The sequence below is a fragment of the Budorcas taxicolor genome, chromosome 23, assembly GCF_023091745.1.
Source record: "Budorcas taxicolor isolate Tak-1 chromosome 23, Takin1.1, whole genome shotgun sequence".
In the NCBI taxonomy this organism is placed as follows: domain Eukaryota; kingdom Metazoa; phylum Chordata; class Mammalia; order Artiodactyla; family Bovidae; genus Budorcas; species Budorcas taxicolor.
The window spans coordinates 21,356,911-21,496,859 of NC_068932.1; the positions used below are offsets into that span (position 1 = coordinate 21,356,911).

At 46.8% G+C, this 139,949-nt stretch overlaps 7 protein-coding genes across 10 annotated transcripts; 5 read left to right on the forward strand and 2 right to left on the reverse strand.

Annotated features, from left to right (window-relative positions):
• The first annotated feature begins 24,263 nt into the window (after positions 1-24,263).
• Positions 24,264-65,698, forward strand: SLF2 (SMC5-SMC6 complex localization factor 2). Its single transcript, XM_052660744.1, has 20 exons — positions 24,264-24,499; positions 27,065-27,108; positions 27,614-28,338; positions 29,353-29,410; positions 33,297-34,282; positions 35,258-35,328; positions 38,001-38,123; positions 38,921-39,088; positions 40,009-40,111; positions 43,932-44,007; positions 44,789-44,930; positions 50,547-50,649; positions 51,258-51,434; positions 52,909-53,006; positions 53,563-53,650; positions 55,236-55,367; positions 56,014-56,091; positions 58,315-58,401; positions 60,313-60,381; positions 62,432-65,698. The coding sequence occupies exons 1-20, from the start codon at positions 24,360-24,362 to the stop codon at positions 62,465-62,467; spliced, it is 3,504 nt and encodes a 1,167-aa protein (XP_052516704.1). The 5' UTR covers positions 24,264-24,359; the 3' UTR covers positions 62,468-65,698.
• A 5,152-nt stretch (positions 65,699-70,850) lies between these two features.
• SEMA4G (semaphorin 4G) lies at positions 70,851-83,303 on the forward strand. Its single transcript, XM_052660705.1, has 15 exons — positions 70,851-70,906; positions 73,863-74,326; positions 74,426-74,574; positions 74,841-74,903; positions 77,759-77,857; positions 77,980-78,073; positions 78,223-78,336; positions 78,541-78,710; positions 78,795-78,964; positions 79,217-79,361; positions 79,490-79,712; positions 80,123-80,238; positions 80,394-80,569; positions 80,768-80,829; positions 82,298-83,303. Exons 2-15 carry the CDS (start codon positions 74,203-74,205, stop codon positions 83,125-83,127), a joined length of 2,535 nt encoding a protein of 844 aa, XP_052516665.1. The 5' UTR covers positions 70,851-70,906; positions 73,863-74,202; the 3' UTR covers positions 83,128-83,303.
• Positions 83,304-84,992: 1,689 nt separating this feature from the next.
• MRPL43 (mitochondrial ribosomal protein L43) lies at positions 84,993-86,536 on the reverse strand. Its single transcript, XM_052660706.1, has 3 exons — positions 86,386-86,536; positions 86,170-86,276; positions 84,993-86,054 (listed from the first exon to the last, which is right to left on the reverse strand). Exons 1-3 carry the CDS (start codon positions 86,514-86,516, stop codon positions 85,813-85,815), a joined length of 480 nt encoding a protein of 159 aa, XP_052516666.1. The 5' UTR covers positions 86,517-86,536; the 3' UTR covers positions 84,993-85,812.
• Positions 86,537-86,634: 98 nt separating this feature from the next.
• TWNK (twinkle mtDNA helicase) lies at positions 86,635-91,977 on the forward strand. The gene is made up of 5 exons (XM_052660810.1): positions 86,635-88,444; positions 88,637-88,877; positions 89,019-89,126; positions 89,428-89,569; positions 90,762-91,977. Exons 1-5 carry the CDS (start codon positions 87,202-87,204, stop codon positions 91,080-91,082), a joined length of 2,055 nt encoding a protein of 684 aa, XP_052516770.1. The 5' UTR covers positions 86,635-87,201; the 3' UTR covers positions 91,083-91,977.
• Positions 91,978-96,720: 4,743 nt separating this feature from the next.
• LZTS2 (leucine zipper tumor suppressor 2) lies at positions 96,721-104,337 on the forward strand. 4 transcript variants are annotated; one of them, XM_052660776.1, is made up of 5 exons: positions 96,721-96,794; positions 99,701-100,150; positions 100,769-101,431; positions 101,956-102,204; positions 103,000-104,337. In XM_052660776.1, exons 2-5 carry the CDS (start codon positions 99,743-99,745, stop codon positions 103,681-103,683), a joined length of 2,004 nt encoding a protein of 667 aa, XP_052516736.1. In that variant the 5' UTR covers positions 96,721-96,794; positions 99,701-99,742; the 3' UTR covers positions 103,684-104,337. The 4 variants fall into 4 exon arrangements, with proteins under 4 accessions (XP_052516736.1, XP_052516739.1, XP_052516737.1 ...); XM_052660779.1 differs by having other exon boundaries at positions 100,769-101,416; XM_052660777.1 differs by lacking the exon at positions 96,721-96,794 and adding an exon at positions 97,167-97,270.
• A 779-nt stretch (positions 104,338-105,116) lies between these two features.
• On the reverse strand, positions 105,117-123,745 carry PDZD7 (PDZ domain containing 7). Its single transcript, XM_052661122.1, has 16 exons — positions 123,460-123,745; positions 118,637-118,777; positions 118,154-118,328; positions 117,185-117,361; positions 116,801-116,948; positions 115,583-115,643; positions 114,803-115,207; positions 114,165-114,362; positions 112,003-112,053; positions 111,268-111,443; positions 107,710-107,801; positions 107,493-107,584; positions 107,260-107,331; positions 106,142-106,753; positions 105,743-105,843; positions 105,117-105,332 (listed from the first exon to the last, which is right to left on the reverse strand). The coding sequence occupies exons 1-16, from the start codon at positions 123,677-123,679 to the stop codon at positions 105,117-105,119; spliced, it is 2,937 nt and encodes a 978-aa protein (XP_052517082.1). The 5' UTR covers positions 123,680-123,745.
• Positions 123,746-126,119: 2,374 nt separating this feature from the next.
• On the forward strand, positions 126,120-133,134 carry SFXN3 (sideroflexin 3). The gene is made up of 11 exons (XM_052660820.1): positions 126,120-126,236; positions 127,434-127,597; positions 128,224-128,398; positions 128,710-128,804; positions 129,152-129,227; positions 129,374-129,459; positions 129,660-129,787; positions 129,984-130,033; positions 130,922-130,971; positions 131,439-131,486; positions 131,811-133,134. The coding sequence occupies exons 2-11, from the start codon at positions 127,437-127,439 to the stop codon at positions 131,905-131,907; spliced, it is 966 nt and encodes a 321-aa protein (XP_052516780.1). The 5' UTR covers positions 126,120-126,236; positions 127,434-127,436; the 3' UTR covers positions 131,908-133,134.
• The last annotated feature ends 6,815 nt before the right edge of the window (positions 133,135-139,949 follow it).

Consider the following 139,949-nt stretch of genomic DNA (forward strand, 5'->3'; position numbering starts at 1 on the left):
AATAGTTTCTGAGAAGGCTTCAAAGTCAGACTGATAAAATTTTTCTTCCAAGAGTCCCAATAGAAGGCCTGAGCCTTGTCCCAGCTGGATGGCAAGGGCGCTAACATGGGTTGCAAGTGTTTGTGCTGGGCTCAACACTCCCTTTTTTTTTTAATGTGCATTGCCTCCATTTCACCAAAAGGGAAGTTGAAGCTAAGAAATGTCTGTGATGTGCCCAGGGGCAAAAGATAATATAACCCTCAGCCCAAGAACACCAGTCCAAGAAGAACCCAGGAACCATCTCACTGGTTTTTAAGGAAGAGCAGAAGGTCCACAGTGTTATTCTCCCAGGCCCTGAGAATGCCCTCAGGGAAGATTCACAGCCAATTGTGGGAAAGTCCACCCAACTGTGACTCAAGTTAGAACTTGCCTCCAGAGTTACCAACACCCCTAAATCTAGTGAAAAGGAACCACAGGGTCTTTAATAATCACTCTGTCAGGTCACAGGATGGTGACTAATGGGCCTAGAGGAGGAGATGCTGAAAAACACTCTAGGAAATAAATTTGGGTGATTAAATTTCAAGGCAGTTCATGGAACAGCAACCCGAGGCCTAAACTAAGCCATCAAGTTACCAAGAGAATCAAGATTTCAATTTAACCTCTGCTGCCCAGGAACCAAGCCTGAGTCTGCAATATATTAGTGGGTCATGAGAAGGTATCCCCTCTCAAAAGTTTCAAAGTGACCCTGGGATCTTCCCAACTCCAGCCATTCCTTCCCAAAGGCCAGCCAGCAATAAATCAGGGAAATTATTGCCTTTCCTTGGTTATTACATGATATCAAGTCTTTAAGGAAAAAAATCATCGTTCACCAAATAAGGGAGGTGGGGGTTGAGAAGGGCCTCCAATCAGGCACAGGCCAACACCGTGCACAAATCTCTAAGAGACTCTCAGTTTACTAAACTAACAGAACAGGCCCAAATTCCTCTAATTCTCTTCTGTTTCAGTTGAATGCCATGTGCCCTGATTGGATCTCATCCCCAAACAGTCCCAGTCTAGTGTCTGGGGCATAATCCCCCTCTGGATGAATCACACCCCAGCTGTCCTTAAGCTTTGCAGGTGAACAGACCCCATGCTCTAAGGTTAAGAGCCCTTGTCCGATTCCCTGTCAGATACTGGCCATGCCCGCTGTTTATAGTCCCCAGGGCATCACTTTAACTTGTTTGTTTCTTTTTGAGTAAAGCCAGGCTGGGGAGCCATAGCGCTGGGCTGGCCTCTGTGATGGAGGAGTCCAGGCGGGAAGGCTTAGTGACTGCAGCTGCTCCCATCTCTCTCCCTTACTCAATCTCTTCCTCTCTCGAGGTTTCACCTCTCTCTGCCCTGGCTCCACCAGCTGTTTCCTGCAAATCCAGCTGAGACAGCTGCTGGCCTACCATGCTAAATTTCCAGAGGCCCTGGAACCCCTTGACTCTCTTGGCCCCAGTGCGGGCAAATCTCAGGCGTCCAGACAAGGCTGAGATTGTTCAAAAAGTACTTCACTAGGAAACTGGGGGAGAAGCCAAAAAAGTAAATTACAAAAGCAGAGAAACAGACAGCTTGTGGAGCACAGATTCCTTCTCCCAGAAAGACCCAAGTCTAGACCCAGGAAAGTTTGTTGCAAGAATATGTGAGTAAGCAAGATGGGGGAGAAAGGAGGCTAGAAAAGCTACAGCTTGTGGGAAACCCACACCTCCTGCCCTTCACCCCTCCTCAGTTCTTTAAGGCTTGGATACAGAACAAAGATGCTCACAGTTTAGCCAGAGCCAGAGGTTAACAGAAATAGAGGGGATGGCCATGCCTGATAGAGCCTTAGTTGCTTTCAGAAACTGCCACTCAGAACCCCTGTCTTCTCTTTCTATCTCTCTCTCTCTCTCTTTTTTTTTTTTTTTTTTGGCCACACATCTTCAAGCTCTGTCTCGATTTGTCTCCCAGATTGGGGCTGTCTTCATATTTGCCCTGACTATTAATAGGGGCTCTTGACCAGGCCCCTGGACAAGGAAGGCACTGCACTTCTCTGTCCCCTTCTTCTTACACAGGCTCCAGATTGTCCCTTCCAGGGAGTTCTGTGAATACCACCTTCTCCCCAAGGCTGCTTCTGCCTGTCCTTGGAGTTGAGACCTTGCTCTCTTGGTATGCTCAGATGCTGGGCCTCTTGAGTTAATGGCCAACTGGCAAGATGCTGATGAAAATACTCTCCCAGGAACCTTTCCCCTTTGAGCTTCTAACCCTGGCAACTCCCTCAGATGCCTGTGCACGCTAAATCACTTCAGTTGTGTCTGACTCTTTGCAACTCCATGGACTTTAGCCCACCAGGGTCCTCTGTCCATGGGATTCTCCAAGCAAGAATACTGGAATGGGTTGCCATTCCCTTCTCTAGGCGATCTTCCTGACCCAGGGATCAAACACAGGTCTCTTATGTCTCCTGGATTGGCAGATGGGTTCTTTACCACTAGCGCCACCTGGGAAGCCCCTCAGGTGCCCTGTCCTACCCCATTCAGATGCCTACCCAGTCCTGGGTGACCTTCCTGCTTTCTGTCACTACAGCAGAGTTAAAAAGCACACTTATCCACTACCAATAAGAATGTAGAAGCTATTCCCTCAGAACACTTCCAGAAGGGGTGAAGCATATGTTGGATGGTGCCTCTAATTTTCATTTCAAGATCTAGGCTCAGCAGAGCTCCACTTCAAAGGTCCCATCACTTAAAGGAAATTTCCATCTGGCTGATTCATCAGCACCTCAGTATCCATTATCCAACTTGCCCCCAACCTAATTTGTCATCTCAACATTGCCAGGGAGCTGAGATCTATTAGTCCCACCATGGGCCTTGAGTACCAACCCTGGATTTGTCACTTATTAGCTGGATGACCTTAGGTAAGCAATCTAATCCGAACTGCTTTCTTTCTGTGAAATGGGAATGAGTGTTTGTAGCTCCCTCTCATGGCTGATGTGAAGAATTAGTAGAATTACATCTATAAACATCAGGCATTTTGCCAGGCATATAGTAAGGATGGTAAAAATAGATATAAATAGGCGCTTCGCAAGCAGTCCAGTGGTTAAAACTCCACACTCCCAAGGCAGGGAGCATGGGTTCGATCCCTGGCTGGGGAACAAAGATCCTGCGTGCTGCACAGCATAGCAAAAAAAAGAGAGAGAGAGAGAAATACACTCCCTTTTTTAGGCAAAAATGGTGCTCCACATCAACTCTTCAAAATCCTTCAGTGACACTACCATTTTGAGAAAAGTCTGCCTCCTTAGAGAGACCATGATGCCTGCAGGAGCATCCTAGTTCCATGTGACAGACTTCTCATTACAAAGTAATAAATTCACATTCTCATTTTAGACATCAGTCTTTCAAGCCTGATTAATATGCTTTTGCTACCAGGACAAGGATCTGTTTTTAGTTGCACACAAAATGAGTTTTCTGAACCTGTAACGCTAAGGGTCAGACCCTGGACCAGGGAAAAGTCTTCAAGTTAGTGGCCATCCCCTAAGAAGCTTCCCAGAAGACAGTCTGATCACTACCCGCAGGATGACTGGTCACCCCTATCTCTGCCAGCCCTGGGCTTGCCGCCTCTTCCCCCATTTGGAACTGCTCCACACTGGGCACAGGTGTTCACATTGACTTGTTTTGTTTAAGACTGACTTGTTTTGTCAAGCGTGTGGCTAGGTGGGGAGACTGTTGAGGGGGTCACCGGGCATTTGTGCCTCTTCTTGAGGCTGGGAGAAGCAGTTGTGGCCTAGCAACAGGGGAATCTGCCTAGCAACAGGGGCTGGAGGCGGGGCCTGTTGGAATCCTGTAGAATGGCTGAGGGAAAGGCAGACAGCAAAGAGACCTTTCTGGTTCTTGTCAAGCTGAGGTCTCAGGCCAAAAAGAGAAACCAGACCCACAGAGACCAGGAGAGAAGCGTGGCAAGCAGGGCAGGGATAGAGGCAGCCTATCTGGAAATGCTACAGACCCAAACTGGAAAAAGCCCGGTGCCTTCCGCAGAGACCGCTGAAGCAGAAAGCAGCCCTCGCCACCCCCGCCCCTAGTGAACTGATGCTTCCACATGGACACCTTTGAGGAAGCTAGTCACCTTTTCTGCACTCCAGTTTGCACAGGTACGACAGGATACACTTTCACATGTGTGTCAAGTCTGGAATTTGTTCAAGTCAAAAGGCCACAACCCACCCACCCTCCACCAGCCACAGAAAGTGTAATATAAAGACCTAGATACACTTAAAAATCAATCCAGAGGGAGATTAAGCAAATTTCTGACACACTCTGTCTAGGGCAAAGAACCATTAAGAACTCAGACACTTCTGGCATGAATTGCTTCCCTCTTCCCTCTTTTCCACCCATCACAGGACAAGGGCTGGGACAGCCCCCTCCTGTGAACTTTCCAGACCCTCCCCTGAAGAGAAGAAAAATTGTTGTCAGCCTTTGACCTGATTAATAATTAAAACTGCTGAGTTTGAGCTGCCCCTGACAGCGAGGTGCTCCAAAACCCCAGCAAACTTTAACAAATAACCAGCCCGCTCAGGGGAGAGAGGAAGCTTTCTTCACTAGACAAACTGACAATTAGCCGCTATTCAAATCCCCCTCTAGTCTTAGCATATTGGTTCTCCTTTGAAAGTGGCTCGGCATGGGGTAGAATTTTTGGCCTTGAGTTTAGAACTACTGTGCATAAAATCAAAGCAAGGAAACCAGCGGTAGAGAGAATAGAGGTTATTTGGGGATTAGTGATTTCGGAGTTAGATTTCTAATAACTTGGTGAGTGGTGGGTTAGGAATGTCCTCCAGGAGCATCAGACAGTCAACACCGTGGGACATGTCCCCACATTGAACTGGAAAGCAGTGAGTCACTACCCTAGAGGGCGGAAATAGAAAATGGCACAAACGGCAGCTCAGCAGCGCTGCATAGTAATCCGCCTTTTGTAACCGCTGCAGGCTGCATCCGATGCTGACAATCTTGGGGTTACGTGTGAAACCCCAAGTGGGGCTCAAAGTTTTCTCCCCGAAGAGCCACAAATACAAGCACCCCCACATCAGGGAACCATTCATCGAGAACAAAGGGAGGAGAGTGGGTGAGATGGGAGAAGGGAGGAGGGGGCAGGCATTCAAACTGCTCATTTTCCCCTAGGAAGCATAAGGCCCAGCCACTACGGTGGGTGAGCAAAGCAAATTGGTAATGGGTGATCCAGATTGCATCGCAGAGTCTTGCCTGCTTTCCAGGCACTTATTGAACTTTATAACTCTTTTGGGGGTAAGGCACAAAAATCCAGGGTTTCTTATTGACCAGTAGGGGAGAGGGAGTTCGAGCTGGCTGCTTTGAGCTGGCCCAGGTCTGCTGCTTTTCCACAATACTGTACTGTATTCCATCAAGAGATTTTTTTTAAACATATTTTTTAAAAGGGGGGAGGGAGCTGGAAAATCATGAAGTTGACAGCAGCTGCAGGCACTTCAAGACTGCAATAGCCAAGCCAAAAAAGTACTAGAAAACTCAGTTTTTCAGCGATGGAGAAGGCAGAAGATGGGAATGGGCAGATGGTTGCTCACCCTAGGCACCTGAAGGGGAGGAAGGCAGTTCCATGAGGATGAATTTCCCTTTTATTATTATTATTTTTTTGGTTTTAATTGAAGGAAGACTTAAAAACAGTAAAGTGGATGGTGCATAATACATGGCTTGATAAAAGTATACACGTATTCATGTCATCAATAATCAGATCACCCCAGAAGTTTCCCTTGTGCCCCCATCATTGTCAATATCCTCTAAAAGTAGCCATGTTCTACTCTATCTCAGGATAAGCTTTACCTGGTTTTGGACTTCATGTTAATAGGACCATAGAGTATGTACTCTTTTGTGTTCATCTCCTTATGCACAGCCTAGTATCTCCAAGATTCCTCTGCATTATGTATCCATTCTACTGAAAACACATTGGTGTTACTTCTAGGTTTTTTTCTGTTATACATAAAGCTGCCATGAGTATTTTGTTTTTGCTTGTTTGTTTTTTCTTTTTTGTTGCATGAGTATTATTGTACATGTATTTTGGTGGATTTTAGCACTCATTTCTGTTGGGTAGGAGTGTGGAATTGCTGGGCTGTTTATTTATTTAAAGAAAAAAAACACCTAAACTCAGAGCAAAGCCATCTGTCTTCTCCACTTCTATATCCCCAGAGCTTGTCACAAAGTAGGTACTCAGTAAATATCTTTGGAAAGAATATTGATTAAAATGTCATTTTTTCCAAAATTAATGTACACACTTAATGCAATTGTAATTAGATAATAAAGTTTTGATTTGGGGGAAAACTGAATAAAATGATCTTAAAGTTACATAGAAGAATAAATGCTTTAGATTGGCAAATAAAAACATGGAAAAGAAAAAGGATGAGATCTGTCTTACCAGATATCAGAGTGTACTATAAAACTACTGTAATTAAATCAATTCAGTATTGGCATGGAAATAGATAAATGTATCATTGGAATAAAATAGAGAACCCAGAAATAGACCAAGTATATATATACGAGAATTTACTGTATGATATAGTTGGTATTTCAATTCCATGAAAAAGGATGGGTTATTTAATAAGTGGTGCCAAGAAAACTTCCATCTGGAAGAAGATAAGACTGGACTCATATTTTATACCACATACAAATATAAACACCATATAGATTAAAGACAAATTAAAAAAATAAGACAATAACCATCTTGAAAATTTAGGAGACTGCATGTTCAATATAAGGGTGAGAGTTCAGGGGGCTTGGTAAACCAAGACTGGAATCCAGAAGCCATAAAAGAAAACATAAATATATTTTCCTTTGTGACTATAAAAAATTTGTATGGCAATAGACAAAGTCAAAAGACAAACAATAGATTTGGGGGAAATACAATGTATAGGACAGAAAGATAAATAAAAACAACAATAAGCAAAAAGGTTTTGTAAATGGACAAGAGGGAGACAAATAACCCAGAAGAAATATGAGCAAAAGCTATTAGGAAGTATGCCATAAAAGAGCGTATTTAAATGGTCAATACGCTTAGGGGAAAAAAGCTCAAAATTATTAGTATTCAAAGAGGTGCAAATTAAAGTACAATGAGATTATTTTATACCTTTCAAACGAGCAAAAATCAAAATGAGGCTAATTTCCATTGCTAGCAGGGATGCACAGTTTTTACACTGTTGGTAGAAATTTCTGCAGTCCTTTATAATCTGGCAACATCTTTTGAAACTGAAAATAAGTATTCCCTTGATCCATCAATTATACTCCTCTATCCCACAGAAGTGAAAATACCAGTACATAAGGAGATACAAGTATATACACACACGTGTACGCATGTATGTATGTGTGTGTCAGCACTGAAAACAACTAGAAACAAACTAAAACCCATTCATAGAGATCAATAATTTGCTAATTAAAAAACCACTGGAAAAAGCCCTAATTTGTAGCTTTTGCATATTCCTATCATGTAAGTATTCTCACCTTGCCCAATCTCAAGCGGCCAGCCTAGTGTCACTGAACGCCAAACTGGGAAGAGATGTGAGCAATCAACTCAAGAAAGCTGAGGTCTCCAGAACAGCCTCACCTTGGATGAATTATCACAAAGCCACACCTATACTACTATGCAGCTATTAAAAATAACAAGATCATCCTATAGAAGTTTACTTGGTAGATTTCTAAGAGATATTGTTGAGGAAGAAAACCAAGGGAAAGAAAATTTTTCAAATGACATAATTAAATGTTTGTAAAGCATCAATTGACAGACACAAAAAGACATGTATATGTGTGTGTTCTAATATTAATATATGGTCATAAGAATACGGGGTTTCCCAGGTGGTGCTAGTGATAAAGAACCTGCCTGCCAATGCAGGAGGCATAAGAGACTCAGATTCTATCGCTGAGTTGGGAAGATCCCCTGGAGGAGGGCATGGCAACCCACTCCAATATTCTTGCCTGGAGAATCCCATGGACAGTGGAACCTGGTGGGCTACAGTCCATAGGGTTGGACATGACTGAATCAACTTAATCAATGAATCAACTGAATCAATGCACACATGCATAAGACTATGAGAAACGGGGGAGGGCAAAGATAAAGAAAAATAGTAAACGAAAAGGACACACTTATGCATTATATATCTGTATAAAAGTAAAACTATTTTTAATTCACAAAATGAATATATATATATTGAGCCTCTGATACACGCTCAGTTCTATATAAGGCTCTTGATAAAATAGGAACATGTGAGACATGTTTTCATTCTAGCTAAGTGTATGAAAGCAAATAGTCACAGGGCAAGTTATTTCTTCCTATGAGGTGTGAAATAAGTGTCACAATAGAGGGATAAGTAAAATGGGGTAGGGGCAAGAAAATCCCACAGGGAAAGCTTTTTTTGAAAAAATGAAAGGCCGCCTTTGCACAAGCTTACTGCTAGGTCTGGGTTTTCTCCACCATCTTACAGTGGACCCAGGAGACCAGCAGGCTTTTGTCTCTTTGGGGTGGTGCCTTTGCCAGCCTCCCCAGCTCCCCACATCCTTGCTGCCCCCAAAGACAAACCCACTTCATTTTAAAGCTTTTGCTGTTTTACTGCTACTGGGTATAGCTAATCACCATAGAAACTGACATGGAAAAACATAAATACCACCGCTAGGGAAGTCACACAACAGTTAAGAATCATACAGGTGTTGGACTTCCCTGGTGGTTCGATGGTTAAGAATTCACCTTCAGGTACAGGGGATGTGGGTTCGATCTCTGGTCGCAGAACTAAGATCCCACGAAACCCCGGCAACTACTGAGCCTACGAGCTCCAGAGCTCGTACTCCAAAAGAAGAGAAGCCACCTCAACAAGAGACCCGCGCAGTGCAACTAGAGAAAGCCCATGCACCACAACAAAGACCAAGAACAGCCAGAATTTTTTTTTTTTAATTAAAAGAAAGAATTATACAGGTGTCTCCAGGTTTGGTGCCTGGTCCTGGCTGTCGACTCCTTTCTAATACTGGAAGTGCTCACTGGCCTGCTTTTGTCCCTCTTCTTTCCTTCTCCCAGGCTTTCTCAGAGCCTCTCTCTTTGTGTGGCCAGCTATCCATCAAGCAAGACCTACCTACCCTGACTTGCCATCAACTTCACCTTGGAGAAGGACCCTTCCACCTCACAGGAGTTCTGCTCTCCCATCTCTTTTACTGGGTTTTGTTCTCTGTACGACACACCCAGAAATAGGCCAGACAGGTAATCTGTGTGTCTCCAAGCCCAGGATTAGCAAAGCCCAGTAAATCCCAGGTGGCCATAATAGCCTTTGTCTTCAGGAAGCTCAGACCCTGATGAATTCTCCACCCAGAGAAATCTCTCGTCTGTCAAAACCCCTCACCACTGCTCAGTATCCTCACCTCCCCAAACTGCTCTCTCCTCACTGCCAGCTAGCCACCTCTTGTCTTGCTCTTCTCTTGCAGTGGTTTGTCCTTCATCCCTAGACTGTCAGGAAACTGGCAAGCATCCTCTGCCTGGTATCAACCATTTCCCATTCAAGCGCAGCTTTAGGAACTTATTGTGCTCAATATCTTTAATGGATCACGTCCACATTTTACATTCATCTAGCTTGCCAGAGGAGAAGGAAATGGCAACCCACTCCAGTGTTCTTGCCTGGAGAATCCCAGGGACGGCGGAGCCTGGTCAGCTGCCGTCTATGGGGTCGCACAGAGTAGGACACGACTGAAGCGACTTAGCAGCAGCAGCAGCAGCAGCCAGAATATTTACATAAAGTTATGAATCATGCACAAAAATGGCCAGAAGGCCTATTTACCTAGGAAAAAGAAGTAAGGTTCCATTAGAAGGTCTGAAGTAATGTCAATCCCAGGGGATTGAGCCAAGCTGGAAAAGAGAAAAACAGATTGGGATTCTTAACAGTTAGTTGAATTCCCACCAAGCCAAGCTGGACAGGGGGACAAGTAGAGTGTGGCCAGAGATCAGAGGTGGCAGTGGAAGGTCAAAGACGTCACGGGAAACTGCAGTTCATAAGGGTGAGCTTTCAGGTTGTGCTTGTGGGAAAGATTTTGTAGCTGAATTTGGCAGCAATGTCTCAGGAGCTGAAATCAGGCAGTAAGACTACACACGCACACAATTAATAAGTGAGTTTTCCCCACAAGCCCTAACTGCCTGCTGCGTAAAATGAATTTGTTCTATTTTGTTCTTTCAATTTTCATTATTTTCCTGATTACAAAAGAATTCCTACTCACTGTAAAAAATGTTAAAAGTTCCAGAAATCTGTAATGTGGAAATTAAAACTCTATCCTTCAGAGATAACCACTTTTAATTAGAGGTGTATTTAAGTGTATTTATCCAGATTGCTTTTTCTGCATAGAAGAATATCCACTATATATGTACAATTTTACAAAATCGCATTATTAAATCATGGCCAGATTTATCAATAGAACTTAGGCAAACCTAATCCTGAAGAGGGTTACTATGATGTCCCCTACCCCACCCACGTTTCATTCCAAATAAAAATACTAAACAGTAAAACAAGCATATGGAGATCAAAGCTGTCATTTTTCCTTTAATTACTATTTCAGTACTTTAAACTAAATATATATTCTTTTGAAAATTGTTTTTGCTTCCTTGACACACCAGGTACACCCTGGTTTCCATATTAGATCATCTAATACTACATATAATACACATTGTCTTAAAACTTGTTTTTCTTTTTCACACAAGATATATCTTGGGCATCTGTCCATGTCAGTATCTAAAGTTTATTGTGACTGGCAGGTGTGGGCTTCTCCCCAGAGGAAAACAGGATCCTTCAACATGCCTGTCACCATGGGTTAGGATTCTTGGAGGAATTTTATGGCTTTAATATATTAACATTACAACCAATGACAAGGAAAGTTCCTCCATATCCAGAATTGAGTTCAAGCAACTGAACCTCTTTCAAACCTTTATGGGAAGAGATGAGATAGAAACAAATAAACTGACTTGTTCATTTAGTCACAGCGTAGTTCAACTTAGGAGCAGTGAATATCCTCATCATGATTAAGGGTGAGGATAAAAATCAGAGAAAATTCATTAAAAGAAGTTTTTCTTTTATGTCATCACTGTTAGAGAATTTAGAATGAGACTACATTTTGATTTGGTTATTTAACTATTGTTTAAATATGGTACTATTGTTAACTGATTTATAATTTTATTGCATTGTAGACAGTGAATGTTGTTTATATGCTATTATTTCCTTGGCATATTGTTGAATCCTGCTGTGACTTAGAACGTGGTCATAAATATTCCACATGTGCTTGAAAAGAATATATATTCAAACTGCAATTTAGGGACTTCTTTGGCAGGTCCAGTGGTTAAGATTCCACACTTCCAATGCAGGGGATGTGGGTTTGATCATTGGTGGGGGAACTAAGATCCCACATGCCATGTGGCCACCAAAAAATAAAAATAAAAAACTGCAGCTTTGTCCACCATCCTGGGTGAAGGAACAAGAAATCAGGAAACTAAAGTCCACATTCCTATTTGAAATTAGAACTGAAGGACAGCTTTTCAAAAATTATAAATCCTGAAATTATCCTGGCTGAAACCCTTAGAAGACTTTAAAAAAATTTTTTTTAATTATAAATATTTTTTAAACTTTCAAACAGAATAAAAATTACAAAGTTGAAAGCAATAATTCCCCAATACCTCTCCTAAATCTCAATCCCAGAGGTGGGAAGTGGCACAATTAACTTTTAATTTCCTTCCAGACGCTGTCTGTATACATACAAGAAAGTGAAGATACATATTATATGCCTCACCTCATAAGGAAATACCATACAGAAATGGGATTTTATGTATGTACACTGTTAGCGCTTTGCTTTTTTCACTTAACATATCTCAGGCATCTTTTTATATCAGCACATTTATACCCTCTCCATTCTTTTTAATAGCTGAATCGTATTCCATAGTAAAGCTGCTCTATATTTAACAATCCCCTTTTGATGGACCCTTGGGTTATTTCAATTTTCTATTACAGACAGTGTTGCTATGAGCAACCTTTCTTCACACATGAAACTGCTGCTGCTCAGCTCAGTTTTTTCTTGGGTGAACTGTTCCCTCCCATTGTGTGCATGTGTAAGATCCCCTGGTGTAGGAAATGGCAACCCATTCTAGTATTCTTGCCTGAAAATTCCATGGACAGAGGAGCCTAGCAGGTTACAGTCCATGAGGTCACAAAGAGTTGGACATGACTGAGCAACTGAGCATGCTTGCACATTATCATACCAAGAAACAAACACAGAATAACAATAAGAACAGATGTGAAGTGGTACAAAGCTTATAAAGTTTTTACTTTAATGGTTTCTGGCTCTAGTTCCTGACTACCTTAAGACACAGTAAGTGGAATACCTGATTCACAAGGTTTATCAACCCTATTTTTGATTCTCCAATTAGGGAAAGTCACATTGACTCTCTTTTTCCATCATATTCCTTCTTCCCCATCCTGCAAATGTCTTATTTCAAGACAACTCTTTAAGGCTCTGAGGACCCTAGACTGAGTTCCCAATTCAGCAAGTCTCTGTCCTATGTGGTCACCCCTGAGCATTTGTTCCAACTATAGTTTTTAACTATTATGCAACCTCTGTAGGTAGGCTGCAATGTCCTCTGACTAATAAACAGCTTGAAAATGTCAGAACTTTGAGTCCTAAAGCCCAGTAATCCTAGGTGAGTCACACATAACCTCCTGGTACCTGTAACATAAGGCCAGCAGAATGCATAATTTCCCGAGCCCTGCAGAGATAGGGTGATGGGGGTCAGACTGAAGGGGCAGATTTCAATGAGAGAATTCAATCTCAAGGCGAGCTTTGAGTATGAGTGCCTTGTGGGTCAGTACATCTGTGGACACCTGTTGTTTTGCCATTTGCTCTGCTGAATTGGAGCCACCCAGAATCCCCCAGGCTGAGTGCTTGACTTTTACACCTGTCTACATCTGAATTTTTCATTTGTGATCTAAGCCAGCAGCACTTCAAGGGCCTCTAGAAAATCAGGCATGGCATTTCTAGGTTGTACTCTAAAAAACAAAAACAGAGCTGCTCCCAACTACTCAGAAAAGTTTTGTTTCTGTTCTGGTCATAAGAACACAAAGTGAGGATTTTGTGCTTCAAAGAGTTCAGAGAAAGAACATTATGCTAAAGACTATTTGAGGCCCCAACATGGGAAACTGGATTCTGGCGGAATCTTGGAACGGATGGTTTGGCTTTACCACAGGTTAAGACCTCAGACTAAAGCTTGCTTCATGGGTGAAGAGAAGAGGGAGAGTGTGGGTTTGGAGAGTGGCTTGGAGAGTACGAGAGCGGAATTAGCACAGGTTTTTAAAGTGCAAAGAATATTCGCAGATTCATTTAATGCGCTGTATTTTTCTAATGGGCTTCCCTGGTGGTTCAGTCGTTGAAGAATTTGCCTGAAATGCAGACTTGGGTTCGATCCCTGGGTTGGGAAGATCCCCTGGAGGAGGGCATGACAACCCACTCCAGTATTCTTGCCTGGAGAATCCCCATGGAGAGAGGAGCCTGGTGGGCTACAGTCTATGAAGTCACAAAGAACTGGCCACAACTGAGCAACTAAGCACAGCACAGCACATTTTTCTAATGCCTCCAGTTATTTCTGGTATGGTAGCTAGACACGACAGAGCGACTTAACTTTCACTTTTCACTTTCACGCATTGGAGAAGGAAATGGCAACCTCCAGTGTTCTTGCCTAGAGAATCCTGGGGACGGGGGAGCCTGGTGGGCTGCCATCTATGGGGTCACACAGAGTTGGACACGACTGAAGCGACTTAGCAGCAGCAGCTAGGTGCCTGAGATAGATGAACTGGGAAAAGAAGAGAGGAAGCAGGGGTCACTACTGACCAAGACTCAAACCAGGATTAAGTACACAGTGGGTGTTACTCCTGAAATTTTAGTTGGGGGATACCCAAGTGTCACCTAGGCTAGCAAGGCTCCTACGCCAAGTATATTCTCTTGCCCTAGAAATCTTCTTCTGAGGAACTGGCCTTGTGTCAGGAAATCAGAGGAAGTTAGGGTTGGACAGGAAACAGATGGGGAACTGACCCAGCTGTAGGAGCTAGCCCCACTTGAGGACACAATAGCTCAAGGACAGTGAGAATAATGAATGATTATCAATAATGTGTTGTTAATAAACAGAATCAGAATTAACCTTTATTGAGCAGCCACTATATACTGGACATCATTATAAGCACTTTCTTCATTTACTATAACAAAGTATACATAACATAACATTTACCATTTTAATCTTCTCTTTTTTTGGCTGTGAGGCATACGGGATCTTCAACCAAGGATCAAACTCAGGCCCTCAGCAATGAAAGTATGGAATCCTAACCACTAGACCACCAAGAAATTCCCTAACCATTTTTAAGTGCACAGTTCTATAGCATGAAGTATGTTCGTACTGTTGTGGAATTGTCATTATCGTCCATCTCTAGACTTTTCATTTTCCCAAACTGAATCTCTATCCATTAAACACTAACTCTTCATTCTCCCCTCTTGGCATCCCTTGGTAACCATCATTTTACTGTCTTTATGAAATTGACTATCACAGATACCTCATATAATTGGAATTATACAGTATTTGTTCTTTCGTGACTGGTTTGTTTGAGCATAGTCTTCAAGGTTAATACAAGTTGGGGGAGCCTGGTGGGCTGCTGCCTATGGGGTCACATAGAGTCGGCCACGACTGAAGCGACTTAGCAGCAGCAGCAGCAGCAGCAGCAGCACATATCAGAAATTTCCTTCCTATTTAAGCCTAAAAAACATTCCATTGTATGTGTGTATATATGTATATGTATAAGTATATACACATTTTATTAATTCGGGTTTCTTTGGTGGCTCTGTGGTCAAGAATCTGCAATGCAGATACAGGAGACTCAGGTTTATCAACACTTGACTTGCTTCCACCTTTTGGCTATTAATAAGCACTTTATATTTATTAACTGATTTAATGAAAGCAGATGAGATAGGTACTATTATCATCCCTATTTTACAAATGAGGAATCTGACACATGGAGAAGCTAAGCAACTTCCCAAACTGTAACAGAGCTAAGATTCCAACCCAGGCAGTTTAGCTTCAGAGCCCACACTCCTAACCACTCTGATACACTGCCTCTTGAGACCAAGAGACAGAGCCCTGTGCTATCAAAGCTTCCAGTCTAGAGAGAAGACATACACACAAAAATCATTTCAATGCGAAGTCATAAAGAGAATTGTGGAGTTACTGTGACACGGAGCGCAGAAAAGCTGTGTTGAACTGCTGAGAGTGAGATGCTGCTCAGTGCTTTGCTCTACACACTCCCAGCCTACAGGTAAGTCTAAAGCAACTGGGGCCTGGAAAAATCACTCTTCCTCTGGGCTTCCCAGCTGGTGCTAGTGGTAAGGAACCCACCTGCCAATGAGGAGATGTAAGAGACATGGGTTTGATCCCTGCATTGGGAAGGTCCCTGGAGGAGGGCATGGCAACCCACTCCAGTGTTCTTGCCTGGAGAATCCCATGGACAGAGGAGCCTGGTGGGCTATAGTCCATGGGTCCCAAAGAGTTGGACATGACTGAAGCAAGGCAGCATGCATAGGGCACATAAGAGTTGAGCAAAGAGCAACTAGGTCTTTTTAGGGATGTCAGATAAGTTTTTTCTAGGGGGACAAGATTGCAGTACAGGTGGGTGCACAAAAGCCAAGAAGCATGAGCGAGGCTGATGTGTTCAAAGAATGGCCAATTGTTCTGAATGGGTAAGATGTATGGGGAAGAACAGGGTGATGGCCTCTCACAGGTAGAGAGGAATCGGATCATGGAGTACCTATACAGTATACCAAAGAGTGTAGGCCTTTAAAATTGGTTTGTTTGGTGATTCTGTTGTGAATGGTGATGTTTTAGTTTTTGCTTCCTTTCCCCATTAGTAATGAATTTGGGAGTGACTTGCTCACATGTGCTTGTTAGAAAGATGATTCAGGCTGCAGTGTGCAAGATGGAATGAAGAACGGCAAATACAAGTTAGAAAGACCAATCTGGAAGCTGTTGCAACATACTTTGCAAAGGACAATTAGGGCCTGTATTGGGGTACAGCAGGGGGGATAGAAAGGATTTTTTTAGTATTTAAAATATGCATTTTTAAATTTTATAAATAAGAAAAATAGATGAGTTTATAAAGTTGATGAAATATAGAAATAGGTAGCTAACAAAAGAATCTAAATGCCCCACTACCAAATTTATGAAGAGATATCCAACCTAATAATTAAGAGAATGCAAAATAAAGCAGTGAGAAATCATTTTCACCCTTCAGATTAGCAAAAATAAAAAAAGGATGACAATATCAAATATTTGAGCAGAACTGAGGGAAACAGTGCTTTCATATATTGCTAGTGGGACTGTAAATTAATTCAGCCATTTATGAAAAGCAATTTGGTAGCATACAATAAACTTGATAATGCAAATACCCTATGACCCAGCAATTTCCATTCTGATTATATAACCCATAGAAATTCTTGCACGTGGGTGAAAAGAAACATGTACAAAGATGTCCATGAAATATTGTTTGTAATGGACAAATATGAACTGCAAACATAAATAAAATGTACGTATTTTTTAAACATATACAAAATAATCCTCTATATGTTTATGACTAGATATAAATACGTGTATATCAATAACCTCAGATATGCAGATGATACCACCCTTATGGCAGAAAGTGAAGAAGAACTAAAGAGCCTCTTGATGAAAGTGAAAGAGGGGAGCGAGAAAGTAGGCTCAAAACTCAACATTCAGAAAACTAAGATCATGGCATCCAGTCCCATCACTTCATGACAAATAGATGGGGAAACAGTGGCTGACTTAATTTTTTTTTTTGGACTCCAAAATCACTGCAGATGGGGATTGCAGCCATGAAATTAAAAGACGCTTACCCCTTGGAAGGAAAGTTATGACCAACCTAGACAGCATATTAAAAAGCAGAGACGTTACTTTGCCAACAAAGGTCCATCTAGTCAAGGCTATGGTTTTTCCAGTAGTCATGTATGGATGTGAGAGTTGGAGTATAAAGAAAGCTGAGCGCCGAAGAATTGATGCTTTTGAACTGTGGTGTTGGAGAAGACTCTGGAGAGTCCCTTAGACTGCAAGGAGGGCCAACCAGTCCATCCTAAAGGAGATCAGTCCTGGGTGTTCATTGGAAGGACTGATGTTGAAGCTGAAACTCCAGTATTTTGGCCACCTGATGAAAAGAGCTGACTCAGTTGAAAAGACCCTGATGTTGGGAAAGATTGAAGCCAGGAGAAGGGGAAAACAGAGGATGAGATGGTTAGATGGCATCACTGACTCAATGGACATGAGTCTAGGTAAACTCTGGGAGTTGGTGATGGACAGGGAGATCTGGTGGGCTGCAGTTCATGGGGTCGCAAAGAGTCAGACAAGACTGAACGATTGAAATGAACTGAACTGAAAAAATGAGGAACATGAGGCTTGCAGACTTGAAAACCACAGGAGTAGGAGAGAAGAGAATTAAACTGGAGTGTCAATTAAAAAAAAGACTTAGCTACTCCCATAAATAATGTTATATGTTTTTAAAACATATAATGTTTTATTATGAAATTAAAGAAAAGCAGGAACTTGTTTGGCAGTCCAGTTGTTGGGACTCTCCATCTTCCAACCCAGGGAGTGTGGGTTCGATCACTGGTCGGGGAGCTAAGATCACACATGACTTGTGGCCCAAAAGCCAGAACATACACAATGGAAGCAATGTCGTAAGAAATTCAATAAAGACTTTTAAAAAATAAAAGAAAACTAAAGAAAACCAGGAAAAAGAAGTAAAAGATTAAAATTGTTTAATAGTTGTGAGTTCAGAATGGTGAATATGTTGTAATATTATTCTCTGTATTTGCCTATATCTTTGTTCTAAAAAGAATCAGATGTGTGTGTGTGTGTGTGTGTGTGTGTGTGGTTATGGTGAAATTAATTTACAGTCCCACTAGCAATATATGAGAGCACTGTTTTCCTTATGTCTGCTCAAATATCTTATATTGTCATCCTTTTTATTTTTGCTAAGAAAGGACACAGTGATATTTAGAGGGCAAAATCACTGATTTGATGACATACCAGGTGGCAGCTGAGGGTGACAGAGGGGAGAGATTAGTAGGACTCCCAGGTTTGTGGTTTGAGCGACAGGTGAGGGATGAAACCATCCACTGAGATAAGAAATACAGGAGGAGAGAACCTTAAATCTGGAGGTCAGGGAGGGAAGATAATAGGTTCTGCTAAAGGCACCTTGAGTTTGAGAACCCAACCACAAATGTTTTTACTACCAAATCCCTGGTCAGAGAAGGTAACTTAATGGTCTCCACGTTGCCCTCCAAAAGAGGCAGTAGGAACAAGGGTGTCAGTGGCAAGTGGAAGGGAAATGAAGGAGAAATGAACAGAAGCTAATAGAAATAGTGAAGGATATCTGGTGAAGTCTTCATGGAAAGCAATTATAACTTTTCATCCAAAACCATTGGTCCTTTTATTTTATGATAGATAGATGATAGATATAATACATAAACAGATAAGCAGAGGTAGGGATATGTCTTTCTTTGGAAAAGTAATATATGCACTTGATAAAATATTTTTCACAAATAGGGGAAAACCTCTCTCCAGAGGCAACTGCTGTTATGAGCTTCTTTACCTATGCTCAGGTTAGACACTCAGAAGTACCAATAGCTGTTGTCTATCAAAAGGACATGTATGTTTTATACATGAGAGAGAGTATTGACCCAGCAATTCCCTTCCCAATGTATAGAGATACACTTCTATGTTCACAAAGGTGAGTATAAAGGTATAAATGTTTGTTGCATCATTATCAGTAATATAAGGCTGAAAGGGAACTAACTTAACTAAGTTACTGGCCAGTCCCTACAGTAGAATACTATGTTGCATTAGGAAGTTACCTGGAAAGTACAGCATCCTTCCAGAGATAGTCTTGGCACATACATACAAATAACTCTTTTATTTATATAAGCAATAGCACATGTATACACTGTAGCATACACTGTTCTGCAACTCAATTTTTCACTTAGGGTATCTCAGAGATTGTTTCATACTAGTTTATATTGTTAACAAGGGTTGAGTGTGTGTGTGCTCAGTCCTGTCCGACTCTGCAACTCCAAGAACTGTAGTCCACCAGGCTCCCAGTCCATGGAATTCTCCAGACAAGAATACTGGAGAGGGTTGCCATTCCTCCTCCAGGGGATCTTCTGGACCCAGGGATTGAACTCACGTCTCCAGTATCTCCTGCATTGGCATGCAGATTCTTTACCACTGAGCTACCTGGGAAGCCATCACAAGTGTTGAGAGTTCAGATAAATTACTCCATTCTATTGCTACCTCAGCATCCATGTTGCGTGGCCAAGCAGGCTTTGGTGGCCTTGAAGCGACCTGATTCACGTACCTATCTAGCCTCTGTAGACAGAAATATGAGACCCCTCTTTGTACTTCTTGGAGCCAGAAATCTAGAATTTTGTGTGAAATCTCTTGATTTTTCAATGTTATCCCATACCTTTAAAAAGAACTCTTTGGAAGTTTAAAAAGAAGGTGATGAAAGGTGGCTCCTTCAGGAGGCCATCTTGTCATGCCTGACATAGAGGGTTCAGTACTTTGATGCTGTGCAAGTTTACAGCTTAAGGAACAGTGGTGGTAGAATGCTTCTGAAGAGGTAAGTCATAGCCCAATAAAGAAAGGTCTTATAGGTCATCACAGGTGTGTTGAATCCTGGGAAGAGCATTGGAAAAGTATGAGATCAGATGTATTATCCTTAAAGAGACTCTCTTCTTTGGAGGGTGGTAGGGTTTCACGTGAGGGGTGAGTTGGACAAGGTGTATAAGGTGCTTCTACCTCTTTTGTATCATTTTCCCTTTCCTCCTATTTCTTCCTCACAGTCTCAAGATTACTGAAGACAAGGAGGGATCTGATAGGGCCACTTCAGCCACTCCTCCCCATCTTGAAGTTCTTATAGCCTGGGAGAGGTAAAGGCACTCTCCTTTGAAAAGACAGTCTGCCTCCCCCTCTTCAAGCCTCCCTGACTCCTGGAAAATATGGTCTTAAAAGGGCATAAGGGGAGCCCGAGTTCCCGTCTCCACCCTCCCCACCAGCAGGAGTGACCAAAGAAAGCCTATCTTTTGCCCTCCAAGCAGCTTCTGCTGTTCTATTTCACCAATACACAGAAGTGTGAAATATGAATACAGATTACAGCAACAACTTTCACAAGTTTCCACTACTGCCCACAGTAGGGCCACAGAAATACCTTTTATATCATTGCCATATAAAATACATATGTGCAACTGAAATAAGTAAAAGTCTTGTGAAACAACACATACTCATACAGTCTGTGCACTCTCTATTCCATTGTCTCTCTTTCTCTTTTCATGTGGCCTGTGACTCATTACATCAATTTCAAAACCCTCTAATGAGTGGCTAACCCAGTGTGAAAAACACCTGATTGAGGCTGGAGTTCCAAACCAATATTTACACTCTCTTATTTCTCAGATAAGATGAATGATATCTATGCCTCCCAAACTAGTAAACAAGATGTCTCTAGAAAAAACAGAGACTTTTTTCTAGTTACTATTTATTAGTTTTTAGAATTAGCTTTCATTTGGAAAGTTAGCCCTAAGTGGGAAAACGATTTTTAAGTTTCCTTCTAAAATAAATGTTTACATTTAAAAAGTGAAAAATATTAGTTAAATATTAATACAGGAAACATTCAGGTATGTCAAAAATTACAAATATGTTACTCATGTTCTAAAGCGTGGGAAACAGTATCTTGCACCATTCTGTAATGAAATAACAAGAACCTTTCCTTAACATTAGATCTGCTTCTGCAGTTTTTCTAATTAACTCTCAGGAAGTTAAAGTTTCAGGACATGACATGATATCATATTACATTTGGTTTTTCCCCAGCAGCCCTTTAAAACCAAGCTAGTGGGTCAGGTAGATCCTCTGAAACAGGAAATGGCACCCCCACTTCAGTATTCTTGCCTGGAAAATCCCATGGCCGTAGGAGCCTGGTGGGCTATAGTCCATGGGGCCACAGAGTCAAACATGACTGAGTGACTGAGCACAGAGCTTTTTCCAAGCACTTGTTGGGCAGTTTTGAGTTCAGCATCTATTTGCAAAGTGATTCGTGCAGATCTTAAGAGGCTGGAGGTTGCCTTCCCTCCTTCAGATCATCACGTGGTCTTTCTCAGTCAGGCTTTCAAGTTAATTATTTCCTGTTTTTCAGAGGCTGCTCCTTATCCCCTTTCCCAGGTCACCCTCTACCCTCCCCTCCACACACACATTCTTGGCCACCAGCAGGCAGTTCCGCAGCAAACCCATCTTTGTCTCTCAGTCTGCCCTGGAGCACCCTCCAATAAGAGCCTTGGGGCTTCTTCCAGAGTGTAGCAATGTAAGAGCAAAACTGTGTCATTACTGTAGAATCAAAAGAGTTCCCAGCTTGTTAGTAACATTCTGTGTAACTCACTGACCTTTTGTTCTCAGTCCCTGCCTGCAAAGGTACTTCATGAGCCCATCTCCCTAAATTGTTTTCTCTTTTTGTGACTGTTTGTATCTCTGGCATCAGCTATACTGTCACTCCTTTCAGGATTCCCACACTGGGCTTGAGGCTCCCAGCAGATTTGATCTGTTTTGCACGTAACATTGTCTCTGTGACTGACTGACTCGTCCCTTCCCATCAAGGCCAGGGTCTGTGCTCCTCTATTGTCTTCAACAATACAGGGTGCTAAATTGTGCTGAGTACCCCCACAGAACCCTCATGCCTAGAAGCCACTCCCTTCCTGTGGTCTTTGTTTCCTCATCCATAGAAAACTTCTCAAACTAGCCTTTTTTTGGTCATTGGCCTTCATTTCTTCATTTACTTATCCAATCTTGGCTGAGGTTTTAAGTCTCTAATTCAGCCTTGTCTATTTTATTCATCATCCTCTCGCCCCAGCCGCTTTTCTCTACCCTGGTCTCCTCACCGGCAACATCTTTCACTTAGTACAGCTTCCAGGCCATTTATGTACATAGAGATAGAGATATATACACACACAAATTCAAAGTAAGAGAAGGGATTAAAAACACATAATGAGACTAACACTATTTACAGGAGGGGGGGAAGAGCTTCAGAAGCTCCCAGCTGTTCTGGTTGATATGTAGAGCATATTTCATCCTGCAACCTAAATCTGCATCATTCGCAAACACAGTTTAAACAAAGAAGAGCCTTGATGCTTAATGAGGATTTAGATAACTACTTCCCTATTAAGAAGAGATTTTTTAAATTATGTTTTTATTATGACTCCATCTCCATTTATTGATCAAGGGATTTCTTGCCTCACTTAACTCCATAATCTGTTGCTCAGATTAAGAAAATTTGAAAACTATTGTTTGGTAGCATAAGTACAGCCTTTAAAGCGATATCTTGGAGGCTGGATGATTCAAATACTATAATCCAAGAAAAGCAACTAATTGATCATGCAGAACGTGCTTTGATGCATTACTCTTTTTTATGGACTGAGCATGCAATAAAACGAATCAAATTAAATGTTTTATAGATGTGCAGTTACAGAAATAGGAACTTGCTAGTGTCATAACACCCAGAACACAGTTATACCAGAGGTTGGAAATAACATGTAAAAACCCTTAATAAATATATAAGTCACTAACCATCCAACACATTTTGAGCTTCTATTATATTCTTTTTTATCTAAGAAACAATGCTAGGTATAGTAACTTCTCAGATACTGGGAGCAGAAAAATGCCCCTTATTTCAGTAGCTCCTCTCCTACATCCCTACCTACCTAGTATCCACCTATGTATATATACTTTGGGGATGAATGAGAGACCTGTATGTTCAGTTTACCTTCTACCCTCCACTTTGCCCTCCCTGTTAGCCACTTCATTCCTCATTAATTCTTTTTCCTGAGGGCTAACAGGTGAGGGAAGGAGGTGAACTTCAGGCCAGTTAGGCATGCTTAGCTACAGAAGCAGTTAAATCTCAGTACAATACTTGAAAGACCTGTCTAAATTCTTCATTGTCATTTAAGATTTTGTTTCATCCAACTGATTGAACAGGCCTGACAGTTATGGCTTGAACGTCATTAAGACTGATATTTTGGTTAATAGTTATTGTAACAATATCAGACCCATCTCTGGAAGATTTTATAGTAAGTTAAACAGTCTGTTTAAAGAGCAATGGCAAGAGAACATTAATTCGCACAGTACTTACTACATGAGAGTCTCTGAGCTGTGCACTTTGCCTGGCTTATCATTTTTATAAGCAATTACCCAGAAAAGTAGAATGCCCACTTTATAGATGTGGAAACTGAAGCTACTCAGACCAGCCTCTCAGTTTGTAGGGAAAACCCTAGCTAAAAGCCTCCAAAGCACAAACCCTTTACAAAAGATGGGAGACTGCGGCACTTTTCACTAATCTATGCTGTCCACACTTAACATGAGTAATTGAAAGCTGACCTTATGTTCCTTTCAAAAATCTCCACGGAATCTGGCTGCAGAGACTTTATGGATAACTCATCACAGCAACTGAGAAACAATGCGTTTGTGTAATAAAAAGTCTTTATTTCAATGAGGTTTTTTTCCTTCTTATAAAAAGAGAGAGAGAGGAGCCACTCCAGCACTCAACAAGAATCCTCATACAATGAACAAGTCTTCACATTGGGTTGTGCCGACTACCGAGGAAATGGTGACAGCATCAGGGCACTTCGGCCTAAGATATTAAGAGAACGATGTAATGAACAGCTGTGGATTTCTGAGGCACAATTGTGTGACACAAGAAGCCCAACTATTGGCCATCTTCATTGAGGGAAGCTGCTGGGCTCGGGTTTGCTTCAGCAAATCTTGCCCCTCGCCCGCCTCAAGACGGGAATCGCCAGCTACCGCAGCGCCCTTGGCAGCCCGCGCCTTCCGGCCCCCGCGTGCCCGCCAAGCCGGACGCGGCACGAACGCCGAGGCGCCCCACCCCCACCCCATGCACGTGACGGGGGGCGGAAACAGTGTTCCTTCTCTCCTCCCCTCCCCCGAAACCCTGCCTTCTCTTGAGAGGCTACGGCTTCCTATTGCACCACTACTGGAATGACCCCGGTGCCGGCCAATAAGAACGCGCCGCTTCAAGTAAGACCCGCCTCCTGTGGGTCCTCAGGTTCCTTCCCGCTCACACCGGAGTCACTTCCGAAGAGAGAGAACCGCCATGAAGAGGGAAGGGGGTGCCGCCCACCTCTGCTCCGACAGCATCCCCGAGTCCCAGCAGCAAGACGGCAACCACGCATCCAACTTCTCCAGCTACAGCTCATGCCGCCGTCGCCAGCGGCGCCGACATGACAAGGCGCTGCATGCCCGCTAGGCCAGGTTTCCCCTCATCCCCAGCCCCGGGGTCGTCGCCCCCGCGCTGCCATCTGAGACCCGGTAGTACCGTCCCTGCTGCAGCGGGAAAGAAAACAGAGAGGCCTGGGGACAGGTACCGTGCAGAGGGCTTGAGAAGGGGCCGGGTCGCGGGGGCAAGGGTATGAGGGAGATCTACGGACGGTCGCTCTTCCAGTTCCCGCCATCCTCCGCGAGCTCAGGCCTCCGCGTCCGGGGCCTGGCAAACCCCTGCCCCGCCTCCACGCGGGGACTGCTGGGAGCTCGAGTCTCGTTTTCTGTAGTTGGGACGGTGTTCTCGGTCTAGTGACCACAGCCTGGATGGCTTCGAACCAACCGCCTTAGGCAGAACGTGATTTTTGTCCTTTATTTTAGCTGGACTCTGGGCCCTAACTGCTAAATGCATACTTAAGTGGTTTTCTCTACATTGTCAGTTCTCCTCATCCTAGTGGTTGAATGGTATAAGCATTTTCTATATTGTGGGTGAAATTATGTAAGATGTGATGAGGGAAACACTTCCACGAATTGCTTTAAAGTCCAGTATACACGATAAGTCTAAATTTAAAGAACATGCAGATTAGGAATGTGTTGTGTTTTCTCTCCAAGAGGCCAGGTTTCTTGTAAAGATTTTGTTGGAGCTATGTAAAAAGATGGAGAATTTCACCAAATGACATTCTCTGATAATAAAACATGTTTAAATTCTCTTCGAACTTGGTACTGTTTTTTTTAAGTTTGAAAACTTGTAATATTAGTTTAACAGTAAATTTATCTTCTGATATTGTGGTACAGGTCCACAACCCCTTATCTTAATTCTGAAAGCCAGAAAGTTACGAAAACCGAAAGTTTTCAGTAAGTTTGGCACCACATCTAACTTGGCAGCCAGACCTGACCAGAACTAGAGGAAGGCTATAGTTGGTCTTCTCCTCTTTAAGTGTGAGTCTTAAGTTTTGCTGAAAAAACGTTTATGTATTTGCTTACAGAGTGCAGTCTCAGCCCCCATTGGGGGCTTTCTATAATGCATCCAAGTTACCGCCTTTCTAAAATCCAGTAAATTCAGAATTCTAAAACATATTGGTTCCCAAAAAAGTTTCAGATAAGGGTTTGTGTGCTGTTACAAATAATTTTAACTAGTTATAAATAAATAATGGACCTTTCTGTGCATTTGAATTTAGAGGATTGTTACTTCTTGAAAGTTACATTCATGGTTATTTTTACAGGTTTCTTGTGTGTTATACCCAAAGCCATTTTTCTCCCAGGTGTAATGAGCAAAAAGATGTAATACTTTAGGGAAGAGATACAGTGTTACTTTTAGTAATTAATGTAAAAACATTCAGTATTATCTTGTTTTGAGTTAATTAGCTGCTTTTTAGTCCTTTCTCACCTCCGCTTACTCAACCAATCGCGAGGCAGTATCCTTCTCCCCTTTGCCAAACCTGTAGTATTTCTTTACTGTGATGTAATTTATTTAGTGCGAAAAAAAGGCATAGATTCTCCCTTAGCATGTCACTCATTCAAGGCTGCTTAGCTTTTCTATTAATATCTCAAACAAACATTGTAGACTCTTAGTACACCCTTAAAGATGGGCATTGCTATTCTGATGTGCCCAGTAAAGAGTGCAAGATATAAAAGCATCATAAGCTTCAGGGACTTAACATTGCGCAAGTTTTCTCTGAGCAGTCCAGTCTTACAGTGGATAAATGTTTAGGGGAGCTTGTCTACCGCTTATTTTCTTTCAGCTAAAATGAAGAAATTTTAGTAAAATTTGCCAGAAAGGTGATTTTTTTGCTCTACTTAGTAGTAACAGCACTCTGTGCAGTTGGAAACTAAATACATGAACAAATCAGATAAATTCTGGTAATATGGTCCTACTTCACTTTGTGTTCACTGTAGAGTGCAGAAATCCTTAAAAATTAAAAAGTTTGGTTTTTATTATCCTTTACTCCTTAACATCTTTTTCTCTGTTTTGTTCTTTTTCCCGGGCAACACATTGATTTTGTAAATATCTTAAGAATTCTTAATATATTAAGACTTTGAAACACTCCTCATTCCAATTTTTGCCATTACTTAGATTAACATCCCACTGTAGTGTATAAAGAATATAGTATAAGCTTAGATCTTTTTCTGCCTTCTGCTCAGCACATTCTTTTAGTTGCCTCTCCAAACCAGCAAAATCACCCATATTTGCCATTCTACCATCTACTCTTCTTAAGAGTCTGCTCAAGTTTTAATCGGTTTTTATAATCTCCATTATTCATTCAGCAAAACATCTTTAGAACAAATTTTGTACCTGTCACTGGAGATATCGGAATAGGATCAGATCCCTTCAGGTTCTTTTATTCTCCCACATAGCAGCAAGCCTTTCAGTCCTAAAAAACTGCCTACCAATTCCTTCGATCCACACTCCAGTTTTATCATTTTTGTACTATGAAGTATATAAACTTCAGTTTTGCTTTTATAAATTTACAGGAACTGGTGAACTATATTTTAAAAAAAAATTTTATAATCAGCTTAGTAAAGCAGTATTGTCAGAACATGATTAAGCCAGATAGTCTGTAGTCAGCCTTTAGTCTGTAAATCTACTAGTATTCTCAACTTAATCTGAATTATTGAAGTTTTAATATTTACCAGTGTGATCCCATATTAGTTATGCTTTTATTTTCAGGAAACAGTCAATTATAGATTTCTTCAAACCAGCTTCAAAACAAGGTATGTATACTATTCGTGCATTTTCTGTGAGATCTTTTCGGGAGGGAGATGGAGTCAATTTTTAAATCTACTCTAAACTTACTAATTTGGTTAAACATGGTGCTCAAAATTGAAAATATAAAGAAGATACAGTGTTATTTACAAAGATACACAAGTTCTAAAATCATGAAGAAACTCTTTGCTGTTATGCTTCCTTACATTTAAAGATTCAAGTCAATAATGTTCATTAAGTATACTATTTTGATTCTGGATTAAAGTAACTTCATAAATAGAGCCATGGAGAACTTACATGATGTGATGAAAGAGAGCTTTATGAAAGTAAGGCTATAAAATCATGTCTTAATTTCTGTCCCCTATAAAATGTGTATCATTATTTAAATATAAATTTGAAAACATTTGTGATAGCTTAATATTTTAAGTGTTAATTTATAATATTTATACAAGTGTAATAGTTTGTGCTATTTTAATAACATACAATATGCATTTGTTTTAATTGGCTATTCAGATAGACGTATGTTGGATTCTCCACAAAAATCGAACATCAAATATGGAGAAAGTGGATTGTCCATCAGTGGGACAGAGCAGTTTGAAAGGAAACTATCCTCACCAAAAAGTTCTAAACCCAAAAGAGTGCCATCAGAAAAGAGCCCTGTCTTAGAGGCATTCATAAAAGGTGTTAAAGAGCACCATAGAGACCGTGGTATACATGAGTCACGTCAGCCTTGTGTGTCACTGGACACCAAATATTCAAAGGCAGTTACAAAATACGTTCCTCCTTCATATCTCTTGTCAAAAGAGACCAAGAAAAAACATCAGTCTCCAGAGGGAAGGAAGTCACATTTCATTCATGAAAATAGCAGGGAGAAGAATGATGGCAATCGAGGCAGGATCAGTGCAGATTCTAAGAAGCAGGCCACGGTGACAGAAGCTGACATCTTCAAGAACAGCTCCCGAAGTCTTAGCAGCAGGAGCAGCCTATCCAGGCACCACCCAGGAGAAAGCCCACTGGGACCTAAGTTCCAGTCATCTCTAGCTTCTTACTGCAGAGAAAGAGAACTAAAGAGATTGAGAAGGGAGCAAATGGAGCAGAGAATCAACTCAGAAAATTCTTTCTCAGAAGCAAGCAATCTTTCCTTAAAATCTTCTAGTATAGAAAGAAAATGCAAACCAAGGCAGGAACTGAGTAAACAGAATGATGTCACAGCTGGAAACAGTAATCTTTCAAACCTGGTATGTGCAATAAATGCTAAATTAGCTTGCTACTGTTTTATCATATTTAGAATACTAAACATAAAAATGTTTGATAACAATACAGTGCCTTTTGTTAAGGAAATAGTGATACAGAAACTAGTTTCATTGTTTCCTCTAACTGTCCATCAAAACATTTCTGATGGCTGATGTAAAGCAGTGTTTTCTGCCCTTAATTTTTTCAGACCAGGAACAAAGATGTTCCTTAATCAGGAAAATAAGCATTCTTTTTTTTTTTTTTTTTTTTGGGGGTGAGTACAGTTATTTTTAAATTAGGCTGCCCTGAAGTTTGAGAATCGCTGGTTTATGTTATGTATGTCTTAAATAATTAAGCATGGGCCCTGGAAAACCTACAAAATGATGACATCTTAGAAAACTATCCAAATACATCTTAAGCTCATCAGTTTTCTCTTTTGAGAATAGACCAAATTTAGATTAGCATAAAAACTGTCCCTGTCCCCTGGAAAGTCAACTTGTTAAGTATACCTGTTTCAAAAGAGCGTCTCTACGTATTGAGCAACTAAAGGAAGATGAGATAACAAAGTGCTATGTAAATATAAGATGCTATGGTTTTAAAACCAGATGGACCAAAAATAAACCAAACTATGACATTCTAAGAGTGAATAGCTGGAAATATATTTGTAAACTCATGGGTTTACTTACAGGGACTTTGGTGGCTTTACCAGTGAGATTTGCTAATGATCAATAGATGTAGTAATGTTTGGTTCATTTTCATAAGATTTCAATGTTTGGTGGTGCATTAAATTTCTAAATTTACCTTATGAAAATTGACATTTTTACATATAATACAGAGGTACTTCATTTTTTCAGAAAAGACTTGTGTTTAAAATACTTTGCTGTAGAAGTCTGGATTTACTTCCAAATTTGATGCTTGCTTTAGTCAGTCTAGAAATCTTTGTTTAAATATAATGAAGAAAAATTCACATTCTTGACTGCTCTCAACTCCTAATTAATTTTTTCTCATTTTGCTAATAGGAAAACGGACATCTCTCAAGAAAAAGATCCTCTTCTGATTCATGGGGACCTGCTTCAGGTAGAATCAAAGTAAATTTAAGAATTCTAAATAAGTTTGCATCTTAATGGCACTGGTTTTTACTTTGTTTAAATGTACAGTTTCCTTGCTAGAGGTAAATTGGGTGTCTTAGGTTAAAGTTTTGGAAAGTTACATTCAGAAGGAATAGTTCTTGAATTCAGTATGTGTAAAAAGTAGTTTGTCTTGACTCTTTGCCGTCTTCAGCAGTTCCTTACAATGTGTTTCTCATATTGGAATTCAGTGTTCTACTTCTGAATCTTTGGCTACATTAAGAAGCATAATCTTATATTCTTGAATTATGGACTGAGGTCTTGATATTGCAGATGCTCTGTTTAAGTGAAACTTACGGTTCAAGACAGTGTTTCTTAATATTTCAAATATAAAGATCCCTTTTTATTATCAAATTCAAGGACACCTATATGATATTTATTTATACTTTCAGTATCTGTTGATAAAATACATAACAAATAGCTACTGTTAATTCAGTAATTCTTAAAGTATTCTTTTTAACTAGAAGGTAAAACCCTGTGAAATTCAACCACCACAAATGTTTATAACATAGAAAAAGAAAGGCCACCAAAAATGCCTGCTGTTAATAATAATCTGGTATATCTCATTTTTTCTGCTGTGACTGCAGACTTTGAAAAGTGGGCTTTACAGATTTCCACAATCAGTAAGATACATTGGACGTACTGATAATAGCCAGCATTTACTGAGCACTTACTGTGTGCTTTGTGAATCATCATTTCATTCACATCCTTGCTTTTAGAGATGAAAAAACAGGTACAAAGAGACAGTTTTGACTCATTCTTCTTCTGGTTTCATGTAAAACTCTGTTTTCTGTACATTCTAGAGGTGTATTGCATTTTGACCAAGTGATCTGTGTTGTTTGTTTTAATTTTCACAACATTTTTGGTTTTAGTGATCACATTTTAGTGGATTTTGACATTATAGTAAAAGAACAATAAATTTGCAGCCATGGGATTGCTCATGTACTCACTGTGCTAACATATTTGTTGAAGGGAAAAACAAGGCATCTTTACACTAGCTCTGCTAGTATAAGGGGCCACTGGTAATGGTGTTGCCAATAAGCTCTTCAGCCAGTTCTCTTCAGTTCATGGGTTTGCAGATTTCACTCGTGGTGACTGAAGTGGTTTCCTTTTACATAATCCTATATACTGCACTTCTTGAAAACTGCTTGAAAAAGGTTCTTTCTATTTTCATAGGCAGGTTTAAGATGATTGCTTTTGCTTATATTTTTATTTTCATAATCCCCATTAATAATTATGGTATAATAATCTTAATATACATTTATACTTCAATTGAATATCAGTAGACTATTAAGAGCATAAGGGGATTTTTTTTTTTCTAGATAACATGAAGCATGTTTATCTGATAGTGAATTTGTGGTTGTTCAGTCACTAAGTCGTGTCCAGTTCTTTCCAACTGCATGGATTGCAGCACACCAGGCTTCCTTGTTCTTTACTATCTCCCAGAGTTTGCTCAAACTCCTGTCCATTGAGTTAATGATGCCATGCAACCATCCCATCATCTGTAGCTCCCTTCTCCTCCTGCTCTCAGTCTTTCCCAGCATCAGGGTCTTTTCCAATGAGTTGGTTCTTCACATCACATGTAGGTATTCCCTAAATAGTGAGTAGATATTAATCCAGATGTTATGCTCTATTTACATTATTGTTACTACACTTAACAGTTGTGATGATACACATAATCACACATTCATTAATCACATACAAGTTCAGGGACTTCAGCAATGTTGGTAGGATAGGCATTTAGCTTATTGATCTTCCAGAGCCCTGTCCTATGGTTGAATTCTGAGGATCAGCTTAATCTATTATTTAGTAATAGCCAATCTTCTGTTGAGCATTTGGATTTTTCTTTTTTTCTTTGCTTTTTCTTTTTTCCTTTTTATAAGCTCAGTCCTTGTCTTATCTGAGTATTTTCTATATTAATAAGTATTTTGAAATGTTGTAAAGCATTCATTCAACCTATAGATTATATAGGAGACACAAAAAGAATCATGAAGACTTGTCTTCTCCAAGTCTTCTCTTTTCTTGGTTATTTGATTTGTCATCCTGCCTTATAAAGGATCCCTGTCATTTTAAGACATTTAACCCCAGAAAACTGAGAGCATAGAATGATTTATCAGCTAATAGGAAATATCTGTAGAAGAATGCAGACAGGAGCTCTTGGGGGATTGAGTTTGTTTTTGTTTTAATTTATTAGCTGTACCGGGTCTTAGTTGTAGCATGTGGGATCTAGTTCCCTGACCAGGGATTGAACCCAGGCCACCTGCATTGGGAGCACAGTCTTAGCCACTGGACTACCAGGGAAGTTCTCCTGGGTTGGTTTGTTTTATATAAATTTGTATATTAATGGCTACACTGGGTCTTCATTGCTATGCACAGGCTTTTCTCTAGTTGACAACGAGTGAGGGCTACTCTTCAATTGTGGTGCTTGGGCTTCTCATTGCAGTGGTTTCTTTTGTGGAACACAGGCTTTAGGGCACAGGGGCAGTAGGTGTGGCAGCTGGGCTCAGTAGTTGTAGTACACAGACTTAGTTACTCCACAGCATGTGGAATCTTCCCAGACCAGGGATCAAACGCACATCCCCTGCTTTGGCAGGCAGATTATTAACCAGTTGGACCACCAAGGAAGTCCTGGAACATTTTATCATTAATTAATTTTTCATTCTTACATATTGATTTTCCAGACTGTGTATTGATAAGCTTATCCAAATAATTGCCTAACTTCTTGAGGTTTTTTTGTTTTTTAAATCCAACTTGAGATGTGGGGACATCTGTCCATGTGTAGAAACTTGGTTTAGGGAAATTTGATTTTGAGAATACTAATTATATAAATAGTGAATTTTTCAGAATGAATTAATGAAACATCACATTTTTAAACATGGAAATTTTAAAAAAAACTGGTTAATTCATGTATATGTGGTGTTTAAAATTAAAGTGCTTCTGGATGGAGTTCCTAACATGGAGTCAAGTTGTATTAGTTTCCTAGAGCTACCATACAAAGTATCTAAAACTAGATGGCTTAAAACACCAAAAATTTATTGTCTCATGATTCTGGAAGCTAGAATTCCCCAACTAAGGTTATCAGCAGGGCCATGCTCTCAATAACTTTAGGGAAAGAATCCTTCCTTCCTTCTTCCAGCTTCTTGTGTTTATCTGCAATTCTTGGCATTCCTTGATTTGCAGATGGATCACTCCGGTCACATGGCATCTTCTTTGTATGTGTCTTCATATTATCTTCCCTCTGCATGTCTTTCTCCATGTCCAAATTTCCCCTTTTTATAAGGATACCTGTTATATTGGATTAGGACTCACTCTAATTACCTCATTTTAATTTGATTGCCCCTATAAAAACCCTGTTTCTAATTCAGGTCATAGTCTGAGGTTCTGGGAGTTAACACTTCCCCATATTATTTTGGGAGCTACACTTCAACCCATAACACAGCTGAGGATTAGAAAGTTAAATGGGAAAGAATAAACAATTTAATAGTAGGGAAATACTTACAGGAAGTTTTTTTAATTGAGAAATTACCTTTCCTTGATACAGATATACAGTTTTTTAGTATTTTGGCAAGTAACACCTTTAATTCTGTTTAGGTACTAAACTTTTAATAGCTTTTGAGTGAAAATGAGCATTTGTCGTTCGCTTTGGACTAAATTTCTTTGACATGAGTATGTCAAAGAAATATATTATTAACTTTTTCCTCATTCCATATGTGATAATCTCAGCCTAAGCTTTTAGAATTTAAATACTTTGTCAGGGTGTTCTAGACACTCTTTGAATAAAGTTTAATAAGATAGAAAAGTATACTTTCACTAATCTGGCAAAAATTAAATTTTAGCAGGCTCTAAGCAGAATAAATTCCCTGACAAAAGAAAAAGGAACTCTGTGGACTCAGATCTGAAAAGCACAAGAGAATCTATAATGCCAAAAGCAAAAGAGTCCTTCCTTGAGAAGCGTCCCGATGGACCACATCAGAAAGAAAAATTTATAAAGCATATTGCACTGAAGACACCTGGTGATGTATTGCGTTTGGAAGATATATCCAAGGACCCAAATGAAGAAGCTGATTGCTCCTCTGCAGGCTTGACACCTACAAATTCTGGGCACCAAATCCGTGGTAGTGACCAAATCCGTGTGGCAAGTACCAAAGAGACTAAGATACCGAAACCCCACTTACCTTTACCTCAGGAAAAGTCTGCAGTTAAAAAAGCTAGCAACCTTCAGAAAAATAAAACTGCTAGCTCTGTGGCATCACAGGAGACAAAACTTCTGCCTTTGCTTTCCCATGTTCCAAGTGCTGGTTCCTCTCGGGTTCCATTAAATGCTAAAAATTGCACTCTTCCAGTTCCTAAAAAAGATAAAGAGCGTTCTTCACCTAAAGAATGTTCTGGGCATTCTACAGAGTCCTCCAAACACAAGGAACACAAAGCAAAGACTAATAAGGCTGATTCTAACATATCTTCAGGGAAAATTTCTGAGGGATCTTTACGTTCAGAATATGGCACTCCTACAAAGTCTTCCCCAGCTGCTTTGGAAGTTGTGCCATGTATTCCAAGCCCACCAGCACCTTCAGATAAAGCCCCTTCAGATAAAGAGAGTTCAGGAAATTCTAATGCAGGTAGCAGTGCACTGAAAAGGAAACTAAGGGGTGATTTTGATAGTGATGAAGAAAGTTTAGGTTATAACCTAGAGAGTGATGAGGAAGAGGAAACATTAAAATCACTGGAAGAAATAATGGCTTTGAACTTCAATCAGACTCCTACAGCTACAGGAAAGCCTCCAGCTCTTTCTAAAGGGCTTAGATCTCAGTCATCAGACTATACAGTAAGTAGTTCTATGACATCTATCTTTACTTGAAGAGAGAAAAATGGATTGACTAGTGAAAGAGCGATAGATCTGTTAGAACTTACTTTAAAATTCAGTGTTTGTTACAACTCAGACTGAAAGCAGTATAGTTCTTTTTTGGTGAATGGGTTTCCCACATTTTTAGCTTTTTAACTGTAAATCAGTGGTCTCCAAACTTCTTTGATCAGATACACTTTTACTAGTAAAACAAATTTAGAGCATGTAGCCCAATATATGTAGACTTATAGATTATATACATGTATTACTATACTGCTATGTACTTTCTAAAGCATATGAAAAAAACAATATGAAAGGAAGAAGAAAAGGTATTTTTCTATAGAAGTTATATAGAAGTTAATATAGAGTAAGTTCTACTGGAGTTTCTATAGAAGTTCCATATAAATAGAAGTTCTATTATTTTCTTCCTGCACCCCAATGGATCACCTTGCACACCCCCTGCTTTGGAGACCACTGCTGTAAATGAAGGTAGAGTGTAGAAATGTTGTTAATTGTGGTGTGCAGTTTTATTTATGAAGTGCTTCATGCTATCTTGGGAATAAGCTGAATTAAATTTTCATATGTGTGTAAAATTTGGTGGGGAAGGTGTTATTGTTTCATAGTAACACCTAAAAATTAGTAGTTTAATTCCAGTAAAATAGAATTTAAAAATAAAGACAGGGTAGCCATGGAGCCCTTGGGTGTTGGCAGTCAGTTCCTAAGACTAGCAGGGTTTTTATGATAGTACCTTTTCCTAATAGATGGTAAAATCAAATTGCCTGCCTACAGAATTCTCAATTTAAAGCATGATGGTGAAAATTATTTTTTAAAAAAATATATCCTCCTGGCCCAGGTTATTAAAAAAAATTATTTTTTAGTTTCTGAGTAACTTAAAAGATCCCAATTCTTCTGCTAAGATATGTTATGAAGTATTCCTAAATTTTCTTCTTATTTTAGGAACATGCTCATAGTGGGACTTATACAAATACTTTAGAACGTCTAGTGAAGGAGATGGAAGACACACACAGGTAGGTTAGCATCATGGCTGTCTTGCTAAATTTAACGTACTGTTCGTATGTCTGGCTTTTAATTTACCTTAAAAAAAAATAGAGAAATTAGCAGGTATTTTGTTCTAGTGCTATTATAGTTTCACTGTCATTTGTGTTAAAAATAAGGTGTTTTTGTTTACAGGCTGAATTGGAAGATACTGGTTTTTATTGTATACTGCATCCATTAGTAGTATGAATTCCTTTCTGCTTACCACAGCTAGTATCTGGTAGCTAAAATTCTTGATCAAAAGCATGGGTAGAAAAGATTTTTTTGTATTTTGTGTGTGTGTGTGTGACCAAAAATATATCACATAAAATTGACCATTTCAATTATTTTTAAATACTTCACAGGCATTACCTAGCACTCATTTGCATTGTTGTACAACCATCACCACCATCCATCTCCGGAACTTTTCTTTTTTCCATTTTCCCTAACTGAAATTGTATACCCATTAAATAGTAACTCCCTATTCTCTCCTTGCCTCTAGCTCCTGGCAGCTACATCTCTTTCTTTTACTATGAAATTGACTGTTCTAGGTACCTCATGTAAATGGGATCATACAGTATTTGTCCTTTTATGACTGGCTTGTTGTATTTAGTGTAAGGTCTTCAAGGTTCATCCATGTTGTAGCATGTGTCAGAATTTCCTTCCTTTTCAAAGCTGAATATTCCATTTTATGTATATACTTCATTTTGTTTTTCCATTTATCTGTTGATTGACACACTTGGGATGCTTCTATTTTTTGACTACTGTAAATTTTTCTATCAGCATGGGTGTACAAATTCTCTCGTCAAGTCCCCACTTTAAGTTCTTTTGCGTAGGTATCTAGAAAGTGGAATTTCTGGATCACTGGTAATTCTATGAATAATATTTTGAGGAATTGCTATACTGTCATCCATAGTGGCTGTACCACTTTGTATTCCTGCCAGTAGCGCACACAGGTTTCCGTTTCCCCATGTACTCACCTACACTTGGTTTTTCTGATTTTTTTAATGATAGCCATCCTAACAAGTATGAAGCAGCACCTTCATACTTGTTAAATGTTTGTATGCCCACCTAGTCCAAGTTTTGAAACCAGTATAACTAGACAGGGCGTTTTCACATCAAGTTACTCTTTTGAGGAAGAAGTTTAGAATTATGACTGATACCCCACCACCACCCACACATACACAGAAATCAAAAAGTTAGAAAATTATAATAACCCTAGTGAAATTTATGTAACTAGCTGCAAACTGCTTTTGCTTATTAGAGGGAAAAAATAATATTCCTTATTAATTCAAAGACTATCCTTAAAACTAACTCAGAGAACTTCACTAAAACCTCAACTGGCCTGAAGTTGGTATATATGTGTCTCCAAGTAGCTAAGTATAGGAGTTACAGACAATTAGTAAGTAAGAAGTATTCCTGGGGAGGGAGGTGGGAGGGGGGTTCATGTTTGGGAACGCATGTACACCCGTGGTGGATTCATGTCAATGTATGGCAAAACTAATACAGTATTGTAAAGTAAAATAAAGTAAAAATAAAAATTAAAAAAAAGTATTCCCCTTTCTGAATTTAACAGAGAAATAAATTTGTCTCTACTGTAAAAGTCTTTTGATGAGGAACTGATGTGCATTGCATAGCATGTAGGATCTTAGCTTCCCAACCAGAGGTTGAATTGGTTTCTGCAGTGGAAGCATGGATTTGTAGCCACTGGACCACCAGGGAATTCCTGTCTACTGTAAAATTCTTTTAAAGTTTCATGATTTCAGGTGATTTCTGAGGCCAAATCTGAAGTTTCTTATTTAAAATTGAACATTCACAGACCAAGGGGAGAGATTCTGGTTTGATCTAATGACTGTCCAGTAGTGATAAAGCAGTGTGTTTTCTCATGTACTTACTGTGGGGCTGGAGCTAGGAATAAGGGCCTTGGTTAAAATAACTTAATCTTGGCAAGCACTCTGAGCAAGGACTCTAGAACTGGACTCTGTAGTTGAATCCCAGCTCCTTTATATTGTGAGCTTGAGCAAGTTAGCTTTTCTATATCTGTTTCCTTGTATAAAATGGAAAACAAACTATCTCCTGGGGTGTTGTGAGGGTTGAGTTAATAAAGTCCTTAGGACAGTGTCATAGTAGCTGCTTAGTAAGTGATGAGCGTTGTGATCATGACAGTGACAACGGTAAAGGCAACTGCTTCCTGAAAGCCTAGTTAACTAGAAGTCAGAGGAGCATTCAAGATTAGAAGAGGTAATCAAGTCAGTAGTTTTCATTCTTTGTGATTTTTTTCTTCCCCTTTCTCTAAATGATTTGGACATCATTCTTAAAATCCTGTGTGGGTGTGTGCTTAGTTGTGTCCAACTCTTTTTGATGCCATGGACTGTAGCCCATGAGGCTCCTTAGTCCATGGAATTTCCCAGGCAAGAATGGGTTGCCATTTCCTTCTACAGGGAATCTTCCTGAGCCAGGATTGAACTCTTGTCTGTTGTGTCTCCTGCATTGGCAAGCGGATTCTTTACCCGCTGAGCCATCCAGGAAGCCCTCTTGAAGTCCTAGCCATAAAGAAATAGTCAAGTCTTTTAATGAGTTTTTGTAGGTACTGCTTTTAGACATAAACTAAAGATTTTTTATTTTTAGGTTAAGCCATTTATTATAATGTTCTTTTGATTCTCAGGCTAGATGAACTGCAAAAGCAACTACAGGAAGACATCAGGCAGGGCCGAGGCATTAAATCCCCAATCAGAATTGGTGATCACGACAGTAGTGATGATGAAGACGGCCTCTTAGAAGAGCACAAGTATGTGGGGAATTAGTAAATAGCTATAAATGGTGGTACATCATAACTAGACTTGTCATGGTGATCATTTTGAAATGTATAGAAGTACAAAGTCACTATGTTGTGTAACAGGAACTAACAGTGTTGTAGGTCACTTTTACTTCAAAACAAACCACAGAAAAAGATCAGATTTGTGGTTATCAGAGGCAGAGGGTTCAGAGGAAGGTTGGATTGGATGAAGGTGATCACAAGGTACAAACTTCCAATTATAAGACAAATAAGTACTAGGGTTGTAATGTGCAACGTGAGAAATAAGGTTAACACTGTTGTATGTTGTAGTGAAAGTTGATAAAAGAGTAAATCCTAAGAGTTCTTAACACAAGAAAAAAATTTTTTTCTTATTTCTTTAATTTTGTACCAGTATAAGATGGTGGATGTTCACTAAACTTGTAATAATCATTTCAAGATCTAAGTCACATCTTGATGCTGTATATTTTGAACTTATACCATGTTGTATGTCTATTATACCTCAATAAAACTAGATAAATCATTCAGAGGAAAAAAGCACTCAATGTTTTTCATAAATACACTATATTAAAAATACATTTAAAAATTTTGTTTTTCATAAAATAGACCATTGGTGGTTGTTTATGAATAATATATGGTGGGTTCTTAACCCATCTGGGGTGGGCTTGAAAAGCAAATGTTAAGGCCTTCTAATCTAGGGTTAATAGTGGTCCTAAGAGAAGTGTCTTTAAATACAAAACTATATGCAGTATAACTGTTCAGTATTCAATAACTTCTTTTTATTTTTCCAGAGAATTTCTAAAGAAATTTTCAATTACAATCGATGCTATTCCTGATCATCATCCAGGCGAAGAAATATTTAATTTCCTTAATTCTGGAAAAATTTTCAGTCAGTATACTTTGGATTTGAGAGACTCTGGTTTTATCGGACAAAGTGCTGTAGAAAAGCTTATTCTTAAGTAAGTAGGAAAATTAGACATTTTGCTTTTTCCTGTATAAGAATTAAAAGATTACTGACTTGAAGCAATTCTTCTGAAAGGTTAATTTCTATTAAGACTTATCCCATTTCTTAGTCCTCTTATTATTATTGCTCTTTGTGTTTATTTGAAGCAATGTAAGATAGTCGTTTGGCATATCTCATGCCTTTACTAGTTAAGATTAAGATTAGTATCTAATAACAATGACTGTCAAAATAACAAGAGCTTACACAATAAATATAGTCTTTCTTCTTCACCATCCTTAGCACTTGGTTGCTTCAGGTGCTACTGGAGCTCCAGCCTTTACATTTAAATTCCCAGAAGCCCCACACAACACTTCAACTTAGAGTTAGTTGGGTAGAACTTAGTCAGCATGACCACACCTAGCTTTGCAAGGAAGCCTGGGAGTGATTTTTATTTCAGACAGCCAGTGTGCCCAGCTAAAAACCCCAGAGTTCGTTTACCAAGAGGAAAGACGTAAATAGATGTCAGAATAGGCAACTAACAGTCTCTACCACAGTACCCAGACTAGTCTAATTTCTCTCGGTGTGTGATAGTTAAGACCCAGAGAGAGAGAGCACTAATTCTGGTGTTGAGCTTTTGGGAAGTAGAAACCCAGGCTGGCAAAAGCAGACAGTGTTCTGAGAGTTGATAGGCCCTTTAACACTGCCAGCTAATGTAGATTCATCCACCAGATAAATCTGGAACCAGGCCAACAGGTTGGTTCAGCTTGAGGTCACTGATTGAATTTTTCAGTGAGTAACCTATCCACATTAGGGCAGAGTCCACCTCCACGGACTGCAATGGTTTGCTTGTTCATTTCCCTGATTATGTCAGGTGTGGTGGTACAAGTTTCTTGCCATGAATATAGCAGTCATATTGATTTCACTGTATTTTTTCAGGTCAGGAAAAACAGAGCAAATTTTTTTGACAACACAAGGCTTCCTTACCTCGGCTTATCACTATGTCCAGTGTCCTGTACCTGTGTTAAAGTGGCTGTTTCGGGTAAGAGAAATGTTTTTGAGATAGTGTCTCTTTCTATACTTTTCAGTCAAAAGTAAACTTTTGAAATATAATCTTATTTGCATATTGCTAAAGAAAAAAATCTAGCATATCAAACCCATGATTTTAGTGGGTTAAAAACTGGTATAAAGAGGTTACCAAGACTTCCCGGGTGGTACAGTGGATAAGAATCCACCTGGCAGTGCAGGGGATACAGGTTCTGGAAAGACTGCACATGGTGCAGAGCAGCTAAACCCATGTGCCACAACTGCTGATGCCCATGTGCCCTAGAGCCTGCACGCCTCAGCTGCTGAGCCCAGATGTGGTGCAAATACTGAAGCCCAAGGTCCTAGAGCCTGTGCTCTGCAGCAAGAGAAGCCAACAAAATCCCAGCACCACAACAAAGTAGCCCTTGCTTGCCACAATTAGAGAAAGTCTGCATGCAGCAAGGAAGACCCAGTGCAGCCAATAAATGAATACAAATTTATGGAAAAGGTTTGCCAAAAAAACGCCAATGTAGACAGTGTGCGGGATAGGCAGTACTGCTAGTTGTGCCTAAGACATTTCATCACACTGGTAAATCACTATTGTAGTTTGCTTTAGAAAAGGTCTTCTAATGCTTATGTACCTGGAGTTTTTCTCCTACCTTTTCCCCCTGTTTTTGTACCAGCAGCTCCGTACAGTGTTAGAATTTGAATTGTATGCTAATATTCCCCCATTCAATTTTGGGGAGGTGCAAATCCACCTGAGTATTTCTTGTCCCTGTTCATTTTGAACTTTTAAATTTATTTTATTTTTGGCTGCACTAGTTCTTTGTTGCTGTGCAGGCTTTCTCTAGTTGTGGTGAGTGGGGGCTACTCTTCGTCGGAGTGCGAGGGCTTCTCATTGCTGTGGCTTCTTTTTGAGGGGCACAGGCTCTAGGGTGCACAGGCTTCAGTATTTGTGAGTCCTGGGGTCTGGAGCACAGGCTCAGTAGTTGTGGTGCACAGGCTTAGTTGCTCCATGGTGTGGCATCTTCCTGGACCAGGGATCTGACCTTTGTCTCCTGCATTGGTAGGCGGATTCTTAGCCACTACTTCCTTGGTGGCTCAGACAGTAAAGCGTCTGCCTACAATACGGGAGACCCGGGTTCAATCCCTTGGTTGGGAAGATCCCCTGGAGGAGGAAATGGCAACCCACTCCAGTACTCTTGCCTGGAGAATCCCATGGATAGAGGAGCCTGGTGGGCTACAGTCCATGGGGTCGCAAAGAGTCGGACATGACTGAGCGACTTCACTCATACCACCAGGGAAGTTCCATATTTAACTTTTAAATTCACTTAAATAATTACCTTAATTTTATGATATCTACATGGTAACTTTATAAATATCAGTGGTATCAGAGTACGAAGCGAGAAGTAGGGGAAACATATGCAGTTTCTGTTTTGGACTTTTAAGATTGCATTTCAAAAAATCTCATATTTGACAAGAACTAGATACTCCAGTATAGTTTCTCCTTCATTTTTCATATAGCTGGCATATTTGAGTGCCAGCTGTGGCAGGTACTACTGGAGAGAGCAGTAATAAAAAAAACTTTCTGATTTCTTGAAACCCATGTTCTAGTATAGAGGAGACAGACCGTAAATGTGTGTACATTTATATTAATAGTTACGTCAAATGATAAGAGCATTCTAGGCAGAGAGAATAACAAACAGTCCTTCAGTTATTTAAACAACTATCATGACTGATCACTTCCCACACTAAATATTCTCAAGTCCCTTTACTGGTCACCCTTCTGAGTGACCTTCAGCTTTTCACTTTCACTCCTAAATTGTTGTTTGTTCTCCCCAGTAATGAACAAGTGCTCCATATAAGATCTTTATTGCCGGCAGTTTCCAGCAAGACTCTACCCATCAACCCCCACCCCCAGATATTTATAACAATTCAGAACCTCATTTGTTGTCGTGCCAGGACTCCGTTATTCTCTGTGTAATATATTTTTTTCTTAAATTTACAAGTAAGACTTTGCATTCATCTGTGTTTTCATCATGTTGATGTGGGCCCATCATTATAGCCTTTAAAACCCTAATAATGACATATAAACATACCTTTTTATACTCTTCATATTTATTCTTTGAAAAGCAAACTAATAATCATGTGTTAAGTGCTTATTTCCATGTAAGACACTTGGTCTCATTTCTTCTTTTCAATTCCAAGTCCGTTTTTCATGATGGAGAGACTTACCAACTTATATATATATATATTTTTTTCTTTTCCCAGAAAATGTGTCAGAATTCATTTTAATCCTATAATCCTAATAGTTTGAAATTGGATTGTTAAAGTAATTGAAATGTTTGCCTCTTCATGGTTTTATGATGTGTCTAAATGTAGTTGACCCGAAAGACAGTGTGAACAGAATATGGGCTGTTTTATAACTTTTTTTTTTCTTCAGATAACTATAGTGAGTTATTTTCATCTTGATATAGACATGTTATCATTCTTTTTAATCGCTTTATAAGTATTCCTTTGTGGTGCTATATCATGATTGATTTATCATGATTAACCCAATCTCAATTGACAGACATTAGATTGTTTTGTGTGTATATATCTCTACTTTTTATCTCCAAGTTCTATATTGCCACTAGGCTTTCCTGGTGGCTCATCTGGTAAAGAATCCACCTGCAGTGTGGGAGACCTGGGTTAGAAAGATCCCCTGGAGTAGGGAATGGCTACCCACTCCTGTATTCTGGCCTGGAGAATTCCAAGGGGTCACAGAGTCAGACACGACTGAGAGCTTTCGCTTTCACTGTATTCCCCACCTTTAAGTTCGTCACCCACCTTTAAGTTCATCACCCCCTACAAAAAGGTTGTTTATCTAGAACTTGTCCTATAACCAGGAGGCCTTTGAATGATTCTGCCCCTGCTAGCAGAGTGTAATGACTCAAACATCATAGCAAAGACTTTTTTTTCACATAGGTTGATTTTGAAATGACACAAGTTATATGCCTGACTGAAACCAGGCTATTCATCCTTACAGTTTAGATTTAAATTTATTATAATCTATGGTTCCAAAACAAAAGAAATAGAACCATGATATGTTTCCTCTACAAAACCACTTTAAAATACTTTTGATATGTTATGATTTTTTTAAGGTTTGTTAAACTTGAGATTTTATTCCCAAAAGTTGTCTTGTAGAAAGTATACTAATGATCTGCTTCCATATGTTAATTTTTGTTCATAAAAAGGCCTGAGTAGATCAAAGTATAAGGACAATGACTTTGCATAAACATTGCCAAATAGACTTTACCGTTTTTACCAAATCACACTTACATTGGGCATACTACCTCTTTCCTTAGTACTCTTGTGGACACTGAGTATTATCACAACTCCGGATCTTTACCAGTCCTGAAGTCAACTAATGATATGTCTTTTTTTTTTTTTTTGCATTTCTTTGATTATTAGTGATATTGAGAAGCTTTTGAAAATTCACAGTGACATATTAATTTGTATATTTGTAAAATATTTTTTACTAGTTCGTGATTTGATTTTTGCCCATGATGTGACGATCAGCTTAGTAGCCTTCCCCTCTATGGTCTTTTGGTTTCATGGTATGATATGAACTAGAAATGTACTTTTGATCATTTTAAATATTATATTTATCTAATTATAAATGAAAGTTGTAAAAAAAAGAAAAAACAGCGTATTAGAATGGAAAGGGCTCTGACTTATGAATCAGATCTGTATTTAAATTCCAACTCATATATTATGTTGGGTGGAGTATGTTAATCTCTCTGACTCTCTTTGCTCTTTCTTCTCTCTCAATACTCTTTATCTACTTTTAACAGATGATGTCAGTTCATACAGACTGTATTGTATCTATGCAGATTCTAAGTACATTAATGGAAATAACAATAAGAAATGGTGCGTATACAAATTTACTGTGATTAGTAGCATGAATTTTGGGTTACTTTGTACATGATCTCTTTAATATTACTAAACATTAGGATATTTGGAAATATAGAATAAAAAAATTTTTTTTAATATAAAGTCTTTAATAATAAAATGAAACTCTAATAAGAGAGTGCATTTTTCTAGTTGCATTGAGAAAAGGGGTATAAGATCTTACAAGTGGCAGCCCTTACGTAATTTTTACCAAGTCATGGCCTACTCTGCGGGTTAAAGAGAAATAGTTTATTTATTTAATTAGCCAATTAACTTTGATGGCTTTTTGGTGAGCAACAGTATTGTACTGATTATGCCTGAGAAGATTGAAAGTAAGAGTATGACAGTTGCATTCTCACCTTTGGGATCCCTTTTAATGAAACAAGCATTATGATTTACCTGTGAGACTTGGGACTACATACACACTGTACATGATAAAATCTTTGTGTTAGCAGTATTTGGTTTCTTACTATTCTTACTGTTGTTTTCCAGTCTTCTCAAAATGTTCCTCCCATGTTGCACCTTTTTATCATCCATCACTCACAGATATTTTGTTCATAAATGTCATTTCCTTCATATTTAATTGAAAATCTGTAATTCCTATATGATTATTCTAGATAGCTATATAGTTAATTTATTACCAGCTGCCATTTCTATGAAATCATGCTAATAATCCATGTTTCACATGCAAATTATCATCTTACAACTGAGGGTTTGTGAACCCAAGATTTGGGATAAAATATTTTCTTCTGTTAACTAGATACCTTCAGTGATTCACCAATTTGGCCCTGGATTCCATCATTGTCTGATATAGCTGCTGTGTTTTTCAATATGGGAATTGATTTTAGATCTTTATTTCCTCTGGAGAATCTTCAGCCAGACTTTAATGAAGACAATCTAGTGTAAGTGTTCTTTTTACTATTAACTCCCAAAATTATCTTCTAAATGATTTATATAACAACAGTTAATATTCATTTGATAAATTTAGTATTCATTCTTGATTTTTTAAAAGTCTCTCAAAGTTGAAATGGATCTTGAATGAAAGACATTCTTAACATCTAAATCTAAATGCCACCATCATATTTAACAGGGAAAAAATGGAAACATTTTTTAATTTAAAAAAAAAATTTCTTTTTAATGAGACTGCCTGTTGTTATTTACAACTGTTTGGGGATTACTGGCCAAAACAATTAGGCCATGAACAGCTACTGCCGCCTGAGTCACCTCAGTTGCTTCAGGCTTGGTCACCTCTGGCTCACCCCTAGTCCTCACCCCCCAGCCCCACCCTAGCCGCCCTCCTGTAGGCCAGCCCAGAGGCACACCCTCAGCTACAGGACAGGGCTGCCTACAGAGAGAAGCTCTTCACGTGGTTCCATCTACCTGATCATTTTTGTATCTGAGCCCATCAAGTAAAATATAGGAGAGGCCCAGGACTTAGAGAGGCTGAAAGGAAGATACGGTGGGAGCTGAAGGAGCAGCAAGCCTAGCTGCTTGCCCATGCCAGCAAGGCTCTTCTGTGTAGTGGAGTCCATGGTTTATAAGAAGAAAAGGAACTTTCTCCATCAGCTCCCCTTGGAAAAATTCTGAACTACCGAATCTTCATACAAACACTTTCTCTATTCTCCGTAAAAAAAATTGTTTAATTCAGGGGAAGATCAAGATGGCGAAGGAATAGGTGGGCGTGGAGTACATCTCTCTGCACAGATACATCAGGAATATACCTTCAGACACTGAAGTGCATGCCGAACACCAATTGAGAGCAGACAAGAGTACCTGACCAGCAGAAAAGAATATATAGGCCCCCACGCAAAACTCGAGATCAAGCCCTGAGGCTTTGGAGTGGGAGCACTGACTCCAAAACCCTAAGACTACCAGAGAACTAACCCTAGGAGGTGTCAAATAGTGAGAACTCACACAAAGGGAACCATTGGAATACAAGACCTGGCATCACCCTACCACTAATAGCACCATGTGCAGGATGCCTCATCTAAACAACAAACAAAACAAATATACAGACCCAATCATCAGCAGATAGGATTACCCCCTCACTCAGCCTTGCCCATCAGAGGAGAAACAAACCAAAACTCAGCACAGATCTCACCCTATAAGAAGCTTACATAAACCTCTGGACCAACCTTAGAGGGCAGAAACCAAAAGAAAGAATTCAGCCTTGAAGCCTGGGAAGAGGAAAGCTCAAACACAATAAGTCAAAATAATTAGATAAGAAAAAAAAGATGCAAAGATTGGAAATGGTGAAAGATTCATTGTTTGCTGAAAAGGTAATTTAATGTATACATAGAAGCCTAAGAGTCAATTGAAAAGCAATGACAAACTAGTAAGAAAATTTGGTATGGATGCCAGGGTACGATGTTAAAGAGAAGTTACTAACCTTTGGATATATGAGCTAACTAAAAGATATACTTAATTTACAATAGTAAGAAAAATACGCTAAATACCTAGGAATAAGCTTAAATAGAAGTTGTGTATGTATGTGTAAAATTACTAAAGAACAAAAAAGAACAGTAGGAAAATTCATCATAAATACATCAGAGCTCCCCCTAAGGTAAACTGAACTTGATGAGATCCTAATTAAAAATTAAAACTAATACAACGCCGTAAATCAACTATACTCCAGCAAAATTAAAGAAATGCCAGTCAGGTTTTTGTGGAGACAAGGGGAATTGGGATGCTACAAGTGATTCTAAAGTCATATAGAAAAAACAATACCCAGGAAAGTTTTGAGAAGTTATGAGGCAGGATTGACCTTAGCAGATAATAACATGGGACCGGTATAGAGATTCAAAGCTCCATCAGTGGAAGAAAATAAGCCCGGAAAAGAAACAAATACTTAGTAAATGCTAAAGGTAGTGTTTCAAACAATGAGGAAAGGGTGAGCTATTCAGTATCTGATATTACCCATTATTTGGGAATGAGGTGGCTTTCTAGTGTTTCCATACTTCAAACTGATAAAGATTTAAATGTATATAATGAAATCACAAAGTAATAGAACTTTTAATAATCCTAGAAGAAGGGAAGATCATTTTGTTTGAATGTGCAAAATCCATAAAAGATATTTAACATATTTGACCACTTTTTTAAAGAAAAGTCTCTATGACAGTAATCACCATAAACAAAAGTCAAAAGAAAATTGAGGAGTGGAAGGGAGAGTATAGCATAATAGTACTATATTATTTACTATTTTTTTAAACCCACTTTTAAGTACACCTGCACAGTTCAAACCCAGGTTGTTGAAAAGTCTGCAGTACTATACAATCATCAGTTGATTTAAACTGCAGATGTATGTATACAGGGCCATACAAGGATTTTAGACTTTGTGGCGGGTGGGTGCTCCAACCCCTGCATTGTGTAATCATCAACTACGAATGGAACTCTGCTGCTGCTGCTGCTAAGTCGCTCCAGTCGTGTCCGACTCTGCGCAACCCCATAGACGGCAGCCCACCAGGCTCCCCCGTCCCTGGGATTCTCCAAGCAAGAACACTGGAGTGGGTTGCCATTTCCTTCTCCAGTGCATGAAAGTGAAAAGTGAAAGTGATGTTGCTCAGTTGTGTCGGACTCTCAGCGACCCCATGGACTGCCGCCCGCCGGGCTCCTGTGTCCGTGGGATTTTCCAGGCAAGAGTACTGGAGTGGGGTGCCACTGCCTTCTCCAAATGGAACTCTGGTCATGGATAAAGGCTTAATTTCAAATTAATAAGAAAAAGTTCAATAACTACTAAAAAACCGGACAAAGGAAGTAAATAAAAAAGGAAAAACAGTTCTTAAACTTTATGAAAATACACTCACCTTTACTTTTTTTTTTTAATGCAAATTTTGTTATTTGGTATATCCTAAACCAAACCTTCATCCCTCCATCTCTTTCCACCACATACAGGATTCCTCCTTGTTGCTTAGATGTAACCTGTATCTGAAAATAGGTTCAGTTCAGTCGCTCAGTCATGTCCGACTCTTTGCGACCCCATGAATCGCAGCACGCCAGGCCTCCCTGTCTATCACCAACTCCCAGAGTTCACTCAGACTCACGTCCATTGAGTCAGTGATGCCATCCAGCCATCTCATCCTCTGTCATCCCCTTCTCCCGCCCCCAGTCCCTGCCAGCATCAGAGTCTTTTCCAATGAGTCAACTCTTTGCATGAGGTGGCCAAAGTACTGGAGTTTCAGCTTTAGCATCATTCCTTCCAAAGAAATCCCAGGGCTGATCTCCTTCAGAATGGACTGGTTGGATCTCCTTGCAGTCCAAGGGACTCTCAAGAGTCTTCTCCAACACCACAGTTGAAACGCATCAGTTCTTCCGTGCTCAGCACTGTTCTTCACAGTCCAACTCTCACATCCATACATTAGCACAGGAAAAACCATAGCCTTGACTAGACGGACCTTAGTTGGCAAAGTACTGTCTCTGCTTTTGAACATGCTATCTAGGTTGGTCATAACTTTTCTTCCAAGGAGTAAGCGTCTTTTAATACGTTAGATAGCAAATTTTCACATGAAGACTGTATTCTATCCCTTTAAATAGGAAACATAATGCTTTCTCAGACCATTCAAAAACTCCAGTATTTCTCCCCTCAAAAAAAGACCAAAATACTCAAATACCTATATTTAGAAAGTTAATACTATTTTATTATTTAACATTTAATGAACTGAGTAGTATGTGGTGATTTTGTATGTATGCAACAGATTTGAATTTTTTCTCTTCACTGTAGTGAACAGGTACTATAGTGGAAATAGTGAAGTAAAGATACAATTATTTCATTAAGACATAGCAAATGCCAATAATAATTTTTCTGATTGATTATTTACCAACTGAAGAGTTGCCTTAGTCAAGTTTGGTGACTGCAGCCAGGAGGTGGTGGCTTTAAGTTCCTGCTGTTGTATAGTGGTAGGAAAGATGAACACAGATGAGCAGGAGTGAGCTGGTGAAGGAATGAGTGAAGCATAATGAAATACCTGTTTAAACAGCATGGAGTACAAGACTAAATCCTGTTGAGATGTGACCACAACTCACTTCTCTTACTAGGACTCATGTGCAGCCTATCTATTTTTGCTGTTATGTGTATGCATATTCACAAATATGCACCCAAATAGTAGATTTGAAGGTTGTTAGAGTAAATATTCAGATACGGAGAGTAAGACATTAAAGGATTCAAGTAACAGTTCTTCAGCATTAGTCTGCAGGATATACAGACTTAGTCCTAACCTCTTTCTATTCTACATTCCATTAATTGTTACATCGCTGTGTTCTCTTCCTGTACCTATCTCAGAGCTATTCTTTCCTTTTCATCCGTAGCATCAGCCTTATTCAGATCCTCCTCTCATGTCTAGCACAGCAGAAATCTTCCTTCTGGGAGCTTCCCACCTCCAATATATTTATTCTTTTCACTGTTAGAGGATTCCTTTTATGAAAATTTTCTTCTCTGCTTTTAAACCTTTACACCTGTATCTACAATTGACTCTGACCTGTTTTCTATTTTGTTCACCCTTTTGTTCTAACCAAATATCTTGCTCTTTCTTCACATTAGCCATTGTTGGCATTGGATCTTCCTCATGCAAGTCCCTCACTTCCATCCTCAGTGTCTGCTTATCAAAATCTTATCTGTCTCACTTCCTGAAGCACTGTTCATTTGAGTGGAGCTACCAATACTTACATATTTTTACTGTGTGCCAGACATGGTTCTGGGGGCTTAATATATAGTACTTCATCTGATAGTCACTAAAGCTACTCAGATATTTTAAGAAATAAGACGGTTCTGCACATGTATCTGGGAGTATCTCCAAGATACAAGTATTAAAGCATTGGAGAGAGGTGCATTCATATTTACTTGTATGCATATAAAACACCTACAGGAGGAAGGGCTGAAGCTAGTAGTGATTGTCCACGGGAAGGGGAATGAGCTGCTGAGGGACTAGACTGCAAGGACCATTCTCTTCAGCACACTGTGCCTTAATATCGCTTAACCTTTTTTTAACCATATGAAAGGGTTATGTATTCAAAAAATTAAATATTACCTATATTTTGAAGGCTAGGTTCATTTGTCTCTCTGCCATGAACCTTCTTCACTGATTTCCTCAACCAAAATTGAAATGCTTAGAATTGTTTATATTGCTGTGACAGTTTTATTGGGCCTCTCAGGAGTCTTCTAAGTAATTTGAGTTGTTTGTAGTCGGAGCCACCTTCTTCATAGCTCTCAGACACCAAGAGCAACAGGGAGATTGCCTTATAAAAAGCAGCTGTTCCAGGGAAAACTAATGTATAGAGATGGAAATCAAATTTACCTGGAGTAGGAGATAGCTGATTAACTCAGATCTGATAAGGAGTCTGGGAAGTAATAGAATTGTTCTATTTCTTGGTTGGGATGGTGGTTACACTAGTATATACATATTCATCAAAGTTTTAAATGTGTATATTTCTTCTATCATATGTAATTATACCTCAAAATTTTTGTTGTTCAGTGCTTCTCAGAATTTTGTTCCTAATTTCTCACTGCTTTATTCACCTTTCTATAGTTCTGAAACGCAGATGACATTGGGGGTGAAAGAAAATGAAGATTCATCTTACAAGCCAATTTTTTCTTCTCTCCCTGAAACCAACATTTTAAATGTGGTTAAGGTAGGAAAAAAACTGTTTTGTGTGTCTTTAGCACAGAGCTGGAACCATTTAGTTTTTTGCTTAGTGATTTTCAAACAAAATCACTAGTGTTTTACCATGGAATTTCTAGTGTCTGAAATTCCTTGGCAATATTCTTTGTATTAAAACTTGATTTTGCTATTTTTATTTTTGTTTTAATATTATGAGCAAAAGGGAACTTTAAATCAGCATTATGTGATTAAAATAGTTCTAGGAATACCTTTACCAAGAAGCTTTTTGAAACTAGTATTTTTGAAACCAATAATTTTCTAGAATTAGACTATACAAAGAAAAATTGTTATTTACAGTATACCCTAGTGACCAAGAATTAATAAGAGTTAAAACTTCTTTAGTGACTGAATCAAATCAATAGTGATACTGAACTGTTAGAATCTTGAAAATTAAAAATGGAGAAGAAAATACTTAGCAATTCAACTATTAACATGAATGTTTTTTGCCTTTTCCTAGACAGCTGATGTTTTGGTTTCTGTAGTTCCCATTTGCATTTTTTGTCAAAAAGTTTTTATACTGTAAACTCTTCAAGCAGAATATATTTCCTCAAGTTGTTTTATCTCTGATGTGTGTCAAAGTTTCTAGGCTTGTGTACATCTATACATCCAGAAGGTTACCAGGATCGTGAAATAATGTTACTGATCTTAATGTTGTTTAAAATGAGTTTGGAGAAAGAATTGAAACAGATTCCTCTAGTGGACTTTCAGAGTCTCTTAATAAACCTGATGAAAAACATCAGAGATTGGAACACAAAGGTAACATTACTTAAAACTTTAGTATTGTTTTTTGTATAGCATCACGGTTTGACTTTCATAGTGCATGCAGAAGTGACAGTTTCTAACCTAAGTTGAGATCTTCAGCAGATGAAAACTTAACTGAGGAAAGGACTGTCTTTGCTGGAACTGTATTCATGAAACTGAATCTTTTCTAAAACTGAAGCCGTTCATTCAACAAAAAATGTGTTAGGTTTATTGGGGATTAACTGTGAACCAAGTATTATTAATACAGGTGCTAGAGATAAAGCTATGTGAAGATAAAACCCTTGCTCTTCCCGCACTTTTTAGTCAAAGGCTTAGGTTATAAACAGTGTAAACGTAGATTATAATATCATATTAAGTTATAGTAAATGCTACAAATTACAGTAAAGCAGGACAAGGCAGGTATCTTCTGCTATTTGATAAGAGGCAGTTAGAGAAGGCCTTTCTGAAGTGACCTTTGAACAGAGACCTAAATTGAAATGGTAGAGTGAATCACACATACAAAAATTTGAGTTAAATTTCTGTGGCCATTGAGGATAAACATGGATAATTTTTGTTAGGTTTTTAAAAATTATGTTTTTCAACCTTTTTTTGGTAGAAAATGTCAAACGTGCTAAAGTAGGGGAAACAGTTTAATGAACCCCTAAGTACTTATCACCCAGCTTCAGCAGTTATCAAAATGTAATCAATTTTCAGCTTCCTAGGTGGCACTAGTGGTAAAGAACCTGCCTGCCAGTGCAAGAGACATAAGAGACATAGGTTCGATCCCTGGGTTGGGAAGATGCCCTGGAGAAGACCATGACAACCCACTCTAGTATCTTTCCTGGAGAATCCCATGGACACAGGAGCCTGGCCAGCTACAGTCCATTGGGTCACACAGAGTTGGACATGACTGCAGCGATTTGGCACAGCACACAATCACTCTTATCTCTTACCCTTATCCTATATTTCCTTTCCTTTTTTTTTTTTAAATTCGGTTGGCCAGTCATGTCTGGCACTTTGGGACCCCATTCACTGTAGCCCACTAGGCTCCTCTCTCCATGGGATTTCCCAGGCAAAAATACTGGAGTGGGTTGCCATTTCCTTTTCCAGGGGATCTTCCTGACTCTTACTAAGGGATTATTTTGAATACTGAAATAGTATTTAAACTTGAGGATTCCTAAATTCAAAAAATTCCTGGTCAGGAACATGTATTGTGCAACTCTTACTATATACCTTTAGAAACTGGTATTTGTATTTAGATTATTCTTTGAAGGACTGTTAAAATCAGTGTAGATCTGGTGTAGTACAAAACACAAAAGTTAAGTAAAATTCTGATAAATGTATTTATTCTGTTTACTCTAGAGTTTAAGATAAAACTGAATCTGTGTGCTCTTTTTGTAATCTTAAGTCAAGAAGGGACATGGATGATCTGTTAGATACTTGATTCCACTAACTTATGTGAAAACTTTTGCTCATGGTTTGTTTTCAGGTGCCTGAACTCTCTCTGGCCATAAACGAACTCTCCACTCATCCCCACAACCTTCTCTGGTTGGTACAGCTGGTCCCTAACTGGACATCACGTGGAAGGTATTGAGAAGTGAGAATGAAATGTTAGAAAACTATATGTTTACATTAATGAAATGCCCTTTGTTTCCTTTCATAATTTCTTAAATGTTAGATCAGAGTCTTTTATTTGATATTATAAGAAAAGGCATTGACAGCCTGATTCTGATTCTCAGCTCAGATCACTTTGTAGTAGTCTTGATTATTAATTTTAGCTTTAGCTTATCTGATAACTTAATATAGATGGCATATACCACAAAAATGAATCAATTCGCTTTTTTTTTTTTTGCTTTAATAAAAAGGAATTCCAGCAATAAAATAGATTTTCCAACAGTAAATTGTCAGGGTCAAATTTAAAGGCTCTCAATGGTTTTCCTGCACTTCAGACAACTTTAACTTTGTGTACAAATATTTTACATGGAAATGTTACTATTCTAATAAAGTTTATATATTCTTATATAGGCTTCTCTTGAAACATTAGCTGTGTTGCAAATTAGAAGAACTTCTTTTGGCTCATTCATATTCTTCTTAAGCAGTATTGATTAAATGCATCCTAAATACTTTAAAATTCTAATTTCAGGCAACTGAGACAGTGCCTCAGCCTAGTGATTATTTCAAAGCTTTTGGATGAAAAACGTGAAGATATCCCTAATATGAATAATCTGCAGGTATAAATAGCACTTTTGTTTTCTTTTAATAAGTGGGAGAGAAGTATGGAAAAAAACGATGGATCCTGTGTCAAAAGTCCTTCAGTTAGAGCTTAACTCTTGGGCCGAACAGTGTTCATGTAATCTTTTGCATGGTATTTAACCAATGAGACCTAGTTTCTTTATCTGAAATGGAGACATAACACACCATCTACCACATAGGATGGTTGTGGACAATTAGATGAATTAATTTATAAAAAGTGCTGGGAAAATCATAATATGCTATATAAATGTGACTAATTATTTCACCTTGTCAACATTAGCAATTTTATCACGAGATTAGAAATTGCAAAACTATTAAGTGTTAATTACATCCTGTTTTTATATTAGTCTATAAATTACAGAGCTTAAATGTGGTTGCCCTATAATTAAGTACTTTTTCAGTAGTGAATATATCATGTATATATGCGTGTATATAAACATGTCCTATAGAAAATCCATTCTGAGAAGTCCTGAAGGCACTAGTGGGGGCTATTTGTAGTTGAATTTGAAACATAGAATCTGATCTAAATGTTTTCTTCTTGTTTGAATTGCAGTGCAGTATAAAATAATCTGTCAAATCCTACAGACTAAAAATAAATGTGGAGATAGAGATTCTGGCCTTGAAAACAAACTGTAGTGGTTGAAACAGTTAACCAACCATTGCGGTACAGTATAGCAAGAACAGTGACAGAAGTATGCTCAGGGTGCTGTGGGACAGAGAGATTGAAAAGGACAGCTATTTCTATATTAGTAGAGTTGAAGTAGGTTTGATTCTAGATTTATGGGGGGACCACGCCTGAGCCACCAAGGTAATTAGAAATAGCTCTCAGTCCTTTCAGTGATATTACTGCCATCAAAAGAGAATTCTTTCCAGAATTCACTAACTTCTACTCACAAAGATGAAGATTCAACTTTGCTGACTTTCAAATAATTTTTCATAAAAAGTATTCCCTTTGACCTCTTGTTTGGTAATGCAGTTTGGTCTCCTCCTCAAGTTTTCATCTTCAATTAAAAGTACTAAATCTTAAATTTAATATCCCTTTTAGGGAATTTCCTGGTGGTTCAGTGGTTAGCACTTCGCACTTTCACTGCCAGGGCCTGGGTTCAATCCCTGGTTGAGGAACTAAGCTCCTACAAGCCTCAAAGTGCAACCAAAAAAATTAAAATTAGGATCCCTTTTAAGCAGTTGACTTCCCCGCCCCCCCCCCCCCCCCCCCCGTCATTTTATTACAATGAAGTTTAACAGTATATAAAAGACACATGAACCTTGGTGGGTCAGTTGGAGACTTTGTTTTTTTGGTTGCACCACATGGCATGCAGAATCTTCCCTGACTAGGGATCAAACCTGTGCCCCCTACATTGGGAGTGTGCAGTTTTTAACCACTGACTGCCAGGGAAGTCCCTCAGTTGGGGACTTTCAAGTAAAGAATAAATGAATATCACTGAACTTTAAGAAGCTAAATTAGAGAAGGCAAAATGAACAGAGGACACTGAAAAAAAAATGTCTAAGAAAGAGTAAATGTATTGCCTAATATGTTCCATTGTCTCCTCTTTCCTTTGATAGATATCAGTCTTACATCGCTATCTTGTGCAAATGAAGCCTTCAGATTTGTTGAAGAAAATGGTCTTGAAGAAAAGAGCTGAACACCCAAATAACGCTATTGATGATAATCTTCATTTGGAACTTGAAAAGCAGGTATCTAGGGCTAGATCTTCTCAAAAGAGTACATTTGAGCACAACCTGTGATAGCTTCCTAACCATAGACATTTCTTAGAGACTAGATACATTGTAGCATAGAGGAGCCTGGTAGGCTGCAGTCCATGGGGTCGCTGAGTCTGACATGACTGAGCGACTTCACTTTCACTTTTCACTTTCATGCATTGGAGAAGGAAATGGCAACCCACTCCAGTGTTCTTGCCTGGAGAATCCCAGGAACGGGGGAGCCTGGTGGGCTGCCATCTCTGGGGTCGCACAGAGTTGGACACGACTGAAGCGACTTAGCAGCAGCAGCAGCATAGTTATATGGTGAATGATATTTTCGTTCATTGCTGTCATAAAAATCCTTCAGTTAACTTGAAGACTGAAATAAAAGGATTGTTGGTAATTTAATACTGCAGGTATTTTTCGTAGCCCTTTACTAGGGCAGTCATGAGGTGGTAAAAGGAATGAACTTGAATTAGAAATCAGAAACCTGGGATAAATGCTTGACTTTTGCTTACATACCAGTCAACTTTAGCAAATCCAGTCCTTCCTGGGCAACCTCCCTAATGTTTAAACTGGCATGACATGTACTCTAGCTAATTTCATCCATGGGTGTTGACTTTATTCATTTCTCTACCAGGCATATTACCTGACCTACATTCTTCTTCATTTAATCGGTGAGGTTAGTTGTTCTCACTCCTTTTCTTCTGAACAACGGGTAGGTATTTTTTCATCCTTTTTATTTTTAATAAATGTCACTATTGATGGAATAATTATCATTTTTTATATAGGAGAAAATATAACTTTTATCAAATTCACTTTGGATTCACTGTTGAAATAACAATGTACACTGGAAAGGGAGAAGTGATGGTAACCTTGCAGCCTTTTTGTTGTTGTTGTCTGTACTGAGTCTTCGTTGCTGTGCAGGCTTTCTCTAGTTGCAGCAGCAGGAGCTACTCTCATTGCAGTGTGTGGGCTTCTCATTGCGGTGACTTCTCTTGTTATGGGGCACAGGCCCTAGGATATGTGGGCTTCGTAGTTGCAACTTGCAGGCTCCATAGTTAGGGCACACAATCTCTATAGAGTGTGTGGGGCTTCAGTAGTTGTGGTTCACAGGCTGAGTTGCCCTATAGTATGTTGAATGTTCCTGGACCAACCTGTGTCCCCTGTATTGACAGGTGGATTCCTAACTGCTGGACCACCAGGGAAGTCCAAACTCAACATTTGTTTTTTCTTGCCTTGCTATAAGACTTGCAGAATCTTAGTTCCTCAACCAGAGATTGCAGCCATATTGTTGATAGTTATTCATCTACAAATGTTTGTTCTGTTTATTGGAGTGGAACTTAACCGAGATAACTTGGCAGTAGTGTAATACATTAATATCAAGATCGCCAAATACTAAATGAGCTAGCTTTTAGCTCCATTCTTCCATCTCTGCTCCCACTCCATTTCCTTTTTTCTTTAAAAATAATGTTTGCCTTCAAAATTAAACTGATGGTAAATCAGGCTACTTGAGATCTACGTTCCTAAATTATTTCCTCATGTTAATATTTTCATTTTGAATTATTTTATTCCAGTACTATCATGTTCCTTATTTGTGGGGAAAATTCTTGTTTAATTCTCCATGTTTCTACTTTAGGTAATCCAACCCCTGTTTAAAACTTTGTATCTCCTTAGACATGATCAAAAAGGACACAAGACTGTTTCCTATGTTTTTATAAACACTGTTATACATAGAAGTGTTTGCTCTCCTGATTAGAACCTAATATAATCATTTGTGGAGCTTCCCTAGTGGCCCTAGTGGTAAAGAACCTACCTGCCAATGCAAGAGACAGAAGAGACGTGGGTGGGTTCCACCCCAGGATCAGGAAGATCCCCTGGTGGAGGGCAGAGCAACCCACTCCAGTATCTTGCCTGGAGAATCCCATGAACAGATGAGCCTGGCAAGCTAGAGTCCATAGGATCGCAAAGAGTCGGATGTAACTGAAGCAACTTAGCATGCATGCAGTCATCTATCTGTTCTTACATATGGTCTTAAATTTTTTTAATTATTTTTTCTGATTAGAAAACCATAATTATTGTGTTAAAACTCAATTACTATAAAACCATGTAAGGTAGAAAGTGAAAGACTTTATAATCCAGTGCCCTCCTGTAAATTTCTCCATAATTTACGAATATCCCAACATAATTACCTTTTTTTAAATGATGTCATGCTATTCACATTATTTGCAACTTAACGTTTTCTCCTCCACTGTAAATTACTTAGCACGACTGTCTAATTAAACTAGTATTCCAAAATCTTTACTGATGAACATTCCTTTTTCTGTGATTACATACAATACTAACATGAACCTTTGGAAGCATTTCTGTAGGGTAAATTCCTAGAAGTAGAAATGCTAAAGCAAAATTTATAAAGTTTTCAAATTTTAATTATTGTAAAATGATTATTATCACATTTCCCTCCTCAAAAGTGTCCATTTACATTCTCACTTTAGTATATATATGAGTGTGACTCTTTTGAACTGTACACTTCTAACACTTAATTTTTCAAAGAACTATTAGTAAACCTTGTTTTGTTCATAGAGAAATAGGTAAGCTGTTACTTGAATATTTCATTCGAGATCATGTTAACAGAAGGACTTAGATTTCTGAGCACTACATCATAGTCTGAACTCTGGAGCTAATTTTCATTAATGTGTCTTAATACATGCAAAAATCTTTTGTGTATGTTTTATACATTAGCTAGCAATAAGCAGTAACTGATTATTGCAGCAGTCACTACATTTTACTCATATGACTGCTACTGTGGTGGACAGTTAATATCAGAAATTGCTAAGGTAGTTTTTTTTTAAATGATTGTCAGTTCTAGCTACCTAATCTCTTCTTTGTTCATTTGTAATGCTTTAAAATTGTTTTCATCCTTCATATTTGTTTTACACAGAAACACTTTGTGCACCTCTGTGGGGCTTTGGAAAAGCACGTTAAGTGTGATATTAGGGAAGATGCAAGACTGTTTTATAGAACTAAGGTAAGTATGCCTTTTTCTTAATAGTTTTGTTATTTGTTTATCCTTGGCTTTATTAATATTTGAGTAAGAGAAGCCTAAAAGCCTCTTATTTAAGAACATATAACATTAGAAATAAGACTTTCTCGTTTAATAACAAATTAGGTTCGTCTGAGTACTTCTAGCTAGATTGAAAGTGAAAGGGAAAAATCTCAAAGCAAAACATTTAAGACAAGAAGCTGAACAGAAAAGCTGAATATAAGAATATGGAGTTAGGAAAACAACTTTAGTATTAATAAAACAATTTGACAATTTTTCCTGAAATATAAACACCACTATTTTTAAAACGTTTTCTTCTAAGGATTTTTTTTTTAATTCTTAATCATCCTTTAGCTTTTGCAGTGTAGGGTGATTCTTCCTTGGCATTTGTGTTTAGATAGTCATTAAAGGTGAGATTTCGGGTTTGTGATTAGCTGTAAAGTCATTTCAACAATGCCTGTGTAGACTTAGTATCTGTTTTTGTTTTAATAGATTTAAGTTAAATACCAAAAGGAGCAACTAACAAAATTGTATTAGATTGAAGATGTTCAAATGCAGGTAGGAGATAGCTCTTTGGCTTAGAGTGAAAACCAGTTTCAGAAGCACATTCTTTTGAACATTGACTAGTTACTGACCCATAGAACTTGGTGGTGGTGGTGGCTACTGCTGACAGACATGCTACATGCCAAATTTTTGTTTCTTAAAGCCAAGAGGCTGGGCATAGACTGGTGCCAGGGCTCCTCTTACTTAGAGTGGAGAGTGACACAGAGATCTATGGAAATTGCTTCAGGGGCAGTCCTGCTGAAATGAATGAATTGCATGCCTCTCCACAAGCCTCTAGTAGAAAAGGTGCTGATTGTTTTGGAGAAACTGAATCTGCCAAACTGTAAATGGAGTAAAAAGCAGACCTTACAGTTTACTTTATAAACTTAAAGCAACTCTAAAATTCCTGACCCTTTTAAAATATTTTGTTGGGACTTCCCTGGCAGTCCAGTGGTTAAGACTCCACACTTCCACTTCAGGGGGCACAAGGTCAGTCCCTTGTCAGAAAACTGAGATCCCACATGCTGCACGGCACAGCCCAAAATAAACATGCATAAATATTTACAAACATTTTGTCAGGCTGTTATGTCCAAGAACTAATTGGGAATCCTCTAGTGTGGTAGGAAAGTTTGAGTTTCATTCAAAGACTTACTAAAGCTCCAAATGTAGGAATGCATCAGGTATTTATATATTAAGAGGATTCATTGTGCAGGCTACCTTTCAGCAACACAGATTCTATCCAAACTATCTCAGCTTCCTGCTCTTGAGTGAGTCATTAATCACTTTCTTTGTTTTTGAGGCAGAGATAGGAGTAGGGTTTTCTATGGTGCAGGGGCTTGACACCACTAACCCCCACATAGTTCACGAGTCGTCTATACTTTGCAGAACGCTAGAGAAACTTAACACTCAATTTTGGATCTCCTGATAATGTGGAAAGGAACAAATAACCACCCTCTTTTGTGACCTTGAATCAAATAGAACTTAAAAGGCAAGGAAAAACCAAAGCCTTGGGTCCTGTAAGAGTGGGAATCCTACTCTTCAGCTTTCCTGTTGGGTGTTCAGAAGCCAGTGAGTTGAAAATAGGTGTTTTGAAGGCAGAAAATATGTTTTTTTGGATGATCTTTAGTTAACTAATGTGAAAATGGAGTCCTAAGCATTCAGTATCTTAGACGTGATGATAGAGAATGGTCTTAGTTAATCACTGTGACTTGAAAACCCCTCTAGAAGTTGAGTTTCTTGACAGAAACTACATTGAGTTGTTGGGGGTGGGTCTGTCACAATTATCAGGTCTTTTGTGTCAAGTCTTAAATTGTTTTGATCTGATCTCTTTTTCCCCTTCTTTGTATTTTTAAGGTAAAAGACTTGGTTGCCAGGATACATGGAAAATGGCAGGAAATAATACAGAACTGTCGGCCTACTCAGGTGTCATTTTATTAAACAGTTTTATTTGTTCTCAATTTGTTGTTGTTCAGTCAGTCATTTCTGACTCTTTGCAACCCCATGGACTGCGGCACGCCAGGCTTCCCTGTCCATCACCATCTCCCAGAGTTTGTGCAAACTTAATGTCCCATTTAGTTGGTGATGCCATCCAGCCATCTCTACGTCTGTTGTCCCCTTCTCCTCCTGCCTTCAATCTTTCCCAGCATCTGGTTCTTTTCCATGAGTTGGCTCTTTGCATCAAGTGGCCAAAGTATTGGAGCTTCAGCTTCAGCATCAGTCCTTCCAATGAATATTCAGAGTTGATTTCCTTTAGAATTTACTGGTTTGATGCTGTTATTTCTTCATACTGCTCTAAAAAAGCATGACAAAGTACTTACTTCTAGATATGTTAAGATAAACTGAAAATTCCAATATACTCCTTTATGTATGTTTTTAAAATTCTTGTTTGTTCTTATATTCATTTATTTTCAAAGGTGGTTGACCCGATTTTAAAACGTTACATTGCATCCAGTGGTGCTTATTTCATGTAGAGTATTTCTTAATATCTTTATTGAGATAAAATTCACATGTCATACATATCACCCAATTAAAGTATACGGTATTTTTTAGTATATGCACAGTTGTTCAATCATCACCACAGTTTAACTTTAGTACATTGCTGTCACTCCAAAAAGTGACAGTCATGCCCATTAGCAGTCACTCCTCATTCCCCAAGCACCTGCACTCCCATCCCTACTCACCACAAGCCCTAGGCTACCACTGATCCACTTTCTGTCTAAATAGACTTGCCTATTCTTTATATTTCATACAGATGGAATCATATATGATGTAGTCTTTTGTGACTGGCTTCTTTTACATAACATAATATTAAGTTAATGCATGTTTGGCATGTTGTATGTCCTTTGTATTGCCAAGTAGTATTCCACCATATGCATATATCACAGTTTCTATATCTACTTATTAGTAGATTTATATATCTACTTTTATATATCTACTTATTATGAATTGTTACCACTTCCTGGCTGTTGTGAATAATGCTTCCATGAACATTTGTGTATAGGTAAAGTGGCTGCACTGTTTTACATTCCCACCAGAATGTTGGAGATTTCCAGTTTTTCCACATTCTTGCCAACATTTGTCATTATCTGTTTTTCAAATATAGACATAGGGAGTTGAACGAGGAATGTCATTGTGATTTTAATTTGCATTTCCCCGATGTTGAGTGTCTTTTTATGTGTTTGTTGGCCATTCATACATTTTCTTTGAAGAAGTCTCTATTCAAATCCTTTGTCCATTTTTTAACTGTGAGAATTCTCCATATGTTCTAAATATAAATTCCCCCATGAGGTACATAATTTGCCAATATGTTCTCCCATTCTCTGTGTGGCCTTTCATTGTTTTGATGATGTTATTCAGAGAACAGAAGTTTTTCATTATGATGAAGTCCAGTTTTGTTTTGTTTTTTCTTTTGTCACTTAGGGTTTTCGTATTATATCTAAGGATACTTTCCACAAGAAGGACATTGTTTAAACACTTGCTAATAAGTTTACCATCCTGTTTATTTACAGACCAACTACAGTAATAAATGGGATTGTATCAAAGTAACAGGAACACAGAAGTCTTTGAGAAATATTATGTTAATGTTTTGTTGTTCTTGTTTTAGTTACTAATCTCCATAGACTTATTTTAGGCCAGCCTTTTTTGCTGATGTAGCATTAAAACAAAAGAATTTAATACCAAAACTTCGTTAATCAGCTTAACATTTTCATTAATCTTTTTAAATACATCCCTCCACCTGTGTGTGTTGCTGAGGAAAACATCTTGTAGTAATTTATGCTTACTTTAAATTGTTAGACTATAAAATGTGAAACTTGAATTTGATTATGATAAATTATCAGAGAAATGTACTATGTCAACATTTTATTAATTTCATTATCAAAGCCCATTGTCTGGTGATTAGTGGTTTTATATGGATTAATTCATAATCTGATTTTCCTTTATCCTGTTTTTTTTCTTCCCTTCCCTTTTCTAGGGGCAACTTCATGACTTTTGGGTACCAGATTCTTAACAGGAGTTGCAGCAAAAAAATTATGAACCAAGAGAAATTCAGTAAGAGCCTTTCCTAAAGGAATACTACAGAATCCAATGGAAAGCTAAGAACATGTGCAGCAGATGTGCTACTTGAGTATCTAGAATGAAGCTGGTAATGAAGAAATTGCCATTTCTGAAGCAGATATGAAATATAGTCTGATTAATTACAGCAACTGGCGTTTTAAAAGAGAAGAATTCCTTGAGGGGGAGAGGTAGAAGCAGCTGACAGTTGCATATCTAACCTTCCCCTGTTTACTCTTGTTAAATTGTAAGCCTGTTATCTTTTTTTTTTTGGATTATATTTGCAGCACTTGGATAATCACAGGAAGTATGTAAGAAAGGGCTTGGACCAACTTGAAAAGCTGGACCTGGAAACCAAGATCAAGTTCCAGTTTGATTTAATTTTCCTATTTTTAGTTATTTTATGACTCAAAGGGAAAGCTTAGAACTGAGTTTAGTAATTGAAAGGATAAATCTTTTCTGTTACTCTGTAAAACCACTGGGGTGTTTTAATCCATGCATTTTTCTTCACTGTTCAAGATTATAAATCTGTTGGGTTTTTTAAATACATTTAAACAAACAGTTGAGAAACAGAAGTTTGGTACCTTGTCAGATCCCCTTAAGGGGAAGAGTTTAAGCTATAAAATAGTAGCTTTGTTTTTACTCCAAAACATACATCTGCTGTTTGTTTTGGATTTATTTTACATGCATTTATATATTTTTTAATACTGGTTAACTCTTAGCATCTTGGCTAAATCTTAGAATTCTGGCCCTTCGTAGCCATATTACAGAAGTCTTTATTGTAAAAGCTAAAGGTCTGAACAGGTTTCCAAAAACTACTTTCATGAGGATATAACCTTAGCAGAGACCTGAATAACATTTATTCTTTGGTACACTACGCACGCGTGTGTATGTATGTATGTGTGTGCGTGCTTGTATTTTAAATTTGTTGCACTTGAAAACCACAGCTGCTCTAAATTCTTAAACACTGGAAAGCCATCCTTTGGTTTCAATGGTGGAGGGTTAGGAGAAATGCACATGCTAGTCTTAGCCCAGGGCCCTTTGAAGCCTTCGGTAGTAATAGACTCTTACTAGCTAACTGAAGAATTCTTTTGTTGACTGAGTGTCCCTTTAGGAGGGCTGGTTTCTTGAAAGATGATGCCAGCTTTGTTTTTCTTTCTTTCAATATTGACTTGGATGACACTGCTCTCCTGAGCACTCTGTTGCCTCCAGTTGTGGGAGAGGATGAAGGGGAAGGGATTTGGACTTGATGTTGTAGTTTGAGAGGGGAGAAAATAAATTTTGAAAAAATAGCTTTCTACCTCTAATTGAGGCTTAGCAGTAAAAAGCATTTTATCTTAAATTTTCATTTAAAATAGTAACTTTTGAGCCCATGTCAAACATTGAGCTGTTAGAGATTTTATAGGGAAGACTAAGTTAATCTGGTCCCTAAGAACCCTGACTAAATGAGGCTTCAAGAGTCAGACCAACAAAAGTTTTATTCTGTGTTGCGTTTACTGGTAAGAATATTATTATCTTGATACTACCTCTCAAGGGTATTGTTAGAAAATGCCACTTACGGTTAAATGAGATAGATACAAAGAGTTATATTGACAGAAGCCTGAAACTCTGGCATCTATCTGCCCAACAGTGGGGGCTTTCACTCTCTGTAATTTAATATTTTGTAGATATACATTATTTGTGTGTAATTTTATAAGTGTTCATATTTTTCTCATTTTGCATTGTGTAAAGTGTACAATATCTCAAAGTATAAAATACTGCTTATATTGCTTGTAATTACAGTGTGTAAATATTTTCTAATCGTGTACATTGAAAGGGGGAACGAGTGGGTTATTCAGGTGTTTTTTTTTTAAGTGACCCTTTTGTATTGCAGTTTCAGCAGATAACTGCTCATCAAATTTAAAACCACTTTGATACGTTTTATTTAGGAGTTCCAACAAGAAAAGTCTCTATTTTTAATTGTCTTTCTCCATTGGAAAAAAACTTCATGGGTCCCTTTAAAATAAATGGCCAAACATCAATTTGAACCGTTATATTTATGACTTGGTAGATATCCTTAGTCTCCAGGTCATATGCCAACAGTATTTTCATTGGGGCTCTCAGAAATTTTTGTGAGTCTCTTTAGCACAAGTAGCCCGTGGTTTTCCTCCCAAATCAAGTATTATCCTTCACCCTCTGAGTCCCCATGCTTTGTCTCCCTCCTGCTGCTGTTGCCCTGTGAATGGGATGGTAGTGGGGGGGTGGGGGGGATATGTTTGTTGCACAGAGAATGTCAGGTCACTTTTTGGACTTGGCAAACAAAGCTTGCACTGAGTGGTGGTGTGTTTGGCAATATTACTGTGTCAAAAATCACCTTGTCTAATTTTCTGGATCTGTATGTCAAACTTACTGCCCTTATTGCAAGCTGAAAATTAAGGTACTTGCAAGTGTTTATGCTTTTGTGTGTAACTGTTTGCCTTATCTAAACTGCTTTTCTTGTTATCCTAAAGTATAATTCTGTTGGTTATATCATGTTAAGTGAAGAGGCTTTCCATGCACAAAATGCATCTATGTAGCAGTAAAGTCATGTTTGTACATTTTCTGTTTGTCTCCTGATGGCAGTGGTGCCTTTGTCACCTTTTAGAAGGTTGGCATTTTGTTTTTAAGTACAAGTAATAGCTTGCTTTTGACTTCACAAAAATCTCCCCGGATGTAGAAGAAAATGGTGCGTTGTCATCCAGGCTCAGTTGGAGTATTTGCATTTTTATTTCTGTCAAAATAAGTATAGTTGGTGGGGATGGGCCAGTAATAATGTGTGGAGTCTTTAAACCAAGAGTAATTTTGAAATTAAAAAAAAAAATTGAAGAGGTGACCCATTAGCGAGGGACTGAGTTGGAGAATTAGAGGAGGACCGTTCTGGCTTGTCTCTTTAGAAGGCACGTTCGAGTACACGTGGCTTGGGCATGTAGCGTGTGATCTGCGGTTATTTCTTACTCATCAACAGTGTTGGTGCACCTCAATATCTGTGCATTTGTTTTCCCTGGGCAGTCCTGTGAGCCAGGTAATCCACCAGCTTTTAGGAAGTTTACAGGTAAATGCAGATTTCCTTTTTCTCCCCCCCTCCCTTTTTTTTTTTAACAGATTTTATACTACGTCTTGTCTAAAGTCCTATGAATGTATGTGTCTGCTATTAAAATGGCTTTTTCTCAGTTTGAACACGTGTTTGGTAATATTTGTTTGGGAGTGGGGATGGTTAAGTATCTGGGACGTCCTGTTTCTTCCCTTGCCCCACCTAGTTTTGAAACCAATTTCTTCCTCTTGGGTTGGATTCTTCAGTCAGTTTTTTAGTTTGATATTTCCTGTTTCTGGAAAGGAATCATGTCGAGCCATAGTTGTACACAGTTCACTGTTATATACTCAGTTAATAATTTGCTGTATACTCTGCCATTGGGAATGTGATAATCTCTTTCTTACATCACCTCATTCAGTACAAGCATTCAACAGCTGTACTGCTGTTGCATGTCAGGCACTGTTTTTAAGATTCAGTGGTGAACAACACAAAGAGATCTCTCATGGAACTTACCTTCCGAAATCCAGGTGAAGGTATTTTCTTTTATTAGGCAAAGAGAACTGGAAAAGAATACCTTTGGCCTGGCTTCCTTTTTCTGGAGCTCAGGGCAAAAAAAGGGGAAGCCATGCAGAGTAGAGGCAGAGCTTAGTTCCACCTCCAACCTGCCAGGCAGAATATAGCTCTGAGGGAAGCCAGCTGAGGGCTTCCCTTGTGCTCAGCTGGTAAAGAATCCGCCTGCAATGCAGGAGACCTGGGTTTGATCCCTGGGTTAGGAAGATCCCCTGGAGAAGGGAAAGGCTACCCACTCCAGTATTCTGGCCTGGAGAGTTCTATGGAATGTATAGTCCATGGGATCACAAAGAATCAGACATGACTGAGCAACTTTCACTTTCACTTTTTTCGTGCCAGCCCAAGGGAGACATAGGTTGAGCTGACCTCACAGGATAAACTTCTCCCAAGCTCACAGAAGGACCAGTCAGGGTTGCCTGAGGCCTTGGGTTCCAGAACCATGCCAGTATTTCCTTCTCTCTTCTGATGGGCTGATTAAGAGGAAACTGACCACCTGTCAAACCAATCGATCCTAAAGGAAATCAGTCGTGAATATTCATTGGGAAGACTGATGCTGAAGCTGAAACTCCCAATACTTTGGCCACCTGATGCGAAGAACTGACTCACTGGAAAAGACCCTGATGCTGGGAAAGATTGAAGGCGGGAGGAGAAGGGGACGACAGAGGATGAGATTGTTGGATAGCATCACCAACACATTGGACGTGAGTTTGAGTAAGCTTCGGGAGTTAGTGATGGACAGGGAAGCCTGATGTGCCGCAGTCCGTAGGGTTGCAAAGAATTGGCGACTGAACTGAACTAACCACCTGTGAGCACTTTTCTCCAACTTGGGTGGGGAGCCACAGCCTAGGCAAAAACAAGAGACACTGCCTCAAGTACTTAACTGGGAGGCAGGCAGCGCAGCCTTGTCCAAGATCAGCGCCTTGACCTTGCCCTTAGTCCTGACCTCAGATCCCAGATTCACAGTATCCGCCATGTGATCTTTGGCAAGTTACTTACCTTTTCTGAGCTTGAGTTTCTTCATCTGTTAGTGTCTACCTCAGGATTAGTGAGAGCTAAGTAAGTTAGTGGAGTGAAAAGTGATTAGCCAAGTGTCTAGCATATAGCAAGAACAATAAATGATAGCTGTTACTTTTAATCTGAGGCTTTTTCTCAGATGATAATTAAAATTGATCTTCGTACTTCGGAGTTCACTGTCATCCGAGCAAACCATATCTCTTAAAATTACAGTGTATGTGTTCTCTATTCTGATACAGGGAGCTCCAGAAGCTGCTCTGTCCTGGTTTGTCCCTGCTGGCAAAAAATTGTGATTTCCCACCCCCCTAAACTCAGCATGCTAAAGCTGAGGACAGGGTGGTGGGTGATGATTTTCCATCCTATGTGGACATGTCCTGATACTCCCTTTTCCTTGCTAACTGTTCCCCAGGATAGAGTCAAGAGGGCAAACCAGAAGGCCCAGCTTTGGGTTTGACTCCCAGGACGACCAGCTGGGAGGAAAAGCAACAGGCAAAACAGGCTCCTGAGGCAGTGGAACAGTGAGACTACATTACTGTTAAACTGGTGATAGTGCCTACTGAAGAAGCACCAAGAGCTGTATGCACATACGAAATAAAGGTCACGCCACCTCAAGGGAGAGTGCTGGGCAAACTAAGAGGTGGAGATGGCAAAACAGGAACGGACGTGCTGCCACAGGGAACAGAGAAGCAGGACAACTTGACTAGGCCAGAGTTCTCTGAGGGAACCTGTGCTCAAGTTTCAGGATTTCATACCTATCCCCCTCACCCAGGATCCCTGCTACAAGGAATAACTTGGTCTGCAAATCCTGGAGCCAAACACTGGTGTATAGGTGGCTGAAGGCAACCAGCACTGGCCTCTGCCACTTATTTACAGCCAAGTTGGGCAGAATAACCTAGCAACAACAAGACCCACATTTGTGTTCTGTGTGAAGTACACTAGAATTTTGTCAAGTGGGGTCCTCTCATAGCCACCCTGTGAAGCTATGAAGGAAGGAAACTAGGAAGCTCCCAGGGTAGTGACTTTAAGGGTAAGTAATAATCCATGCAAAGAATGACCTTCCTGTGTCCCCAGATTCAGATTCATGGCCAAGTTGAGGTTAATTTCTCGGTTTGATTTCTTGTCTCTCCCATTGTCACTATCCCCTCATTCATATTTTATCAACTTGATTTGCAGAGAGGAATCAATCAAAAGGGCTTCCTATAGAAAGTTCCATTAATTCCTGTCACACATTAAGTTCAGAGATTGAAGTGGGAAGACAGCAGAGAGAAATGGATTTGGTCTGAATCTATATTATCAAGAGAGTGAAGTAACTGCCCAGCTACAGTTTAGCAAGTGCCATGCTAGAATTCAGCATTGTGATTTATACATTCTGTTTATTTGAAAATGTGTAAGATTCTGAGTCAGCCATCAGAGCACCTTAGAAGAGAAAGGCTTCCCTCATATAGAGTGTAGGTGAGTTAAATGCTGAACTGACCACCAAACCATTTTGGCCTACTTGCCACCTCCTGAGGTACCTAAGTCAGCACTGAGTTCTTTGTGAATATGAAGAGCTATGTCCCTTAGCCCCCTGGGCCCCTGCCCTTTAATTTCTATCCTGTCTGTTACCATAAGGTGGTAGTCTTCCTGCCCTCCCTCCACTATCCCCCAGCCCACTTTCCCACAAGGACTGCAGATTTACTTTTCATAGCCATGTGTCTCCTGGTCTTCCCAGCTTGCACTTAGTCAATCCATCAGCTCTTTCAAGATTTTTTTCTGTGTTCTTTTCTGAATTACTTGCTGACTTTTCCCTTCTTCTTCCTACTAGGAACCATCTTATCAAATCAAACTCACTTTTCTCTTTCATGCCCCTTCCCTTCTGCCCACTCCCCCAACACTCATCTGTGCACAAGCTTACAAGCATGCATACTTCTGCCTTGGCTCAGACAATTCTTTAGGTTTACCCTGCTTCTCTCTTCTCTACCTTTGCTCAGACAGTTCTCCACCCTGCTTCCCTCTTCTCAGGCTTTTCCAGTCCTGATTTCAAGGCAAGTCACTTAACGCCTTAGAGCCTGTTTTCCCATCTAATAAATAGGCCTGATAATCCATCAGAGTGGAATGAAACTACAACGAAAAATATTAAGTTGGATACTCTTTGTAAAAGTTTATGTACACTTTAATTTTTGGCTGCACCACAAGGCTTACAGAATCTTATTTCCCCAACTGGGGAATGAATCTGCCCCCTGCAGTAGAAGTGCAAAGTCCTACCCACTGGACTGCCAGGGAATTCCCTGTGTACACTTGAATGTAAACATTTCTTCCCAGCTACCGCCCCTTCCACATACACACACATCCTATTTACGGAGTGCTGGCGGTGGTGGAAGTGGGACGTGGGCCCTGCTGTCTAGCGACATGCAGTCTCACAGCTGCACAAACTACAGACTATATGTGATGAAGTGCCAAACTGAGCTTTGGGGAATTCTGAGAAAAGGGATGACATGTCTTTTCCAGGGTCCCTTCAGTTAAATAATGACAGCTACTTCAATCTTGTTGACCTTCTCTTAGGCCAGTGCTCATCTGCCTGTTCCCTCACTCCCTGCTCCTCCAGAGCTCAGATTCCTAGGCACATGTGTGGCTCAGTTACCTTTGACACTGTGGCTCTCATCATTTTGGTCTTATTCTTAGACCATATCAGTACTGTCACAAATGAGAGAGGGAGGATCAGACCAGGTTGTGGCTAGAGCTCAGGTCTGATTTTAAACCCTAGAGGGAGATTTAATAGGTGTTGGGATGGAAGCATGACCCGAGTTGAGGGGAAATTGTGGGGCCAGGGTGCATGGGAGGACTACCCTAGTTGAGTAAGGAGCTGGAGAGTTGATTCTTAGGAGGCTTCTTAGATTGCTGCTGGGTAAGGTGATCAAGTCTAGAAAGGGAGGGATATTTGCTCACCTAGGAGGAGCTCACTGCAAGAGCTGGAGTAAATGATATTCAACATGAACTGGAAGGGAACGCAGGTGTCTGAGTGACCCAGTCCCTGAGGAGGTAGACCCCAGTTACATCTAAGAGTTGGTCTGAGCGGACAAGTGCAAATGTTTGTGGCTTCTTTAATCAGAAAAACAGCATTTTTTTTGGTATGCACTTCCGGTCAAATTTTTATTCATCCCTTCAAGCCTGACCCCCTCAGAGCTCAGGCTGAAAAAGCAGGCAGCTGGATACACATGAGCTAGAAATCAAGACCCTCATCTGGGTTGAGAGCTGCCCCAACACTTGGTGTGCACCTACTCTGGCCCTCCGCCCTAGGCAAAGAGTAGAAGCAGGTAGCAGGAGCACGAAAAGTGAGCCCAGCATTAGGGGACTGGCCCGAGGGCCTTCGGAGAGTTAAGTCAGCCAGTGGACACGTGTGCACATCCCCCGGAGAAAGCAAGTCCAAGGGGTCCTAGGTCTGAGGGGTAGGAAGGTGGGATAAGTCCTTACAGAGCGCACAGGGTGACGAAGCCACCACCAGGGGGCGCGGCCCTAGGGGGCGGGGCACGCCAGACGCCCGAGGGCACTGTGTGAGCCTTGACCTATAGTATAGGGTGGGGATGCGAAACCAGAGAGCGCCTTTCCCCGCACCCTTCCCTGCGGCCCCGCCTCCCTGGCCCCGCCTTCCAGGCCCCTGCTCCACCCCCGGCTCCGCCTCCACCAGCCCCGCCTCCGGCCGCGGCCCCTTCCTCCCGCAGCTGGTGCTGTGGGGCCGCGGAGCCGCGCATCGCCGTCTGCATGGCCGGGGATCTGCGAGCAAAGGTGAGACAGGCGTGGAGTGCGGGCAGCGGCAGGGCCTGCGCCGTGGGGCGGGGGCCAGGCCATGCCTTCCCTACGTCTGTTAAACCTTCCAGGCTCGGCCAGGCCTTTCTCACCGCCAAGTCCCTTAGTCCCGCATAAAAGCTCTAGAGAGGGGCGCGGGCCAGGCCTCGGGCGGCGCTGGTCGCAGACCTGCCACCGCAGAGTCGGGATCTGGAGTGGGGCGGGGGCCCGCTTGGTGAACAGTGTTCCCCGGGATCTGGGTCACGTCTCCTGGCGTCTGGCGGGATCGAAGGAGAGCTCGTCCTCGAGCTGCAGCAGTAGAGACTGAGGTTAGATCTGAGGAGAGGAGAGAACCGCGGACTGTCCAGGATGAAGGCGAGGGTAGCGGGGGAGGGGCTCTCAGGCCAGGAGAGACCATCATCCTACTGGGCAGAGAGGGATACCGCCTACACTAGGCAGGTGGACATCTGCGATGAAGGTCGACAGCCTGCCTATCCCTACATTGATCCTGCTGGCTACCCTCCTCAGTTCCCTCCACCCCAAGATCTAACAGCGGGAAGGTGGTCAGAGTTCAGGGGGCCGGCCCTGGGGGAGGATCGCAAGCTTTGGAACCGGAGATGGTGTGTGGGATGTGGACTGGAGACCTTGAAGCCTTGTGGTCACTGGGGGAAGGGGGTGGCAGCTCCGCCCGTCCCCCCCGCCCCATTTAGCCCCACCCTCCTGCCCAACAGGTTAAATGCAGGCTGAGCGCTCCCAGCCCAAATCCCAAATCTAGAACTGCAGTAGACATGGGAGTGGAGGTGGGTTAAGTTACCTGTTCCATTGCATCTTTACTTTGCTACATCAAGGGGCCTCCTCCTGCCTGGGTTATGTAGCCCCTCCCTCCCTTGCCAGACTGGCCTTGACCCATGCATGGATCCTATTTGAGCATCTGAGATCAGAAACTTCCCTCCTCTTTACACACACACTCACAAACACAAACTTGGATTCTGGCCTTAGAATTAGGACTTTGGGGAAGGGAGGCAGGGTTCTGCTCTGCATTCTCACTCCCAGTGGATACTGGTAGCCTCCAAGCCTGCGGTGAGAACTGGACCCCTATATGTACATACGCTTGTCTCTGCATAGATGTAATTGTGTGTTTGAGGACTGTGTGCATACAAATAGAGTTGATCCTTTTGTGGACATGATGGTGCCTGACCCACTGTATCAGTGGGATTGTGTGCGTGTCCCTACAGGTGCAGGACCCTCCTGAATAGGTGTATAGTCTTCCATAGGGACATGTGTGGGTGTATAACTCTCCTTGTTAACCCCTGAGACTGGGTGCCTTGCTAATTGAACGGGCATGTGAATACAACTTTACATGTAAATATGTATAGACAGGTGGCAGGCCCTTTAGGTGAACATATTGTGCAGACCTCACTGTGAATGTGTGTGCCTGACTCTTCATGTGTACGTGTGCTCATAGCCCTCCTATGAATATGTATGTGTGTGTATCTACGTGCATGCACATCTCCCTCCTCTGGACATACGTGACTCATTTAAACCTCTGTCGGTGTGTCAGGCACCACACTGAGTGGTTCCTCTGACCTGGGGTGTATTCCTCTTGCCCAATCCTAGAGACTGATCCCTCCTAGCCTTAGGGCTCCCCCCGCCCCTGCCCCACTTCTGCACTAAGCAAATAGGAGGCCCCAAAGGTAAACAGGTGTGCCTCCACAGTGAGTGATGGGGCCTGGGCGGTTTGCCTGGGGCCTCTTGCTGCCCCAGCCCCCAAACTAGGATACGATGCCCCTCCTGTGGTCCAGGGAGCCTTTTCAGTCTACTCATATGCCATTCTCCATTTTTGGGCCCTGCTCCAGAACAGTAGTGATCTTTACCTCTTGAAAAAACCCTCCAAATTCCTGTTCTCCCTCTGGCCAATTCCCAGTCTCTGCCCTCTCTTCAAGGCCACCTAGTTAATATTTGACCTGCAAGGAAAGGGAGAGGCCAGTGGCCCCTCTCTGGCTTTGTCAAAGATTGGGTGAGTCAGGTTTTCTCCACACCTAGCCCAACCAAGGAACTTCAGAGATCAGGCCTGAAGTTCAGGGGTCAGATCAAACCTGCCACCTCTCCCAACCCCATCCCCAGCTGGTTGCCATGAGGGAGGGTCCAGGTGTGGTAACAGTCTCCAAGATGTGCCAAGGGAGGTGGCCAGGGTCTCAGGGATCCTATCGTTTACCTTTTCCATGTTGCTCATGTCTCAGTTAAGTGACCTTGCATGCTCGAGCTTTCTGTACAGGTATGACAGCTGCACTGCTGAGGGTAGGGGAGGGCAGAGGGGGCAGATACCCACTTTGGTGCCTGTGAGTGCCTGTTTGCAGGTAGGGGCACGTGTGGACGCTTAGCCAGAGGGTACAGTACAGACTCGCATGGGCAGGGCAGAGATGTGCACCCCCTTGGAGAGGAATGCTGAGGAGGAGAAGTATCTAATTAAAGAGAAATTCCAGAGGGAGCTTTCAGGCCAGGGAAAAGAAAAAACAAAGGGAAAATAGGACAAAATAAACAAAGGCCCATTAAGCATCTCTGCCCAGGCCTTCCTGCATAAGGCACCCCCGCAGGCGGAGGGGCAGCTGCTGCCCGAGTTGGGCCTCACTGCTGGGAGAAGGCATTCTTCCTGAGAACCTGGGCTCTACCAAGATGGAGGCCTAGCTGAGCTTCTGACTAGGTTACAGAAGGGCTGTCACCTGAGATTTGGGTTGAAGGGAGTCTAGGGTCTTGTAAAGTGGGCAAGCTCCGCCCAGCTTCCTGCATCTGAACAGCAAGGAGGACAGAATGATGGAGTTCATTCTCTTGTGGGAGTTTCATAGATGCTGGGCCTCCTCGCTTTGATACCACCTGAACTTAGAGGGGAATGCTATCTACTTTCCATCTACACACAGAATAAAGGACTTTTTTTCTGTTTGTTTTTCCTTTTCTTCAGAAAACAGACCTCAGTGAACCAGAACTAGCCCTGCTGTTGGGGCAGGGTGACCCCACCAGTGATCTACAACCCCTGTGTGACCCCACCATGGAGTTTGTAACTGATGCCGAGAGGCAGTCTGGAATCCACCCCTCTTCTTGACCTCTTACCTGGGATTCCATGGCCGCACAATCATGTGATTCCATGTCTTCCCGATTCCAGGGCCCTCCCTGGCCCCATGACCTCTGACCTAAGCAACCTCCCTGGACCTTAATACCCTGTGACTATTCTTCCCATCATCCCCTAACCTCTGGCCCTGGCTCCCTTTGGGGGTCTTGTTGGTCTGGGCCTCCCCAGGAAGATGTGGGGGAGGCTCTGGCCCCTCCTCCTGAGCTTCCTCACAGCAACTGCAGTCCCTGGGCCCTCACTGCGGAGACCATCCAGAGAACTAGATGCCACCCCGCGGATGACCATCCCCTACGAAGGTTTGACAGCCCCAACCTCGAAAGGCAGCAGGAGCCAGGGGCTGGAGGTGGGGAGGCAGTCAGTCCCAGGGCTGGGCTCACAGATCCCGCTCTCCCCAGAGCTCTCTGGGACCCGGCACTTCAAGGGCCAAGCCCAGAACTACTCAACACTGCTGCTGGAGGAGGCCTCCGCAAGGCTGCTGGTGGGAGCCCGAGGTGCCCTCTTCTCTCTCAATGCGCAAGACATAGGAGACGGGACTCACAAAGAGGTCAGCCCCTGGAGCCTAGACCACCCAGAGGGTATCCAGCTTCATTCAGCATCTTAGGACCTCAACTTCCTGGAAACCCTGTCAGTCTTCCGTAACCCTCTGGTCAGACAGCACTGCCTTTCCTGGCCCAGGTCTCCTTTACATCCAATGCTCCTTCTGACACTTACCTCACCCTGGGGTCCTATCACCTTGTCCCACAGGCAATGGGGAAAGTCAAAGGCATTGGGTTCTATGCATCAGCCTATTCCCTTTACCACCCCCTCCAGATTCGCTGGGAGGCCTCCCCAGAGATGCAAAGCAAATGTCATCAAAAAGGGAAAAACAACCAGGTATGTGATCCGCCCTGTTCCCAACTCCCTTCCTCTTTCTCTTCAGTGGGGGCTATCACAGTTGGTGGGGACATAGATGGAGAAACAGATCAGCCAGTCAGTTGCAGCAACCACTGTGAGTGCCGCTGGAGTGGCCGGCCTGGGAGCAATACTTGTAATGCAAACATCTGGTGACCTACTAGCGTGGTTTTGGATATTATCTTAATCTCCTCTGGGCTCCCAAATAATAATCATGATAACAATAGGTAATCTCTAGTAAGTGCTGACTTAGCTATTATCTAATTTCATTCTAAAATAATCCTAGGAAATGGTGTTATCCTCCACTTTCAATGAGAAAAATGAGGCTTTGGTCAAGGAATAGCTCAAATACCCACTTTTCCATAGGTATTAGTGAAGTGTCAGGCTTCCTTGGTGGCTCAGACAGTAGAATGTCTGCCCTTAATGTGGGAGACCTGGGTTCAATCCCTGGGTCAGGAAGATCCCCTGGAGAAGGGCATGGCAACACACCCCAGTACTCTTGCCTGGAGAATCCCATAGACAGAGGAGCCTGGCGGGCTACAATCCATGGGGTCACAGAGTCGGACACTGGACACGACTGAGCAACTAACACTCTCTAGTGAAGTGTCAGCCCTTTCTAGCTAAAGAACAGAATGTCTGCAGGGGTCCTATGTCTGGCTATGTAACAGATTCATCTGGAGAGCTTTTTACACAGTGTTTTTATTTTTTGTGGCATGGCATATCGGAATCTTAGTTCCCCAACCAGGGATCGAACCAGCACCCTCTGCAGTGGAAGCACAAAGTCTTAACCACTGGACTGCCAGGGAAGAACCTGGAGAGCTTTTTAAAAATACCCCAAGGCCCACAAGCTGGGTGATTCTGACCTAGTGGGTCTGCAGCACTTAAAGGCGTCTCCAGGAGATTCCATCAAAGGATGCCTCTAAGTGTAACATGGGTGGAAAATGGAGCTGGTGAAGCATATGGAGCCCAATTTATGGAGGGCTGTTAACACCCAGCTGGGGGTTTGGATTTTATTCTATGACAGTGGTACCCTCACCATTTGATATTTTAGAGACTTTCAAACTTTGACATGCACTTGAATCATCTGGGTGTATTATAAATGCAGGTGCTAACTCAGAAGGTCTGGGGAAAGGCCTGCGATTCTGCGACGCTAATGAGCTTCCAGATGAAGCTGACACATTACTGGTCCCGGACCATTCTTTGACTTTAGAAGAACATTTCCCAAAGCATGTTCTGAGAAGCAATAATTTTCAAAAGAGATGTTTAATAGTTAGATGAATTTGGAAAATGCTGCATGCTCAATCCTACAATGCACAGGGATACCCTTAAGGCTTTGAGGTGTCCCCAGTAAAGATAGCTTTTACCTGTGGTTTTCTATCCATTTGACCACAGAACTCCCCCTCCCCGCTCCCCCTTTTTTAATGGAAACATCTTGGGGAAACACTATTTTAAGAATATTTATCTGGTCTCAGGCACTAAATGAATTAAAATAGAGTGAGTCTGGAGGCAAGAAAGGTAGTGCGGAGGTGGGGGGCATCATATGGGTCAGAGGAGGGAGGCCTGAGCAAGCTGGTGGAGAGGAGGGCTGGATGCCAAAGTCTGCACCTGGTGAGGGTGGGGTAAAGACATAGAGGCCTGCATGGACTCAAACCCTGGGTAACAGACAGGAGGAGGAATCATTAACAAGACAAAGAAGTCAAGAGGGCATCAGCTTAGGGCATTTGGTAGGTGGAGAAGGCCACTGTGGCTGCAGGAGGGTGAATGAGGCCAGAGGAACGGGCAGGGCTCTGTCATGTAGGGCCAGGAGCATGTGGGGCCCTATGTTCAGGACTCTGGTGAGTCACAGAAGGGTTTTAAATACAGCAGTGAGATGATCTGGTTTACATTTTTAAAATATGCCTCGGAAAGTGGGTTGCAAGAGGGTGCTGACTGGTAGAATCTCTCTGAAAGGAAAATCCAGACAATGGTAACAGCAGTCTCCTTTGAAGGCAACAGGATAAAAAAGGAGGCTGTTTACAACATATCCCTTTGTACCTTTTGAATTTACACCGTGTGCATGTATTCCTCATTCACTGAATCAATAAACAGCTTTTGTAAAGAGAGGCAGGGAGGTGGGGGAGCTGTCAGGTGGTCGCTGTGGCTGCCCAGGGAAGAGATGACGGTGATAAGTGGACTAGGGTGATGGCAGTGGAGGGGAAGTGGACCGAGTCATGGGACGTGCAGGATAAAGACCTAATCACGGAGAGACTGAATGTGGGGGTGAGGGAATGGGAAGCAGCAAAGATGACGCCTGGTTTCTGGACTGAGTAATAGGATGGACGGATGAAGTGAGGTGGGAAAGACTGGAAGAACAGGTTCAAGGGAGAAGATGCACAGGATGGAGGAGGGGATAAGCTTGGTTTCTGACAGCATGAGTTCGACATGTCTGTGGGCTAGCAGGTGGAGCAATGGCTGGAACCTGGGGGGTAGGTTTGGTAATGCCACCCTGAAGCGGGTGTGGGAGCTCCATGCCTGGTGGACAGTGCTGTGAAGATGCAAGAGAGAAGCATCTTCAGGTGGTGAGAGCCCTTGGAGCCCCCAGACTAGGGGACTACAGAAGATGCAAGAGAAGCCAGCCAAGTGTGTCAGGTGAGCTGAGCTAGCCAAGGGGAGAGGAGTCAAAGGACAGCAAGTTCCCGGGACCAATCTGTGTCCTGAACAGTGAGAACACCCACCAGGATCTTAGAAGGAACCTTTTGTCCTGTGGGTGGGGGCAAGAGCCAGACCACAGAGCTGGCCTAATGGAAGCAGTCTCTAAGGAGGCCTGGGGCTCACAACCCTCCTCGTCTATCCCACAGACCGAGTGCTTCAACCATGTGCGGTTCCTGCAGCGGCTCAATGCCACCCACCTCTACGCATGTGGGACTCACGCCTTCCAGCCTCTCTGTGCAGCCATTGTGAGTGTGTTTGCCCCTGCCCTGACTGCCGCCCCTGCTCCCTGACCCTGGACCCTTCTGACCTTCGGCAACAACCCTGGCCTGTCCTCAGGATCACTGACTTTGGGCCCCTCCTCCCCCAGGATGCTGAGGCCTTCACCTTGCCAACCAGCTTCGAGGAGGGGAAGGAGAAGTGTCCTTACGACCCAGCCCGTGGCTTCACTGGCCTCATCATTGGTAAGCATGCTCTCCTCTCCACATGGGCCCCTCAACCACAGGCATGCTGTCTGTGAGACATGGATCTCATTGCTAGGACTTGCCACCCATGTAGTATTATGTGTCTTGTGTGTGACGTGTCTCTCACGCTGGGCATGTTTGTGCCTCAGATGGAGGCCTCTACACAGCCACTCGGTATGAATTCCGGAGCATCCCTGACATCCGCCGGAGCCGGCACCCACACTCCCTGAGGACGGAGGAGGCACCGATGCACTGGCTCAATGGTTAGGAGGATGAGGCCCAGGGTGATGGGGGGCAGGGGACTGTTTCTGCATCCGTACTCCCTTGGGCAGTTGACCATCATCCCATCCCCAAATCCCCAGGTGAGCCTGTCTCTTCCTGGGTGTGGTTGAATCAGGGCGGTGCGGTGGGGATGGGGGCAGTGGGTGGAGATCCCCAAACTATCTCAGAAGCCACCTGACCCACAGATGCTGAGTTTGTGTTCTCCGTCCTGGTGCGGGAGAGCCAGGCCAGTGCCGTGGGTGACGACGACAAAGTTTACTACTTCTTCACGGAGCGCGCTGCTGAGGAGGGTGCAGGCAGCTTTGCTCAGAGCCGCAGCAGTCACCGCGTGGCCCGCGTGGCCCGGGTGTGCAAGGTGAGGAGGACTGAGGTCAGGGCAAGGGTGTAGAGGCTGAATCTCTGGCCCTGGCCATTGACCCCCTGCCCCCTGCCCCCCCAGGGAGACCTGGGAGGGAAGAAGATCCTGCAGAAGAAGTGGACCTCCTTCTTGAAGGCGCGCCTCATCTGCCACATCCCACAGTATGAGACGCTGCGCAGTGTCTGCAGCCTGCGAGCTGACACCTCAGCACACACACACTTCTATGCGGCCTTCACGCTGACCACACAGTGGTCAGTTCGGGGATGGCGGGAAGGCGAGGGATGGGGACAGCACAGAGACTGGAGCTGAGATCAGGGGAGATGAGAGAGGACCCCCCGGGGGAAGCCAGCCTCAGACAGAGAACTTCAGGCACATCCAGGGGTCTGCTGCCACTCAGGAGAGGGCCTGCGGACTCGGTCAGAGCAACGGTGGGCTCCAGGCTGGGCAGGTAGGCAGGCTCCTTTCAGTGTGACTCAGCCCCCTCCCCTCCATCCCATCCTTAGGAAGACCCTCGAGGCCTCAGCCGTGTGCCGCTATGACCTGGCCGAGGTGCAGGCTGTCTTCGCAGGCCCCTACATGGAATACCAGGATGGTGTCCGGCGCTGGGGCCGCTACGAGGGTGGGGTGCCAGAGCCCCGGCCTGGCTCGGTGAGTGCTGAGGCCTGGGGTCAGTGCTGAATAGACAGGACCCCTAAGATAGGGAGGAGGTCTAACCTTGTGGGGAGGGTGGGCCAGTGGTAGAATTCTAAGGTTCACCACCCTATCCCCCACCACAGTGCATTACAGATTCACTGAGAAGCCGAGGCTACAACTCATCCCAGGACTTGCCATCTCTGGTCCTGGACTTTGTGAAGTTACACCCGCTGATGGCTCGGCCTGTGGTGCCCGCACGCGGACGGCCCCTGCTGCTCAAGCGCAGTGTGCGCTACACACACCTCACGGGGACACCTGTCAGCACACCCGCCGGACCCACCTATGACCTGCTCTTTCTGGGCACAGGTGCTTCTGACCCCTGGCCTGAGCCCTTTGGTGACTGCTGGCCTGAGTCCTTGATCCCTATTGACGTCCAGTCCCCTGGAGGACCCCGATCACAAAACCCTGGTGACCACTGATGTTGATTCTTCAGTGAACAATCACTACTGGTCCCCAAGGACCACTAGCTCTTGGTGACTGCTGACTCCTGTCACCAACCACAGTGACATTTGACCCTGGTCACTAATGCTTCTAAATCCAATAATTCTTGCCATGACTAGTGTGGAGTTTCCAATCTCGGGAGAACCCACTGCTACTCGCTGAATCCTTGTCCCTGACCTCAGGACTCCAAGCTGTTCCCGTTAGGCTATTTATTGCAGGGGGCTGAGAGTAGCTTCCACTGCTGGGAGTCTGACCTTCTGCCATTCCCATACCAGCTGATGGCTGGATCCACAAAGCTGTGGTCCTGGGCTCTGGGATGCACATTATTGAAGAGACACAGGTGTTCAAGGAGCCCCAGTCTGTGGAGAACCTGGTCATCTCTCCGATGCAGGTAGCTCCTGACTCATGACCCTCAATATTCTGGTCTTGCCAGAGTAGACAGAGGGAGGTGGGAGGCTGGACACTGGCTGTGTGTGTGTGTGTGTATGTGTGTGTGTGTCTGTAAGTGGGAGTGAGGTGCTGCCAACCAGCTGTTCTGACTCCTAGCATAGCCTCTACGTGGGGGCCCCAAGTGGCATCATCCAGCTACCACTGTCCAGCTGCTCCCGCTACCGCTCCTGCTATGACTGCATCCTGGCCCGAGACCCCTACTGTGGCTGGGACCCCAGCACCCATGCCTGCATGGTGACCACCACCGTAGCCAACAGGTCCCAAAGTAGCAGGTGAGAGGCATGGGGGTTGGGGGGGGGGGGGCGGTTCGGGGGTCCCATTTGCCCCGGAAATCAGGGCCTAAGGGGTGAAGGAGGGCCTGCCAGCTGCAGGGAGTAGGGTCCAGTTGTTAGTAACAGCTTTACTGACCCTTCCACTGGGCAAACTACAGCCGTTTCCCTTGTTCTTGAATCCCAATCCTCTGTCTCCAGGACAGCACTCATACAGGACATCGAGAGAGGAAACCGAGGCTGCGAGGGCAGCAGGGTCACAGGTAAGTGCCATCATGGCTGTGTGTGGGTCTGGCAGCACAGTCTGTCCCCTTTACCATCTGATGCCATCTGTATGTGCATATATGTATCTGAATGACTGTCTGTGCTTTCAGTGAGAATGACCCAGCAGAGAGTAAGTATTCAACAAACATTTGTTGCAAAATGAAAAGCTATAAATAAGCAAACAGGTTCAAGATGTGAAGTTCTTCCTCACTTCTGGAGCTTACAGCCAAGTATGTGCACAGGCAATTAAATGATCACACAATAAATTACAATTCTTTTCTTTGGCTTTTTTGATACAAAAGAAATAATTACAACTATGACAAGGGTTTGAGAGATAATAGGTTCTTCCCCAAGGAAGATCAGATGACTGAGCTGATATCTGAAGCAAGAGCAATAATCATAATAATCATAGCTAATATGTACTGAGGATTAACCATGTGGCAAGCACTGATCAAACACACGCATTTCATTTGTTCTCAGAGCATTCCTATGAGACTGGTGCCATTATTACCATCTCCATGAGGGGCAATCTCTCCGAGTAACAGAGAGAATAAGTAAACTACCCCAAATTGATCAGCTATTAAGCAGTAGGCTCAAATGAGCCTAACCCCAAGCAGGCTGATTGGAATCTGTGCTTTTGTTCACTGTTACGCTTTGTCCTCCGAGTTAACCTGGCTAATACAGGGCACGAGCAAGGGGACGACACCCAAGTAGAGGGAAGAGCAAGCTTGGTGTTTGAATGAGAGAAGAGGCTGGAGAGATGGACAGGACTGTGCTGAGGCAGGGGGATGGGATCATCAGTTTAGTGTATTTATTTATTTATTTTTAAATTTAGAACACAGATTTGACTTTATTATTTTTCTCAGTCTGCATTTAATATATCCTATTCATTTTCTTTTTTTAGTTTAGTGTTTTTAAAAGGTCAGCCCACTGCTGCGTAAAGAATGGATTAGGTGAGGGCCAGCAGCTGGGGAAGGAGAGACGTGAACAGGTCTGAGAAAGATTCTGGAAGCAGAATCTTAGTGAGGGTTAGATACAAAGGTGAAGGGGAGAAAGAGACAAGGGAAACTCGGGTTTCTGGGAAATGGCTGGTGGTGCCATACAATTGGTGATGACAATTCCAGAAAAATACCCAGTGTCGTCTAAGAGGGAGCTTTTGGCCTCAGTTCCTGTGACATGTCCAAGAGATGTATGGCATGTAGAAGAAAGTCAAGTCTACGCTCAGTAGAAAACTCTTTGTTGGAGACAGAGATGAGGAATCACTGGTAGATGTCAGGAACTGAAACCACTGAGACGGGCCAACTGAACCTTGCGTGGGAGCATGAGCACAGAGGGCTTAGTCCTGCAATTCTAGATTCTGTGGGTGGTGCTGGGGACCTAACAGTGAACCACCTGGCTTGCCATCTCCAGTGCCCTCCCAGGATAAGCAGGCACTGACCACGTTCTCCTGTCCCTTGCTCCCTCCAGGGCCACCACCACCACTGAAGACCCGTTCTGTGCTCCGGGGTGATGATGTCCTATTGCCCTGTGACCAGCCATCCAACCTGGCCCGGGCCTTGTGGCTGCTCAATGGGAGCATGGGCCTGAGCGATGGGCAGGATGGCTACCGCGTGGGTGTGGATGGGCTGCTGGTAACAGACACGCAGCCTGAGCATAGTGGCAGCTACGGCTGCTATGCTGAAGAGAACGGCCTCCGCACCCTGCTGGCCTCCTACAGCCTCACAGTGCGGCCAGCCACTCCAGCGCCTGCTCCACAAGCCCCTGCCATGCCTGGGGCACAGCTGGCACCGGATGTGCGGCTGCTCTACGTGTTAGCCATTGCTGCACTTGGTGGCCTCTGCCTCATCCTGGCTTCCTCCCTCTTCTACGTGGCCTGTCTTCGGGGAGGCGGACGAGGGCACCGTCGAAAATACTCACTGGGTCGGGCTGGCCGGGCAGGGGGCTCTGCTGTGCAGTTGCAGACAGTCTCAGGCCAGTGTCCTGGAGAGGAAGATGACGGTGATGATGGGGAAGGGGCTGGGGGCCTGGAGGGTGGCTGCCTCCAGATCATCCCCGGAGAGGGAACCCCAGCCCCGCCGCCACCACCCCCCCCACCGCCACCAACTGAGCTGACCAATGGGCTGGTGACGCTACCCAGCCGGCTGCGCAGGATGAATGGCAACAGCTACGTGCTCCTGAGGCAGAGCAACAATGGAGTGCCAGTGGGGCCCTGCTCTTTCGCGGAGGAGCTCAGCCGCATCCTGGAGAAGAGGAAGCACACACAGCTCGTAGAGCACCTGGATGAAAGCTCTGTCTGAGCCCAGCCTCCCAGGACAAATGCTCTTCCAAACCAGCCTGCCTGTACCAGGCTGGGCCGCTGCCTCCCCAACGGACACCTTACCCTCATCCCCGCAACTCCAGGCCCTTCTTCCAACTTTGTGATGTCCCTGTAGGGCTGGCCAGCGTCAGGCCCAGCCAAAGCCCCCTTCTCAGTCTCTCCACAGACCCATCTGTGAGCAGCCCAGGTCAACCGGTGCTCCTCAGAGGTAGGTGCCCCTCAGGCTCTGCAGTCCCAGCCCCCACTCCTCTTCCCTTTTAACCTAAGCGCTTGGGAGGAGAGGATGCCATCCTCCTGCCCCAATCATCTACTTACACCCTTCCTCTTTCTCCCAGGCAGGGCTCTGCAGGTCCAGGTGGCCTCAAGGTCACCACCCTCTGCCTGGCCCTATGTGCTGGACGGTCCTGAAAACAAACCAGACCTCTGCCAGCCACCAGAGCCACCTGAGCCCTGCGTGCATTCACGTGCGCACGTGGAAGAATGCCTATCAGCTGGGCTGCAGGGCCCCCACCCCCACCTCCTGGTGCATTCCTGCATTTCATTCCTTCTTCTGGACTTTGGGTACCCTCTCAATTGCCACCTCCCATCCTATCTAGTCTTTTCCTGTAGTCCCAGCCCCATGTGATGACCTCTTTGGCAAGAGCTTGGCAACAGGCCAGCCTGGGAAGGTAAGACTACCGCATCCTTCCCTCTTCTCCCCTAATGTGTAGCCCTTGTGAGTCAGCCTCCCTACTCCCTGGTCACTCTCAGGAGTGCCAGAGACAGCTCCAGGCATGGTCTTCCTCACGCACATGTGCTTACATTTCCATTCACATGCACCTTCTGAGCCTCCCCTTGCTGCATCGAACCTGTCTGTTGGATTTGGTCCATGAACATTTCAGAGGGAGAGCTGTCTCCCATTTAGCTGTCCTTGTAGACACTTCCTTAGGACGGGTGACCAACACTGCACTCAATGAGCCAGCCTCCCTTTTGGGCACCAAGCATTTGCTGCCCCTAGATCAGAGCAGGGGGAGGAGAGATCTGAGGTCTCACCTGGTACTGATGCCCGTTCTCGGAACTATGCAAAGGGCAGAGGCTGGGAGTCTGGATGCTTGGCTCCCACCCCTGTCCTACCTCACCGGGGCACTTTCAGGGTCCAGGGGCCTCTGAAGTTTCCAGGCCCACATGGGACAATCAAAACCTGACTGAGCTCCCCCATTTCCCTCGGGTGAGGATGACTGTTATTTTTGTAGCTGAGAACGTGGAATCCCACGGATTTTTACTGCCCTTCACCCAACCTCTCCTTCCTCTACCCCACAATGAATGTATTTATTGTAAACTGGCTACACTTCTTTAGAAATGCCCCCGCTCACCACGCAGGTAGGCGGGACAGGCACATGACAGAGTGGGGAGGCTGGGCTCAGCTCCTCCCCCTACTGTTGGTTAATAAATACCCTTTTCCCCACAGCTACTATGAGTGGTCTGCTTGGTCTAGGCTGGTCTTCCCCTGATCACCAGGAGACAGGCTTCTAAGCTTATGATAAAGATGCTTCAGGGTGGGCTTTGCTTTCCATACAACCATTTTCAGGGCTTCCCTAGTGGCCCAGTGGTAAAGAATTCGGCTGCCAATGCAGGAGACATGGTCCGGGAAGATCCCATGAGCAACTACGCCAGTGCGTCACAGCTACTGAGCCTGTGCTCTAGAGCCCGGGAATGCAACTACTGAGCTATTCACCACAACTACTGAAGCCCATGTGCGCTAGAGTCTGTGCTTCACAACAAGAGAAGCCACCGCAATGAGGCTATGCACAACTAGAGAAAGCCAGTGTGCAGCAATGAGGACCCGACACAGCCAAAAATAAAATTATTATTTTTTTAATTTTGCAGAAGGTGGGATCCTCAGCTTCCATCCTGTTTGTCCTGAGCAGGCACACAGGCTTTTTAAAATGATCACTATTTACTGATCATGGTGATAAGGGGATGACAAAATTAATGACAATTCAAGAATTCATACAAAAGTTTCTAGGTTGTTACCTCCTGGCTCTTTTTCTCATCATCTCCTCCCCTCCCTAGTTCTAGAAGATGTTGCCTATTAATCAGATGGTCTGAGAATCACTCTTTCCAAGGGTTAAGCCTAGATTAATCATATGGCCTTTGATACTACACCATCCTGAAGAGTTATTATTCATTTGCTTCTGGTTTTAGAAGTCAAAAATTGGTGTTATTTTGAAGCAGACTTCAAGTGTGACCTTGGCAAATTTATCAACTTCAGTTTTCTAATCTGCACACAACATTCACATAGATATAAAGGGCCTAGCCCAATGCCAGGCTCACAGCAGACTCTCTTGGTCACTGGCTACAGAAACAAGCCAAAAGGAATTCTTCAGAAGCCAGCCTTGAAAGCCCTCACTGTGCTTTGAGATCACTATTATTGATTTGGATTTAAGAAATGAAGACCAAGTCAAATCTCTGAAGATTCTCAGGTTTCAGGATGTCAACTGGCTAAGAATGAGGAGACTCACAGTCCCTGCCCCTAACGGTGGACATCAAAACAGACAGGCAGCTCTTCTTTATCCCAAGCAAAAGTACCCATTGGTGGACTCCATCTATCTCCCGTGAAGCAAACCAGGAGCAGGAACCACCTCTGCTGGAGTGAGAGTCCAAACTATGGGTATGGAGTTGGTCTTCATTGTGCTGGCCGCTGGGTCGGGGCAGGATTCTGGACCTCTCGAGGGCGCAGCCCGCCCAGTGCTGTCGGTTTGTTGGTGAAGGGGTGCCACTGACCCTGGATGCTAGGACTGTCCGTGTGGAAGGGCTTGCGGATGCGGATCACGTCCAAGCCCGACTGGTCGGCCAGCTTCTGCACCAGTGTGGCGATCTCCTCGACCGACTTGCAGTTCAGGTTCTCCTCGCGCACAGCCCCATTAACTGGTCGAAGGGAGATGGGGATAACAGAAGCGGAGCAGGGGTCAGACGAGCGGCAGGCAAACGGGCCGAGCCCCGCTCCGACGCCGCCCTCCAGCCCTCGCCCGGCCCCACTCACGGTATTCGGCCACTACTCTCGGCACACAGCACGGCCGCGGGTTCACATATATGACGACCCCGGGATTCCGGCGGGCGAAGTCGGTCACCTCCCGTTCCACGAACTCCCTGAGGGACCAGAGAAGGGTGAGCAAGGTGACCCCTGACCCGGGGCGACCGCGGCTGGAGTCGCACCCCCGCGCCCGGAGTGGCACCCCCGCACCCTTCCTCGGCTCACCTGGCGCCGCGGGACGAGGGCGCATCACGGCTGAGGCTAAAGCTGAGCCGCTGCAGCTGCTGCACGTAGCGACCCAGCCCGTTGTGCAGGACACTCCCCAGGAAGCGGCTCGCGGTCCCGCGGGCAGTCATAGCCACAGCTCTCCGGTCGCAAATCCGGGTCTCGCGGAGTAGGGGCGGGGCGAACCAGAGGCTTCCGCTTCCGGGAACACTTGCAACGCGCTAGTTTTGCTTCCGAAGTCACGGCTAGTGGCTCGCGTGTAACACATGTTGCAGGCGACAGGGGTTAGACGAGAGTGGTGACCCGGGGGCTGGGGTCAGGAGCGGCGGAGCTCCTAGCCGTGGAGCCGAGGAAGCCACCCGGCGGAGGCACGACGGGCGCCCCTCGGCGGGAGCGGCGGAGCAACACTCTAGTCGCCTGGAGTCCCCTTGAGGGGAGCGGTGGAACGGTCCTTTAGCAGGGGCCCCAGAGGAGGGAGACCACGGAAGGGACACAGACGGCTGCAGAGATGAGGACGATGAAGAGGGGCAGTGGAGGGGCGGTATTGGCGAGGAGATGATCGAGAGAAACCGCGTCAGGAAGGGGCGGCGCGGAAGGTGGCAGAGGTGAGGTAGCTGTGGAGGGACCGGCCAGAGGGAGGCGGACGTGAAAAAGTCCTCTGGCGTGGATGTGAGGTGGCAATGTAGAGGGGCTGAAGAGGATTCAGAGGGAGAAGAGAGCTGCGTGCAGGGTCCCTAGGGTATGACCTAGTAGTGAAGGCACCCGAACCAGGCACCTAAGGCATTTCAAGCAGTAACTGCCTCCGTTTGAGTAGGAATGTGGGTCCTCCTCCGAAGCGGGTACCCCCTCCGCATCCTGCTGCCCCTGCGTGGGGCGTGGATGGGACGGAGAGGCCTGCCCCGAAGCTTGGCCCCGGGCCCTCCTCGCCGACGGTACAGGAAGGAGGCTCTTCCCTCCTTGGAGGCACCAGTGTTGCCTGTAACCACAACTGAAATCCGCCAGTATTTGCGGGCCCGTGGGATCCCCTTCCAGGATGGACACAGCTGCCTGCGGGCACCGAGTCCCTTTGTGGAGGCCTCAAAGCTCAAGGACCAGACTGGTGCAGCCTCTTCCTTCAGCCTCTTCATTGACAAGACCACGGGCCGCTTTCTCTGCATGACCACCCTGGCAGAGGGGAGCTGGGAAGACTTTCAAGCCAGCGTGGAGGGGCAAGGGGATGGGGCCAGAGAAGGGGTCCTACTCAGTGAGGCCCCAGAAGCTGAGGACAGCGAGGAGGTCCGGAGGATCTGGGACCGAGCCATACCTCTCTGGGAGCTGCCTGAGCCAGAGGAGTCCCAGCTAGCTCGCATGATGTTTGGCCTCACCAGAGTGACAGATGACACACTTAAGCGTTTCAGCGTGCGCTATCTGCGGCCTGCTCGCAAGCTTGTCTTCCCTTGGTTCTCCCCTGGAGGTTTGGGATTGCGAGGCCTGAAGCTACTTGGGGCTGAAACCCAGGGCAATGGGGTGCAGTATGTGGAGACCACCATTCCCCGGCCTGGTGCCTACCACAACCTGTTTGGGTTACCACTGATCAGTCGACGAGATGTTGAAGTGGTATTGACAAGTCGAGAGCTGGACAGTCTGGCCTTGAACCAATCCACAGGGCTGCCCACTCTAGCCCTACCCCGAGGAACAGCCTGCTTACCCCCTGCCCTGCTTCCTTACCTCGAACAGTTCCGACGGGTCGTGCTCTGGCTGGGGAATGACCTGAGGTCCTGGGAAGCTGCCAAGTTGTTTGCCCGAAAACTGAACCCCAAACGATGCTCCTTGGTGCGGCCTGGGGACCAGCAGCTGTCTCCACTGGAGGCTCTGAACCAAGGCTTAAACCTTTCTCGTATTCTGCGTACTGCCCTGCCCGCCTGGCACAAGTCTATCGTGTCTTTCCGGCAGCTTCGGGAGGAGGTGCTAGGAGAACTGTCAAACGTGGAGCAGGCAGCTGGTGTTCGCTGGAGCCGCTTCCCAGACCTCAATCGTCTTTTGAAGGGACATCGGAAGGGCGAGCTGACAGTCTTCACAGGTAACCCTTTGGGAACTTATTGCTTGGGTGGGTTTGGGGGCAGAGGATTAGATGACTAAAGCATGTGGGTTTGGGCAATATTAAATGTTTAAGAGGAGCCTTCGCCTCCCAACTTTGAAGTTTCTTGTGGATCTTGGTTTCAAGGTTAGGGCTTTTTTCCCTCACCCAAGTCTGTGTTCAACCCCTGTGCAGGGCCAACAGGCAGTGGAAAGACAACATTCATCAGTGAATATGCCCTGGATTTGTGTACCCAAGGAGTGAACACGCTGTGGGGTAGCTTTGAGATCAGCAACGTGAGACTAGCCCGTGTCATGCTGACACAGTTTGCTGTGGGACGACTGGAAGAGCAACTGGACAAATACGATGAGTGGGCTGACCGCTTTGAGGACTTGCCCCTCTATTTCATGACTTTTCATGGGCAACAGAGCATCAGGTGAGGTTTCCAGGCCTCGGCTTTCAGAGAACAGGAGGGCAGGAGAACAGACTCCCAACAGAGTCTTCAGACTGCCATGGTCTAGAGACCAGTCATTACTTGTAACTGACTCTGGAATTCATTGTCTCTTCCTCTTCCCAGGACTGTAATAGACACAATGCAACATGCAGTCTATGTTTACGACATTTGTCATGTGGTCATCGACAATCTGCAGTTCATGATGGGTCATGAGCAGCTGTCCACAGACAGGTGACATCCTCCTCTTGTCTAGCTGTAACCCACTTAAACACACATCTTCTCAGGCAGCTGGCCTCTGGGTAAACACTGTACGCTTGTTTTCTGACATATGTGCAGGCACATACCTCTCTATATGTATTTCTGTCTGTATAGAGGTGTGTGGTATGACAGTGGTAAATGTGGATAGGGATTTAAGTGTGAGTCCTTGGGCAAAGGGAAGTAGAGTGATGCTGTGGTAAGATGTGAACGAATCAGGAGTATGTGTTCATTCTTGTCCTTCTGTGTCTGTTAACCTCTTTGCTTTGTTGGGCAGGATTGCAGCTCAAGACTACATTGTCGGGGCCTTTCGGAAGTTTGCAACAGACAGTAGCTGCCATGTAACACTGGTCATTCACCCCCGAAAAGAGGATGATGATAAAGAACTACAGACAGCATCCATTTTTGGCTCAGCCAAAGTAAGTGGACTTTAGAGGATCTCAAGCTATGGGGAGTAGAGGGGGCAGGTATGACCAGGGACAGCCCTCATTCAGCCTTAAATCATCTTGACTACCCATCTGGAACAGGCAGGAGGCAGCTGCCTCTGGAGTCATGACATGAAGAATACATGTGCTATGTATTCTGGCGGTGCAGTGGTGAAGACTGTGCTTCCAATGCAAGGAGCAAGGGTTGGAGACCTGGTCAGGGAACTAAGATCCCACATGCCATATAGCACAGCACAAAAAAAAAGGAGACTGATTACAACTCAATATGATATAATACTTGGGGCTTCCCTTGTGGCTCAGCTGGTAAAGAATCTGCCTGCAACACGGGAGACCTGGGTTCTATCCCTAGGTTGCAGATCCCCTAGAGAAGGGAAAAGGCTACCTACTCCAGTATTCTGGCCTGGAGAATTCCATGGACTAAGTGGAAGTCCATGGGGTGGCAAAGAGTTGGACATGACAGAGCGAGTTTCACTTTCATGATAATACTAAGAACTATGATAGGCAGCACAGGTATTTGGGGAGAAAAGGCATCTGAGTCAGCCTGGGACATCTGGGGAGGCTTCTTAGAAGAGGTGTCAACAAAGGTGGGGTTGGGTTTTGGCCAACAATAGGTATGAAATAAGCAAGTAAGTGGGAGGGCCCTCTGCGCAGCAGGACCAGCCTGGGATCCTGGAGCTTCCATGGCACACTGAGTGAGTGCCTATTATGTGCCAGGCCTGGGCTGGGCACTAGGAAGACAGGGCAAGGAATGCAAACTATGTGCCATGATGAAACAGACATGGAACTGGGGAAAAGAATGACAAGTGGAAATATGCTGGTGCCTTTTTTATTTATGGGGATCAAGAATGTTCTCTCCAGGCAAGTGAGACATTTAGACTGGGACCTAAATGCTAAGGAGTTCAGGTTGAGTGAGGTCGTGAGCCAAGGAGCCAGATGTGTTAGCAGCAGAGGGAACAGCATGTTCACAACCTGGGACAGCAGCAGGGTTGTCGGGCAGCTAAAATACTCAAGTGACCCCAGCATTTTGGTCAGTAGTTCAGAGAGCTTTGGTGACAGGGGAAGTACTTTTCCCTTTCCACATTCTTGCTATTCCTGCATTCTCAGCCTTCCTTTGTGCTCCTCTCATATATCTTCTTGCTCCTTCCTTCTGTCCCTTATCCCCCAGGCAAGCCAGGAAGCAGACAACGTTCTGATCCTGCAGGACAGGAAACTGGTAACTGGGCCAGGGAAACGGTATCTGCAGGTGTCCAAGAACCGCTTTGATGGAGATGTAGGTGTCTTCCCACTTGAATTCAACAAGAGTTCTCTCACCTTCTCCATACCACCAAAGAGCAAGGCCCGGCTCAAGAAGATCAAGGATGACAATGGACTAGTGGCCAAAAAGCCCTCTTCTGGCAAAAAGGGGGCTATGCCCCAGATCTCTGAGACTTGTTCCAACCAGGCCCGCAACCCCAACCAGCCAGACCTCTCCAAGCCTTCAAGGTGAAGACACTGCAGAGCTGGACATTGAAACATGCCTGGCAGGACAGTGTGGGGTAGAGACTCTCAGTCCTCTGCTAGGGCTGCCTCTGTCCTGTAGTTGTAAGCTATGGGCCCCTGTCTCACCCTGAGGGGCTTAGCATAGGGAATGGTTTCATTTCGAGAGATTTCAATTTAGCAAATATTTGAGAACCTACTATGTGCTAGGCTTGGTTCTAGATTCTGGGAAAATAGCACTGACAAGACAGATGAGGTCCCTGCTTCCATGGAACCTGTAATCTGGTAGAAGAGACAAGCAATGAGCAAATACACACAAAACATAGTTCTCAATAGTGAAAATATGCTCTAAAGGAGAAAAATACAGTAATGTGATAGTGCTTACAGTCTAGAGTAATATTTGAAAAGGTATCTCTGAGCAGAGGACATTTGAGCTGGGACCTCTAAAGAACTAGGATTGAGCCATGTGAACATGTGGAGAAAGAGGAGTGCAGGCAGAGGAAAAAGTAAATACAGAGGCCCTGAGGTGAGAACGAGCAAGTTGAGGTCAAAGCAGAGGGGTCAGGCTCCCTGAACCTGTAGGGGAATAGGGGAACTTCTTGTCAAAACTCCAGCCCAGGCTTTCAGAGCCAAGGGGTGACATGGTGGACACCAAACTCCTCTACCTGCCACTCTGAAGCCTCCCCTGAAGTGGTGCTTAATACCATCTGATCTAGGTGCTTCACCCTTGTATTAATAACACCAGGGCTAGCTACAAAGGTGGAAGCCTGGAAGAGAGCCATGGAAGGGAGCTGTGAGCCCAGAGTGCCTGCCACCTAGACACTCATTCCATGGTATGCTGCTTTGGACTGCTGGAGTGGATGCAATCAAGACTTTTTGTAGAGCCTTTTCCAGTTTTACTGAAAAAAAAAATAAAAATATATATTTTTTCCATTGCCTTTGTTACTCTGCTTTTTCTTATTTGACCACCAGGTGTCTCCCTAGTCTTTAACTGGATTTTCCTTGAACTGAATTTTCCTCTCACTTTTTGAATTGGGAGTGGATAAGTCCCCTCCCCCACTCCGTTGGAGCTGCGTGCTCCCAAGAAAGCAGGATCTGCGTGCATGCATGCACACCCTTATACCTCTTCATGGCCTAGGGAAGATAGGATGGTGCTTCTTTATCCCTGTCTTCCCTGAGGATCTCCATGTGATCCCTGGCAGAGGTGTGGGTCACTGGGCCCCATGCCTGAGACCTTGCCTGACCAGCTGTCCCTCTGTGACATGAGTCACTCAGTGGCCTCGCTCATTGTGGATTCAGGCTCAGCATACTCTTATCTGCTCCCCACCCACTTCCATTTCCCTCTCTTGTACCCTCTCCGGGTTTCTCTTATGTTAGTGTGTGTTAGAACTCGGTTTCTTGTTTAAAAATGCAGTCCCTAGGCCCTACTCTTCCCCGAATCCTGACACACGGGCATTTCTGATTCTGGAGGTTTCAGGAGAGGTTGCAGGACTCGTTTTTAAGAAACTCTGAAGGAGATCGTAAAGTAACTTATGCAGAAAGAGACCATGTCAGAAATATTGCTAAATGATAACACTTTCCCATGTCACTTCCTCAGATATTCTAAAGTCTGTTTCCCTTTAGATTTGCCTGCAAGAGTAGTGAGAATGCAAGATGTTCGAAGGGGGCTGGAGAGAAGCCTTTTGTTAAGGGGGATATTTGAGGGGGGGTGTCCTGCTTCCTGGAAGCAAGGCTGCCTTTTCAAGCATTCCTTGTCAACCTGAGAGGGAGGTCTGGAACCCTGTGGAATGGTTTGGGGTCTCTGGTCTGTTGTGTGTGAGAACTGTGACTACAATTGTTTCCTGAAACAGACCCTGGAACAAAGCTGTTCTCTAGGGGGAGGGAAGGGGGACCTCCTCCAGGGCCTCCCTTCTTGGGGGTCTCTCCCAGACTGGCTGGAGCCAGGCCTCCTAATCCTGCAGTAATCATTCCCAGCCGCTGGCTGGTCTAGGCCTCATCCAGGGTCTATAACGTTGAACGTCAGCCATGCCTTCCAGATGCACACTACCAGGTCAGTCCTACCTGTAAGGATGTGGGTTCCACATTCTGGTCTGTGCTCAGGAAATCTTTCAGGGATTTCCAAAAGGAGACTTTTATGAGGTCTATGAATTGGGGATAGAGGGATAGATACACACTTGCCTGTCTTGCCCCACCCTTCTAGCAGACAGCCCACACAGCAAACCAGAATGGTAGGGGGGAGGGGAAGCTAATGATCCCCCAGCCCCACCCCTACACACGCACACACATTCCATTACACACCTGTCTTAAACCCCTCACGTGAAAATTAGCCCAAAGTATTTCAGGAGTCCCTGGAGCCCAAAAATTAGCAGTTAATCGCTGGGTCTTATGTAAGGTCCCTAGGAGTCGCTGTTTCTGTACCCCACCTAAGTGGATTGAGGCAAACTGCCTGGGCTAGAACCAGTACTCGGCCTGTGCCCAACTGGAATCTCCCTGAGAGCTGAGGGACAGCCTGGCCCAGTAGAGTCCAGCTGGATCTGCAGGTTTGTCCTCAGATTCTCTAACCCACTTGGCTGTAAGGGGGCAGCTTTGGTCCCCCATCCCTTCACTGGGGATGGGTCTCAGAAGAGACTCAACTCAAAGGGCTCCTGCTGCCCAAGTACTCAGGCTGCAGATATGACCCAAATACCTGTAGACATCACGGTCTGCCCTCCCACAGGCTGCCTTGGGTGCCATGGAGGGAGGGACCCTTTGGTGCAATACAGGTCAACTTCCTGTTTGTGCCTGTGGGTGGAACTTTATAAGTCTAAGAGAAGCCTGACTACACTCTGGGGGGCGGGGGGGGGGGGGTGCAAAACTGGCAAGCCTGCTTACCGGGCAGACACCTACTCCAGGGGAGGGGGAAGTGTTGGTTCTGCTTGAGCAGCCCCAACCTCAGAGGTGTGTGTGAGGAAGGGCGGGGTCTGTTTTGGTGAAATCCGAGCCTTCTTCGTCTGCTTCCCAGGGGTTTTCCCTGTGTCTGGGGAGTGGGCTGAGAGTGGACCAGGCTGGGCTCCCTACAGACCAGAGGATGGTGGCAGTAAAGCCCTATAGTCAACTTGGTTAGGGCAGCCAGGTAGCTTAGCTTAGCTGTGGCGCCGCTGGCCCCTTCCTAGATCAAAAGCCAGTTCCAGAAGCTGCGAAGTCAGAAGTCCGAGGGGCAGTCTTGGGCCACCGTCGCAACACTGCTTGGCAGGGTACCAGATCTGCTGCTGAGGGGGTGCTGGGCAGACCACTCCCCTGCCTTGGTCGGGGGCGCGGCCTCAGCCGCCCCGCCCCCTCCACCAAGCCCGGGCCGAGCGCGCTGGGGAGCCGGCGGATCTGCGGCCAGGAGGTGCCGGCCCTGGGTCAGGAGCCCAACGGGAGCTGGAACGGCGGTTAAGGTAGCGCTGGGTGAGTGAGTGGGGGCGCCGCGGCGGTGTAGGAACTCTCGCCTCCTGCACACCCCCGCCCCGGAGTGAACTTTCCCCATCCCGGGAAGCCGGGGATTGGGGTGAAGAGACGGGTCCTCAGTCCAGGGGCCGCGGGCGAAGAGTCTGAACAGGGAACCTACACGAAAACTCACACCGACGGGCGCACACACGCGTGCACACAGACCCACGCGCGTACTGGAGACACCTGAATACACGTGCACTGCGGGGCGGACGCGCCTAGTGAGTTTCGCTTGCTGTCGGCGATCAGCGCCGCTGGCCCGCGCGGACCCCCAGCGGGCAGGGTGTGCTGCTGTCGCGTAGTTGATGAGGGTGGGAGAAAAGGGCCTCCCAGTGTCCGCGGACGGGGGCGGGCCAGGTGGGACGCCTCCGGAGGTTCCGGCTTCCTTGCTGCCCGCAGGTGAAGACTAAGACGTAAACAGGCGTTGAGCACGTCATCGCTTCGCAGACCCGTGGGCTGTACGGGGGGAGCCTCGCGGCGGGAACCTCCCTCCCCAGGACTAAGCGAGTTTGAAAGATACCTTGCCGGGCTGTATTCCATTCTCCACCTGGAGGGGATAAGCCCTTCCCCAGGAATGGGAGCACAACGCCCCCCGGAGTTGGGGTAGCGAAGGAGGACAACAGACTGTTGGGACTGAGAGGGTTGGTTACCTGGGCTCCTCACCTTCCTTCTCCGGAACATGTTGCCCCCATTCCTGAAGATACCCGAGAGGGGGGCAATTCTGGCAGTGTACAGCAGCCTCCGCCAGAACCTCCAGCCCCGGGGAGCAGCTGCGCGAACGCCTGTGGGTCCCCTTTCTTACTACACTCCTCCTTGCGGAACTGGGAGCTCCTCCCCTCAAAGTAGGAGCAGAAAGCCCACTCACGCAAGAGTAGGAGTCCCCCTTCCCCAGAGAATGCATGACCGTACACATCCTCTCTATACCAGAGTGGGCCCGTCTCCCTCTGGTAGAAGGGAGCACGGCCCCCTCCCCCCAGCGAATGAGAGTGGGCAGCGGCCCTCGGCCTCCCTCTCCACCACCCCCCCTACCCCTCCACACACGCTGAGCCCAGCTGCTGCCTGAGCTTCTGGGCAGGCTGCCAGAAAGGGGAGGAGGCTCCTGGTGCCCCAGGAGGCTGGGATCAGGGCAAGGCCAGAAGAGGGGGTCTCTATGGGGGTGGGGCTCAGTCTGTACTTGTGAGGCAAGAGGGTCTAGGGTGAGCCTGAGGGTGGCTGGGCTATGTTTCCCTTTCCAGGGAAAAAGAAAGAAAACAACTCTTTCCATGGAGCTAAAAATAGAACTGAGAGCCGGCCAGGCTGCGGCCTGGAAGGGGGGGGGGGTGCGGGGCGGGGGGAATGCTCCTTCCTGGGGCAGAGGAGCTCTGGCAGGCCTTAGTTCTGGGGGGCGGGGTTAGGGGGCAGGAGGCTGTCCTTGCCCAGGGATGCGGGCATCAGCTGACCTGGTTAGGTCACAGAAACCCCTATGGGAAAGTCTGTGTGATAAAATGTTTGTGAAATACGACGTGTATGTTTTAAAAGTTGTCTTTGTGACTGAAAAAGACTGTCATAGTGTGAAAAAAGCTTGGGAGGCAAGTATAGTCAAGATTGTGACTGGGTGCAAAGGAACTTGAGCTGTGAAAGCTTGTGCACAACTAGCCGTGATACCGAGTGTGTATCTCTGTGAGTTGGCCTGATTATGGCAAGAAGGGACATGGAACCTTCTGATGGACCAGACAGACTGAGTGATTGTGTCTGAGACTGAGTGTGGGAAAGGTCGTGTGGGTGTTTAGATTGTGTTGTTTGCCAGAGGGTGAGAGTATCCTTGACCCTGAGAAGACAGTGGAACGTTGTCTGCTGTGAGGCTGGTGTAAGCTTGGCCTGTAGGTTTGGACCAGCTCCCCCACTGGGGTGACTTTTGGGGGCCCAGGGGACGTCTCTCTCTGAGCATTTATCTCTTAGCCAATGAGTCTGAGGGAAGGTTGGGCAGCAAAGAACCGCGCTCGAGGAAGGCCTGGGCTCTCCCGAGAGGGAGTACAGCACTGGGGAGAAGGGTAGGGGCCCCCCAAGTTTGGGGGTGGCTGTGTTCTCCGAACGGGCCGCCAGGTGGCGCCGCCTCCGCAAATCCAAGCGTGCCTTCTGCAAGCGGCTGGGGGTGGGGCAGGCACCCACCAAGCGTCGGCCCCCGACTTGTGCCGGGACGCAGGGCCCAGACTTGGGGGTTAGGTGACCCCCAACCTCCTTCTCTGGACTCTGAAGCCGGAGAGTGTGCCTAGGGGTGAGGCATCGACTAGAGGAGCGGAGGGGGAAGGGCGGCTGCCGCGGCGCCTGGCCCTTTGTGCTCGAACAATGACCAGCTGCCGCTGGCCCCGGGGCCCAAATAAGGGTAAAGGGTGACCCGCCGCCGCCTAGTCCTGAACCGACCGAGCCCCAGACACACAGCCATGGCGCCTCGGAGGGAGGGAATCTGAGTCCGGCTGCGTAGCTCCAGCGTGCGCCCCGCCGGGCACGCGTGACGCCGGGTGCCTGCGCGTGTCCGCGCCCCGGGGGCGGGGTCACCCCTCGGACCCTCCCCCGCGCTGCACCGCCCACTTGGGCCGGGCCGGGGCCAGGCCGGGCTGGGGGCGCCGCGCAGGCGGGGCCGGGTCGGACCGGGCCGCTCCGAGTGGCCGCGCGCGGCAGGCTGGAGCCGCGCGGCGCGCCTGTGGAGCGCTGGGGGCGGCCCGGGGCTGAGCATGGAGCGGCGCGGTGGAGGTGAGGGGGGGGGCCGGGGCTGGGAGGCGACCTGGGGGCGCCCCCAACTTCTGCGCGGCGGAGGTCCCGTGGGGAGGCGGCATTCCACAGCTGCCCCCACTTTCTGGAAGAGGCGGAAGGAGGGGGGTGAACTCCGGAGGGCGGATTGGGGGCTCCCGGCTTCCTGTCTTGTAATGGAAACTCGTGATCTCAGACTTGAACCCGCTGGATGGTCCTGGAGTTTGGTGAGGGGGAGACTTTCCCGAACTCTTCTGCCCCCAAAACAGGTCTGTGGGAAACTCGGACCTCGGCCAGACCTCCCTCGGGCCCCGGCTGCATCCAGCCCTCAACCGCCCCCGGCCCACCGAGCCGGGCAGTGTGTGCTGTGCCGGAGCGGTTTCCCAAGGATGTTGGGGAGCGCGAGGGGTTCCCTTCCCACAGCCACAAACGCATTTCTCAAAATGGAGCCTCCATTTGCCCCTCCTTTTCTCTCGGGCTCCAAGAGCGGGAGCCAGACTGGCTGGGCCTGGCTTTCCAGGCGCCTGGCTTTGGCTCCGTGGGTGTCTGGCGCTCAGGGCCCAGCTCAGCGTCTCTTCTCGGTTTAGGGGCCCCTGGCTTCGCGGGGACCCCGGCTCACTGGGTCCGCCAGGCCCTGGAGCCGCTCTTCGTCTTTGTCTCCTGTCCTTTGGGTCCCTGTCTGAATCTCTCTGTCTCCTCCCCTCAGTTTCCACTCTGTGCTCACTGAAGTGGGGAAACACACCGAGGTGCCAGCCCTCTTGGCCCCTTAGGGAAGCCCCTTCCCCACGGTTTCCTGCATGTCCTGGGTGGTCTGGGAGAGGGCAGAGGAGGGGGTGTTCTATCGGCTTTGCTCAGGACTGGCACTTGTGGGGTGGACTCGGTCCCCACCCCTGCTCCGAGGGCAGCAGTCACCCCCACCCCTGGCTCCCAGCTCCTCCTCCCTCGGTCTGGACACCTTCCTCCAGATCTTTTGACTTGAGCGGGGAGGTGGGGGAGGGTGGACTTAACGAACACAAGCAAGAATGAAGGAGAGCAGATCAAGCAAAGAATAATGTGTCTCTCCTCTCCACACACTCCAGTGAGTGACAAAAACCAGGCTCCCACTCACTCATTTGGCCCTGCGTGCCACCCAGACTCTCACCCTCTCACATGCACACACAACACTCTGTACACACTTGTGCACTATTTCCTGTTCACACACTTGTGTAGGATACATAAACTCATGTATATATGAATGGACATCAAACCATTCTCTGACATAGTCACACTCATACATCACAGATTCACTAATGTATGCATTTATAATTTTCACATACTTTCTGAGAGAGCTGCACAGATTTTTGTAAGGTATGCCCATGAGTTCATGTATATATACATGTATATATCTGAATGTATTGATACATCTATCCAAACATACATGTACTCACATACACTCATGTTTTCACACACAGTGCTCATGTTCATGTTCTTGTGCACAGTTTCACACGCACAAATAAGTAAAATGCATACACTCCTACTCCTACGCAGTTCTCTGTCCAATTCTTGGCCCCCGCTCTGCATGATGACTTCAGCAGATGCCTGAGCCCTGGTCTTCAGCCTCAGGACTAGGGAGGGAGTTCCGGGTGGAGGCTTGCTATCCCCTTCCAGGAAGGAGCAGGGCCTGGGGAGGTGGAGCCCTCTTCCCTGGAGCAGCTGCCAGAGGTGATGGTAGAGCCTCTATTCTCATCCCTTTGGATTTACTCTGGGGAATGTCGAAAGCTAAAAGGTTTCATAGAGGTTGGCAGTGGGCCTGTGGAGGCTTCTTTAGGCCTGACTGACTGGGTGCGGTGAGGCTAGGAATTGTCATGGAAATAGGCATGAGCCTACATCCACCTCTGGGAGGCAGGAGACCCCAGAGGGCACCTGTGGGTTCCCTAAGAGCTCTGGTTCTTGTTTGACCAGCTCCACCCTTGCCGCCTCTCTGTCTGGGAGAAACTGAGGCCCAGCTGGGTGAGGCTGGGCACTGCCTGGCCTTAGCTCTTTGTTCCCTAATTACCATTTTGAGCTGCAGACTGCACCCCTGAGTTTGCCCAGACTGCATCTAATGAGTCCACCTGTCCCAGCGGAACAGGGACCAGTGCCAGGAGCTGGTACAGAGGGCTCCCTCCCTGATTCCTGGCCTCTGTGGGACCCCCATTCCCTCATCATCCCTGCTTGATAGATTCAGTCCTTAGCCCTATTCAGACCAGAATTGGGCAGTGGTCTGGGGCCCAGGGAGGATGGAGGTTCTTGCCAAGGTGCAAGAGGGGATGTGTTAGGGGGAGGATATCAGTGCTTTTCACTGACGTTGGGTGGGCCGTTTGACCAGAGACTAAGGACCAGGAGGGACTCAGGACTTCACACAGGAAGGGAGCTCAAGATGGAGAGACTCTGATACCACTTCCCTGCTCACAGGTTTCCCTGGAGGCCCCTGGCCAGGCCTGAGCCTCTGCTGCCATGGCCATTGTGCAGACACTGCCAGTGCCCCTGGAGCCCGCTCCTGAGGCCGCTACTGCCCCACAAGCTCCAGCCATGGGCAGCGTGAGCAGCCTCATCTCAGGCCGGCCCTGCCCCGGGGGGCCGGCTCCTCCTCGCCACCATGGTCCCCCTGGACCCACCTTCTTCCGCCAGCAGGATGGGCTGCTGCGGGGTGGCTACGAGGCACAGGAGCCACTGTGCCCAGCTGTGCCCCCCAGGAAGGCTGTCCCTGGTACCAACTTTACCTACATCAACGAGGACTTCCGGACAGAGTCACCCCCCAGCCCAAGCAGTGACCTTGAAGATGCCCGAGAGCAGCGGGCACGCAATGCCCACCTCCGTGGTCCCCCACCAAAGCTCATCCCTGTCTCTGGAAAGCTAGAGAAGGTGAGGACCAGCCCTTCCTTTGAGGGTCTGGGTGGAATCAGAGGTCCCCTGGAGAAGCTGAAATTTGGAGACCTATTTATAGGAAGGAGTATGGGCTCCAGATTCACCAGACTTGGGTTCTTATCCCAGCTCTACCTCACTCAGGGACATCATTTAACCTTTCTGAGCCTCAGTTTCTGTGTTTGTAAAATGGAGGTAACAGGTCAACTTTCATAGGATTGTTGTGAAAATTAAATCTAATAATATGTGTAAAGTGTTTAGCATAGTGCCTGGCACATAATAGGTACTCAATAAATGTTAGCTTCTTAGAAATACTGTTTTATATAGCTACTGTGTGTTTGCATTTGAGCAAAGCCTGTAACTCCCTCAGCCTCCATTTCCTCATCTGTGTATGCAATAGTGATAATATTTTGCTTGCATGGATTTTGTAATGACCTGAGAGGTACATTTTAAGTTGCCTGACGTAAGTAAAGCTGACACAGGAGGCCCTCAGCCAGTGGTAGCAATTGTTATTACTATATGGGGATTGGGGGCCCTGGATGGGAGGGCAGGGAGTGTGATAAGGGCTTCGAGAGATTGGGCGGCTCATCCCTGTTGTCAAATGGCACCTCATTTCAGAACATGGAGAAAATTGTGATCCGCCCAACAGCCTTCAAGCCAGTGCTGCCCAAACCTCGAGGGGTACCATCCCTACCTAGCTTCCTGGGTCCTCGGGCCACCGGACCGTCGGGGAGCCAAGGCAGCCTAACGCAGCTGTTCGGGGGCCCGGCCTCCTCCTCCTCTTCCTCCTCCTCCTCGGCTGCCGACAAACCCCTGATACTGAGTGGCTGGGCCAGCGGCTGCCCATCGGGGACTCTGTCTGACTCTGGCCGAAACTCATTGTCCAGCTTGCCCACTTACAGCACCGGGGGTGCTGAGCCGGCTACCAACTCCCCAGGCGGGCACCTGCCCTCCCACGGTCCTGGGCGGGGCGTCCTGCCGGGGCCAGCCCGAGGAGCCCCCACCGGGCCCTCCCACTCAGACAGCGGCCGATCTTCCTCCAGCAAGAGCACAGGCTCCCTGGGGGGTCGCATGGCTGGGGGGCTCTTGGGCAGCGGTCCCCGGGCCTCCCCTGACAGCAGCTCTTGTGGGGAACGCTCCCCACCACCGCCCCCACCCCCTCCACCCCCTTCGGACGAGGCCCTGCTGCACTGTGTCCTGGAAGGAAAGCTCCGAGACCGGGAGGCAGAGCTGCAGCAGCTGCGGGACAGTCTGGACGAGAGTGAGGTGACCATGTGCCAGGTGTGGTCAGTGGCAGTGATGGGGGTGGCATGGCGGGACATCCACAGGTGCTGGGCATACAAGACGCATTTCTGTCTGCCAAGAGGCAGGTGTTGGGCTGGTGACCGCCATCCCCACCCCAGCTGTCTGGCTTAAACTGTAGAGTGGTTGACATGGCACCACCATATACTGTCTTTCAGACTTGAGCACGTTACTCAGTTGTACTGAGCCTCAGTTTCCTCACCATAAATGGGGATATTCCTGACCTGAGGGTTATCATTAAGGATTAAGCAGGGAAAAGGGTGTAAACTGCTTAGATCAATGCCTGGCACCTGGGAAGTGCCACACACATGCTTGCTATTGTCTTTCTTTTCATAAAAGTAGTTGTTACTGTTGGTATCCTAGTTATTGTCACTGTTGAATCCACCTTCCCTGAGCCCAGGACAGTGGGCCACCAGGGCAGTTGGTGACTGGGGCGCTGGGGGTGGCCAGGGTTCGAGGTGTGGGGGAGCCTCCAGGACCCAGGCCTGCCCCCTCGCCTGCAGGTGTACGAGGAGCGGCAACGGCACTGGCCCCGTGAGCGAGAGGCTCTGCGAGAGGATGGTGTGGCCCGGGCCCAGCGGGCCCAACAGCTGCTGCAGCTTCAGGTGTTCCAGCTGCAGCAGGAGAAGCGGCAGCTGCAGGACGACTTTGCGCAGCTGCTGCAGGAACGTGAGCAGCTGGAGCGGCGCTGCGCCGCCTTCGAGCGGGAGCAACGGGAGCTCGGGCCACGGCTAGAGGAGACCAAGTGGGAGGTGAGCTGTACCAGGAGGAGCAGGGAGCAGGGTCTTCAGTGAGGGGGTAAGGCTTGAAAGGAGGGGCCCAGCCACATCCCCTCACCTGCCATCCCCAGAGGGCCTCCCCTTGCTCACCTTTGTGAGATGAGGCTCCACCCTCTGACCTCCCTTTCTGGGTATGGCTCTCCTTGGGGGCCTCCACATTCGTTCTCCTCATGGCTCTGCTCTAAGTGCTCAGGTAGCCAGTGACATTCCCATCCACTGCCTTCCCACCGATAGTAAGAATGAGAATGTAGTGCTTACTCCTTGGCAGGTACTGCTACTCGAAGCATGTAACGTAGAGTATCGTCTAATCCTTGTAATAACCCTGCGAATTGGGTGCTGTTCACACCCTCATTTCATCGGTGAGGAAAAGGAGACCCAGAAGGGATGGAGCCTGAGATCACACTCCACACACAGTGGCGGAGCTGAGATCTGAACCCAGGCAGTCCGGCTCTAGTTAGTGTCTATGCTTTCCACCAAGATACTGTTGTGCCTCCCAACTGGAAATGCAGCCACTGCTCTTTGCTGCTTCCACTCCTGCCAAACCCGCATGAAGCTGGTGCTTCATGATGGTTTAAAGACCCCAGCTTTGAAACCAGAAGATCTGGGTCTATATTCCACCTTAGCCAATGAATAGCTGCCTCAGTGTCTTCATCTGTAAAATAGGTACAGTGATCAAACTGCCTCTCCCCAAATGCCCAGCTTGATGTCAGGGCCTGGCCACCTGGGAGAACCTTCTCACCATCTTTTCCAACTGTCTCCTGCTCCTAGGTGTGCCAGAAGTCAGGTGAGATCTCCCTGCTGAAGCAGCAACTGAAGGAATCTCAGGCAGAGCTGGTACAGAAGGGCAGCGAGCTGGTGGCCCTGCGCGTGGCACTGCGGGAGGCCCGGGCAGCGCTTCGGGTCAGTGAGGGCCGGGCACGGGGCCTCCAGGAGGCGGCCCGGACACGGGAGCTGGAGCTGGAGGCCTGTTCCCAGGAGCTGCAGCGGCACCGGCAAGAGACTGAGCGGTTGCGGGAGAAAGCTGGGCAGTTGGACAGTGAGGCCGCCGGACTCCGGGAACCCCCTGTGCCACCTGCCGCTGCTGACCCATTCCTCCTGGCAGAGAGTGATGAGGCCAAGGCACAGCGGGCCGCCGCCGGGGTCGGGGGCAGCCTACGGGCCCAGGTGGAGCGGCTCCGGGCGGAGCTACAGCGGGAGCGGCGGCGAGGCGAGGAGCAGCGGGACAGCTTCGAGGGGGAGCGGCTGGCCTGGCAGGCAGAGAAGGAGCAGGTGATCCGCTACCAGAAGCAGCTGCAGCACAACTACATCCAGATGTACCGACGTAACCGGCAGCTGGAGCAGGAGCTGCAGCAGCTCAGTCTGGAGCTGGAGGCCCGGGAACTCGCGGACCTGGGCCTGGCGGAGCCAGCGCCCTGCATCTGCCTGGAGGAGATCACTGCCACCGAAATCTAGGGCCTTAGCACCCGCCTCTGCACGGAGGTCTACTGCAAGCAGGCAGCAGCCTCAGATCCCCCGAGGGCCCCAGAGTCTGAGGGCCCAAGGGCCTTTAGTCCCTGGGGTGCAGGCCTCTGGGCCTCTGCCAAGGACTCGGCTGCCCGATGACTTGGATCAGCCTCCCTGAAGGTCCCTGTGTCCACTGTTACACAAAGGCTCCTACTCACTCTACCTATTTCATTCACTCCCCAAATACTGCCATTGCTACTCTGCCAACCCCACACACCCCCAGCACTCCCAGCCTGCTCAGCCAGGGGGCTTGGAAAAGGAAGGGGCTCCCTCATCTCCACGTTCTCCCCACCATCCCAAAGCCAGAGCGAGCCAGATAGCGCCAGCTGCTCCAGATGTGCCTGCCCCCAACCCTGCCCATTTTGGGGGACAGGGCTGGGACTGGGGTCTGATCTCCAGGTCCCAGCTCTGCAGCCCCTCTCCTGGGGAGAGGGGGCTGTAGTCAGACCAAAGGAAGAACTCAGAAATGTTTATTTGTGTTTGTGACCAAGTGGCCCCTCCCCACACCCAGGTTTTTGGCCTTGTTTTTCACTTGTATATTTTTCACATTGTAAATTTCTTGTACAAACCCAAAGAAAAAATTAAAAAAAATTTTTTTTGTTTTTAAAAAAGGATGAGTGTGGTGGATAAAGATTAGGGGAACTTGTTTGACCCCCGTGCCCTTTTATTTGATGGCTATTCCCCTACCCCTCATAGAGATCTTCAGGAGGGAAAGGGTGATGGGGAAGGACAAATCCAGTAGAAAATCTGAGGTCCTGGTGGACTACAACATGAAATGGGCTCTCAGAGTTTGAGAAACTAGAAAAGACCTTTCTCTCCCTTGAACAGAACACTGCTGGGGGCAGGATGCGGTGATCCCCTTGAGGGCCATCTCTGAGAGTCCCTGTCCCTCACTGTTTCAGGGAATCATAACAAAGTGCATACCAATCCCCAACTCCAGACCCTGGGTGTCCTCTTCCTGTCTTGGGGAGTTGGGGGCAGTGAGCTGGTGACACGCTACCCAGTAGCACCTTGTCCTTGACACTGAGTTTATCTGGAACAGGCAGAGCCCTAGTGACAACTGGGGAGGGAGACGCGGGGCGGGGAGGGGGTGTCTGAGCCACCGGTGTGGAGAAGGCAAGGCAGGCAGGAGTGGGAGGTTCCTGAAGCCTGAAGAGGTTAGGTGATGTCTGGGGGGTGGCAGGAGGATTCTCCGAGGTCAGGGGGAAGAGTTATGGGATAGTTGGGGAGAATCGGATTAGTGTCAGGAGGCAGGAGGGTTGGAGAGAGGCCTGGGCTTGGGGTCAGCTGGAGAAGCCCAGCGTCAGCAGGAGGGGTCTGGGTTTGGGTGGGAAGGGCATTAATGGGAAGTTCTGGGAGGCAGCTGGAGTGCCATCAAGGGGTCAGCGGGCAGGGGAATGGTCAGCAGGAAGCTGCTGTTCATTGAGGGCTGACGAGTCAGAGGGCAAGGGCAGTGGGCCAGGCTTGGGGACCCTGACCACAAGCTCCATGGGCTCCCGAGCCTTGTTTCGATAAGCCCGGCGGATGGTATCTACTGCCCGCTGGTGCGTCACCTGCTCCAGGCTCTCTCCATCCACGGCCACAAGCTCGAAGCCAGCCTGGGATGGGGGTGAGAGAATCACAGACCTCCCTCCACAGGTCAGCCCCACCCCACTCCCAACCTCTCACCTCCACCAGCTGGGACACTCCTCCCCAACTGGGTGGAGGGGATGGACAATGGGACTTTTGTGTCCAGAGCCCGATGGGGGCAGGGTGGGGCACAGACAATGGCCTTTTGTCCCTTGGGGCTAGGGGTGGAATAGGATGGGCCACCCTCAGGCCCAGGCTGGCATGAGGGCACAGATTTTCCCCTAGGTCTGCTCAACCTGCAGGTTAACCCCCTGCTCCAAGCCTCCTCCCATGACCTAGTCTACACATGTCTGGCTGGAAGATGAGCATGTACTGGTTCTGCCCCCTGCCAGAATTCAGATCTGGGCCTAAAGAGTGGGTCTGGGTGCCCTTCACCCACCTGAAGGGCCCCGCTGACGAAGGCGGCGCCCCCGGGGAAGATCTTTTCTATCTTCACCATGGGCTGTACCTTGGACTCAATGCCCCCAGAAATGCTGATGCCTAGTGAGAGGGAGAAACACTGGGTGCAGTGCAGCCACATCCCTAAAGCCTAGAGCTCCCTGGAGAACCCAGGACACATCCCCAAATAGACAGCCCCCCAAGTCAACCCCCAGATTCTACTACTACTCCATCCTCAACCCACTCAAATCCTAAGCCTCCCAAATTTAGACCTTCCCAACTATACCCTGATTCTTTCCCTTGTTCCAGGTCCCCAAGTCACACCCCAACACCAAGCCCACCAACCTCACCCACATCTGAGCCCCCACCCCTGACCAGGCCCCGTCCTGCCAGGACTCACCCAAGGACTGTTTCATCTTGGACAGCGTGACAGTCCTCAGCTCCCCACTAGGGACCTTCGTGGCTGTCTCCTCATCTGTTCTGCCAGTTCCATTCTCAGAGGGCCCTTGACTGCCCCATGCCTTGGCCACCTGCCCTTCCATAGGTCGTGGCAGAGGGGGCCTGGCTTTTCGAGGCTTGTGGTAGCGCCCATTGGCTGTGCTAGGACTGGGGATGGGTGCCGGGGATGGGGAGCGCCCGCGGCCCGGGGACTTGCCTTGGCCTCGGCTGCAGCTACGGCTACGGCTACGGCTGCGGCTGCGGCTCTGGGCTGGGCCCTGGCTCCGGCTCTGCCGAGGGTCCTCTAGGGTCAACGGTCCGGTCAGCAGCCAGTTAGGCCTCGGGGGCCGGGGAGCCACGGGAGGTGGCTGGGGAGGGGGTGTGCAGGCGCTTCGGCGTGGGGCGAAGGCATCTACTGGCACGTCTTGGAGAGGGGGGATCCCTTTATGAGGGTGGCGGGGGGCAGAGGCACCCAGGGAGACCTGGAGGCCCCCCAGCCGCTCCCTCAGCTCCCCATCATCTTCCTCTTCTGAGAAGCTGTTCACAGGGAGCAGGTAGAAGCCGCCACGACTGTCTGGGGAAGAGGGCCAAGGTCAGGCTGCCCTCTCCTCAACAGCCCAAACTGCTTGGCCAGAGCCCAGTCCTCACTGCGTGGGGGTAGGGAGACCTGGGGGTGCTCTTACGGCAGTGTGTCCCACAGTGAGGGACGCTGCCCCGTTCTATTGCAAAAGTATTTAAATACTTTCTATTGGAACAGTTACAGTTTTATTTTATCATGTCTGAGTAAAAATATGACTCCCACACCCAAGCTGGTAATTTCTCAGAGATTATTGCACAGAATGAGATGATTTAACAAGTGAGTGGGTTTTAAAACCAATTAGTAAGTAAATAATAGTACAGATGGTTAGTGGACGTGATAAAAATAGTCCTGGCAGATGAGGGATTCCCTTCAGGGAACCACACCACACGTATCTCTGAAGCCACGAAGTCCTATGTGGGAACAGGGATGGAATGCCCATTTTCCCTCCCCGAGTCCCCCTGGGGTGTGCCCCCTCCCTGTGCTCTGGGACTCTGACTGACCAGGCACGGGGGTGATGAGGTGACGCTTGGGTAGTGTGTCTTGTCGGGTTGGTCTCAAGGCAGGAGGCCGAACTGGTTGGAGAGGAGAGCAGGTTAGGAACAAGGCTTCCTGAGGGACACAGCTGAAAGAGATCAGGCATCTCTGCCCCTCTCCCCTGGGAGCACCCCCCCCCCACCCGCCCCCAGCCCCACTTGAGGCTCAGGAGCCTCAGTCCTGCCCCCTGGCTGCTGACCTGCTTGACTCTTGAGGGCCTCAAAAGCCTCCAGCTCCACAGGCATCACCATGCTGTCGAAGCGACCCAGGTCTGTGGGGGCCACCACACTCCTGGGGGAGGGTAAGAGATGAGGTGTGGGCAGGGCTCAGTTCCAGGGGGGCCTGGAGGGGCTTCAACCCTGGAGAGGTTAGGGGAAGTATCGGGGGTCCCCTCCCTGCCCCCAAGCCCTCCCCACCTGATGTCCCTCAGCAGCAGCAGCTTTGCCGGCCTGTCCAGGATGGCCAGCAGGGGCCTCACTAGGTCCTCCACGCCGCCCTCGTGCACGTACTGCAGAGAGAGGCACCACAGGTCAGATAGCAGCAGGGACCTCCGGAGCCCGGTGAGGGGGCATGCCTGGGCATGTGGGGGTCCCCATGTTTAGGAAAGGTTCTCCCCCAGGCCCGGGCTGCTCACAGGATGGTCTTACTCGATGACTGGGTGGAACGTGCAATAATAATGACAGAACGGTAACAGCAACACCAATAACAGCTTTGGGCCTTTTTCTAGGCCTTCTACACATGGTCTCCCACTTTGAGAGATGACATCAGTTATTCCTGTTTTACAGATGAGGGAACTGAGGCTCAGAGAGGACTTTGCCCCAGGCCACACAGATGAGGAAGTGTGAAGAGAAATTGAAAATTGAGAAATCTGGCTCCTACCTACTACAGTACCGGAAAAGGATATGCAGGGAGTGGACTCTCCTCCCCACCCCCACCTCCCAGGCTGAAGGAAGGAATTTGAGCCAAAGGCTAGGCTGTGTGCCTGGCTGTCCCAGCTTGTGTCTGCATACAGATCGACAAATTAGGCTTTGTTCAAGGCTGGAATGGGGACTTTGGGGAAGGAGTGGCCCTATAGAAAGTCTCTCCAGTCTTTAGCCGGGGTAGTGGAGGCATTTCTGCCTGGCACTGCCCGGATGCCTCCAGCCACACCCCACCGTCGCAAACTGACAAACTGAATACTGGGAGTCACCCAACTTGGATAGCACACTGCCCCCTAGTGCCACGACGGACACACACAGAGCATCCCCGGCAAGCACAGGACACTGGGAAACAGCACACCCTGGTGGCCAGAGTGAGACATTCATAAATAGCTGGAAATTAAACGTGCGTGTGTGGCCCTAAACTACACACAAAGTTGCAGGGACTCACACATACACATACCGACAATACACCCCCTTTTGTCTGGAGAGAGATACACGTAATGGCAGAGAACCAATCACATATGTGCACACACTTGAAGTCCACAATCCTGCATTCAGCATCCACTAAGTGCCTGGTCCTGTACTGGGCAGTAGGGACACAATGACAAAGAGCCACAAGCCCCAGTAAACTACAAACCACTGGCGACGGCTCAGAGGGAGTCTCAGAGGAGGGTGGGAAGATCAGAGAAAGCTTTACGGAGGTGGTGGCATTTACACTGCCTCATGGATAAACGAAAGAAATACAAGAAAGTTGAGAAGAAAGGGTGGTGTGGAGTAATGGGTTCATAGAAGTTTAACAGGGCTTCCCCTGTGGCTCAGTGGGTAAAAAATCCGCCTGCAATGCAGAAAATGCAGGACATGGGCGTTTGATCCCTGGGTCAGGAAGATCCCCTGGAGGAGGGCATGGCAACCCACTCCAGTATTCTTGTCTGGAGAATCCCATGGACAGAGGACACACACACTCATGCACACAGGGTACATGAAGGGGCCTCCATATAGGCTGTGCGGGCTGTGACTGCAGTACAGATGGTGCTCCTAGAGCTGCGCAGTGTTAGCCTGTATAAACCATGTTACATGTTATACCCAGGGAAGATGACATGGTGACCGTGGGAAAGCAGAGGTTAGTGAGCTGGGGAGTCAAATCAGGGAGCGCCTTGAATGTGAGGATAAGGAACTTGTACTCTATTCTGCCAAAGACAGGAGGCTGCAAGGGGGTTTGGGGAGTTTGTAAAGTGATCAGACAGGTAGTTTATAATGCCCGGTCGGTAGGCTGTGGGGAGATGGCTCAGAGTGGGAGATAGAAGGGAGGCTTGGGGTTCAGGACCACACGTCAAAGGGAGCTTTACTAATCATTCCAGCCAGGACACTACCCCGAAGGTCTGATCTCTTGGTATGCGTGGAGCTTGGGTCAGACTCGGGTGGTGGGCATTGCTCCCTAGGTGCTGCGAGGCTCTGGAAGAGGCCTTCCCGGTCTGGGCACGGAGGGAGGAGCAGAGGGATGGGGGAACAGCATCCAAAGAAACTGATACAGAGCGCCACCTGGTGGCCAGAGCCTAGTGTCGCAGGCTGACAAAGACGGTACATTCAGCCCTACTTGGCACTCTAAGCTGAGCGTGACACTCAAGTGAATTTAGCCCAGAGGCCTTTAGCTGCCCCCAACATGCATCTCCACATGTAGCTCTGCTGTAAATCAAGCATTGGGAAAAGGATGCATGAATTATTGGGCCTCAGTCTCCAGGTGACATGCTGCTACCGCTGCCAAGTCGCTTCAGTCTTGTCCGACTCTGTGCGACCCCGTAGACGGCAGCCCACCAGGCTCTGCCGTCCCTGGGATTCTCCAGGCAAGAACACTGGAGTGGGTTGCCATTTCCTTCTCCAGTGCGTGAAAGTGGCATGCTCACAGATACAATCATCCAGTGCTGTTGTTTGGTCCTTAAGTCTCGACTCTTTGCGACCCCATGGAGTGTAGCCCGCCAGGCTCCTCTGTCCTGGGGATTTCCCAGCAAGAACACTGGAGTGGGTTGTCATTTACTTCTCCGGGGGATCTTCCTGACCCAGGGATCGAACCTGTGTCTCCCACGTTGGCAGCAGGGTTCTTCACCACTGAGCCGACAGGGAAGCCCAAATCATATAGTTAAGTCAACACAAACCCAGATAAACAAATGTACACATCACACAGACATAACACAGACCCACCCTGACCAAGGTGAGGGAGTGGGGGGGAACCACAATTTCCTGAAACTCTTCCGTTTGCCCTGGTACAGAGGATCACGCATGCCCTGATGCAGATGCAGTATAGGGAACCCATCGCAGGAAACCTGGGGCTTCTTGAGACGGAAGGAGAGGAGAGGGACTTCCAGTTCTTCTGGAGGGAGTGACCCATGCCTCCTACAGTCTCCCCAACATTCAGGCCACAAAGACTCCCTCAAATCTACCCTCAACCCTATGGTGGGAACCTCTGCTTCTGTCTGAAGTGGAAAGGAACAGTGAGGAACAGTGTAGATATTGAGGGAGGCTTGGGGTATGTTGGGAGCACAAAAGATTACTTACTTGGGTAACAGGGGAGAGGCCAGGCCTGATGGCTGACCCAGGAGTGGAAGGAGGCATGAGCTGGGGAAGGCTGAGGTTTACAAGAGAACAGAAAACAGAGCAGGTGACTGCAGGGACTGAGGTCCCAAACTCATCACCTGGCTGGTCTGGCTCCTTCTCTCCTCAGCTTAAATATTACCTCCTCTCGGAGGCCCTCCCAGACCACACCATCTAGTTTATGCCTCAGGTTATTTTCTCATGACCTTTTCCTTCATAACACTTCACATGATTTGTCTCTGTGGGTGCTTAGGTTCTAGTTACTATCTGTCTTTCCTTCCTGACTGTAAACTCAGTGTGTGTGTCCATGTGTCTGTGAGTACTCCTGAGCAACCATGTCACAGGGGTGACTTCTGCTTTACTTACCACTGGGCTCACAGTGTTAAACGCAGATACTGGCCTGAATGAATGAGGGGTTGGGTGGCTGAGTGACCACATACTGGGGCTGAGAGTGGGCTGGTGGCTCACCCGGGAGCAGTGGCGGGTGACAGCCAGCACCTCATCATCGGTCAGCAATCGCCGGGCCAGGTCCTGAATCAGGGGCCGACGGCTCTCCCAGGCCTGCACCCGTTCATCCACGTTGGGCAGGTGGCTGGAGGGGCTCCCAGACCTGGCAGAGAGCAGAGCCCGGCCCCTCTCCCGGTCTGCAGGGCGGGAGGCAAAGGATACAGTGAAGGAGCCAGGAGCCATCAGAAGCCAAGGCAGGGGCTCTCCTCAGTGGGGTCAGACTCCAGAATAGACTGGCTAAGGGTCCCAGGTTCCCCAGGTGGAATCCCAGCCTAGCCCGGATGCTCCCCGTCATGGTCTCCCACAGCAATCTGCCCATCACTGGAGTTCCAATTCAGTCTGCTCCTTAGCTGAGCCCTGGCCCAGAGCCCCTGGGCCCCCTGAACATGTAATGTCATACTAGTCTACCCCATTGAAGTTCTAGCAAGGCCCCCTCCCTCATCTCCCCAAAAATCTGTCTTTGGGAGTCCCAGCTTAAGCTCCAAGTCCTCAAAAAATACACCCCAATATCTATTTGTAACCCTATGTTCCTAGAAAGCATAGCCAATTCTTTTAGTTGCCCCTGATGTGCACCTCTCAATCTGTCTGATACCCCATGCTTGACCATGAGTGTAACCCAAAGTCTCAGCACCCCCAACATGCACCCAATTGCAGCTCTATTGTAGACCGGGCTCAGGAGGGGGAAGCAAGCATTACCACGTCTCAGCCTCCAGGTGACAAACTTCTGCACGGGCCCCACTCCCCCTGCTAAGAAGAAGAAAGAGGCTCAGTTGCAGCCCTGGTCTCCCATCTGAAAATGGGGGTTGGGGACTCAGAACTAGCTGGATCATGGGCTGGAATGGAGAGTTCAAGGCTGGAATGTGGTAGGACTGGGAAGCAAGAGGCCAGGCTATTGAGGTGGGTCTTGAAGGCCAAGGTCAGGCCAGGAGCTTCATTCACAGGCAGTGGGGAGGGAGTAAAGGCTTTGGATCAAGAGAGGGCCCAGTGTGTGCCTGGCTCATAGAGGTCCATTGGAAAGCAAATGAATGGATGGAAGAACCCCAAGGGCAAATCACCTACCTTCAGGGCACAGAGAGAAAAAGAGGAGCCTTTGAAGAGGGAGAGGGGTAGCCAGAGAACTGGGAAGAGAACCAGGAGAGAGAAAGGCCTTGGGGGCTGTGAAAAGAGAGATGAGTTTAGGGAGGGGGTTAGACTGCCCTGAGTTGAAGGGATTGTCTCTCCCATGAGACCCAGGCAGGGGCAGGCCCAGCCCCTCTTTGCCTACCCAACATTCACTCTCACTGCTAGAAACAGCACCCTGATTTCACCAGGGGATCCATCCCATCCCCCACCCCCAGCATTCTCAGTCCCTGTACTCCAGGGTGGACACATGACCCAGGCTGGCCAATGAAAGCACCCTCTCTCTCTCCCAGGTCACAAGTGATGTGTTGGGCATGTGATCCCAGCTGGGCCAACCAGAGCCTGGGACATCATCTGGAACTATTTAAGGAGAGGCTCTTTCCCCCAGGGTTGCTAAGCAACAGTGGCACGACCACTTACCTTCAAGAGGCAAAGCCAGCAAGATGAAGACAAACCAGGGGAAAGAGGAACCAAAAGATGAAGAGTGCAGATGGCTGAAGAGACTGTTTAAACCTTTAGACCCAGTTTACATCCATAGCTGAACCAAGAAGTGCTTTTTAAAGCTAGCTTGAATTAAGTTTTTCTCACAGACAATCCCAAGAGTCAATTTATTCACTTTTGGTCCAGGCTTTGAACCTCACCAGAGAGAAGAGATGCTCTCTGGAAGAGTCCTCAGGAAGCCTTTGACATGAGTGAAGCCTGTTTAGGCCCTCCTGCCTGGGCCTTGGTCTAGAAATGGCCTTGCTCTGCTGCTGCTGCTGCTGCTAAGTCACTTCAGTCGTGTCCGACTCTGTGCGACCCCAGAGACGGCAGCCCACCAGGCTCCCCCATCCCTGGGATTCTCCAGTGGGTTGCCATTTCCTTCTCCAATGGCCTTGCTCTAGGTGGTTCTAGAACTGGCTAGAGCCAGTTCAGGTTCAATCCATGATACAAGGTGCACTGGGATGACCCAGAGGGATGGGATGGGGAGGGTGGTGGTGGGGGGTTCAGGATGGGGAACACATGTACACCCATGGCAGATTCATGTCAATGTATGGCAAAACCAATACAATATTGTAGAGTAAAAAAAAAAAATTAAAATAAAGTTTAAAAATAGAACTGGCTAGAGCCTGTGGAGTTCTGGCCAGGGGAGATGAAGCCAAATGCTCTAGGAAAGGAGTGCCCTGCCCCCCAAGAGCACCAAGAGCATGGGCATCTGACCCAAGGTCTTCTTGTCTGTGCTGTGACTCTTATCAGTTTTCCCTTCTGTAAAATGGGAAGATGAGGCAGTACAACACGGACCACTACATGTTCCGAGCACCTATTGTATGTCAGACCATGCACTAAGTGATTAACATACACTGATTTACTGATTCATCATTATTCCTAAAGAAATAGTATTGCGTGTGTGTGTGCTAAGTTGCTTCAGTTGTGTCGGACTCTTTGCAGCCCTGTGGACCATAGCCCACCAGGCTCCTCTGTCAATGGGATTTCCCAGGCAAGAACACTGGAGTGGGTTGCCATTTTCTTTCCCAGGGGATCTTCCTGACCCAGGAATCTAACCCATGTCTCCTGCTTTGGCAGGCAGGTTCTTTACCACTAGCACCAATGGGTATTATTACTCCTGTTTACTCATGTGGCTTGCAGGGCAGGGTGGCGGCTCACAGCTGGGATGAGCCAGTGTAGGATTCAGACTCAGAGCTGTGGAATAGCAAGTCGACTTTTCCTCTGTCCTCGCGTCTGACCCGCCCAGTACCTACCTTTCTCCAGGTCCAGGCGAGGGCGGGGCTTGGCTGGGCTCCTGCTGTCCAGCGTCCAGGCCTCTCTGTGCCCATCCCCTGCCAGCCACCCCTGCTGCCCTCCCTTGAAGAAGAGGTTCATCAGGGTCTTGGAGCGCTGCAGGGCCCCCTTCTCCCCAGGGGACCTTGACTTCTCCTTCCTCCGCTGCTTCTTCTCCTCTGCAGACACGAGGGAGGGGTGGGCAGAAGAGAAGGACTAGGGGCAGGGATGTGAGGAGGGGCAGAGAGAAGGGAGAGTCGGGGGCAGACAGGATCTGCAGCCGTGTGGGGAGGTGGGGATGAAGATGGGGATGGGGTTCCTCTTCCAACTTCCCACCTCACCCCCACCCACAGCTCCAACTATGTAAGGATTGTGTGTGTGTGTGTGTGTGTGTGTGTGGACAGGTCTGGGAGCCCAAGGATGGAGGCTCTGGGTTAGGGCTGGTTTGGGGCCCAGGACTAGTTTAAAATGGAACCCAAAGCAGGATCTGTGTGTGTTCTGGAGCTATGGCTGGGCAAAGCCTGGTGCAAAGGAAAGTTTGGAGCCCAGTAGAGGGTGCAAGACAGATTTTGGACCCAGAGCTTTTGGGGGGAGCAGCAGCAACCTGTCCCCCACATACCCCACAAGGTCAGGTGGCTCTGGGAGCGGGTGATGGGGGGCCGGGGTCGGCTGAGGGCCAGCAACAGAGCAGTCTTGGGGGACTCAGAGAGTGCAGAGTCAAGGTGGCGGGTGGGTGGTGGGCCGTCAGAACGGATGGCGGTGTCCCTGAGGATGACTGTGGGCCGCACGCTGCACCAGGTCTCCACGAGGCTCCCCGCGTCCGGCTCTGTCTGCATGGCTGTGTCCGCCCGCCCCCAGCCCGGGCCCCAGCTGCTGCCAGGCTCCTCAGGCCCCAGGCAGACATCCATGCGGTCCGAGGGCAGGGAGCCCTCAGCCGAGCTGTAGGGGGCACTGGAGGTGAAGGAGGAGGCGCTGGAGCTGCTCTCCGAGGCGGGGGACAGCTGCTGCAGCGCCCCGTTGCTCACTGCGGGCAGTGGGGAGGGCAGGGACATCTCAGAGGCCTGGCCGGGTGGCTTTGGGGCCCTGCCGGGGCTGCAGCCCACTCGTGGGCTTGGAGTGGGAGTGCTGGGTGGCAGCGGGGTTGTGAGCATGGGGTCTTGGGAACCAGCCACTACTAAGCAGTCCTGCTAACTGGTTGCGGGACCTTAGGCAAGGCACTTCTCCAACCACCCCCAGACTTGCCCCCAGGAGAGCCTGGATCGGAACCTGCAACTTCTTAGAGGGGAGCCCAGAGACAGGAGTCCCGAGGAGATTTTGGTGCCCCTCCCACTTATTCTTCAGAGATCCCAGTTCCACTTTAGGGCCCTTTCCCTTCAACCTCGGGGAGTTGGTCACTTACATCGGTCCAGCCAACAATACTCAGAGACCATCTCCTTGTAGGCAGGATACCTGCCGGTCTCCTGGGGAGGGTATGGTGGGGATAGGAAGGCAGAGGGGAGTGAGTGAGCAGGAGTGGGAAGAGAGGGTAAGAATATGGGAGCAATGGGACAGGAGTCAACTTTTCAACCCAATTACTCTGCTCTCATACTCCAGCCACACCAGCCGCTTCATTTCTGAATGTGCCAACTTCCTCTACACTTTAGGGCTTTGCACGTGCTGTGTCTTCGGCCTGAATTCTCTTCCTTCAGCTCATCTTATGGCCAGCTCTTCGGGTGTCTCCTCCTTAGATCCCCCTGGCTGAAAGGGCCTTCCCAGATTACCCCATCCCACCTCTCCATCAATTTCCTTACAACAGCCGTCACAATCGGCATGCATCTAGTCTGTCTGTTTCCCTCCAGCAGCAGAGACCTCGCCTATCTTTTTCACTGTTGTCACCCCCTACCTGGCATAATGGCTGTCATATAGTAGGTACTCAAAAGTATTGAACGAATGAATGAGGGCAGAGTGGGAGAAGAGGAATGTTTGGGATAATTTGAGAGGAAGGAAAGGGACAGATGGGATGTGGGAGAGGTGGGAAATAGAGGTGGTGGGGAGATGGCGGAGGAGGCACTGAATGGGGAGAAGGATGAAGGCTTGGAAAGGAGAGGACCAGGGCAGGGGCCAGGGTTGGGGCCTGGGGAGAGGAAGACATCACCTCCTGTGGGAGCCAGGGTGAGAAGGACTTGATCCTTAGGCAAGTGTGAGACCCGCATGAATAATGAATTCAGGTACCTCCCCTGAAATCCAATCTCTGTCCTGCCCTGTGCCCTAGGACACCCACCATCCAGGTCCTGATCATACCATGTCCCTTTCTGGGCAGGACATTTTCTCCTTACCCTCCAAGACCTCCACCACTCATACAAAGGGGCACTGGCCACTGCATCTGGGGGTGGGGGGGTTGCTGAAACTAGGTCCTGCTACTGATCAGCTGTGTAAATGACTGATTCCTGAGTTTCTTTGCCTTTCTGAGCCTCAGTTCCTTCTTCTGTGAAGAGAGATAGGACAATGCCTGCCTTGCCTCTCAGGAGGCTATGGAAAGTCATAAGTGGCACAGCAATGGGCAGCATTAAGTGCTAGACTGGTCTGGGAAGTCCTTCCTAGAGTCTGGCCTCTCCCTGACTCCCACAGTCCTGCCCACCTTGATGGTCAGCATGATGTGTGTCTGACCCTTCAGCACCTCCACGGCCTGGCTGTGGCTGATGTCGTCGAACCTGACACCATTGGCCGCCAGGACCTGGTCTCCCACCTTGATGCCGTTCTCCTCGGCCAGCCCACCGTGGTCCACTCTGGGGTCAGGAAAGGGGCAATCTGATGCCTCCCCTCACCGCCCATTCCAGACTTTTCACTTGAACACAGGGATGACCTCGTCAAACTCCTTGACCCTCCTCCTGGTGAGCCCCGGCCCCTCTCCAGATCCTATCCCTAACCTAGGTTGCCGGGACATGTCTTTGGGCAGGATCCACTTGCTGATGCATTCCCAGGCCCCAGCCCGACTCCATCTCATCCCCTGCCCCAGTCTCACTTGGACACATAGATGCCCAGGCCAAACTCCTTGCCCCCGCGGATGTTGAAGCCCAGGCAGAAGTCATCGGAGGTTGTGTAGAGGTGGACGATGCGCCGTGCACCGTCCTCTGAGCTGCTTTCGGAGGGTGTCGAGCTGCACTTTTCTACTACCAGTCGCCGATTGACCACATCCACCCTGGACAATCACACGGGGCCCTCAGCCCAGGCCCCCATCCACCACCCTCCACCCCCCTCCCCCCAGCAGCCAAGACAATTGCACAGGAAAGGAGGAACTGCTCTGCGGGGCCTGAGATCTTCACTGGGACATAGATTTCATCAAGTTAGGGAAACCACGGAAATCTTTCTTTATTGAGCAGCTCTAACTGCCAAGCCCCATTTTAAATCCTCCCCAGGCCCAGGAGGGAGAGATACTATATTGTCCTCAGGCCCGAGGCAGCAGCAGCTTGGGCTTCCCAGGTGGCACTTGTGGTACAGAACCCGCCTGCTAATGCAGGACATGTAAGAGATGCAGGTTTGAACCCTGGGTCAGGAAGATCCCCTGGAGGAGGGCATGGCAGCCCAATCCAGTATTCTTGCCTGGAGAATCCCATGGACAGAGAAGCCTGGCAAGCTGTGGTCCATGGGGTGGCAAAAAGTCAGACTCCACTGAAGTGACTTAGTAGGCACACACGGAACTGCCAGGCTCCACTTTAAATCCTCGCTGGGCCCGGGAGAGAGCTACTGCCCTGTCTCCAGGTCTGCAGCAGCTACAGCATAGAGGGGCAGGGTCACTGGGGCCTGAGGCCACCGTGTTGGGAGGAGGGCTGGGGGAAAGACACAGCCTTTTCTCATTTCAAGGGCAGACCGTTAGATCCCTGTGTTTCCAGTACCAGGGGATGGGAAGCGCAGAAGCCCTGGGCTCTAGGTCTCTCCCACCATGGCTCTGGGTGGTGGTGCTGGGCTGGGGGTGGAGGCCAGGCCTGCTCACCATGTGGTCTTCTCCTTGGAGAATTTGATGCCCGGCACGCGGCCCATGCGTCTCACCATCATGTGCAGGCGGCTGCTGCCAGTCAGCACCTTCACAGCGCTGCCCATTGTGGTGCTCTCCAGGCTCAGCCCATTCACCTCAGTGATCTTGTCCCCCACGCACAAGCCAGCCCGCTCTGTATCAGGAGAGGGGGTGGTGGGCAGGGGCCCCTGGGGAGAAGTCCCCCAGGTTGAGGCTGAGCCTCTCCCATCCCTGAAGCTCCCTGGGATACAGCTTCTTCAATGAGATTGGGATCCCCAGGTAGGGTCTGAGTATCAGCCCATGGGACCAAGGACCTATTCATTAGCCCCTTTCATCTCCCCACTGGATCAGCCCCTCCAAAACTGAGGGTCCTCTCCTCTCATCCCTGCTAACAGCTCTGCATACCACCGAAGTAGGGGGTCGCATCCTAAGCCAGGATTTCACCCGTGGGGTCCCGCTCACCTGCACTGCTCCCCTCCTCCACTTTGCTGACGAAGATGCCCAGGCCGTGCTCAGAGCCGCCCCGCACACTGAACCCCAGCCTCCCAGCTGGACTCTTCTCCACTCGAACTGCATGGATGATGTCACTTTCATCGCTGTTGGCTGATGGGGGTGGGGACACGGGCATGACTCCCCTGCCCATTCTGGGCACAGAGGGTCCCTGAGTCCCCTAACTTGGGGCCTGCAAAGGCTGGGTTGCTGGGCACAGCCACCCAGGACCCTAAATGTGGGCATAGGCAGCTAATTTCTGAGTCTTCTCTGAGTGATTTTGAGATCATGGCAGGAAAGTTGTGGGAGCAGGCAGGACAGGACTCCATGCTAGAAGACACTGTTTTCCTTCCCTTATAATGTAGGGGTGTGTGTGTGTGTGTGTGTGTGTGTGTGTAATCCATACTAAGCTTCCCATACTCACTGGGACAGGCCAAATTCTAAAAAAGACAGATGCGTGAAAAAGTCGGAGTCAGATGGATGAAAAAGATTCCATTCTATGAGGCACAGTCGAGGGAATCCTGGCTCTCTGGCTTACAGCAGAGACAAGCCTTCTTCAAATAGTTGAAGAACTATTCTATAAAAGGCATTAGATATTTTTGTCTGTGTAACCCCTAGGGCAGAACCAAGCCCACACAGTGGAGTTATATGGAAGAGATTTAATCAGGGAAAACTTTCTCTAAAACCTTTAGCTGGCAGACAATGGAATGAATTTTCCATGAAAGATAGTGAATTCCTCATTATTTGGAGGCATACAAGCTGATAGTAAATCCCTGTTTGGGATGTTGTGGAAGGGTACCTGAGGCTCCTTTTACCTTGTAGACTCTGTGATTCTAGAGGTGAGGGTTCTAGGAGCTATTTGGCTAGATGAGGAGAGAAACCCAAAACACCACCATGCCTTTGTATGCGCCTAGAGCACAGAAGTGGTTCTCTCCATCTGTGACAGGGAAAGTCAGAGGAGGGGAACTTTAGGGACCAGAACTATTGAGGAAGGCTTCTTGGAAGGTGGGATTTGGGTGGGTGGAGGGGAAGGGAAAGGCACTGATGAAGGGATGGAGTGAGCAAAGGCTCAGAGGTGGTCTTCTGCTTAGAGAAGAGTGAGGGGACTGGAGGGGTAACTTGGGTCCCAGGCGGGAAGGTGAGAGTTCTTGGGTGAGGCTTACTCAGAGGTGTTTGAGAGGGGATCTCTCTCTCTCTCTCTCTCTCTCTCTCTCTCTCTCACACACACACACACACACACACACACACACACACACTTGATCTAAGAGAAATCAAGTTACAGTGCATGAGCAGAGTGGCTCTGGAAGAAATCCCCAAGGGCAGCCTGTAGGCAGGGGCAGTGCAGGACAGAGGCATGAGAGGCACTGGGGCTTCCTAGCTGATTCTATCTGCACAGGTCCCAGGACCTTCTCAGCCCAGACAAGGAGACTTTTGCTCTCCTGCCCTCCAATTCTCTTTCTCCTCATTCCCTCCTGGAGAGCCAGCTCCCTGGGCCAGGAGGATGTCAAAATCTGGGTTTTGAGCCTAGAAGCTTGGGGCCCCTGAGGAGGGAAGTTTCTCTACCTCCAGTGCCTTATCCCTGCCACCAGGCATCTCTCCAGATACCCACTATCTCCTCACTTTCACCTCTGTCTCCTTTAATCCATTCTATACACAGTCATGCCTCTGCCCTGATTAAAAGCCTCAATGCTTGCCCCTGCTTCTAGAAGGAGCTCCACATTCCTGCCATGACCAATAAGGCCCTCCCTGGTTTCCCTCTGCCCACCTCTCAACACTCACCCCTGGCCACACTCCCTGGCCTCATGACCTTGGGCCACACTGACCTCCTCCCTGTTCCTCTCACCAGCCAGTCCTTTCAGTGTTCCCTCTGCTTGGGGTGCTCTTGCCCAGACCTTCATAAAGCCACCTCCTATTTCCACTTCCTCCTGGCTCGGGTGCCACTTTCTCAGAGAAGACTTCCTGGGAGATTCTGCTGAAGAAAGGCCCCTCCCTCTCCTCCCAGGGAGTCTCAAAATTGGTCTCAAAGAGAGCTCTCCAGATCAGCATCAGCAGCCCCCAGAAAGTTATCACACATGTGAATTTGGAATATTACCGCAGACCCACTGAATCAGATGCTCTGAGTGAGGGATCCAGTAAGTTTTTCATGAGCCCCCAGGCAATTCTGATGTATTCTGAAGTTTGCTAACCACTACTCTATCCTATCATCCAAATACCTTTAAGATTGTTACCATCCTTTCTCATTATTTGCTCATTTGTAATATTATTTATTCTCACTCTCCTTTCACTGGACTATAACCTCAATCATGGTAAAGTGAAAAAGTGAAGTCGTTCAGTCGAGTCCGACTCTTTGTGAATCCAAGGATTATAGCCTATCAGGCTCCTCCGTCCATGGGATTTTCCAGGCAAGAGTACTGGAGTGGGTTGCCATTGCCTTCTCCAGGGGATCTTCCTGACCCAGGGATAGAACCCGGGTCCCCTGCATTGTAGGCAGACGCTTTACCATCTGAGCCACAAGGGAAGTCAATCATGGTGGGGACTTAGTAATTCTTTCCACCAAGGTATTCCCCAGTATGTTGCACAGTGCTTGATATTTGCTAAGTCTTTAAAAAAAATTTTTTTTTGGCCACAATGCACAACATGTCTGATCTTATTTCCTCAACTAAGGGTCAAACCCATGCCCTCTGCAGTGGCAACATGGAGTCTTAACCAGTGGATCTCCAGGGAAGTTCCTGCTAAGTCTTTTTTTGATGAATGAAATAATAAGCAGAATAATGAATAAATGAATAAGTTAGGAGAGCAAGAAGAAGGGGCTGGTTGGGATTAAAGGTAATGCCATTTCTCTGGGACCCAACGAGTTTGAGGAGCTGGTGGGAACTCTCGAGGACAATGTGGGTAGCAGTGTTCCCCCTTCTACTGTGTCTCCCTCATCAGTTACGTTAGGCCTCTGGAAGGGTCTAAATAATAACATATAAAATAACATGGGGGAGGGGCTCCAGCCTGTGGTGAGTTGGGGGATGTTTGTGCTCAGGTAGAGGGGACACTTCTGGGCTCACAGGCTCCCAACCCAGACAGACCAATTGGTTGGATTGATGCCCCAGTCCTTCCATCATTGCTAAAGGAGGCTGCTCTCCTGACTGCACTGGGGCATGGGGTGAGGGAGAGAGCACTCATGGAACTGCTGGAAGAGGCTCTTGAGAGGGACAGTGTGCATCATAGTCGAGCATGGAGAGTGCAGGGGGAGGTACAGGTGTAATTCTAATACGATGGGATTGGCAGGGGCTGTACTTCAGTGCCTCCCTTCTGTTCCTCCGTGTCTCCTAGTTCATCTGGGGGCTCCAGCTCCATGCCCAGAGTGACATTCTGCCTTGCTGCTCACCTGAAAGTGGGGCCAGTGTGGCAGACGATGGGGGTGAGCGTGCTGGGCCACTGGTGCGGGAAAGCCTGCTCTCTGAGCAGCATATTCCACCCAATGGCCTGGGCAGGGGACAGACGGGGCCCAGTGAGGTCAGAGGGGAGAGTAGGGTCTGAAAAGTCCAGTCTGAGAGCCAGCCAGGGGAGCTCTGCTGGCTGAGAGAGGAGGGCAGCTGGAGATACTTATCTGGTTCTGCTCAGGGAAAGCCCAGGCCCGGGGAGGCCCCCTCCCCTGCTGGTAGGCAAGGTCCTCCCTGGTTCACCGGCTTTTTGTCGCCTCACATCTGTCACTGCACCATTCTGTCTCCTAAGAGCCCACCTGCCATATTCCACACTTTTCATTTCAACCTTGCCTGTGATATCTCTACCCCACTACCAGCTGCTACCATGGCTCGGTCTCCAAGCCCTGCTACACTGGAAATTTCTGGAAGGTGAAAGTTGAGACTTAGTTCTCTGTAGGTTCCCCTCAGGACCTAATGAGAGCTGGTATAAGATAGGTGTGCCATGAAACGGCACTAAGCAACTGCATAAGATTAGGTGTCCCCCTCCCTCGGGGCCCAGACCTGGGATTCCATGCTGACCCTTGACCCCTCCCCATTCTCTGAAGCATCTTCCAGTCTACCTCTGTCTCCATCCTTTGCACCTGAAGCCTTTAATTCTGTCTGTCCATCTGGACACTGACTCCCACAGCCCAGCATAGAGCTGGGCACACAAAGGGCAGCTTGATGAAAAATGTCCTTCTTCATGCTGTCCCATCCCCCAAAAGTCATACTCAAATGAGCCTGGAGAAAGGAAGAGTTCACAGGAGGGAGGGGGCCAGTTTAATACTTGGCCTTGCTTACTTGGGGGCTAGCATACCACACTGGAGAAGGCAATGGCAACCCACTCCAGTACTCTTGCCTGGAAAATCCCATGGATGGAGGAGCCTGGTGGGCTGCAGTCCATGGGGTCGCTAAGAGTCGGGCACGACTGAGCAACTTCACTTTCACTTTTCACTTTCATGCACTGGAGAAGGAAATGGCAGCCCACTCCAGTATTCTTGCCTGGAGAATCCCAGGGACAGAGGAGCCTGGTGGGCTGCCGTCTATGGGATCGCACAGAGTCAGACACTACTGAAGTGACTTAGTAACTTAGCAGCAGCATACCACACACCTCTTCTTCACCTCCATGCCCAGACCTCCCAGCTCTGACCTCTCCACAATCTTGCAACACTAAAAAATGAGTCTGAAGATAAGAAAAGGATAGACGAGGAAGAATCTATGGTTTACTAGAGGCCCTCTCTCTTCCTGCATCCCTAGGACTCCCCCACCCATGCTGGCTTTCCCTTCACCTACTTAAGCCTGCTGTCCCCTACCCACTCTGATAGTTCCTGGCCCTGCCCCCACCTTCGATAGGGGAGTTGATGAGGATGACTCGGCCCATGGGCGATGAGGCTCGGATTCCACGGGGGGGCCCATTCAGCAGCCGTTGCTTTCTCAGCAGGTATCGCGTTGCGGAGCCCGACTCGCTGCCCAGGTGGCCTCGGGAGGAGAGGGAGCTCAGAGAGCTGGAGCTTAGGTCTCCAAGACCCAGCGGGTCAAAGCCCACTGCAAAACCATGTGCCATGTTGGCTAGATTGGGGTGGCACCCTGCAGGTCCGGAAGGAACCTGCTGACCCTCAAGAGGAGGGCCCCCCACGCCTGGGGCTCCATGAGCCTTCTGTGCCAACAAGGGTCTCAAGGACTGGGAGCCCCCAACCTCTGCTGCTTCTCAGGAGTGTGTGCTCCAGGCCTGCACAGGAAGAGCAAGGATTGGGGAAGGGGTGGAAATGCTGCCCCTGCTGCCCCCCAGGACCTCCACCCCCTCTCCCCCGGCTTGAGCATCCTGTTCAACCCTTAGGTCTCTCACCTCTCCCACCCCTGGCTAGAGAACTGCCCATTTCAGGCACCATCGTGGACTTTGGAGCCATTTATACCACAAGGTGGGTGAGAACCTCTCTTTTACCCCTTGTTCCTGCTCTCAGCTGAGTCATCTATTCAGGTAGGTCTCCAGTCCTCAGCAGAGGTTGAGAGAGTGGAGATGGGATTATTGCCGGACCTAGGGCTGCAAGCAGGAGAAGGCAATGGCACCCCACTCCAGTACTCTTGCCTGGAAAATCCCATGGATGGAGAAGCCTGGTAGGCTGCAGTCCATGGGGTCGCTAAGAGTCGGATACGACTGAGCGACATCACTTTCACTTTTCACTTTCATGCAGTGGAGAAGGAAATGGCAACCCACTCCAGTGTTGTTGCCTGGAGAATCCCAGAGACGGGGGAGCCTGGTGGACTGCCATCTATGGGGTAGCACAGAGTCGGACACGACTGAAGCGACTTAGTAGCACGGGTGCAACCACTGTGAGAGATTTGGGCCGGGACAGTTCGCTGCACCATCTCTCCTGTGTATGTGGGCTGGGGGCCAGTCCCAGGGGCTGGGGCCTCCAGAACCTGGGAGAGCTGCAGCCAAGGGCCCCAGAGATCTCCAAGCCCCAGGCTGCAGTCTCCTCTGTCCCTCCTTCCCTTGGGTCTAAAGAGGTGCATGAACCTCTCCCAGCCTTGGCGACGGGACCTGCTGCTGAGAATCCCACAACATCCCACGCAAAACCTTGGGCCAAGTCTCGCATAGCAGTTCCAGAATCTAGAACGCAGCAGCCCACCCCCGGGCTCCATCCTTCCCGACCCCCCTCACCTGGTCGCGCTTGAGGTAGCCGCCGGCCTCGCCCGCTTGCGGGCGCGAAAAGAGAGCAGCGGCCGGGGAATCCCCGCCCACGCCCCGCGGAGTCTGCAGGAATAGGGCTGGCCCGCTCAGCCTCGGGCTCCCATTGGCTGGGAAGGCCGCCAGTCACTCCCTCCCGCCACCTCTCCTGGGTGCCTGGGGATGCCGTCTGTAAACTGGACTGGGGCCAATGGGTTCTACCCGCTCCAGTTCGAGTTCTGATACCCCATCCTGCACTATGAACTTAAAGCTTGGATCTCGGCTCGCCCGGCTCCCGCTACCGGTTCGGTGCAGGCGAGCCTAGAACCGCGTCGTTTCCAGGCCGAACCAGCTACTTACTGCTGCTGCTGCTAAGTCACTTCAGTCGTGTCCGACTTGCCACCTCTCTGCGGTCACCCCTGAGGCCTCAGCGAGGGAATGTCACCTGGGCAGAGAGAGGCGTGAACCTGCAGTGGGCAGGAGCTCGAGCTGCAGCCTCAGTTTGCTGCATGGATGTTCTGTATGACGATGAGTTGTGTGCGTGTGTGTGTGTTTGAACGCTGCCTTCACATGCATCCTCCTTCTATGTCAGAAAGTGTCTCTCTGGCCTTCCAGTTCTGGAAAGGACGCATAACAGGGAAGCTGGTTTCGGGCCACCAGGAGGAAGAATGTCTGATCCACTTGCTTGATGCAGACAGAGGTACCTTGAGCTTTCTGCCCCTTCATCTCCGGGACAGGGCCAGGGGCCAGGGTCTGGGATGCAGGGACAGGGACTGGAGTCATAAGGAAACTGGGGACCCAGCGGAGCTAGAGGTTACAGAGGGGAGGATGGAAGATACAGAGGAGGAAATGTGCGGGCACTGGAAGGACGCAGGCGCTGGCAGAACTGGACTGTGAGGGAGTAAGAACGTCCGGATGCTGCGAGAGGACCTTATGGGAACCGGGGTAGGAGCCCAGGGGACCAAGTAGGCAGAGGCCACGGCCAAGGTAGCCATCAAGTAAACAAGCCTGGAGGTAACCCGAGTCCCTCTGGGTTGGATGCCCCTCCGCGCCGCCTGCCTTCTCCGGGGGCACCTAGACCCCTTGGGCAGAGGCCGGGTGCCTCCCGAGGCCAGCCAAGGGAATGCAACTAAACGGGGCAGCTCGTCCCCTCCTCTCTCGCGCTGGGACGCGGCCAGGACTGATTCCGGAGCCCGGATTGGCTCTGGGAGGCTGCGGAGGGCTGGGTCTCGGTAGCCAGGGCTGGGGGCGTCGCCCTTAATGACACTCATCGCCCCCAGGCCCTGCCAATCCCTGGCCTCATCGGGCAGAGCCCCCGCCTCTCAAGCCGGTGAGCGTCACGCGTGACGTTACCCGTGATGGATGTGAAGGCGGGGCGGGGTCGGGGGGAAGCGCGGAGAGGAAGGCGAGTTTGAGAGCTGCAGAACCGCGGAGCGCAGGAGCCTAGGAAAGCGTGAGTGGTCTCTGTGCTGGGTGGGGTTCAGGGGTCAGGGGAGTAGAGGGTTGAGGGCTGGGAGTCAGAAAGGGAAGCTGCCCCTGTCCTATAGGATTCAGTATCTTCGGCTCATGGGGCACAGGGGAGGTTGGTTAGGGAGGGAGTGTTAGGGTGGGGCTCTGTGTGGTCACACATTCAAGTGTCTGCAGCTGATGGATGTAGGCTGTGTGTGTGTGTGTGTGTGTGTGTGTGTGTGTAAGTAAGTAAGTAACGGTCTTGGTGTGCAGGGTGTGTCCACCCTGTCTGCAGGTCTGTGTAGGGCGAATATGTTGGTGTCTCTGTGTGTGGATATGTGAATGTGAGTGTGTGAGAGGGGAGGGTGTGTCTGCCTGTGAGGAAGTGTGGTTGGAGAGGATTAGTCATTTTGTAGGATTTTGCCCAACGTGGCCAGATGGCTGCTTCAGGCTTTCCTCTCTATGCCGAGTGAAGGGGTCACTTACTGAATCCTGCTCCTTTAGAGGCAGGTGGCTCAGGAGGAGGTGAGTGGGTGTCCATGCCAGCCCTGCCCACCTGGGGAACAAGGAGAACTTTGGGCAGTTCAGTGTGGTTGAGGAAGATGGGTCTGGAGAGGGAGCTTGTGGATGCCTGCGAGCACACTGGCTGGCTGGCAGCAGTCCCCTGTTTGAGACCCGGAATAGGTGAGCCCTGGAGCTGTTGAGCCCTTGCTCTCCTCCATTTAGGGCCTGGAGTGTGGTACTGCTTATGCCATTTTTCCAAACAGCCTCGGGTGTTTGTATGTAGGTCTCAAAGCAACTGCGGCCTAAAGCCGACAGGAATGTGGATGTGTGATGCATATAATCTGCATTTTTGTGCATGCAGAGCACAAGAGTAGCTGCATGGGATTAGTTGCTGCTCACGTCAACCACACACGTGTAAATCCTCACTCATGAAAATCTGCAGCAGGCCAGAGCACAAGGACATCTGCTTCCCTGGCGTGTTCTCTCCTGTCTCCTCCTCTAGTGGCTGTAGGTCCCTGGGCTGGAACATTGCCTAGAGAACAGCTCCTCCCCCGCTTGCTTACCTATCTGGAGTTACCTTGAGCTCTAGAAGGATTGGCAATAGGCCCAGGGACCAGGGCAGCACCACCAAAGTCTCCCCCATGTGGAGCCCTTGGACCCCCTCCTTGGAATCCTGACTTTGGTTCCTGCCCTGCAGAAAATGGGTGAGTTGCCTTTAGATATCAATATCCAGGAACCTCGCTGGGACCAAAGCACTTTCCTAGGCAGAGCCCGGCACTTCTTCACCGTGACGGACCCCCGAAATCTGCTGTTGTCTGGGGCACAGCTGGAAGCTTCCCGGAACATCGTGCAGAACTACAGGTGACCCCTGACCCCATCTGACCCAAGGGCTCATTCCCTGCTACTCATACAGTACTTTTGGTACCTATCTCCTCTCACTTGAGCGTGACCCTGTTCTACTCCACCTCCTCACTCCTTGACTCTATCTGTCAGAATCACTGACAACTAAGACACAGAACTTCAGCCCAAAGGATTTCAGGGTGTTTGGGTAGAGGAGGTGGTTTTGATATTTATGGGTAGCGGGCTGTTCTATGCTTCACAAACCCTCTACAGGACCTGTTCCTCTGCTGGGCCACTCTCTGCAAGGATGAGTCCCAATAAATTAGGAGGGCAGCCTCCTTGCTTCCAAGAGGAAAAACCCTCAGAGCACCCCAGCCATTTTTGACCCATTGGAAACCACTATGACCCATGACCTAGCATTAGACAGAAACAGAAGGGTACCCCTCTTTGTGTAGCCAGAAGGGAAATAGAAATAGGAGCCCTCTTTCTGGAAGATTTGATTCTTCCCCAGAGACAAGGAGCTCGTTTGTTCTGAAATTGGGAGCCAGAGTCCTCTGCCCAGATCACCCCTGAGCTGGGTGGGCATGGCTTGGGAGGGTGGATCTGCCCCCTAGAATTGCCTGTCAGCTCCTTGCCAACTTCTGCAGGGCTGGCATGATAATGCCAGGGCTCACCGAGGACCAGCTGTGGAGGGCCAAGTACGTGTACGACTCTGCCTTCCATCCAGACACAGGAGAAAAGGTGGTCCTGATTGGCCGCATGTCAGCGCAGGTGCCCATGAACATGACCATCACCGGCTGCATGCTCATCTTCTACAGGCAGGTCCTATCTTGTATGTCTCCTCCCTGGTACTCTGTTCAGGCTAGAGGGTAACCTGATGATTAGGCAGGTCCTCTCTGGGCCAGTTTGGGCAGAAAATAGTGGGTGGCTGAGAGCTTGTATTAGAATCTCTTCCATTCCTCAAAACTCAGGTGTGTTTGTGTAAGGAGGGTCATGCACAGGTCATCAGAGCAGGTTCTGGGGTCATCACTGGGGCTCTTCTTGAGGATTTGGGGATAACCTTTGGGGTTTTATTATTGGTGTCCAAGGATGTGGGACACTGTGGAAATAAGTGCCTTTGTTCCCTCAGGAAGACCCCAACCGTGGTGTTCTGGCAGTGGCTGAATCAGTCCTTCAACGCCGTCGTGAACTACTCCAACCGCAGCGGTGACGCTCCCATCACTGTAGGGTGAGAGCTCACCCCAGGGGCTCTTCTCCCGGCCCTTCATTTCTCTCTTGTCCTCCCAGGCCTGTGCAGCGCGTGGCTCAATGCCCTCCTCTCAGCCAGTCCCCTACTCACTTTCCTGGCTTGACTGATGGTTCGAGGTCTTGTGTATGCTTTGGGGGACCCAGCCCTCTTCAAGTGGAGGGATTGGGGCTTCCAGACAGGTCTACACTGGAGCAGGGGAGACGTTTCTCTGCAGTGAGGCCAGCCTCCCACATCTCAGTTACTGAGGATTTGGTGTGTCCCTGAAGCAAAGAGCCACATGCTGGGTTGTTCATTTCCACCTCATTTCCTGGCTCTTCCACCCACAGGCAGCTGGGAACGGCGTACGTGAGTGCCACCACCGGGGCTGTGGCCACGGCCCTGGGACTCAAATCCCTGACCAAGGTAAGTGCCCCCCCATTTGCTCTTTACTTACCTCCTTCTTCCCTTTCCCCTCCTCCACCCAACCTACAGGCTCCCTGTGACTCTCCTTGGAGTTCCCTGCCACCCCATGGCCCTTAGGGCCACTCAGGACACCTTTCCTCCCCCAGCATCTTCCCCCACTGGTTGGCAGATTTGTGCCCTTTGCAGCTGTTGCAGCTGCCAACTGCATCAACATCCCCCTGATGAGGCAAAGGTGAGTGGCCCCTGCTTCTGGCGTGTGCATGCAGAGTGCTTGTAGGCATACCAGCTGGCCATGCAAACTGCCGGGCCTAGTCTCCATCTGGTGCTGGGGGGATGCTGGGGTGGGAGAACCAGCCTTTGAATCTAGGCTGTCTGAGGCGACCCCAGGGACCAGCTGCCTGTGATCTGATCCCTACCCCTTTCCCTTCTCAGGGAGCTGCAGGTGGGCATCCCAGTGACCAATGAACAGGGTCAGAGGCTTGGCTATTCTGTGGCTGCAGCCAAGCAAGGAATCTTCCAGGTGGTGATATCAAGAATCTGCATGGCGATTCCTGCCATGGGTGAGGCAGGAGTGGCTCCTTGGGGCATGGGAGGCCCTAAGAGAAGGGATGCCATTATCCAGGGGGTGTGAGGACTCTGGGAGCTAAAAGATTCTGGGGAGAGTGGGAGGAGCTGCTAAGGGGGAATCACCCCTTCCTGAGGGTCCTGCCTTTCACTCCATTCACTCCCTCCCTTCCTGCCCTGCTCTTCCCTCAGCTATTCCCCCGGTGATCATGGACACCCTGGAGAAAAAAGACTTCCTGAAGGTAAGTCACTTTCACCTTTCCCATGCTGGAAGTAGTGGTGCCTGGGGGCAGAAGTGACCAGTCCCCAACCTGCTCTGCAGCCTGACCTAAGTCTAAGACTTGCCTGCACCCCTAAGACTTGCCTGTCTGCACCCCTGTGCTCCCCCTCCCTCTTCATTAATTCATTCAGCAAGACTAAATTGAACTGGAGTAAAGGAGCACTGAGGGTGCAGGAGAAGGGCAGGAAAGGAAGGAAAGGGTTTCTGTCCTGAAGGAAGCTGGTGTCACTCCAGAGACACACATAGGGAGGGACCATCACGGTCACACCTGGTATCATGCTCGTGCTGTCAGCTGTGAAAAGCACTGAGACACACGCATACACACATACACACAGGCTCACAGACGTGTGAACAGGACAGAACATCCCGTAGTTTACAATGTAAGCTCTGACTCATTTGATGAATCCTTTATTCGCAAATATTTATTGAGTGCCAACTACACACACACACACACACACACACACACACACGGAGCAACAGATTGGTGGTGGCTGGAGCAAATCAAGAAGGGTGTGCAGAGCAGGAGGTGTGTTTGGAAATGGACAGATTCATGCAGTGGGATGGGAGGGAGGGAGTGGAGGATTAGAGAAGGCTTCCTAGAGAAACGCTCCTGGAGGAAGTGTAGGAAGTGATTCTGAGAGGTAAGTGTTAGGATGGTATGCTAGGGAGGGTGTTGGCAAGCATGCCTGGCTGGAGTGGGAGGCTGCCAATTGCTGTTATGGGATTGAGGGAAAGAAAAGGGCCATATATCAGAGGCTTAAAGGTAGAACTGATGGGATAGAACCGCTGTGATATGGGTAACGGGTGAGGGGGCAGGGGATACACACTTATATTCTCTCTCTCCCCATAGCGCCGCCCCTGGCTGGGGGCCCCACTGCAGATGGGCCTGGTGGGCTTCTGGTAAGTATGCAGGAAGACAGCTAGAGTGTGTGCGAGTGTCCTTTCTGTGGTGAATGTGGGTGGGTATTATTGCTTTTAAGATATTTATATATGTCATTCATTCATACAGGCAGCTGGTAGGGGTCCTGGACACCTGTAAAGCATACATGTGTGTGTTAAGGGGTGAGGTCTGTTCTTGAAGGTCAAGAGTCTAGTCGAAGGGGTCCCACATCCACCATGGAAATAAGACTTTTGGTGCCATCTCAGAGTTTGATGCACATTTAATTCCTGGTTCTGTCACTGGCTGTGGCGCTCTGGATCACTGCTCTGGAGGCTCCTTCCTCAGCCAGAACGTACTGTCATCTGTCATTGTTGGCTTTAATCAGTTTCCACCCGTAGGGGCTGTCTCCAGAGATGGGGTGGGGGACTGGGAGGGAACACTCTTGGATCAGCGCTTCACAAACCTCTCTAACGCTCTTCTCCCGCAGCCTGGTATTTGCCACTCCCCTATGCTGTGCCCTGTTCCCCCAGAGAAGGTAAGTGCTGTCCCTGGGCTTGGCTGGGGCTTTGGACAGATCCATAGGGTCGCAAAGAGTTGGACACAACTGAAGGACTAACACTTTCACTTCCACTTTTCCACACCTGTGGTAGCAGCTGACCTTAGGTCCCATCAGTGTGTTCCAGGAAGGGACCTGGTGGGCATTCAGCTTCTCCTGGGGGTGAGGGAATGACTGTGATCTGGGTGGGCCTCTGGCAGTTGGAGGAGAAGATTCTGCAGCCTGGGAGGATGAGGGATGGTGGTCCCTGAGCGTGAGGGGTGGGCTCAGGAGACACTCAGCCAGCCTGCTCTTCTGTTATAGCTCCATACACGTGAACAGGCTGGAGCCGGAGCTGAGAGCTCAGATTCAGGAGCAAAACCCCAACATCGAAGTGGTTTACTACAACAAGGGGCTCTGAGGCAGGTCAGCCCCTGGCCTCCTTCCTCGCCTCCTTGGGCTGCTGCTTAGTGGAGCCTTGCCGTCCTTGCTGCTTTCTATCTGCCTGGTGCTGGGCAGAGGGCTTGGTGGGGGTGCAGCCATTGAGACCAGAGATCCATTCGGCTGAGAGGTACCCCCATAAGCCTTTTCCTCTCCTCTGATTTCAAAAGGCAGGGTCACATAATCCCTTTCTCCTGTGCTAGTACATCTGTGTATGTACATAAGTGATAACGTGTGTGTGTACAGGCTGTCCTGGGATGTCCTCATGTCTGGCTTCCCTTCTTGGCTATCTGCCAGCCAGGGTACAGGGCTTTCTTGCCTAAACAGTTTCACCAGCCAGGTCATTTCTGATGGGACCTTGCCCCTTCTGGACATAGGAGCCCTAGGATCTCACGACAGAGATTGAAGGACATTTAGCAGGCCAAACTGGGCTGAATCCTTCAGATTTCTGCTTTCTGGCTCCCAAAGCTGACTCGAGATCTGAGCTGGCGGAGGAGGACATGTGGGGATAAGGGAGGCAGGGGGCTTGTACCATCCCCCACATCCTGGAATGGGTCATTTCCTCTCCTCTTCTCTACAGAACAAAGGAGTCTCAGCATCCTGTACTGCTCTTGCCGGCTTCCCATAGTGCTCTTTAACTCCCTGCCTCCCACTACAATAAGGCCATCTTAGGGCACAATCCCAGGAGTTCTTGGTCCACTCTGATATCATAACCTCAAAGCTAAACTCGCAATCCCAGCACCCTCTCACAACCAAAAAGCCATGAAGGCATGGCAAGCATTCCTTTTTAAGAGCCCCCACAGCACCCTCTGACAGAGGGAGGCAGCTGTGGGAATGGTGCTTACACTCCACAGGTGTCTAACTGGCTGTAAGACACCTCAGGGCGACGAAGCCTGAGTGTATCATCTTAAGACGGGATTTTGTGTTCCGCTGATCTTGTTAGACATTCCGCAGCATCCTGATCCTAGTTCCTTCTCTTTCTTGAGGGTTGGTTCTGCTCCCACCCCCACCCCCACCTCCAAGAGGCAGACGGGCCCAGGTGTCAATGGCTGGTCCAAAGGGGAGGTGGGCTTGGGGATGGAATATGTGCTGGTGAATTCACAGAGTGAAGAGTTGGACCTTGCCTCCAACTCCTGTGACCTCTGGCTGAAGTGGGGTGAAGGCCCCAGTGAGATCCTCTAAGAGCACCTTCCTGCTTCCCGCAACCAACCGCCACCAGTAATAAAAGCTATGGTGCCATTGTTACTCGGTAAACTGAACACCTGTCTGTTTCTTCTTTGTCACTCAATTCCATGTCCTGAGTGCCAGGGAAGAGCCTCCTTTCTGCAGTTTTCTGTAGGGAGCCTTCTCTCCCTACAAAGTTCAAATCTTAGTCTTTTCCTTTCCCATTTGTAGGGAGCCTCAGACCCCAGCAGAGGGCGCTCTGAGATTAGAAAAATCAATCTTCCATCAGCATCCAGAGTACTAAAGTAGGAAGGATGCAGGTAGATGATGACTCCACCTCCTATTCCCTTGGAGGAGAGGGGAGTTGGAGTGGGGGATGGGGGTGGGAAGGGTCTGAGCAATCACGTACAAATCAACTCAGGCTTCTTGGTTGTCTTCAGTCATTTGGCATGGGAGGTGGTGGTGACCTCTAAGAGAGGAAGGCTAGAGGGATAAGGACTGCCTAGCTCTATCAGAGAAGTTGTTAGAGTGCCACACACCTCTACACACTTCTTTTTCCCCCCAACCTGAAGCTCTCACAGTAGGTTGTCAAGAGAAATCTTTAGGAATCTTTAGGACTGAATGGTCCCACAACAGCCTCAGGTGACCTGTTACCTGGCCTGAGCTCACCCATTCCTTGTGGAAAGTAGTTTACTTGATGGACAGTAGGGGGTGACGTTAGCTACTGCTCATTGAGTCCTTCCAGTCATGCCAGGCAGGCTTAATGAAACTAAGTGCTGTAAGTCCATTGTGTCTTTTGAGCTCCACAACCACCCTTGTGAGGCCAGACATATTATGTCCATTCATAGCAAGAAAAATGCAGGAAACCCACGGTTCAATCCCTGGGTTGGGAAGATCCTCTGGAGAAGGGAATGGATACCCACTCCAGTATTCTTGCCTGGAGAATTCCATGGACAGAGGAGCCTGGCAGGTGACAGTTCATGGGTCGCAAAGGATTGGACACGACTAAGCGACTGTCACTTTCACTATAGCAAGAAAACAGACTTATTCAAGACATTAAGAAAATTGCTTACAGCTGTACAACTATCTGGTGGTGGAATCAGGATTCAAGCCAAGTTGAGTGACTCTGAAGCCTGGCTATGCTTTTTCCTCACCCACCAGTTAAACCTGAGGTCATTCTTCTAGTCCTTTTGACATTCCAGGGCATCTCTTCCCTGGCCCAGTTTGTTTACAGGGCAGTAAAAATTGACAGACCTTTTACCAAAGCCGCTGAAGAGTTTCCAAGCTTGAGGGTTTTATAACAAGGAGTATAAGCAAAGATTCCTATTCTTGATTAACTATGGGATGACAGATAACCAGTTTCAATTGCATCCTACCAGGGAACAGTGTCTCCCACCAAGCCCAGCTGGCACCCTGGGTCAAATCTTGAAACCTCTTTCTACAGTTATAGCTTTGGCCATTGGCAATCCCCTTGAAAAGAGGCCTTACACTTTACTGGAAAATCTAGGCAAAAGAAATCCACTTAGGAAGTGAGGTGCAGGAATCTTTGTAAAACAAAATCATTAAGAACATTTAGTAACAATTATTGTACTCTGCAGATAATACTAAACCACGTTAGAGAGAAGACTGGCCAAGGCACCAGTGGGCCAGTTAGTAGGAAGGCATCTCTGCCACCAAAATTCCTAGTTTCACACCAGCTTCCGAAAAGAAAAAAAGTTTGGTTTAGGTTAACTTCACAGGTTCTTTAGGGGAAAATCCTAGTGAGGTATGCTTTCCAAACTGCTTCCACATGCTTGGAATTTTCTTTGGAAGCTAGCATTTGGGCAGAGATAGCACTTTACTCACTGGAAAGTAATCTGCCCCATTCTTGGGTCTCCTGTCTTCCAGTGCTCAGACTCCGGGAACCTTCTCTGGGAACTTGTATCAGTATCTTTGGCCTTCCTCCCCAGCCTTCTTCCTCTCTCCTGGTCCATGTTCTAAGGGGTAAAAATGGCTTGGATCTGGAGGCCTGGCTTACCCTGGCTATAAGGAGGGAGCCAGGGGCTGTTTTCCTTGGCCATTGGGGCTAACGAGTTTGACATCATTTATTATTTTTTTAATGTATGTATTTCCAATGGAGGCCAACATCTTTTCTTCTTTAATTCTTTCTTTAAAGTAGAGGATTATTACTTCACAGTATTGTTATGGTTTTTGCTACCCATCAATGTGAATCAGCATTAGGTATGCATACGTCCCTTCCTTCTTGAACTCCCCTCCCACCTCCCTCCCTATCCCAGCCCCTTGAGGTTGTCACAAAACCCTGGCTTTGGGTTCCCTGCATCATATATCGAACTCCTGCTGGCTATTTTACATATGGTAATATGTATATGTTGAAAATAGTGGCAGACTTTATTTTTTGGGGCTCCAAAGTCACTGCAGATGGTGACTGCAGCCATGAAAGATGCTTACTCCTTGGAAGAAAAGTTATGACAACCTAGACAGCATATTAAAAAGCAGAGACTTTACTTTGCCAACAAAGGTCTGTCTAGTCAAGGCTATGGTTTTTCCAGTAGTCATATATGGATGTGAGAGTTGGACTATAAAGAAAGCTGAGCGCCAAAGAATTGATGCTTATGAACTGTGGTGTTGGGGAAGATTCTTGAGAGTCCCTTGGACTGCAAGGAGATCCAACCAGTCCATCCTAAAAGAAGTCAGTCCTGAATATTCATTGGAAGGACTGATGTTGAAGCTGAAACTCAAATACTTTGGCCACCTGATCCGAAGAGCTGACTCATTTGAAAAGACCCTGATGCTAGGAACGATTGAAGGCAAGGCGGGAGGAGAAGGGGACGACAGAGGATGAGATGGCTGGATGGCATCACTGACTCAATGGGCATGAGTTTGAGTAAATTCCGGGAGCTGGTGATAGACAGGGAGGCCTGGCGTGCTGCAGTCCATGGGGTCACAAAGAGTCGGACACGACAGAGCGACTGAACTGAACTGAACTGAATATATATGTTTCAGTGTTATTCTCCCAAATCACCTCACCAATGTCTGCGTAGGACAGGCGGTTCGGGTTAGCTTTAACTCCTGCCCTATGGACTTAGGCCAATCAGACTATCCTAGTCCCGCCCTGGCTGGTGCCCTACTTGTTGAAACCAAGTCCTATTTCCTCCCAGTCAAGCTTGTCAGTCTCAAGCCAACCCGCCCTTGCGGCCGCTCGGTCGTAAGCGAGCCACGCCCCTCGCGAGGAACATAACCAGTCAGAAGCAGAGTCCCGCCTCTGCTGTGGCTCCAGTCAGTCCAAGTTCGGTTGGCTCCGCCTCCTCCCCATTTCCCCGGCAACGGCTTTAGCGCCGCAGGTTGAGGATACAGTTCTCTATGCCTACCTGAGCTTGGAACCTGCGTCACGGGTCACAGATCCGCTTCGTTGATCTTCTGGGTCCTGGGCCGTTAAATCCGCCAAATCCCCTCCCTAGTTCCCAGTTTCGAAACCCACAAGCGCCCCAGCCTCCGCCTTTTGACTTCCCGCCCAGAAACATGCGAGGTTTTCGAGGAATCAAGCGAGGCCCTTCCTGGGTTCCAAGGCCTGTTTGTTTGTCCTACCCAACCCCACCCCCACACACCACCCACCACCCCCACCCCCCCGCAGCGGCCTGTGAGGCTGTTGACTCCGCATCTTGCGCCTTCCGTGGTCTCTCCGTCTCTCTGCCCGTGCATGCCACAGTTCAGTAAACTCTGCTAAGTGTGGCTCTGTGCCCAGCGCTGAGTAGAAATGGACTGTTGGGTGAAGAGTCCCATCCCACCTGCTGGCACACAGCCAGTGCTCGGCAGGCGGTCCCCTCTTCGTCAGTCTCCCTGCATGTTGCACTGATCTCGGGTCCTGAAGCCGAACAATCTTTTGCTAGAATTTGTGGAGGAACCTCGAATCAGTTGTATCATTTTCCCAAAGAGAGCCTCTGAAGCTGCCCCCTTCACTCTTCTTTTATAAATATTTTTCCCTCACTGGCAGCCACAGCCCAGGCTGCCAGAAAGACCATAGCAGCCGCAACAGCCTCCTCAAGCTTTCTCCTTCCAGTCTTCCCAGCAACATTTTGCAACTGAATAACAAGGACCAGGAGAATGGGGGAGGAACTGTGAATAATTTAGGCTATTCACACAACTCTGTCCTTGCCACCATCCCCTCACATCCACCAGGAAAATAACTCCATCTGTAACAGGCAACACTACAGCTCCTTCAGGGTAAAGTGCTTGTGAAACAAGAATTTGCTATTTCAATCTATAAATTAACCACCTATGCTATTTTCTGACTGAAGCCCTCCCCTCCTCTGTCACTAGCAAATCCTCAACTTTTATTTCCCAGAAGGAGCACTACTGGTTTGGGTTATAGTTGAAGTTATTTGTGGACAGCAGTAGAGAATGATTGTGGATAGCTTCATTCAATTGAAAGGATTCTGCCATAGCTCTCAGAACCAGAGGTGGAGCTAATCAACCAGGCCTTAGAAAGGGCAAGAAACTGAGCAGTTCCAGAGGCCTCAGCGATGGCAGTACCGAGACACTGTCATAAAGGTAACAGCTTCAGTCCCTCTGTTCAAGTTTCAAAAATTGGTGCAGCTTATATCAGTTGTCTGCCCCTAGGAAGTAGCCAGAGGTCAGGGTCAAGTTGCAAGGGCATTGTGCATCATTACTTCAGGTCCCTCTCTGTGGTTGGGGCTGTTCTCAAAGAAGGGCAATTATCGTGAGCTGGGAATTAACCTGAGTGGTATTTGCTACAGTATGTTTTCCTGTTGATCCTATACAAATGCTTCTCTCCAGTTTAAATGAAAAAGCTGAGGGCAGGCATCATATCTTCACTTTTTTTTATTGTGATTAAAAAAACACGTAAGATAAACCTTACCATCTTAATCATGTTTAAGTGCACAGTTCAGTAGTGTTAAGTATATTCACATCATTGTGGAGTAGATCTTCATAACTTTTTCATCTTGCACGTCTGAAGCTCTATACCCATTAAGCAACCACTCATATCTTCACTTTCCTGTGCATGCCCACTGCACCTGTAATAGTGCCTGATCCACAGTAGGTACACGATACATGTTTCCTGAATAAATGAATGTGGAATCCAAAAGTGCTCTAAACCACACTCAGGTATTTGTCCAAGGTTAGTTTACTGACACAGTGGCTCTCAATCTATTTTACTCCTCAACAAACTTAAAAGACATGACATATTCACAACAGAAACAGTGGCTCACAGCTTCAGGGATTTCCAGCTTATCCTCCCAGGGTGGTATGTCAGAATCTTGGGGGTAATGTGACTTGATAAGTCCCCTAGGCAAAGTGAAGCTTGTTCCTAGAGATGTTCCAACATGTGATAGCCAGCAAGAGAAGGAATTCAGCCCTCCCTCTCTGCGTCTCTCTAGGAGTCTCAAATGCAGGGAGGTGGGGACAGAATATCTAACATGTAATCAGAGCCACTGTCTCCAGCTCTGCTGTCTATCTGCTTCCTTCTACATGCCAGTGCCTTTTCCTCTTGGCAGTTTCTGTGGTGCTGACCTGCCAGTTCTTGGGGCTGGCTCTGAGCTGCCATCTTTTTTTTTTTTTTTTTTGAGCTGCCATCTTTTAAGGTATGCTGGGAAAGAGACAGCACCTCATTCTTGTTCGGTTTCCCACAGCAGAGTTGCTGGTCTCTGGTGATACACTTTCATTGTCATGACCTCCTTTCCAGGGTATCACGGCACAGTAGGATCAGGGGTGGTGGTGGGTAGTGGTGAAATAAGATTAAGGAACTGCTTTTTATGGTAATCAAGGCTTCTGTGTCTGGTTCATCCTGCTAGACTTGATCATCACTGCTAGTGATTTTCTTTCAGAGCCACATTCTGCATGCTGGCTTCTAACACCTGAACCCCCAGGCTATCAGACTCCCCTGTTTATATCTGACCCATAGCTGTGGATAAGATTTTAGTTCTTTTCCTTTGGCTAAATCAGATGACTTCTTCCCAGTCCATCCTAAAGGAAATCAGTCCTGAATATTCATTGGAAGGACTGATGTTGAAGCTGAAACTCAAATACTTTGGCCACCTGATCCGAAGAGCTGACTCATTTGAAAAGACCCTGATACTGGGAAAGATTGAAGGTAGGAGGAGAAGGGGATGACGGAGGATGAGATGGCTGGATGGCATCACTGACTCAATGGGCATGAGTTTGAGTAAACTCTGGGAGTTGGTGATGGACAGGGAGGCCTGGCATGCTACAGTCCATGGGGTCTCAAAGAGTCAGACATGTCTGAGTGACTGAACTGAACTGAACTGAACTTTTCTAAGACCATTGAGAAGGCTTGTTGCTTAAGGAAAACAGGTAGACTCTCTAAGTATGTGGTTTCCAAACTATATACTGAGGCACCTCAGAGTGCCATAGTAAACTCAGGACTTCCAGGGAAACCCCAAAATAATCAACATTTCTGAGACACTGCACAAACTACTAGCTTGAGGTAGTTCACAGTTTCAAAATTAAATTGTGCTACCTTACTTTTAAAGATGTCTTTGCAAAACTGGGTTTTTGATGGTTGCTATCACAAAAAGCAAGAACTACACAAAAGTCACTGTGGAATAGGAAATGATGGCAGTATCCAAGCTGATTCCAAGGTTTGAGAAGTTATGCAGAGCCCAACAGCACACACTTTCCATTCATTGGTAAGAATAATATAAAGCCATTCTATTTTTCTTCCAATTTATGTGTGTTAGGTTTTCAAACAGCTGCACAAAGAAGTTAGGATGTAAATATTAAGCTGTTTTGGAACTACATATTTAAAGGAAATTGTTAGATATTTCTTTTGGCCTAGAGTACTGTGAAAAAGTTCCTGAAAAACTAAGGGCTCCATTAATG

Excerpts from the sequence above, each read along its gene's own strand:
- SLF2 (XM_052660744.1), top strand. The coding sequence starts at position 24,360 with ATGACAAGGCGCTGCATGCCCGCTAGGCCAGGTTTCCCCTCATCCCCA. Across the intron at positions 24,500-27,064 it reads ACAGAGAGGCCTGGGGACAG|GAAACAGTCAATTATAGATT; the intron begins GTACCGTGCAGA and ends TTTTATTTTCAG. Across the intron at positions 35,329-38,000 it reads GAGATGGAAGACACACACAG|GCTAGATGAACTGCAAAAGC; the intron begins GTAGGTTAGCAT and ends TTTGATTCTCAG.
- SEMA4G (XM_052660705.1), top strand. The coding sequence starts at position 74,203 with ATGTGGGGGAGGCTCTGGCCCCTCCTCCTGAGCTTCCTCACAGCAACT. Across the intron at positions 74,327-74,425 it reads GATGACCATCCCCTACGAAG|AGCTCTCTGGGACCCGGCAC; the intron begins GTTTGACAGCCC and ends CGCTCTCCCCAG. Across the intron at positions 77,858-77,979 it reads AGCCTCTCTGTGCAGCCATT|GATGCTGAGGCCTTCACCTT; the intron begins GTGAGTGTGTTT and ends CTCCTCCCCCAG.
- MRPL43 (XM_052660706.1), bottom strand. The coding sequence starts at position 86,516 with ATGACTGCCCGCGGGACCGCGAGCCGCTTCCTGGGGAGTGTCCTGCAC. Across the intron at positions 86,277-86,385 it reads CCCTCGTCCCGCGGCGCCAG|GGAGTTCGTGGAACGGGAGG; the intron begins GTGAGCCGAGGA and ends CTGGTCCCTCAG. Across the intron at positions 86,055-86,169 it reads GAGAGTAGTGGCCGAATACC|TTAATGGGGCTGTGCGCGAG; the intron begins GTGAGTGGGGCC and ends CCCTTCGACCAG.
- TWNK (XM_052660810.1), top strand. The coding sequence starts at position 87,202 with ATGTGGGTCCTCCTCCGAAGCGGGTACCCCCTCCGCATCCTGCTGCCC. Across the intron at positions 88,445-88,636 it reads CGAGCTGACAGTCTTCACAG|GGCCAACAGGCAGTGGAAAG; the intron begins GTAACCCTTTGG and ends ACCCCTGTGCAG. Across the intron at positions 89,570-90,761 it reads CCATTTTTGGCTCAGCCAAA|GCAAGCCAGGAAGCAGACAA; the intron begins GTAAGTGGACTT and ends CTTATCCCCCAG.
- LZTS2 (XM_052660776.1), top strand. The coding sequence starts at position 99,743 with ATGGCCATTGTGCAGACACTGCCAGTGCCCCTGGAGCCCGCTCCTGAG. Across the intron at positions 100,151-100,768 it reads TCTCTGGAAAGCTAGAGAAG|AACATGGAGAAAATTGTGAT; the intron begins GTGAGGACCAGC and ends ACCTCATTTCAG. Across the intron at positions 102,205-102,999 it reads TAGAGGAGACCAAGTGGGAG|GTGTGCCAGAAGTCAGGTGA; the intron begins GTGAGCTGTACC and ends TCCTGCTCCTAG.
- PDZD7 (XM_052661122.1), bottom strand. The coding sequence starts at position 123,679 with ATGGCACATGGTTTTGCAGTGGGCTTTGACCCGCTGGGTCTTGGAGAC. Across the intron at positions 118,778-123,459 it reads CATCAACTCCCCTATCGAAG|CCAACAGCGATGAAAGTGAC; the intron begins GTGGGGGCAGGG and ends CACCCCCATCAG. Across the intron at positions 118,329-118,636 it reads GGAGGAGGGGAGCAGTGCAG|AGCGGGCTGGCTTGTGCGTG; the intron begins GTGAGCGGGACC and ends CTCCTGATACAG.
- SFXN3 (XM_052660820.1), top strand. The coding sequence starts at position 127,437 with ATGGGTGAGTTGCCTTTAGATATCAATATCCAGGAACCTCGCTGGGAC. Across the intron at positions 129,228-129,373 it reads GACTCAAATCCCTGACCAAG|CATCTTCCCCCACTGGTTGG; the intron begins GTAAGTGCCCCC and ends TTCCTCCCCCAG. Across the intron at positions 129,788-129,983 it reads CATGGCGATTCCTGCCATGG|CTATTCCCCCGGTGATCATG; the intron begins GTGAGGCAGGAG and ends CTCTTCCCTCAG.